The sequence below is a fragment of the Setaria viridis genome, chromosome 6 (genome assembly GCF_005286985.2).
Source record: "Setaria viridis chromosome 6, Setaria_viridis_v4.0, whole genome shotgun sequence".
Lineage (NCBI taxonomy): Eukaryota > Viridiplantae > Streptophyta > Magnoliopsida > Poales > Poaceae > Setaria > Setaria viridis.
The window spans coordinates 4,676,685-4,801,144 of record NC_048268.2 but is presented as its reverse complement, the minus strand read 5'-3'; the positions used below and the strand labels follow the sequence as shown (position 1 = coordinate 4,801,144).

Below are 124,460 nucleotides of genomic sequence, written 5' to 3'. Positions count from 1 at the left end.
CCATTTTGATCCCTTGACTTTACTCCGAAGGTTATGGTTGTCCCTCAACTTTGAAATCGGCTAATCTAGTCCCTCAACTTTTATTTTTAGGTCAAACTCATCCTTGTGCTGATGTGAGGGCTCCATTTTAGCTTGAGAGTAATACGAAATGTCCTTTTTGTCCTTGTCTCCATCCTTTCCTCAATTTCCATTGTTAAGTAAAAAACAGTATGATACAAACCAAGTATGAGCACATAAATATTTATACATTATTTACTAAGAGAGTATGAATACATATATTGGGCATGTATATTGTACCATGAGGGGGTGTTTGGATACGAGGTGCTAAACTTTAGCAGGGTCACATCGGATATTCGGATGCTAATTAGAAGGACTAAACATGAGCTAATTACAAAACTAATTGCACAGATGGAGTCTAATTCGCGAGACGAATCTATTAAGGCTAATTAATCCATCAATAGCAAATGGTTACTGTAGCACCACATTGTCAAATCATGGACTAATTAGGCTTAATAGATTCGTCTCACGAATTAGACTCCATATGTGCAATTAGTTTTATAATTAGACTATGTTTAATACTCCTAATTAGTATCCAAACATCCGATGTGGCTATCCAACCATGTTTTAGCGGTAAAATAATATGCAATTTATAAAATAGGCCAATAGGTTGTTTTTGAAAAACTAGGATAAATATGCATCAAAGGGTGAGATTGGACTTGTCGTTCTCAAAGCCTTCTAGGAGTTCCTGCTCGCGGTACTGGTCCTCGGTCTCAAGCTCACGGTCAAACTCCTCCTCGTGCTCCTCCTCGGGTACTCCGCGATCTATGGCACACACAATCGAGCACACAATAAATAAAAGAGAAATAAAATTTTACCCGTTGAGCTACGAACAGAGAATGCGAACGGAAAATTGAAGGAGTGGGTATTTTCATGAAATTTGGATATGCCTCGGCGGAAGTATATGGGAGGAGGCTGTGGTCGAATTTGGGATCAATTGGAGGAAGTTTGACGCATGAAATGACGAGTTAAAGGAGTGTTAGGGGCTTAAAACAAGGTTTAGGACTAAACTGCGAGAACCAGGGACCTATTTGTAATTATTTCTGAAAGGTGGAAGGGCGTATCTGTGAGACTTCTTTGAGAGAGGTGGGAGGGCTGGTTTGCAAATAGAGGAAAGGAGGGGGTTAGATCGAAATTGGAGGCTTTCTTCCTCCTTGAGCTGTGACAGGAGGATGGGAGAAGAGGAACGGCCAGTGGCGGGCCGGCGGGACTAGCTCGCCGACGGCGAGGCCAAGCGGCAGGGGCGGTGGAGGAGGATGTGGGTAACCCATTTGAGGTCTCACCTCGGGCGATGGGGAACCGGAGAAGGGGCGCCGGCGGCGGGCAAGGAGGCGGCTCGGGCGGGGGTTTTGGGGTGGCGCGCAGGGGAGTAGGGAGGGCGGCGAGCTTGTGGTGGGGGAGGAGGAGGCCGGCCTCGGGCGGCTTTTATAGCCGGCGGGATGGGGTGGGCGATGGCCGGCGGCATTAATGGCGGCCGAAATCTCCGGCCGGTGGCGTGCCGGAGCGGAGTTCCTCGTGGATGGCGTGGTGGGGGCCGGCTCGGTCGACGAGGAGCACAGGGCGACGACCAGCGGCCAGCGATGGGACGCGGGCGGTCAGGCGGGCGGCTCGGCGCGGGCGGCGGCGCGCGGCACGGCACACGCGGGGCCGGGCACGAGGGGCCAGGCGCGACGCGGGCGGGGCCGGGCGCGACGCGGCGTGCGGGGCGCGGTGTGGGGCGGCTCGACGCTGGTGGTGCCGGGCACGGGGCCAGTGCGGGCCAGGAGGCGGGCGCCAGGCACCAGGTGCTAGGCGCTAGGAGGAAAAGGGGGAGGCGGAGGAGGAAGGAAGGAGAGAGAAGAAGGAGGAAGAAGGAAGAGAGAAGAAGGAGAAGGAAGGACGGGAGAAAAAGAAAAAAAACGGGGAAAAAGGGAAGGGAAAAATCGGTGAAAGTTGCGGAATCGGTCGGGCACGCGTGACGGATTTGACGGGCACGCGGCGAAATTTGCGGGGAACGAAAAAAGATGACTGTCGACGTTGGGTGCCGGGACGACGAGGTCACCGGGAAGGAAAAGATTTTTCGGGAGCTCAACGGTCGAAAGATTTTGAAACAAAATTTTTAGCGGGTGATTTGAGTTAGTAAATTTTACGAGCGTTACATGATCACATGCACTGGTGAAGAGTGTGTTGCCCTAGCAGCACACCAGCTAGAAGGAGTGTCAAGTGAATGGTGGGATGGCTTCTATAGATCCCACGAGAACCCTACCTATATCTCTTGGGATGAGTTTAAGGAAGCTTTTCGCGCTTTCGACATCCCCAAACAAGTGTTGATCAACAAAGCTAAAGAATTCCATGAGATGACTCTGGGGACAATGAGGGTGCAAGAGTATACGCGATATTTCACCAGAATGATGCGCTATGCCCCTGACCAGACCAACATCGAAGAGAAGAAGCAGTTTTGTTTTCACCGAGGTTTGAATTATGAAATTAGGCTAATCTTGGATGGAAATGAATATCCCTCAGTCATGCACATGGTGAATAAAGCTATGGCAGTTGAGAAGGAACATATTGGTAGAGATGAATGCGTTAGAGCTAAGAGGAGAAGAGCTGAGTACCAGACACGCCACTTGCTGTATCTCTAGAATGGATTGGAACAATAGTATGACCAACATGTTTGATCTCCATACCTGCACCACTTGTTGTATGAATGTGCTCGCCTCCCTTGTACTTGTCGTAGAAGGAGGGCTTCTCTAGCTCACTTGTGACGTGATCCGTAGCTCCAGTGTCAGTATACCAATTGGTATCCACACTGTAGGTGTTGTTGTAGGCAGCAGCAACAAGGCGCTCGTCGGGGACGTAGGTATAATCATAGCGATGCCAACAATCAGAGGCGAGGTGACCCTTCTTGAAGCAGACTTGGCAGAGCAGGCAACTATCATTGGAGCTTCCATATGAGTGATGCTGATGCTGATTGGTACGTGGCTGGTTCTGGTTGCCACGTCCACGGCCAAAGCCGCCATGTCACCACGCCAAGGGCCACGCCACTGCCACGACCTCCAGATGAGCCGCGGCCACCCTTGTTGATGTTGTTGACAGAGGATTCCGAGCCATCTTGGAGTTCAAGTCGATTCTTGAAACTGAGCATCTGGGAGTAGAGCTCAGTAACCGAGATCGGTTCCACCCTTGTGATGAGCACCGACACCACAGGATTGAATTCTAAATCCAACCCGTTGACGATGTACGTGATGAGTTCTTCATCATCTAGCGGCTTTCCAAAGGCCACCATCTCATCTGCAAACCCTTTAATCTTGGCATAGTATTCAGTAATGTGGCGGATCCACTTCGGATTAGCTTGATTAAACATGGTTAAGTCGCCTAACACGCGACACTCATGCCTTAGCCAAGTTAACACGAAGTGCCGTCGGATTTCATCCGATTTAACCACTTGAACAGGACCGAGTTAGCAAACTCACACGAAGGTGAGCGGTTCCAGAGAATACAACAAGTCCACTGAGTTAACAAATTGGCCATTTTAGTTCAACAACGAAACAATATCAGAGTTTTACAAGATGCAAAATAAAGAGACAGAAAGTACAAGAAACAAGCGGAAGCTACTTCGTCGGGGTCGGACATCCCTGGTGAGGCCAACCAGGACGTCAGTGATCCCTCTCCTCGCTGTCCGAGGAGGGATCCCACTCGACCGTCCAACCCGGAGGGAGTTGGGGCGGCCAAGTGCCAACAGGAGAAGGCTCAGGAGCAGCGACTTCACCTGAAAAGAAAAGCCACAAACAAGGCTGAGCTGCTAAGCTCAACAAGACTTAACCGACAGGGAGTAAACTTACTCCACCACTTCTAGACATGCAGGGCTCTTTGGCTGAGGGGTTTGTTTGCCAAAAGCACTATGTGGATCCCTAATTTCAAAGTTTTAGCCCAGATTCTAAGTTCATTATCCGGTCTAAGTGAGCAACTTACTCCAAGCAAACATAGAACCAACCAAAAGGGTATGTAACATCATCAAGACCATGTCATCATCAGATTTCATTATTACTCAGGGTAGCATAGCGATCAAGCAGTCTCAAACTGTGAGACGCAGACGAATCGATTCGAGTTCTTTAACCATGCATGGTGAACCTAACATCACGACATCCGCGCACCACCGAGGGTCGCTTCATGTGTAGGCCTTCCCCGTCAATTCCCTAACCTGTGTTGCGCCCATTTCCTTTGGTGCAAGGTTCCACAGACCCGGCCTCTGCCGTTCTGTGACCACGCTTGCCACCACGTGCGGCCGCAGGGGAACTCCGTTCCAAGGATAATGGGGCGACCGCTCACGTCTAGGTTCAATCCGGTACTAGGCTTCCTCATCCCATACTGAGTATGAGGTTAGTACTTTCAAACACTTGATCACGAACACCACCACTGTTGGCCTTAGCAAGTTCCATAGACAGACGGGGCGAACAGCCGACCACCAAAGAGTTAACCAAAATCCTGCCCCGTCCATCGTCCTTATAGTTGTGACAGGAGGAGAACAATCAACTCCTACAACTCGCGAGTGACAGGAAATCACTCGACTTTTACCGCTTCCTATTTAAGCAAAGCATCTACTCAGTCCAACAGCTAGTGTCCAGCTCAAGGGATCTAAGTTATGTATCTAGGGTTGCAAACAGCTCCTATACGTAAATGCACAAACAAGATGAAGAAGGCATGCGCAAGTTTGGGAAAAACTGGGTTCATGCTCCGGGGCTTGCCTTCAAGAGAGGAAGGGAACGGGTCTTCTGCTGGGGTGGCTTCGGCTTCTGGAAGCGGGAGCTCGGCTACAGCTTCGTCTTCTGGCACCGGGTACAGCTCGTAGAAGCCGTCGGCGAGATGTAGCTCTACACAGATGCAATGCAAGGGTTAGCACTTTAGACGGTTACTTCAACAGTAACACTTGCAAGTTTTAGCCCAGAAACTGGTAGCAAAGCTACGGAAAAAGGTGGGAAAGTGTACTTGGGTTGGTGGAGATCACGATATAAGGGTCGGATGGAAAGAAACTTGTGACTTGACCCTTAGGCTAGAGGAATAGCTGTACTGGGGGTCCTCAGACTTAATGCAGAGAAGTCCCCGGTTTTACACATGCACCCTCGGGTCAAGGAAAAAGGATACAGCCAAGCCCTCGGGCGAGGCGGGGAAAGGGTTGGCGAAACAGATACAGTCGGGCGGACAGACAGGGTCGGACGAGGTAGACAAGGAGTCGGCAGCTTACCTTCGGCTTGCAGGTGAAACTTGGGGTTGGGAAGGAGCAGACTTGGGCGGAAGGATGGAAGCACTAAGACTTGGGCTACGGCGATGCCCAGCGGTACTCCGGCGGTGGTGGTGCTTCTTGTGGACCCAAGCAAGCTCCAGCACAGCGCGGGGGAGCAAGCGACTGGGTGGATTGAAAAGGGCGGGTGTTGAGCAGAGAGGAGAGTTCCTCAGGAACTTGGGTGGTAGCTCTCGAGCACGAAACAGGGAGCAAGGCGGGAAGGCAGCGATGGCGAAGGGAATTCCGGCGGGGCTCTGGCATCCCCTTTTATAGCTGCGCGGAAGAGAGAGAGGGAGGGCTGGAGCAGCACGAAGATCGGAAAGAGGCAATGAAGTGCGCTGCCGGGGCGGCGATTGAGTAGCTAGGCGGCGGAGCAGGACTTCGGGGATGATGCCGTCGGCCATTGGGCACTGGAGACAGGGCGGCGCAGGCGCGGTTTTGCCGGTGGTTGAGGTTGGGCGGAGGCGGGCGTCGTCGTGCGGCGGATTTGATGGATGTGACCAGGGGAACGGCGCTTGGAACTAGGGCGCACAGGTGAGAAGACAGGCGGGTTGCGGTTGCGCGGGCGAGCGCGAAGCAACATTCTGTCGGGGCGCAGATCTGGCAGAGCGAGAAAGGAGCTGTCGTGGCCGGGGCCGGGGTTGGCGGAGGAGGAATTCTCGCGTAGCGCATCTGGGGTGGCGCGATGGTGGAGAGGCGGTGGAAAAGACGGGCGGCATCAGGCCTTGCGGCCGGGGGTCTGGCAAGGTGATGATGGGCGTGAGCTGCGAGATGCTGCAGAAAGGGTTGCAGGGGGCTTCCGCTGCGATTGGGGAAGGGGGCGCGGATATCCATCCGGTCGCGGCTGGCGACGGGGCAGAGCGGCGGGTGTCGGAGGAAACGAGCCACGCGGCGGAGAAACTCTGAAGCGGGCATGCCACTCGAGTGCGTCTGTCACGGGAGATCTGGGAGAAAGATTTTGTGGGTCCACCGGTCACTCTCGGTTGGTCCACTGCTCAGATTGAAAAGAGGCACTGTGGGAAGACTTAGAAGGATGCGGCGGTATGGGTTGGGGTCGGCAGGGGTCGGAGCTGGAAACCGGCGGAAGAGGTCGGATACTCAGGGGTTGGGATCGGGACTGGGTTGAGCACTTAAACTCGGGAAAGCTGAGACAGGGAAAAAGGGACTCAGATTAAGATTTAACTCGAGAGATTTGGGGTCGGTCGTCACAGCCTACCCCCCTTAAAAGGAATCTCGTCCCGAGATTCAGGTGTAAGAGTAACCAGTGGGGGTGCACAGTCCTTACATCCTTGACAAGAAAGAAAACCTTGGAAGTGCTTGTTCAAATACTCTTCTGTTTCCCATGTTGCTTCATCCTCTATGTGGTTGTTCCATAGGATCTTGTACATTTTTACCACTTGGCGTCGGGTGCGCCTCTCCTTACGGTCAAGAACTTTGGCCGGGTACTCAGCATAGGTCAGGTTAGGTTCGATTTGAAATTGTTCTTGCTCTACTATCTCGGTTGGGATTTGGACACATTTCTTCAGTTGAGACACATGGAAAACATCATGTATGGCTGAGAGCTGTTCTGGGAGTCAGATCCGATAAGCAACAGGTCCACAAATTTCCACAATCTCATAAGGGCCAATGTAACGGGGAGCCAATTTTCCCTTTACTCCATACCGTTGCACTCCTTTGGTCGGGGAGACTCGAAGATACACATGATCACCAACATCGAATTGCAGGGGTCTTCTTCTTCTGTCGGAGTAACTCTTCTGTCGAGATTGGACAGCCTTGAGATTTGCTTGAATCACCTTTACTTGTTCTTCTGCTTCTACCACTAGATCAGGACCATAGGTTTGTCTTTCTCCAGTTTGTGACCAATTCAAAGGTGTCCGACATCTCCGGCCATATAAGGCTTCAAACGGTGCCATCTTCAAACTGGTCTGGTAGCTATTGTTATAGGAGAACTCTGCCAATGGCAAGCACTTGTCCCAATTTTTGTCATAATGGATGACACAAGCTCTCAATATGTCTTCAAGGATCTGATTGACCCTTTCGGTTTGACCATCGGTTTGGGAATGATAGATTGAGCTACGGATGAGCTTGGTGCCCATGGATGCTTGTAGCTGTTCCCAAAAGCGTGCTACAAACTGAACCCCTCGATCAGAGATGATCGTCCTAGGCACACCGTGCAAGGAAACAATGCGGTCAAGGTACAACTCCGCATACTTCTTGGTCGTATAGGTGGTGTGGACAGGAAGGAAGTGGGCAGATTTGGTTAGGCGGTCCACAATTACCCAGATGGAGTCATGTCGCTGCGATGTAAGAGGTAGTCCAACAATGAAGTCCATGCTGATGTCTTCCCATTTCCAAGAGGGAATAGGTAGGGGCTGCAGGGTACCTGCTACCTTTAGATGGCTGGCCTTGACACGTTGGCAGCTGTCACATTCTGAAACATAACGGGCAATTTCTGGTTTCATTCCACTCCACCAGAAGATCTGACGGAGATCATGATACATCTTATTGCTGCCAGGATGGATTGAGAATTTGGAGAGGTGAGCTTCATCTAGGATTTGCTTCCTCAGATTGGCGTCGGCTGGTACAACAAGTCAGGTTCCATAATACACCTTCCCAGTCTCATCCTGTCGGAAATGCTTATACCCTTCATCCTTCAATGAAATCTTCCTGGTGATCCGCCTTACTTCCTCATTCTCTAACTGGGCTGACCCAATTTGATCTTCTAAAACAGACTCCAGAGATACGTGGCCGAGGGTTTCATGGGAAATAATTTCCAAACTGAATTTTCCCATCTCATGACACAGAGTCTCGGTGAAGGTTGTTGCCGACAAGCAGTTGCAAAAGGTCTTGCGGCTAAGAGCATCGGCCACCACGTTGGCCTTGCCGGGGTGATAGTGCACTTCCAAATCATAGTCCTTTATCAACTCCAACCATCTTCGTTGGCGCATGTTGAGGTCGGCTTGAGTGAAGATGTACTTGAGGCTCTTGTGGTCGGTGTAGATGTTGTAGTGAGTGCCCATCAGATAGTGTCTCCATATTTTTAAGGTATGAATCACTCCTGCCAACTCAAGATCATGGGTCGGATAGTTTAGCTCATGAGGTCGTAACGCCCGTGAGGTATAGGCAATGGCTCGGTTGTCTTGCATAAGAACACACCCAAGTCCAATGCCAGAGGCGTCACAGTACATGTCAAATGGCCTAGAGGGGTCGGGTTGAGCCAAAACCGGGGTTGTGGTAAGCAAGTGCTTCAGGGTCTTGAAGGCTTCGTCACACTTGTCGTTCCACACAAATCTGACCTCTTTCTTTAGCAGTTCTGTCATCGGCTTAGCTATCTTGGAGAAGTCTGGTATGAAACGCCGATAGTAGCCTGCTAGTCCAAGAAAACTTCGGATCTGGTGCCCTGAGGTGGGCGGCTTCAAGTCCATGACTTCCTGTACCTTGCTAGGGTCGACGGCTATGCCATTCCGAGAGATAGTGTGTCCCAAGAACTTGACACTATCTAACCAGAATTCACACTTGGAGAACTTGGCATAGAGCTGATGATCTCTCAACCGTCGGAGAACCACATGGAGATGATTGGCGTGTTCTTCTTCGTCCTTCGAGTACACTAGGATATCATCAATGAACACCACCACAAACTTGTCCAGCTCGGGCATGAACACTGAATTCATGAGATACATGAAATAGGCGGGTGCATTGGTGAGTCCAAAAGACATGACTAGGTACTCGTAGAGTCCATATCTTGTGGAGAAGGCTGTTTTGGGGATGTTGCACGGTCGGATCTTGATTTGGTGATAACCGGAATGAAGATCGATCTTGGAGAACACTCTTGCTCCAGCTAACTGATCAAACAGAACATCAATGCGGGGAAGTGGGTACTTGTTCTTGACAGTCACCGCATTGAGGGGTCGGTAGTCCACACACATACGTAGACTCCCGTCCTTCTTCTTCACAAACAGGGCTGGGCAACCCCAGGGTGATGTACTGGGTCGGATGAAGCCTTTTTCTAACAGGTCATGCAACTGGGTCTTCAACTCGGCCAGCTCAGCAGGTGGCATCCGATAGGGTCTCTTGGATATCGAAGTGGTGCCGGGGATCAACTCTATGGAAAACTCCACATCTCTATCGGGTGGCATGCCGGGCAAGTCTTTTGCAAACATATCCGGGTACTCACAGACAACTGGAAGGCTTTCTAGCCGGGCTTCCGATAGAGGGTACGCACAAGGAAGTGCGGACTTAGGGTGTTTCAAGGGTAGGGTACAACTGCCATGAAAGGGTGAGTTGATGTGGAGAGTTCGGGCAGCTGCATCTAGGACCACTTGGTGTCTGGTCATCCAATCCATCCCAAGGATGATATCTATTCCTTTCAGGTCAAGGATGATGAGATTTTCCTTGAAAAGAGTTTGGCCTAGCGGGATAGGTACAAGGGTAACGATCTGGTCTGAGGCTATCTTCCTTCCAGGAGTGGAGATCACATATGACCCTTTTGTGTGACCGACACTCAGCTCACATCTTTCTCTAGTCTTACTCCTGATGAAGCTATGGGAGGCTCCCGAATCAAACAAGACAACAACAGTTTGATTTAAGACAAGGAAAGTACCCGTCATCACTGGCGCACCTTCAGGGAGTTCGGTCAAGCTGGTGTAGTTGAGCCGTCCTTGGCGAACTTGTACCTTGGGCCTTCTTCCCCTGTTCGTCATGGAGTTCTGGCCAGGCTGCTGATTTCTGTTCCTAGGGCAGTCCTTAGCGAAATGCCCTTCATTGCCGCAGGTGAAGCAGCGGTTACCAGTTGCAGGGCGTGGTGGTGGTGGTAGGGTCGGCCGGGGTGCCTGTGGTTGGAAGCCAGGAAAACGTGGTACTGCCGCTGGTGGGGGTCGGGCAACCCATCTTCCCGACGGCTGGGGTCGGCTGGGCGCCTGTGGTGGAACCATCCTGAACCTTCGAGCGGGCGGGCTCGGAAATGCTACGGAGGCCTTTCTCTTCTGGTCGGCTTTGAGAGCCTGCATGCAATCCTCTTGGGAGATAGCCAGATTCACCAACTCGTTGTAGGTATCCACCTTAATGGGGTTCAACCTCTCTCTGAGCTCCAAGCTTAGACCTCTGCGGAATCTGTCCCGCTTCTTCTCGTCTGTGTCCGCATGATAGCCGGCATAACGGCACAGGTCATTGAAAGCTTGGGCGTAGTGCAGGACATCTCGGTTTCCCTGGGTAAGAGCCAGGAATACATTGAGCTTGCGCTCCAGGAGACCTTCCGGAATGTGATGCCCTTTGAACGCGGTCTTGAACTCGTTCCAGCTGACGATATGGTCGGCCGGCAACATAGCATGATAGTGATCCCACCAAAGCCTGGCGGAGCCACGCAATTGTTGAGCTGCAAACCGGGCCTTGCTACGGTCAGGGCACGGGGCGGTGAGGAGCTCAAACTTGGAATCGATTGTGCGAACCCAGGCGTCGGCGTCGAGCGGGTCTTGCGTCTTCTGGAATAAAGGGGGCTGCGTCCCCAAGAAATCCTCATAGCGAGCAACATGAGGCGGGTGCTGAGCCCTTCCCCCATGGGGCTGCTGCTGTTGTCCTTGTACAAGATGCCTCAGCAGCTTGGTTTGAGCCGCTAAGATCGCCTCCAGCGGAGACGGGGGCGGGGGCGGGGGAAGATCCTGTCTTTGCTCGCTGCTGCTGGGCACAGAGCCGGATCTGGTGCGATGCGCCATCTGCAAGAGTTAACATTCCATTAATTCCATAACCTCAGAAGTATTCCAAGCAGATGGGAACGCGCATGTTAAATCCTCAAGTGCGACTCTTGCCACAATGCAACACAACACAGCTTCATAAAGGAGATACACACTTCCTCTGCCATCTCAGTTAACAACTATCTTAGTTCTGCACACGGCTTCGGGCGAACCGCAACCATATCCCAGGAGTTCAATATATATCCGATCTGAGGCCAAGGGGTCGGACTTAAGCGAAACAGCACAAGAGGGGTCGGGTGAAGCGATCTGCCCAGAAAGGGTCGGGTGAAGCAAACCGCACAGGAAGGGGTCGGGCGAGGCAGAGAAGCGCCTCTAGGGGTCGTGCGCGTCCAACCTTGCGACCCGGGGTCGGCCAAACTTTGGACAGACCCACAGAAAACGGGTGTGTGGTCACAGCACAAACTCACACAGTCTGGCATCCAAACGTGTTGCGAAAGAGTCAAAGGTCAAGCTAAGATCTGATTTCAACTGAGATCATTACATTGCTGGCCTTCAAACACAGGAGGAAGTACTCAACTCGAGGCTAACCTATTTACATGACTATCCAAAATTTAGGTTGCCGAGGAGTACAACAAAAGAATTGGTTCCCTATAACTCTCCATCTACGAGGGAACACTGTGGGTTGGAGAAGGGGCATCGCCATCCTCAATGTCCATGCTGGATGCTCCCACGACCTCCTCAGGGTCTTCCTGCTCTTCCAACTGCATTTGAAGGGCGTGCATGTCGTCGAGCTCGGCGTGGTGCTCGTGCAGATGAGCGTTAGCAACTGCTAGCTCCATCTCTACTTCCATCTTCTCTTCTGACAGCTCAATCATGCCATCCACCAGATCTATCACTTCTCCCTCGAGTTTGGAGATTCGGTCTTGCATGTCGTGGATTTGGATGCCTCTCTGGATGAGTTGATAGGTTTGTCCCACCAGGTCTCTCTTGGCGGCATTGAAGTGTCCTTGGGTGTCCACGGCGATCCGAGCCAAGATCGCCATGGCTCGGCCTTGAAGCTCGATCAGCCGATACAAGGCTGACATGCATCTGACTATGGTGGAGATGGTGACCAGCGAGTGGGATGTGGCCAACACCTCTATGTTGTTGACGCGATCAAGCCATGCCGGGTTTAGCCGATCCCTGGCGGGAAACAAGCCGACTGGGTCCAAGGTGACCTCCAGCGGGTGCAGCTGAAAGAACTGGGTGAGGAGTTGTAGAGCAGCTGACTCCCATGTATCTTCCAGGGCGTGTCCGTATGTCGAGACTCCAAGCTGGGGCCACTCAGGCCGCACAGGAGGCGGAGGTACCACCGCCTGCACGTTGCACCTCTGTACGCCGTGCTCCAGGTACATCCATCCCATGTACAAAGGCGGGGACTGATACCCGAACCACCTCAAGGTGTCCCATAGAATAGCGGGAAAACCTTCGAAGTGTAAGCACATCGAGTGGGAGAAGCCATCGACGCCGTACAGAACGTGTCCGAGGGCGGCCATCTGGAACCAAGAACTAGAACATCATGAGATAGAATTTCTAAGAAGAAAAAGGGGTCGGACAGAAAAGTACTCGGGTTTGACCGAGCACAAGCTGGAAGAAACTAGAAATCCTTAGAACCGAAGGAGAGCTTTTCCCAAGGCAAGGTTGCTTTAGGGATGGTGGTTTCACAGATTTCAGTTGATGACGCATGCACGGCCTACCTCGTTTTTCAACCAAAACAACTGCCAAAACTTGGACTTACGCAGTTAGTACCGGTGGCAAGGCAACCAGTACGTCTCTCCCTATAATATCTAGTCGGGTTCTAGTAGCGTCTTCTAAGCGAACGCGGTTAGTGTACCTGCAGAAAACACAACCTCATGAACCTTTCGTGCCAGCACCCACGAAAGCATTCCCAAACATTACTGTTCACTATAGGAACGGCACCCATGCGTTCAAGGCTGCATGGACAGCACAATCAACCTTGGAAATAGGCCCCCTTTGAATGGAACCGTATAACCCTTCGCATACTCGTGATGCGGAATCAGCGCACGTATAATAGACGTGGGCGAACAACCGTGATGATAGGCTCGTTGAAATCGAACAATACCATCCTTCGTATGAATCAACACACAGAACCTGCGCACGTATGATAAACGTGGGCGAAACAACCGTGAGGATAGGGTCCTTTGAATAGACTCCCTATCAACCCTCGCATACTCGTGATGCGGACTCGGCACACGTATGATACACGTGGCGAAGTGCTGGAAGGTTAGCAAGATAACCAAATAAGTATTAGCCACCAAAAAAAACAACCCCAAAATCCCCTATGGCCTCTTGTACTAGGGTCATCCTTAACGATCGTACGAGATTTTTGAAAATTTTTCTTTGCAACTTTTATTTAAAAAAAAGAAGTGTTTAGGGCCTATTGTGTTCTCTGTCTTGCTAAACCAGCTCTGATACCAGCTGTGGCGGATCCACTTCGGATTAGCTTGATTAAACATGGTTAAGTCGCCTAACACGCGACACTCATGCCTTAGCCAAGTTAACACGAAGTGCCGTCGGATTTCATCCGATTTAACCACTTGAACAGGACCGAGTTAGCAAACTCACACGAAGGTGAGCGGTTCCAGAGAATACAACAAGTCCACTGAGTTAACAAATTGGCCATTTTAGTTCAACAACGAAACAATATCAGAGTTTTACAAGATGCAAAATAAAGAGACAGAAAGTACAAGAAACAAGCGGAAGCTACTTCGTCGGGGTCGGACATCCCTGGTGAGGCCAACCAGGACGTCAGTGATCCCTCTCCTCGCTGTCCGAGGAGGGATCCCACTCGACCGTCCAACCCGGAGGGAGTTGGGGCGGCCAAGTGCCAACAGGAGAAGGCTCAGGAGCAGCGACTTCACCTGAAAAGAAAAGCCACAAACAAGGCTGAGCTGCTAAGCTCAACAAGACTTAACCGACAGGGAGTAAACTTACTCCACCACTTCTAGACATGCAGGGCTCTTTGGCTGAGGGGTTTGTTTGCCAAAAGCACTATGTGGATCCCTAATTTCAAAGTTTTAGCCCAGATTCTAAGTTCATTATCCGGTCTAAGTGAGCAACTTACTCTAAGCAAATATAGAACCAACCAAAAGGGTATGTAACATCATCAAGACCATGTCATCATCAGATTTCATTATTACTCAGGGTAGCATAGCGATCAAGCAGTCTCAAACTGTGAGAGGCAGACGAATCGATTCGAGTTCTTTAACCATGCATCGTGAACCTAACCTCACGACATCCGCGCACCACCGAGGGTCGCTTCATGTGTCGGCCTTCCCCGTCAATTCCCTAACCCGTGTCGGGCCCATTTCCTTTGGTGCAAGGTTCCACAGACCCGGCCTCTGCCGTTCTGTGACCACGCTTGCCACCACGTGCGGCCGCAGGGGAACTCCGTTCCAAGGACAATGGGGTGACCGCTCACGTCTAGGTTTAATCCGGTACTAGGCTTCCTCATCCCATACTGAGTATGAGGTTAGTACTTTCAAACACTTGATCACGAACACCACCACTGTTGGCCTTAGCAAGTTCCATAGACAGACGGGGCGAACAGCCGACCACCAAAGAGTTAACCAAAACCCTGCCCCGTCCATCGTCCTTATAGTTGTGACAGGAGGAGAACAACCAACTCCTACAACTCACGAGTGACAGGAAATCACTCAACTTTTATCGCTTCCTATTTAAGCAAAGCATCTACTCGGTCCAACAGCTAGTGTCCAGCTCAAGGGATCCAAGTTATGTATCTAGGGTTGCAAACAGCTCCTATACGTAAATGCACAAACAAGATGAAGAAGGCATGCGCAAGTTTGGGAAAAACTGGGTTCATGCTTCGGGGCTTGCCTTCAAGCGAGGAAGGGAACGGGTCTTCTGCTGGGGCGGCTTCGGCTTCTGGAAGCGGGAGCTCGGCTACAGCTTCGTCTTCTGGCGCCGGGTACAGCTCGTAGAAGCCGTCGGCGAGATGCAGCTCTACACGGATGCAATGCAAGGGTTAGCACTTTAGACGGTTACTTCAACAGTAACACTTGCAAGTTTTAGCCCAGAAACTGATAGCAAAGCTACGGAAAAAGGTGGGAAAGTGTACTTGGGTTGGTGGAGATCACGATATAAGGGTCGGATGGGAAGAAACTTGTGACCTGACCCTTAGGCTAGAGAAATAGCTGTACTGGGGGTCCTCAGACTTAATGCAGAGAAGTCCCCGGTTTTACACATACACCCTCGGGTCAAGGAAAAAGGATACAGCCGAGCCCTCGGGCGAGGCGGGGAAAGGGTCGGCGAAACAGATAGGGTCGGGCGGACAGACAGAGTCGGACGAGGTGGACAAGGGGTCGGCAGCTTACCTTCGACTCGCAGGTGAAACTTGGGGTTGAGAAGGAGCAGACTTGGGCGGAAGGATGGAAGCACTAAGACTTGGGCAACGGCGATGCCCAGCGGTGCTCCGGCGGTGGTGGTGCTTCTTGTGGACCCAAGCAAGCTCCAGCACAGCGTGGGGGAGCAAGCGACTGGGTGGATTGAAAAGGGCGGGTGTTGAGCGGAGAGGAGAGTTCCTCAGGAACTTGGGTGGTAGCTCTCAAGCACGAAACAGGGAGCAAGGCGGGAGGGCAGCGATGGCGAAGGGAATTCCGGCGGGGCTCTGGCATCCCCTTTTATAGCTGCGCGGAAGAGAGAGAGAGGGGGGCTGGAGCAGCACAAAGATCGGAAAGAGATGATGGAGGGCGCTGCCGGGGCGGCGATTGAGCAGCTGGGCGGCGGAGCAGGACTTCGGGGATGATGCCGTCAGCCATTGGGCACTGGAGACAGGGTGGCGCAGGCGCGGTTTTGCCAGTGGTTGAGGTTGGGCGGAGGCGGGCGTCGTCGTGCGGCGGATTTGATGGATGTGACCAGGGGAACGGCGCTTGGAACTAGGGCGCACAGGTGAGAAGACAGGCGGGTTGCGGTTGCGCGGGCGAGCGCGAAGCAACATTCTGTCGGGGCGCAGATCTGGCAGGGCGAGAAAGGAGCTGTCATGGCCGGGGCCGGGGTTGGCGGAGGAGGAATCATCGCGTAGCGCATCTGGGGTGGCGCGACGGTGGAGAGGCGGCGGAAAAGACGGGCGGCATCGGGCCTTGCGGCTGGGGGTCCGGCGAGGTGATGATGGGCGCAAGCTGCGAGATGCTGCAGAAAGGGTTGCAGGGGGCTTCCGCTGCGATTGGGGAAGGGGGCGCGGATATCCATCCGGTCGCGGCCGGCGACGGGGCGGAGCGGCGGGTGTCAGAGGAAATGAGCCACGCGGCGGAGAAACTCTGAAGCGGGCATGCCACTCGAGTGCGTCTGTCGCGGGAGATCTGGGAGAAAGATTTTGTGGGTCCACCGGTCAGTCTCGGTTGGTCCACTGCTCAGATTGAAAAGAGGCACTGTGGGAAGACTTAGAAGGATGCGGCGGTATGGGTTGGGGTCGGTAGGGGTCGGAGCTGGAAACCGGCGGAAGGGGTCAGATACTCAGGGGTCGGGATCGGGACTGGGTTGAGCACTTAAACTCGGGAAAGCTGAGACAGGGAAAAAGGGACTCAGATTAAGATTTAACTCGAGAGATTTGGGGTCGGTCGTCATAAGTAATTGACAATGTACCTTTCTTTGTGGTTGTCAATGCCAGGTGCACATTCACTGATCGAGCCCTAGTTTGGATGGTAAACATGCTCTCAACTTCTTGACATGCCTGCGTTGTCGTATTCGCGGCAGCGATCTACGTGAGTGCATCCTTCCCCATGCTTGAAAAGATGAGCCCAAGAACCTACTGTCCCGGGCATACCATTCTTCATATGCCGGATTCGGCACCTTGGCGATCTTGCCATCAGGTAGCTTGTCGTCGATCTCAGATGGAGGAGCACCAGTCTTGCCGGTGATGTAGCCTTCCATCTGCACGCCAGTATGGCGGTGAGCACCTGCGCCTTCCAGAGCGCATAGTTGCTCTCGCTCAGCTTTTGTGTAATCTGAACGCCAAGCATGGGATTGGAGACACTTGAGCTTGACGCCATGGATCTAATTCTAAGCTCTGATTACCATGAAAGATAACAGAGGTGCTTGAACTGCATGGAACATCGCCCCAGAGCCAAGGGTGCGACGGTTTCGTATTAATATGTTGTGCACAATCTGCACAGAGGAAATTACAATATATAGGGCCTCTAGGAGATATATTTGGCCAAACCAATCTACAAACATATATTTGTTACAACAGCTTAACCAAAACTACAACAACTACTCGGCCAAAGATATCTCACCAGATTTCCTGTTTCGATTACATTCAAACTCTTATCTCTAACACGTCGAACCACAAGCACGCCATCGCCGCTGCACCGCGAGCTTGTGTCACCTCGCCACGGCCCCGCCTTGCTACCCGTGTTGCCTTGACCTCCGACGAGCCCCACGGTGAGCCATCCAAGCCGTCGCCTTTCTCCCCTTTAGCCTGCCTGAGTGTCGTGCCATCGAGCTGGCGAGCCACCGTTGACTGTGTTGCCCGACCGTCGAGCCGCGTACATGTTCCTGCTGTACAACCTGCTGGGTTGCAGCATGCTGTCGCCCTCGCCGCGGACAAGGCCATGCCTTTGCCCCGCGTGCACCCGAGCCGGAGCACCGCGTGAGCCGCCGCCTCTTGTCTTTGTTACCTGCCTGACCGGCCGTTGCGCCGCCATGGATCGCCGTCGCCGAGCCCTCGCTTTACAGCTTGCCTGAGCCGTGCCTTCGCGCCGGTCGTTTTCCTGCAGAATCCGAACGCCACGGGCGTGGTGCGAGCCACTGCCCCACGAGCTCGCCACCTCGCCGACCGCGGCCAGGGAGCACCCTGGACCCGCGTGCCACTTGCCTGCGCTCGTGCAACCCAGGACCGCCGCGCCGCCGTCCTTTTTGCAGTTGTCGTCGCCTTGTTCTCTGCTTGCATTGATGTGTCAAGTCGCGTGCGTCCATCCCAGCAAGGCCGAGCCTTTGCTTCGGCCGTGGCCTGCTAGCCTCGCTGCGCTGCTGCCTTACCCATGCGGCCATGCCTAGACCCCTGGACACACCGGTGCCCATGCTCTGGAGCGGCAACGCACGCCCGAACGACGCAGGCTACTGAGGTCTTTCGTCGAGCACCTTGTGTGCAAGCTGAAGCCCAGTTCACAGATCGGACCACAACAGCCTAGCCACACCGGTTCCAAGTCTGCCACACCAGATCGAATAGGAAGCTGCCACGTGGCCTTAGTTTCCCTTCTTTTTCGGAATTAGTTAAAACCCAGAAATTGTTTTACATCATTGAAAATTCATAATAAATCAACCGTAGTTTAGAAAAATATGAAACCAGTTTCATTATTTTTCTAAAATCGTAGAGCACCAGTTAGGGTAGTGTTTGGGGTTATTTGATCCTTTATTGCTCTTCATTTGGAGTTCATTTGCTATTAGAATATCGTTATTTATTTATAATCCGCATAATAGGATTCCCGGAACACCCCGGACTACTTCAATGACCTCGGACGACTTCGACTATGTTGAAGTGGAGGAGAGGGACAATGCTCTAGGTCCACGCTCATCTCGATTTGAATTCCTATTAGGCATTGCAAGTAGAAATGCTAGCGCTTTACTTTATCGCATGGATGATTGCTATAAACCCCTACACAGCCTTAATTTTATATCTGTTATCCTTGCCAACCCACTACTCCACTTTAAAAGATATGCTATGCTGTGCTTGCATGTGTTGGGATTATATGTGCTTTTAAACCTCTTGGCGTGAGTTCTTGGTTGGGGAAAACTTGGAGAGTTTCGAACCCCCGGCTGGAGTGAGCAAACATTAATTGACCTTAGGGTCGGGGTTTGGGAGGTGATCTTGGACACCTCCTATGGGTACAGGTTATGGATTAGTTGAGATTGTGATGATATTGGATTTGAGGAGTTGGGCGGCCATGCCTGTAATGGGTGACGATTGGCGAACCACTTGGTGGATACGCATTTGGGGACTTGCTTGCTCTGGTCTAGTATGTATCAGTGGAACTATGATTTGCGGGAATTTGTCGAACGTGCACGCCACTTACCTATTATGAGGGGGGTTCCAGCCATTCCCTAGCTAGGGGGTACCAACTCTGCAGGAGTCGTGTGTTAGGATTGGGTCGTTCTGGGCATGCCCAGGCTGTTTCAGGATGCCCGAGACCTAGCTATTCTAGCCCGTAGTTTCTGAGTCCCTCGACACCATGTTTATGGCTGGAGGTTCACAGTCCCGGGCCGTTCGGTTCGTCTGAATGGGTCCAATTCCGGGAATGCAGGATGGTACCATTCCGGCTAGAGAGTCTTGGTTGTGGGCTGTGTCTCAAGACAGCGGCCATCGTCTGCAGCCCGAGTGGGTCCAGGTGTACACACTCTGCAGAGTTAAAACTATACGTATAACCACATCCTCGGTCATGGACACTCCTACATTCTGTTACACTCCTACATTCTGTTACATTGATTATGTTTTGGGATTTCTATCTCCCCCTCTTCTAAAACTATAGGATGGGTTGAGAGCTACTAGTTCAGGAGTAGGATCCGGCGTTGGCCGTTGAGATGGGAAGGGTGGTAGCTTTCCCATCAACTCGCGAGGAGACATGGAGGTGAGATTGAAACGGAGGCCTGTATAGGACAGCTGTGGTGTTGTGATATAGTTGGGATGATGAAGATTTATTCTTTCATTTCCTGTAGCTGCATAGGAAACCCAAGACAATACTCCTTGATATTTTGTTATACTAGTATATAGGCCACCTTAAAACTTGCCATATACGGATGGTGACATGGACATGTCCCACTTCCTTGGGACAGTTCATGGGTTGCAGATTTAGTCTTGGAGCTCGAGTTGATCCTGCTAGTTAAAGGGGTTGTGTTGCTTCGCTCAAGGATGCCTGTGGTGAAGACCGGAGATGAAGACTTGAAGCCTTAGCTACTGCTACGCAGGACTTCTACCTGTTGTTTAGCCCAAGGAGCTTGTAATATACTTGTACTCCAAGTTATTTCAGATGTAAATATTCAATATTGAACTTTGATTTCGTTGTATGGAAATGATATTCTATTGAGACGAATTGTGTACGTGATAGCTACTATCACAAGGATACACAAGGGTACAGGGAGTCGGATTCATGGAAATGAGAATCCGGTTCGTTTGAAGTACGTGTTAACAAGCTGGCCACGCTTCCCTTTTCTTTTCAAAGTTTGAGCGATGGGGACACCCGTCCAGGCATCCAGCCTTCCTGCCTGCCATTTTGCTGGGGTCAGGCGGTCAGCATAACCGATCTCGATCGTTACTAGTGCCGAACGAGCTGCACTGCTGATTGTTCAGACTGCAGCGCTCGCACCCACCGTAGCCTATCACGCCGGGCAGGATTCCACAACTTGTTTCACAGGGCCTAGTTCTCCTTCTCCCCCACCGTCTTCTCCATGAGTGCTCCATCAACTGTAGCCACATTTTATTTAAAAGTAAATTAGTTGACTGGTCAAACAACTAATTAAATCCCAGACCAAAGTTTTTGAATTCTCCAAAATTCATCCATTTTGGTGGCATTCAAAATTTTTCATATTTTGGGTTCACCGAAAGGGGGGAAGAAAGGAGAAGGAAAAAAAAAAGGACTCAGCAGGTTGCTTGTGCAACGCACACGCACGCCCACCCACCGTTGACCCTTGGAGAAGAAGTTGCTCACGATCTCCTCCTCATCTGCCTGCCTACCACTGGGATTATTGAAACCGCGTGAGTCCGTTGCAAGTGATAACGACTTGCAAAGTAAGTTAGCGCTCGGAAGCATGGCCACTGCACATCACATATTCACATCGATCACGGAACTGAACGACCTGACTATTCCCTTCTTTCTTGAACCCTTGTCCAAGAAACGAAACGAGATCGAGTAGATGCTTCAGCTCGAAAGCAAGCCAGACTCTACCTAATTGCAAGTATATGTATATATACACAAATCATCTCTGCTGCCATCGAATTGAGCTCTCACATCACTGACTCTAGCCTCGTGCTAGATTTGTTAGCTCATCAGACTGGTAGCGGCCGGGGCGTGTGTGTCGTGATCTGCGCTAAGAAGCCATGGGTTGCTTGCTGCGGCGGCTGTTCCCGTTCCTGGCCGGCGCGGCCGTCGGCGTGTACGCGGCGCAGAACTACAAGGTGCCCAACGTCCGCGGCCTCGTCGACCGCGGCGTCGACGCCGCCAGGCGATACGAGGAGACCTACCGCAAGAAGCCCTCTTCTGCGGGCGACGCCGCCGGTGGGAGCGGGAGCGGCAGGACGAAGAAGAGGGTGGTGCAGGTGGACATTGACGACGACGAACAGTAGCTAGCTGTAGCTTAATTACCAAAGATGTGGTGCAGTGTTGTACTATATGTAGTGTGTGGGAATAATTGGGTATTTTGGTGAATGAAGATTTCATTTCTTTGTTCTGCACGCGCCATGTTGAACTGGATGTGAATTAACAGATTTGTGAATTAACAGTTAGACGAACCGGGTTCCTCCCAACTCCCAATTTCACACAACCCATGCATCTCTCTGTTTTGCCACCCTTGCCATGGCATGAATTAAAACTGGGTAGATGTTTAATTTTCCCAAAAGTTATATGTCGATGGTCGATAGATAGCTTTGCTCATTATTGAATAATAAATCAAGAATTAAAGATTGTTATCGATCTCAAGAAAACTAGCCCATCTAGCACTTTTCATGTCTTTCTCATCACCATCATCGGTATCCAATCACGAGCGCAAAAGGTGAATAGAATTAATTTCTTTTCTTGATATTTTTCCGAGACGTCTCACTGCAAGAGTTGTTTTCCCTGTACAGTTATCCGCGAGTGGCTGACATTTTTAGTATTATTTAGTATTTTTCCTAACAAATTGGCTAACAATTTTACTACAAGAGTATAATTTATATGTCTGTCAACAATTCAATTTTCAACGAAACACCTCCTTCCCAATCTCTTTCTTACCTCATCATGAATACCAAGAAACCATTGACTTCTTTGTATATAAAAATCTATGGCGAAAATCTGCTGGTTTTGTAGTTCCTAACAAATCACACTTACCATTTAATGTATAATCACTCACAGGAAAAAAAATTACTCTTAAATCTTAATAATCAGGACATGTACACATGTCATGTGCAGTGTTGTATGGAAAGTCGGTGAAGCTGTGGTGGATGAAGCCTTTGGTAGTAGCAGTTTTGGGTTGTAGTGAAAACAAATTAAGCTTTTGAGATCATTTGGTTTGATTTGATTTGTACAGCATGATTTCTGTTTGGACCCTTCCATTCGAATTCCACGTATCTAGGAAGAAGAAGACGTGCAGGTTATTTCGTATCCACTGGTGTCCATGAAAGCATACGGACAATAGTTCTTTCTTGAACCCCTGTCCAAGAAATGGAACCGGCTGCGAGTGCTTCCTGTCACGTCATGGCAAGCCAACCCAACCTTTGAGTAAGAGTATATAAAGCACCCGGTTCTCTCCTCCATCACTCACTCACTGGCACTGCCACTGGTGTTGCGATACAGTAGTCAATGACTAGGAGCTGAAGACAGGTGCTTCGAGAAATTAACACAAGGATTAGTAGTCGATCGGTTGGTGCCATTACCTGGCTAAGGAACTAGAAGTAGTAGCTGAGATTTGAGAAGGCAAGATGTTTTGCCTGGGCCGGCGTCTGTTCCCGTTCCTGTTGGGCACGGCGGTGGGCGCGTACGTGGCGCAGAACTACAAGGTGCCAAACCTCCGCGGCCTCGCCGAGCGCGGCGTCCACGACGCCAGGCGCTACGAGGAGGCCTACCGCAAGAAGACGCCGGGCTGCGGCGGCGGTTCTGATGACGCCGGCGGCGCTGCTGCTGGGTCGTCGACCGGCGGCGGCAGGAAGAAGAAGGCCGCCGTCGCGCGGGTCGACATGGACGACGACGACGAGTAGAGGTAGCTTGTGATCGAACCTCAAGAGTATGTGTGTCAGCAACCCAGCATCACCCCAACTGCGCGCTCGGGGACGGACGATGCTTTGTATCAGGTTTCGTTAACTTGCTACGGCTAGTGTCTACTTCTTCCGTTCAAAATTGTATAAAATGATCTACAATTTCAAACGAATGAAGTATTTGTGTATATACTGTGGGTTTTATATGTGTGTATAAGTTGGACCGATAATTATATGTAAGCATTCTGCATTCATGCGCCTAGTTGATTTGTTCTCAGACAGATTCGATCTTCTTTCGGAGAAGGGAGCTGGGAGTGTTGACATTTTTTTTTCTTCTGATGCGCAGAAGAGCTGTCGTGCTGGGCCAAAAAAAACTGAATTGGGCTTAGTTGATTTCCTAGATATCTCTCGTGCTCCTTTGTGCGCGCAAGAGGTTGTATGCTGGGCCGAAACTAAACTGGACTTAATTGAGTTGATGGATATCTCTTGTTGGGCCACTGAACACAGATGGATTAAAAGGAAAAGTTTCTGAATTCATGGCAGGACAAACTCCTTCAACCAGAAACAGAAGGGAGAGAGAAGAGTTTAGCACTGATTCCATTGGATTTCTTTAGATACAAAGTTATACAAAACAGCACCCACGTGAGCACAAGCACGTGCACGGACTGCACGATATAGCACATGGAAAGAGGATTCACTTGGGCATCTTCACGTGGGTATCTGCATCTACCGCTGCGGATCGCTGTTCGCAGAGCCAGCCACAAAATGTTTGACACTAATTAGGAGTATTAAACATAGGCTAATTACAAAATCAATCTCACAACCTCTAGGCTAAATCGCAAGACGAATCTATTAAGCCTGATTAGTTCATGATTTGACAATATGGTGCTACAGTAAACATTCGCTAATGATGGATTAATTAGACTTAATAGATTCGTCTCGCGATTTAGCTTAGGGATTCTGCAATTAGTTTTGTAATTAGCTTATATTTAGTCCTTCTACTTAGCATCTGAATATCCGATGTGACACGGATTAAACTTTAGCTCCGATCGAACCCCCCCCCCCCCCCCCCCGAATGCCTCCCTCCCCTCACGGGGGCCATGGCTGAATCGGGAGCAGGGGTGACAGTGACACAGGGCATCTGCGGGTTCGGTTCCGCGGTCGGCGTGCAACCGCAGCCGCGGGTTCGTAAAAAATTAAAAAAATAAAAAAACGCACGATCCGGGATGGGTCTCTGAAAATTCTCAGCCGCAATCCTATCCGCCTCCGATGATAATCCATCCCGGGCGGTGGTGGGCGGCGGCGGCGGACCACCGGCGGCATCGCTGCTCATGGGCCGCCGCTTGTAGCTACCTGCCTAGCTAGATAGCGGCGGGTCGGAGTCGGAGCTCGACGCACCACAGCAAACCACCCCGCGCGCGGAAAGGCTACCTAGCTCGACCACCGCTGGCCGGTGCGCGTCACGTCACGCATCGCCTTCTTTACCAGCGGTCGGATAGCGCTAGCAGCTTTGTTTTCTGCCGCCGACCACCCTACGCCACCCGTTTGCTTTGCATTCCGGCCTCGGACCCATCCTCCTTTTTTTTCTTGGGGGACAACTTGCATCCCTAGGTAGGTTGGTCACTTGCTCGTAGGTTCCGCGTACGTGCGTGTTCCTTTCTTCCGTGAGAATCGACGATCGGGGGCAACGCTGATGGACCATTAATTGATCTCAGTACGGGGCCGTTTGATTCCTCTAACTTATTTTTAGCGCCTGTCATATCAAATGTTTAGATACTAATTAGGAGTATTAAACGTAGATTATTTATAAAATTTATTACACAGCTGGAGGCTAAACAGCGAGACGAATCTATTAAGCCTAATTAGTTCATGATTTGACAATGTGCTGCTACAGTAAACATTTGCTAATGCTGGATTAATTAGGCTTAATAGATTCATCTCATCGTTTAGCCTCCATCTGTGCAATTAGTTTTATAATTAACTCATATTTAGTCCTCCTAATTAGCCTCCGAATATTCGATATGACACGGACTAAACTTTAGCTCGAGGAACCAAACGCCCCACATCACCTTGCACTTTTGTCGAGTCTTTGGCTTTTGTTGCGCAATTCTATGGCCCAGGTAACCTTAGGGGGTGTTTGGATACCCCATGCTAAAGTTTAGCACATGTCACATCGGATGTTTGGATGCTAATTAGGAGTATTAAACATAGAATAATTACAAAACTAATTGCACAGATGGAGTCTAATTCGCGAGATGAATCTATTAAGCCTAATTAGTCCATGATTTGACAATGTAGTGCTACAGTAACCATTTGCTAATGATGGATTAATTAGGCTTAATAGATTCATCTCGCGAAATAGCATAGGGGTTCTGCAATTAGTTTTATAATTAGCTCATATTTAGTCCTCCTAATTAGCATCCGAACATCCGATGTGACACTGCTAAAGTTTAGCACCTAGTATCCAAATACCCCTAATCAGCCTGCAGATGTTACTATTCTAGCCGTAACAAGTAAGTGAAGTATTCAAGATTCATGACAGATTTTGTTTTTTAGATAATTCTATGATTTACCATCCAGTTGAAAAGGAAGAACCTTATGGTCTCTGTTAATTCTAAGTCGTGGCTACGGGACAACCTTGTAAATTTACAGGAATCCGCGGTGGCCAATTCTTAACACCGCCGTAGCACGTACCAAAGCCGTTGTTGCCTATTTTGGCAGCTAAAACGCAGGTTTATCTATTTTAAGCAGTTGTATGTGTATTGCCATCGTAACGACGACCTCGATACACCATTGGTGGAAGAAAAGTAGAAGAATCATAGATAAAGAAGGAAGATCTCTTTTAGATGGCCTCATTAAATACTTCTGGTGGAATATTTGGAAAGAGCGCAATAGAAGAACCTTCCACAAGAGAGCAAATCAATCAAAGAAGCGGCTTACCTCACCAAAGAGGATTTCCAACAATTCCGTGGCTTACCTCACCAAAGAGGATTTTCAACAATTCCAGTTGGTGACACACACCTCAGGACAGCTTACGCTCTAGTTGTTGTGTCTTCTGTTTTCTTCTTTTTCTTCCGCTCTTTGGTAGGCGCGAGTTGTGGGCTCTTCTGAGCCCGGTCGAGTTGTTGTTGTCATCGTCATTGTTTGTTCTGTTTTTGTTTCCCTTTTCTCCTTCTAATAAAATTTCGGCATAGCTCTTGCTGTCCGTTTAAAAAAAATATGGGTATTGCCATATTGTAATTATTAGTAGGATTCGGAATTCCGACTGGAGTCGTCGAAATCGGCAAAATTCGAATATACCATGTGATAAAAAACCGTTCAAATTAAATTTGAATTCAGGGTCAACGTTTTGTCGAAATTAAATTTTGTCTGATTTCTTTATCTTCAGATTCTACTGGCCTCCTCTGAAGTTTTGACTGAAAATGGTAGGCCAAACACTGGTAATTAACGAGCAACACCTCTTGATATGACTACTTTTATCAAATGCATAATGTACATGACTGATCCCACCAGGTTCTGGACTTGGTGGGTCTATGTGCTTCCTCAACACTTTCAGATGATGCGCGCGCGCACCCTTCTCCGTGCGTGGAACGCATTTTCACATACGTATGCTCCTAAAAATTAGTCCCAGTTCCCAGGCGGCCGGCTTTTGCTCTGGATCGTGCCTTTACGCGACCAAGCTAAGCAACATCAGTATCGTCCCTCGTCAGCTGCACGATGAGCCGGAGTGCCGCCACCTCAAGCAGCAGGGCTGCAGGCTATCGTGCTCTCTACTTGCTCTGTTAACGATGGGCACAAGGACAACCAATGCGGAAAAGCTGCAGACGGAGCGAATTGAAGGTGACCTCCATGGATCGGAAGGCGCCCAGCCACGAGCATCCTATATCTGCTCTCGATCGGTTTCTTTAACCATTGGGTCGAGATCATCCAAGAATCAAAAGCGGCAAAACTGGCTGATCTGAGATCGACGTCCGGATCAGAAAACGGGCGCTCAATCACTCCGCACCAGCTGCCTCGCTGGTGGCCACACGCAAAGTCCGCTCCTTTTCTAAAAGTTGTAGCGTTCGTCATGATCGATCGACCATGGCCGCCACCACCAAGAACGCACTAGCTAGCATAGAATATTACACAGCGACGACGCAACCAAACACATTCGGACAATCGGTCATAGTGTCCTACTCTATGTATCAACATTATATGCAAGTAGAAAGATTGATAGCAGCTGTTTCTGGAATGCGGCCACAGATCATAATAATCCATTTCATCATGTCAGCGTACGTGTGCTTGGTTTCTCCCGTGCAATGATCGCGAAAATAGGAAAGTTTGGTTGGTTGTATGGATGAATACTGCAATCCCAAAACAGATGTTTGGTTGGTTGCATAGGGTCGTGCAGACAACCAAAACGCTCTCTCATGCAAGAAAAACCAAGCACACCCGTACTGATTTTTTCTGTTGTGTAGCCGTGGCCTCATTTCACTGTAGAGACTGACCGAGAGGGAGCATCAGAGAGGCTTCAAAACAGGCCGGTGCAGTTGGATCTTGGATGCACTATAACGTGACGGACTATTCGTACGTCGTCCTTGGGTTCGTTCATCAGCGGGCCGATCCAACCGAGAACTAACAGCCAACCATGCAAAGGCAAGAACGGTGATGACAAGAACAGGAGAATATGTTGCGAAGCTCGATGGCTCCCGGTCACAACATGTTTTCGAAAGCTCGACAAGGACACCATGGAGGATCGGATAGGAGCTGGCTGCGTGCACAGCCACTAGTCGCGGATGAAAATAAACCCCGCTCGCGAGTCGCTACCTTTTGGTTCTTGGCTGGGCGTCGATCCATCTGTACCTGCTGCCATGTAGCTGCCCACTTGTTTTGCTCGTATACACATATATCCAAGTATTCAGTCCAAATCGAAGGATCAAAAGAAGGCTTGGCTGAGCTCGACCGACGGATCAAAAAACGCGAGCTGAATCACCCTGTCCCAAAACCGTCTGCTGCATGCCGAATTTAACCAAGTGGCCACCGATGCTAGCGGCGGCTTCTCCGGTCGGTGGCCACGTCCTCCTCCACCCGCCGGCCGGTAGTGTTCGCCCTGCATGCCCACGTCAGCGTGGTCGACGACAGCCCGAGAAACGAAGGCCAAGTTCACCTCTAGCTAGCTGGCCCGGCCAACGAGGCTCTTTTGCTTCTTCTTCTTCTTCTCCGGTCAAGTCGCCACGTAACGTTACCTTCCCCAATCACCATCGACGCCTGCCAGGTCACCACGAGCTAGAAAGCGCTAGCAAGCACGCGCACCCCACATCGCTCCATCGTATCGATCCTACAGTAGGATGCACAGGAGGCAACCATCACCGACAGCGACATGATATTACGTGGCAGTTAACAACTAGCCCATTATCTGCAAGAACATATGGAGAAGAGAACCGACAGCAGCAACACGTTCCGCGCAAATCCGATCGTGCGTTATCTGAAAGCGGGATGAAACAGAGATCGACGAGCGCGTGTACGCGCGAGCGAGCCTTGCAAGCCTTGACCTCGCTTCAATATCTGCAAGCGGAAACAACAGAGATCATATCATGTACGATCGAGGAGCCGTACGTCCTGACTCCTGATCCTGACTGAGCTAGTCCTGGACATCACTCAAAACTGTAGGGCTAGTAATGCAATCACTATTGACCATTCCTTCGGACGCCACCACGAGAAAGCACCACAGCACCGGTGCACTCATCAAACTTAACGCCATGCATGATGCAACAGGGCGACAGTGCGAATCATCACCGACAGCGACATTACGTATACAGTATTAAGGCTGGCTCTTATTTCGGAGGCTAATTAGGAGAACTAAACATGAACTAATTATAAAACTAATTTGAAAAGTCCTGGGCTAATTCGGAGACGAATCTATTAAGCCTAATTAATCTATCATTAGCAAACGGTTACTGTAGCACTACACTGTCAAATCATGAACTATTAGGCTTAATAGATTCATCTCGCGAATTAGGCTCCATCTGTGCAATTAGCTTGTAATTAGTTTGTGTTTAATACTTCTAATTAGTATAAACATCCGATGTGACAGCCCCTGTCAGCCAAAAAGGCCCTAATTAATAGCCTATTATTATCCGGAAAAAATTAATAGCCCACTATTATCCGGAAAAAGAATGAAGAAGAAGCAGTATTCAATGCTGTAGTATAACCGGCGACAGATACGACGACGTGCAATCAATAATCGTCCATTATCTGCACCCGGATACGAAGATGAAACGATCCGTGACTGTCCGTGGCCTGTCTCGGTCAGCTCAGCTCCCCGCATAGTCACTTTCCGAAACGGCCACACCTACACGAGACCTCTATCGCCGCAGCATTTTCCTCCTGTCCTGCGCGCTTTTCTGAAAATGTCAAGTGTGATCACACACTTCACTCTCGAGCAATCGAGCTTCAATAAGCTAGTCTTTGGCCGGTGAACTACAGCGATGTCACGTAACAGTCCGACTCGGAAAAATTCTCTGATCTTGCTCATACGTGTGCGCCATGCATTACGCCCGGGTTTCCAGTGTCTCTACTATACGTGATGGATCACATTCAGATGAGGCGCGGACTCTGCCTGCACTGCACGCCTCCATCCGTCCCTGTCTACCGGGGCTGCCTGTCCAGGTAGCACCGGGCAATTTGTCCCCGTTGTAAATTGCCATCTTCTGTAGCTGTAGCTTTCAATTCCGTCCATGGAAGAAAGGCAGCGGCGAGAAGCGACGAACCCCGTGCGCACACGCCATATCCGGTGCGCGCGCATCGGGGAACACGTCGCTGTTTACGTGTTGCGGCTCCGGCTCGGTACGCTACCAATCTTTGATTTTCGATCGGCCTCTTCTCCTTGTTCGTATATGTCCAGAACCTCCCTCTCTTCTTGCCCGTAAATATTAAAAAGAAAAAAATTCACATTCTCCGATGGATCCGGATAAACAGGGGCTAAATGGAGAAATATCTTTCTTAAATTGAAAGGTTTGCACGTCAGTTTTTAAAAAGGTCAAGAATAGATTGAATTTTCTATATGGCTGGAGGTGGAAGAAGATGGGTGGGTCCAACAAGTCATAGAGGTAGAAGGAGGGAGAGAGCAATGTACTAGCTCTGTGAGTTAGATGCAGGGGTAATATGGTCATTTCACATGGCCGATCCACGCTGGCGGCACAGGAAGGTGGACCTTTTTCTTAGGATAGCTTTGTGTCCACATGGAAATCCTAACTTGGATAGATTTATTGGCTTCGGACACTCATCTTGGATGAGGCTGCCTTTAGGTGACATTCAATGAGGAAATGAAGGAGCCACTGCGCTATTAATCAAGTCAAGAAACGGAATATTGCATATGAATGGTCTAGATTGGTAGGATCTAGATTGGTGTTCTAAGAACATGGATCGACATTCCTAGGGCAAGCTCCTTGGGATCAACTTTCCCTCAGAATGTGTTTGTATAACTTATCTAGGAACATTCATGGTAACATTACTCGAGCAGTTATAATTTTCCTTAAAAAGTTCTTGAGAAAAGTTGTCTCCATAAGTTATTCAAAGATTGAACAGTTTTATATGAAAGTTATGTAAACAAGTTACAACTTTCTAAAAGTAGAAAGTCATCCAAAAAATATTATCAAAAAAGGAAGTCAACGGGTCCTCAAAGATTGAGCGCACAATGGTCATCAACGTATATTGTTCCTTCATAATATTTAGCTAATGTAACCTGGCACATATTTGTGACATGACACTAAATTATGATAGAATTGAAATTGTTACAAAGTTTGGATATTCACAAGCAAAACCATTAAATTAGTTCTGCGCATCTAATTACTAGAGAAGGATGCCTTATAGGCTCAATGTCGTTCCTAGGTTTCCAACGCCACCACCTACTAGGACCCTCTAGTTCTTCCCTTGGAATGAGCTCACTAGCTGCAACAAAGGAGCGGGAACTCACCCCTCAAATAAGTCAAGTAGTCCATTAGATTCTAGTACAAATAATCTAGTATTCCATTAGATTTTTAGTCCTAGTAAATCATCATTAGAGTCATCATCGATGTTCAGCCTTGGAGCTTGTTACCCGATGACGAGGTCACCATTGTTGTCATTACTCATTTCATCGGCGAGAAATAAATCTTTGTTCTACATGAAGGGATTTGTGCTCTCGAACACTTCCCATGTAGGTAAGTTTGGGTCATCCACCACCTCCGTCAAATGGCCATGTAGAGGAAATCAGGCCTCTATCTTAACAAGTCAAGAGTTGAAGATGTTGCATTTGCTCCTACTCCACGACGCAACTGCCGATGTGGTTTAGATGTGTTTGGATCTGGGATTTTCCAATTATCTAATGTTTTGGGTGTCGAGAATTGTTGACGGTGGTTAAGCATCGAGAGCAGGGATCCGGAGGGACCCCTTTTAGAGATCCAACCTGAGGGTTAGTTCGTATGTAGGGATTCGAGAGGCGTTTAGGGGAGTTAGTATATGGTTTTGCTAAGAGAGTTTTTAGACATGTTCAAGCCGCTCGGAAGCATAATACCTTACGTCCTGTGTATTGTGTTGCTAGAGTTGTCTGTCTTGTTTGTACAAGAACTAGCCTTTTATAGGCTAGGGCTAAGGGGGGGACTGGTTGGGGCGAGCCTTGCATCCCAATCCATCCCTTTACATTGCTCATGTGAACGCGGTGGCTTAATGGCCGCCCCCTTGCTACAGTTCTTCTGACGCGCCATCCATTTGCCCTGATGCCTTCCTGCTTTGGTACGCACGGCGCCGGAGCACCCCGTCCAAGTCCTCTGTATGTCAATCACCACATTTTACCATCTTACTTTGGTAATTCTTGCTTCTCTCAGTCCGAACCCTTAATCCCGGGATAGTGGGCGATGAATCTGGCTCCTGAGATCCTTCCCGGGAGGTTTTCTCCTCTTCCCGGGTCTGCGAGGTGGCCTCACCTCCTAGTAGAGTTCCCGGGTTCACGCAGTGGACCCACCCTTTTGGCAGAGGCAGTCTGGAGCCAGGCGGGCGCCCTCAACACGTGGGCGGCGTCCGCCGCCTGTTGGATGGGACAGGTGAGGCTGTCATTCCCCGAGGCATCCAGGCGCATCCCATCAACCGTAATGATGGTGTTTTTACGGGGACGGGACGCCTGCTGACAGCCTACCTCGACTATCACGCCTTTCTTTCACCAGGATGTGCCATTGCTTGCTTAGCTTGGAAGCAAACTTTCCCGGGAGGCCTCCTCGGTTGCGTCCTGCTCCCTTTGAGGGAGCCTTCGGTGGGTCCCATAATGTAGAGGTGGTATTTTCCTGACCCTTTCTTAATTGGGCTCTGCGTGGTGGAAATCTCTTTCTGCAGGCGGGCCCTACTTGTCAGCGCCTTCTCGGGTACCCCCGTTCCCTTGGTGCTAACAATTGTACGACCAAGGCCACGGGAAAAGAAGACTATGGAAGGACATGGCCACATAAGATTAAGATAGAATCTCGTATTCTCTGTTTCAAGTTTTCGGTTTATAGTTTAGGTGCATACTCTCGCAATTTTCTATTTCAAGTTTTGGTTTACATTTATCTCTTTTTTTCCAGAAAAAAGATGATCACTATACTTCAATAAATTTAAGCATGTGTTTGGTTTTGGGACCAAGTGGAATGGATTAGGTCCATCCTACTTTTTTAGGTTGGGTTCAACCCATCTCTTATTTGATTTGGAGGGATGGGTCCGTTCCAGTTTTTTATTTGGTTGGAGGGGTTGAGAGGGTTAGGATGGATGCCATTTTAACACCATTAGCTACAGTAAATTGTAAAGCCCGCATGTCAATAGTGAGCCCCACTTGTCATTCTCTTGTATTATTTTTTCTTCTCTACCTTATCTTCTTCCTCATTCTCCACCCGAGCCTCCACTCTCCTGTGCTCCATCCTTCCCCGCCGGTCCCACCTCATCCTTCCCCGCCGGCCCCGCCTCATCCTTCCCCGCTGACCCCGCCTCTGCTCCTCGCCGGCGGCGTTGTCCACCCCTGCCGGAACCCCCACCGTCCCAGCGGTGGAGCTCGCGCTGCCTCGGCCGGGGCCAGAGCTCCCCTAGGTGGAGCTCGCGCTGCCCAGCTGGCCGCGGTGCTCCCGTAGGTGGCCGACGCCGCACCATCCTCCTCATCTCCCCCGTGCCACTAACAGAGGAAATGACGAGCCAACGGAACTGGGTCGGCGTGGTTTGACCAATTTGGACCAACCCGCATATAGGAGGAATATTCCTTCCTGGGTCCGACCCAACCCAGATGCATTTTCAACTAAACGCGGGTCAATGTAGGTCGAACCCATTCCAACCCAGTTCGACCTCCAAACCAAACAGTCCCCCCCCCCCCCCCGACCCATGTGGTCACTTTTGCTATTGTCCAAAACATTCCATGATCTCATCCGAGCCAACAAGATGTAAGGCTAATCTCGGTGGGAGTTTCATAGATGTTCTATGGATATTAAATACGGTGACACGTCAGCATATGTGATGACATGGCAACATAATTATGAAGAGAGAGGGAAGGAGTTTCATCAAGATGAAACTATGTATGCACTGTTTCCAAAACTATAAAATATGATGAAACTAGCATTGGGGGTTAGAGAGTTTTATTTCATCTAACTATATCTAATCACATGCCTTGCATTGGGGGATTGGTTTTGTTCATCAACTTAAACTTTTTTGGTGACATATTAATTTTGGAAACCACGAGATGAAACTCACCGGTGGGATCGCCACTGGAAATAGCCTCGGTACCACAGTGCAAATACAATTTTTTTTAAAAAAATTACAAATCCAGTTCCTTGAAAAGCACGGGCTGCGCTGCCAATTATTGAATTTGCGTGGTTGAACGCATCTCTCTTGGATTATTCCCAGAATATACTCCAGGCAGCGGATCCTGAAACTTGTGGCGCCGCTCGCGTGGTCGACGACTCGACATGCGCTGCGCAGAAGATCCGACGAACGGAAAGCTACGGCCTCGTTTCCCAGTCTCCATGACAGTTCGTCCGGGCCCACCTCCGCCATGGGCAGGAACCGTCGAGGTCTCGCACCGGAGGATGAAGTGGGGCCCGCTCGCGAAACAGCGGCGCAACCCGAGTCGGCCGACTTGCGCGGTGCGTGCGGGCCGGGGCCCGTGTGGCCGGTGGTGCGGCGGCCCGCTGGGGGCGGACACACTTGACGCGGCGGGGCGGCGGGCTATGAGGGGGAAGACCCGCACGGCACGCGAGGGATAATTCCCGTGGCGGGAATGGAATATTCGGAGCGCTTCGCCCCCGCGCCGGTCTGGCTGTGGACTGAACCCTCCTCTTGCCTTCACGCTACCCCGCCCTTTTGCGGTTTATTACTGCGTTGCCCTCCTCTACCTCGCGGTGCATATAATTGGAATAGAAATTACGGTGATGATACACTGGGACTTCCGGAATTTAAAAAAAATCGGACGCTTCGATCTATATTGCAATGGTTAAGCATCGATTATTGCAACTACTGTTTCTACATGTTTCACAATGAATGTTGCATGAAATATAGTGTTCATGTTGCGGCTGAAATTTTCTATTCTAAATCGAACGTCGTAGTCACGTTTACACATCATTTTTCATGTTGCAAATAGTGATAGCTGATGTCGCACTAGTTAATTTTAATGTTTCGTCGGAGCGTCCGATGAAATATTTTCCATCGGACGTCCGGACGCTAGCAGCACCGTAGAAATTATATCCATAAATAAAATGATGGCTAGAATGATCGGACAAGTGTCCCACGGTGTTTTTGTTTTACATCCGAAGATGAAAAGTGTGTCCCTTTCAAACTTTTAACTTTTTGCAATGGTTGGCTCACCATTTTAGCAAGATTTGTATCGTATAGGATTGTTGTCCAGTTCTCCACAATTAATCTTTGAGTTTTAGGCATCACGTGCACTGCAAGCTATACGTGTCGTGAGATATGGACCACCTCCTGCACAATTTGTTTCAATAGGTCCTTTCTAGTTGGTTTTCTCCAAAGAGAACGCCTAGTTCACTTTGCATGGTTGAATAGCTAATGTTAGAAAATTGTGTTTACAAAATGGTAGTATAAAATATATATCAAGCTAATTAAAAAGCGTTACACCTTGCTGTTTAAAACTTAGCAACCACGGTTTCTTTAGAATGACACCACTCTAAAACATGCGCAACAAAAGAAAAGGTCGTGTATGTAGCCCACAATGTTCAAAGTCGCAATGAATTTTCAAAAGAAAAGGTATGACAAAGCAACAAATGAAAAATCAGTATAATCACGCTGGTCGCGAGGCTTCAAAAAAATGACTTTGAACCCGTTTGCTAATAGCTTTCTGTATTCTTACCAAATTGCCCTGGCCTCGGTTTAGCAAAACCTGTCGGTGCTAAACTAATGCCATCGTGGATCATGAGGCCAGTTCGAAGCATTTTCTTTGTGGTGCCAGCCACCACTTGTCTCCTTCCAAAGGAGCACCGAAGCAAAGGGCACTTTCGTCAAGGGCAGCAACGTAAATACCCAGGGAAAACTCAACGTAGCTTCTAATAAATGCGCCCTCGCTCTGAGACTCCGCTCCAACCAAAACGAGCTTAACACCAGGAAGAAACGCATTGATTCCTCCTCCTCCTCCTGCAGTCCTCCTCCCCCCATTGCGTGATTCAGTGATTCCGCCGCGTCGCGTGCGCATTTGCGCTGCGTCCAATCCGTCCCCGCGCCGGAGCCGCGCCTCCGATCCGGCGACCCGCCGCCCGCCGCAGATCGGCGGGACACCGGGAGCCCCCTCGGCGCTCTGGATAAAGGTCCGTGCTTTTGTTCGAGCGCCGACTTCTGTTCTTAATTAATCTCTGTGTCGATTCTTGCCTCTGGAAACCCATCGGATTTTTGTTTGTACGGTGGTGTGTTATTGTGCACTACTACTACTGTAATGGGTTCGGGGGAGGTTTTGGATGGAAATTGAGGGAGGGTGTTCGTCAGGGATTGATGGGAGAAGGTGCGATTTTTCTCTCCCTGATTTGGGAGGCGTCAGATGTGACATCATATAGGTGTTGAAATAGCGGGGTGGCTTCTGTGATTGGACTTGTGAAACCTTTGCACGGACATTGGAGCCCGAAATGTCAAGATCGCCTTTTTACCTGCATCCACACGGAAACTTCTTTCCTGTGCAGGTTTTAAAAGGTAAGGTGTTGCTTCGGAGTGAGGTCTAAGTTGATTGGTTGGTACGGGATGCTCGACTAATTTAGACGATTAACAGGACCAATTAATTTGGTGAAATTTCGATTATGTCGTGATATTGGACATACAAAATTGACCAGCCTGTGCCTGACTCAAGGTTGATTTGGCGTGGCTTTTGTTGTTGTAGGGAACTATTTCAGTGCACTATCTGACCACTGAGCTGGATTAGTAGTAGTAAACAAATGAATCAGTTTGTTTCACGGAATATTCTTAGATGGGGTTTAAGTCACTGGATGCTTCAATTGTCCCCATGTTTGTCTGCTTGGGACTGAAAAATAGTACATAATTGCAATTGGATCAATTGTTGCGTGGTTTTGGTATTCTACTTCATGATCACATAACATTTAATCTTGTGTTCTCATGGCTGTGGCACTAACTGCTCTGTGACCTTTGATGTTTTCAGGTGGTGGTTATTCCTGTATCAAAAAAGTGTGTCTCTGCTGTGGCACTAACTGCTCTGTGACATCTGCAAGCAATCTTGTGTTCTCATGGCTCAGTCTCATGACATGATGAGCAGGAGACCTCCTGGTCTTCGGTTATTTGGAGGTGCTGGTTCTCTGAGAACATACCAAACCCTTGTCCTGGTCCTGACATTCTTTGCATACACATGCTTTCATATGACTAGGAAGATCACAAGCATTGTCAAGAGTGCACTTGATCCCCAGACGAAGGTTGGGTTTTCACACTGGGGACGCTTGCACGCAAGCAACAGCTTAAACATTGGCTGGTTGCCATTTAACACTGCTGATGGCTCAGCATTGCTTGGTGAGATTGATGTTGCATTCCTTGCCGTATATTCTGTTGGAATGTTCTTTGCTGGACATATTGGTGACCGGATGGATTTAAGAATCTTTCTGACAATTGGCATGCTTGGGACCGCCATATTCACAACTCTCTTTGGTGCTGGTTACTGGCTGAATGTTCACAGCTTCTACTACTTCTTGGTTATTCAGATGATTTCTGGTCTGTTTCAATCAATTGGGTGGCCTTCAGTGGTTGCAGTTGTTGGAAACTGGTTTGGGAAGAGCAAGAGGGGGTTGATCATGGGTATATGGAATGCACACACGTCTATTGGGAACATAGCTGGCTCATTACTTGCTGCATTCCTGCTGAAGTTTGGCTGGGGTTGGTCATTTGCCATCCCCAGCCTGATAATGGCTTTTGTTGGGTTGATAGTGTATATTTTCCTGCCAGTTAATCCTGAGGTAATGGAAATAGACATTGACAGTGGTGAATCTAACTGTGTGAAAGACACCGTGAAGGAGCCCCTTTTGGAACCAGGCCAAGAAGTGAAACATAAGGCAGTAGGTTTCTTAGAGGCATGGAGGATTCCTGGAGTGGCACCATTTGCTCTCTGCCTCTTCTTCTCCAAATTGGTTGCATATACCTTCCTGTATTGGCTACCATTCTACATCAGCCATACACGTAAGTCTTATTCAATCTTCAAATCTGAGTGACATCATTCTCATTCGATGATTCAGTACATATTGGAATCCTCTTTTTTCTTTTAACTGAACTGTTCTTAGAAGTGTGCCTCCTAAAAAGCCTTCCCTTGTTTCAGGTATTGGTGGTGAGTACCTCTCTGATGCTATGGCTGGTAGCTTATCGACAATCTTCGATGTTGGTGGTGTATTGGGAGGAGTTCTTGCTGGTCACATCTCCGATCGCTTAAATGCGCGGGCAATCACAGCTGCTAGCTTCATGTATTGTGCGATACCTGCCCTATTCTTGTACCGCACATATGGAAGCATGTCGATAGTTTGGAATATCTGCCTCATGTTCATCACTGGCATGTTTGTCAACGGACCTTATGCCCTGATCACAACTGCAGTGTCAGCTGACCTTGGCACCCACAGCTCTTTAAATGGCAATTCCCGAGCACTGGCCACTGTGACAGCAATCATTGATGGGACAGGATCTGTCGGAGCTGCCATCGGGCCTTTGCTGACAGGATACATCTCCTCGAAGAGTTGGAGTGCTGTGTTCACAATGCTGATGGCAGCAGCTCTCCTTGCTGGGCTCCTCTTGACAAAGCTTGTATGTGCTGAGCTGAAAGGAAAAGTGCCTTCCAATGCTAGCAAGGACGCCACTGATGCACAAGATACCTACTCAAATGAAGTGTAAGTGCAATCTGGTTTCACCATGGAAGTTGTTCCAGATTTCCAGTGAATGCTTGCTCTGAAGTTGGCAGCTTGCTGCTTCCTACCACCTTTCTCGGTCACTTCGGATCTACTTAAAAAAAAAAAGGCAAAGAGATGTGGTTGCTGAGTGACTTGCTCAAATGCAGCTTCAGATGATAGTTTTCTTATGTTCAGGTATAGAGGCAGCAGAACATAGAAGTGTGTGCGTAGGTTAGTTTTCAGGTTTAAAAGAAGGTGAAAACACCTCAAAAGCTCTAGAGCCCAAATATAGCCACATTTTAGGCGCCTTGTAAATATATTGGGCAATAAGGTCAGGCCTGTGCTGGTTGCATTTCTAGATATATAACTGTATGTGATTGTTGTTTAGATCAGGGTAGATCAAAGGGATGAATCTCCCTTCTGTACAAGATGATACTGGAATGGCCAACTCTGCATTTACTGGGAACGTTGGCCTCCTTTTGTACGTGTAAACAGCGTGTGAAGAAGGTTCAGAAAATTTTGATTGAAAGCTCTAGGGAAGTGCTGATTCAAGAAACATTGGCGTACATATTTCTTCAGTTATCAGTTTCTCTTATGTTACTTTACTTAGCAAAGTTCTCAGCGCTCATTTGCTATGGTATTTATCACACCATTGCACGTTGGGCAGTGGTCGCACAGCCAATTACCAATCTTTGCAACTATCCTGAACAGCATTCATTGCAGAATAATTATTGGGACAAGTTACTATCAACTTGAAATTGCATTGAAGGCAATAAGTGCAATGAGATTTGTTCAAAGCTTTTGCATGATGAACATCTTTTTTCCTAAACGAGGCAAAATCATATTATTCTTCCAGGTAACTGATGCGGACAAATAAACTCAAATAATGTGTCAGTTACTTTCCTTGGGCAAGTAGCTATAGTATTTATTTTCCAATAAAACTTAAGAGTCCTACATGCATCAGTTCTAAGCTTTTCAGCTGCTATCTTAATGGCATTGCGTGTGTGTGTATATATATATATGTATGTATGTATATGTATGTAAGGAGATTTGGGAAGGAGAACAGTTTTGGATAATAAAATTACTCACTATCATTAGTGACCACTAGACGGGAATTGTGAGTTACAATTTCATCTAGTTTTATCTGCCTAGTTCGTGTGCCTCTTGTATATCTACTGGTTCGTTCTGATCCACTGCATCAGTAACGGAACGGTAGATTACTTTGTGGCAAAAAAAGATCACCAACTCCAGCACATATGTAATGCCACAATTCAAGGTTGGGCAGTTACCGCATTTGACAACATAAACGGTGAACAAAAGCAATTGATGCATTTTCCAAGTTACAGTGTCAGCAATGCGCACGACCCACCCAATGAAAGTTAACAACAAAAGAAGAAAAGCTTAAACTGGCTCATCATTCCTCACATACGCACTCCTATATCGACAAAACAGGACGGAGAACTGCAAGACATCTGACTTGAATGGTCCTTTTGAGTTCCCAAACATTACTTGCATGAATGTCTTTGATATGGCTGAAAGAATTACGACTTCATCAGATAACCCAGGAATATGCCAATCAAAGCAACAATTATGACAATGATAAAGGAGAAGCCGCCTCCTCGCCTCTTGCTGATCTCCCGTCTAACCAAATCCTGCCACATGAACAGAAACAAACAACATTGAATTACAGCTTCAACAGAAATGAAGGACGATAAAGGACTAGTTTCTACTCTCTAGTAGATGTAGCATAAGCCTAAATGGTTAGATATTACTGCATTTTAGGACACAATAATTGTTCATCAGGAGGTTCTTGGTGCAATTTACTAGGTAGATCATTGGCCAAAACATGAACTTTAAACATAGGATCTGTTGTAAGACTCACGCAGAATCAGTGAATTGAAAAAAAAATGTTAGAAAAAAAATCAATGCATCTTGGATCAAATACAAATTGGAAACAACTTCAAGCTTCAAAATTACAAAAGTTAATGAGCAACTAGAACATAAAAATGTATATTGTAGGCAGTAGCAACAGCAAAACAGTAAGCAGTACAAGAAGCTTGTGGAGGCCAACTAGTACTGAACTGACAAGCTAGTATATGGTAGCATCAGCAAGCAACACAACAACAATCTCCAAATATTGCTTCATGAATTAGTTAAAAAAAGATTAGCAGCATTTTCAAAGCTCATTAACAGATGGAGCACATCATGCATTCATGCTGCTAGCATTAACATGGACACACCAATGTCAAACATTTGAGTGTAGATTGACCAAGGGCCTGTTTCTTTTTCTTTCTTTCTTTTGACCATAGGGCCTGTTTCTTTGAGCTCTGACTCTTGGGAAAGCTAATTCTGGATTGTGGCTTTTGAAAAGCTGATTTTGGATTGGTATTTGACGTGGATGCATTTTATAAGGATATACTCAGTGGAAACCACCCCCTTGTTAGAATTGTGCAAAACCCTTCATTAAACATGTTTAGAAGACTTTTCTTTGAAAAACTCGTACATGTAGAGAATTGGTGATGGGCAAGCATATAAAATTTCAGGGTCATACTAGACCTTGTTTTATCAGAAATATAAAATGACAGAGTGAAGGAAAGGACAATGAAAAATATAAAAAAAAAGGTGTGTGGTGTATTTTTTTGCGCTGTCAAATGTTATATCTCACAAACGAAGTTGATTTTGTTCTTAAAGGGCCCTTTTTGTTTCAGAAAGGGTGCACCCAGTGCTGGTGGGAGCCTGGGGCCAATTTCAGCCTTACCCATGCTTATTTTGCAAGGAGGCTAATTAGAACCCAGGAAACAGGCAGCATACCATTGTGCTAGGCCCATCCTTCATTTCATCATTTGTGACTCTAGTGTGCCAAGCCAAAATTTGGGCATGGCCAAAACTAGGGTATGGACAAATTCTGGTAAAGTAGGAAGCATTTAAAGTTTGGACTGTAACCATGTCAAAATCTGTTATTGTGAGTATGACCTATTGGCCCTACATGGCAATAAAATTTTAACACTAAAACATAGTCAATAGGGATCTTAATTTTTATACTTAATTTAAACAAGTACATTAGTTCAAACAGATTGAGAGATAGATCCCTTGTCTATATTCACCCTACCCTACAGCTGGTTATTAGCATCGAAAGCATAACAATCATGTGCCATTGAATTTTCATGTTGCTGGTTGTGCTTGTAGATTCATGTGAAAGGAAAAGTGCAAACCAGCATATGGGGCTCACTTGCTTATATGGTATCATCATAATCTATTATTATAGTAATCAAGTCCACTCAAATCATCACCAGAGGGAAAAAATTACCATAGTGAAAATCCCTTTGTTGCTTCTCTCATAAAATTAAGCATGAAGTGAAATATCCTATGATATAAGGATTACCGCCACAACTATTTTGTGATTTTTTTTCTTTTGTACTGATGAGATAACGAAAAAGGGATCAAAGCATTATCATCTAATAGGTGGATTATTCGACATAAATTCCTTTTTTTATGAACTTACAGCATTCGCAGTATGAAGCTGTAGTACAATAGGATAGAAAGATAAAATGTGATGCTTCACTTACAAGTTCCTGTCTAAGCCTATGATTCTGTTGAATCGCAGAGTTCTTTTCTTCAGTTAATTTGGAAATCAAAGCTCCAGCCTGCAATGCCAACACTCCCAGAGTATAAGAGAGAATATAGAAAAATACAAAACTAAAGGAAACAGAATACAAAAGATGCCAACTCTATTATGAAATCTTATACTAATCAAAATAATAACAGACCTCTGAAGATTTTTCTTGAGGCTCCATGCGCTCTCTCAGTGCCTGCAATTATTTCAAAAATATATTATCATCCCAATGAACAAAATGGAAAATGAAAAAAATATATAGTAACTCACTCTGGTGAATCCCCCAGCAGGGCCATCTCCATTTTCTGATTCAGAAGCCCTAGACGGTGAACCTTCTTCAGATTCCTCTGGAACTGGAGAGGGTGGCTGCGGAGGAGGAACGTAGGTCACTCGCAATTTGACCTCTTCCATCTTATTCCCTGACTCCTTTGTAAACTGTCAAGCCAGCAGCACAACAATTAATGCCAAAGTTTTATCATAGCTGCACTCTAAAGTCAATTTGGATAAAGAGTGCTAAAAGACATGGAAAATTATATCTCCATAAAAAAACGAGTTCATAACTCGTGCCTTTTCCCTTCTGTATATAATGTTTCATCAGATTCTTTGTAAAAAGTGATTAAGAAAGAAATATTACCATATCCGCCGTGACATCCTTCATAGTAATAATACCAGCAGGTGCAACAACGCTTTGGACTAAGAACTTATCTTTGCACTGCATGTCAGGGGGGGTCTCCCGTTGTGCTTGCATTGTCACTGCAACAGCACAGATAAACAAATAAACAGCACAAGGTTAGATGATGATTTGCCCATATATAAATAAGGTTGGGAAATGCTAAGAATCACAGACCAACGACATCGCAAGTAGACCGTGGTGAGACAACCCCTGTATTGGGTCGCACTGAATACTTCTTTGGACTAGTAGTTTTCACCTGAATCAACAAAGAAAACAGTCATATAAAATGCAATAAGAACTCCTTGAATGTATGCTGCCTTTTCAAGATTAGCCTTAAACCACTAATGCATCGCTATTAGCCTTAACTATTCGACTAACTACAGGCAGTTAAATAATACAAAGGGCGCTACACTGACCATTGTTAGAAAAGCAAGGTAAATAAAGAATAACCTCACTGCAGAGACTACATCGTTTAACAATCATATAACAGTTGGGTATCACAGGAAAATAATGACCCCTCCATGACCCAAACCTATAATGATACCATTAGCTATCTAATACCTCAGAAGTGTGAGCGACAGAAAAGCAAGCACCAAGAGAACAAACAATCTAAAGTTTATCTGAATCGCGCAAATCGCCCTTTGATGCAGTAACCGTCCAAATTGAAGGCACGTCTTCACAGACCAATATAACGGGCCCCAATTTTTGGGTCAAATTCGCTGTTTCAATTCATGTAAAACGGACTTGCAGGAATGTCAACCACAAACCCATCAGGCAGCACCATAGGCCCAAACAACATGATATCAATCCGTTTCTAGGGTTCTAAGATGAGATAATTCACATGGGAAGGGAAAGAGCATCCAAGAAAGGAAAAAGAAACAGCGAAGGACAAACGGACCTTGAAGGCGATGTAGTCGTTGCTGAGATTCGACAGCTGCATGGAGCACGAGATCTGCTTCTTCAACTCGACTGCTCAGGGGAAAACATCAACAAGGTCACGAGCCTATCGATCCACGCCGGCAGAAACAAGAAAAAAGGGATTTTTTCCCCACAAAAAGAACGAAGAAAAAACAGAGCGGGAGACAGGGAGGCGCACGTACATGGGAAGCGGAGCTCGAGAGGGTCGATGCGTAGCAGCTCGCCGGCGGTGGCAGGGGCGGAGGCGGCCATTGCCGGATCAAAGAGGTAGAGAGAGAGAGAGAGAGCGGGCGCGAGGAGAGAGAGGGGGGAGATCTCGGGGCGGGTGGGTGAGGAGAGAGAGAGAGACACGAAGGGGCAAGAGAAGAAGACAATTATTTATTTGGCTCTGGTTTTCCAGCTTTGGTCTTCGTAATACCAGCAGGTATCCGTTCTCCTCGTGGCAGGACTAGCATAAATGTCCGGTGCTACGGTTTCTTGCCTACTTCTAAATTCCCATCTACAAACTTCTAGTTTACTTGTTTCACTTCCTAATCGGGTGCAGAATATTTCATAATATTTATATACATCTCTGATAATAAGAAGATAACTCTTTTGAATTCTACATTACCTATTTGAACAGTGGAATCTCAATTTTTATACATATGTAATTTGTCTTACGACTAGTTCAAACATGCATTAAAGCTTCAGGTAAGATTCAGCACTAATGCAATTCCTATCTTAACTTTGAGGCGTTTGGATTCTTGAACTAAAGTTTAGTCCGTGTCACATCGAATATTCGGAGGCTAATTAGGAGGACTAAATATGAGTTAATTATAAAACTAATTACACAGATGGAGGCTAAACGGCGAGACGAATCTATTAAGCCTAATTAATCCATCATTAGGAAATGGTTACTGTAGCAGCACATTGTCAAATCATGGACTAATTAGGCTTAATAGATTCGTCTCGCCATTTAGCCTCCATCTGTGCAATGGGTTTTGTAAATAGTATATATTTAATATTCCTAATTAGTATCTAAACATTCGATGTGACAGGGGCTAAATTTTAGCCTGGGAACCAAACGGCCCTTTTTATGAATATACAAGTTATTATGAATATAAGAGAATCTCCACGAAACTTTCAGCCTGTAAAAAGAAAAAAATTGCGAGGCTAAAATAAATGCTCAGTCCTTGATTATAATATACTCAACAATTCATGCCTGAGTGTATACACCTTGACAGCCTAACATCATGGCCTAGTTGCTCGTCATCCTATGCATATGGTTCCCAGTTGTGGATTGCCCTCCTGGTGATGCAGCAGTGGGCAGTGGAGCTTCTTGCTGAGACCGAAGCGGCAGCTCTTCTGGCAGGTGGCGGTGAGTGTTGCTGACGAAGACGACATCAGCTAGCGCTGCCTCTAGTTGAGAACTATTGCTGGGCATGCGAGCGAATCCACACTGGTGGGTGGTGGCATACATCACTATGGCCATGCGAGATCTGCTGCACGTCATGGGGGAGCTCATCCACCACTATGCATGCCTGTGACGCTCCCCCATCGGGGTTAGATTCAAGTTCCAGCAAAGGGTGATGGCAATGCGATGCGCCACCACTGCGGGGGGTCCTAGCGCCACCGTCAGGAAAGCCGCCAATCCACCCTTGTCGGAAGCTGCGGCACCCCATCCCCACGTGCGGTGGTGTAGCTGCGTCAGGACCAGCCCTCGAGCCCGGCACCGGCCATGCCTGCACTGACCGTGCTGCTCCGCCAAGCGCTCGACTGCTACTTTGTCCCCATCCTCGCGCTCAGCAGCCATTAAAAAAGGCTGAGAGATTTTTTTGCAAATCATCAATGAACTATGGCAGTTTAACTCCTAGGACTGCAGGTTGATTACGAAAAAGTTGAGAGACTTTTTTTAAAAATAACCACGATGGTTGGAAGAAAGAACTGCATTTTAATATTATGTATAGATTATTAAATTTCTCTTGTTACTCCTAATCATCATCTTTTGTATTTGAGTCCTGCACAATTTGAACCATAGTTGTAGAAGCGGTTGCTCAAACATTTTTTTGGAGAGTATGTATCGTGGTTGGTTGGAAATTTGGCAATAAAAAGCACAATATGCTTAAGATTGCCGTGCGTGATTAAAGTGTGCCAACAAGTTTTTGAGCCTATTTATGCACCCGCTTATATTGGAGAGGTTATTTTCCCTACACACATGCCTAATGATGCAATATTCTTCCCCTCTCTAATCGTTCGCATCTAGGATGTCCAATAATAGACTTTTACAAATAATTTGAATTTTTCTAAAGAAACAATTAGTTGAACATTTTAGATTTCACAAAAAAAATGTGAACCGTACGATTTTAAAAGATTTTCTTAGGTTGCTTCTTTAAGCAATTTTGTTTTAGTTGTTTGAGTATTGCTACTCAACAACAATGTCAATCTAAAACAGAGCAATACCATAAGGTCAAGTGTGCACCTGCATAAGTGTTTGTGTTTTGAAGAAAAAGGGAGAAGCAAATAATTTGTATATGTTCCATGTAATGATGCTTGAGCTTTGTTGTGTATTTCCTTTCCACAAAGTTGAAAAAAATCCATCTTGTATCTCTTGAAACAAATCACGAGTTTAAATTTAGCATTGGGCAAGACAAAAAAACGTAGACCTACCAAAAACTAAATGACAACAGACAAGAAAATACAATGGAATCAAAAACCAAAGTCCGTCCAGTGAGAATCAAACCATATATAGTAGCCCCGTAAACCAAATTCGGCCCAACCAATATTCATCTCGAGCGAGCCTGGTAATCGGCGGAACGGATCTGACCGTCCGCTCACCGACCAGATCGCATATCTGCCGTCAGATTTAGGTCACCCGGCACACCGGCCATCCTATAAAACGTCTCCTCCATACCCTCACATTCCCCTCCCCGCCGCCACGCTTGAGAGAGGAAGAGCGCGCGCGGAGAGCGGAAGCCCGGGAGAAGGCGGCGGCCGGCGGCAAGATGGTGCAGCGGCTCACGTACCGGAAGCGGCACAGCTACGCCACCAAGTCCAACCAGACCCGCGTCGTCAAGACCCCTGGTAAGGATCGGCGTCTTTGTTTCTTCCTGTTCTTGCGGGCTGTGAAGATAGGATTTTCGCCGCACCGCTCATGTTTGGGTTGGGAATTAGATGGATCTGCGGGTGGAAATTAGTATCTTTTTAGTTGCGCCGTGCGATTCGTCAGATATCGCACTGTTGCCGTTTAATTTTGGGCACTGTTTTTCTCGGATCTTACTCGTGCTGTTGTTGATTTAGGTGGGAGGCTTGTGTACCAGTACACCAAGAAGCGCGCGAGTGGGCCGAAGTGCCCGGTCACCGGGAAGAAGATCCAAGGAGTATGTGCCGCCCACCTTTCTGTTTTACATCTTGGGTTGTGCCGGTTGTTATAGGTGGATTATTATTCATTTGAACACTACCTGATCAACTGGATTCAACCTAGCAGTTCCTGATGGAACATGTCTGGCGTAGTTTTGTGGGAGCTTCTGGTCTTGCTCATATTCTAATGAAGTGTGATTACAAACGGGAGACTAAAGTTTGTTGATGAGATCGTGCTTTGGTCTCTTGGCTTGAATAATCTTTAATCCGACATGGTTACATCTAAAAAAATGCTTTATTCCGACTTGGCAACATCTAAAAATGCTTTGGACTCTTATTAAACTGTAGAATATTCCTAGTAGTTTCGGACCATAGGTCTAGTAGGTTTGTTTTTATCTGGGTCTTACATTGATTTTTTCTTTAGCTTGTTGTAAAGCGTGCTGCAATATCTGGTTAATTTGCATGTTGTATCTATAAATACGTGTATCTGTTGTATGTCTTATTATTCCAGGTTAGTTTGCATTTCATATCTATAAATGCTTGTATCTGTTGTATGCCTTATTATTCACAGTGCAAGCGCATGTTCTTGTTGCAACATCTTGTGTTGTGCTTGTTTTCCTGAGATCTTGAACTTGGTTGGATCCTGAGGTCTTTGCTCCACATTTACATTTCCTTTTGTTTTGATATATTTTGTTGACATATGATTATAGTGATATAAATGATAAGCATATTTCTGAAGTTTCATGTTCATTAATATTAATCTTCTCTGAGGACTTTTTTGTTTTAGTTATGATATCTGTAGTTCTCTTCCCCAAAGAGCTGGCATTTTTTCCTTTACTATATAGTTTATTAATTCTGTGAGGAGTTGGCAGTAGGATTAAGAGTGGATGAATTGATCTGAGACTTGCATGTTTGCATGCTGAAGGATGTCGGTAGATTATGATATTGGATATGCTGTTTGTCTTGTTCTAAATGACTGCCAGAGCACACAATCGTCATCATTGAATGAAGATTGTAGCATCGTCTGCAATTTGTATAGAACAAGTCAGGATGGCAGAGATACTGCTATCTGGAATCTGATGCCAATTACTTCTTAGAATTTTATATTTTGATTGTGATGCCCACTCCTTTTCTCTTGCTCTGGGATTTATATATTGCTGACCTAGTTCATGTTATGAAGTGGCTGGGATGCCTGTTTATCGGGTTCATAGCATCAACTAGTATAATTACCGAGTGTACCTGCTTGTTAGCTAGGAATAGTGATTATGAACTGGCATGGAAGTGATTTTGTAAGTTGGTTATTGTGAAATGTTGGAACACAATTTTTGGATCCCTTGGGTGTTTTTGGTTGTTGAGATATTCTTTGTTGATTTTGATCTTTAACTTGTTCTGTTGTTAAGTTCTAAAATTGCCTTTCTAGTTTCAACCCATTTGCTACCCTTTTTGTTTCTGATGTTTTATTACTGGGCCTATGATTACTTAAAAACAAGACAAGCATATATCTGAAACTTTCATGTGGATGAAGCCTAATCTTCTCTATGAGGCCCTTCGCATCTGTATATTATCCCCCATGTTTTCATCTTTGAATTGCAAGGTTAACTGTGCAGTCCATCTGTTTGCTCCTTTGTTATTGCCTTGCATTTGCTATCTTCGGTTGTGCACTCTTCAGGTGGCGAGGTTGGATGATGATCAGTTGCATAGTTCAAATGATTACATTTGTAATGACTATGATTACACTGAATTGTCTTTCGCTCCTAACTGACAACCTTCTGACCAACTACTTTTGCATGTTAATCATAGAGGATACTTGTGTACCACAATATCCCAAGAACATGCGCTGATTAGGAAGTTTATCTTTTTTTAATCTTAAGATGGGATTCTTATAATTCACTCGGCACACGGGGGATTTGCATGTCTTGTTGTTGACTTTGTTACATCAACTGCACGTGTTATTTTAAAGATTTGACAATGCCCTTTGCACTCCATCTGTGGAATTTGCACAAAATTGTTCTCCGGCTTCACAGCCATAATAGCTTTATGCTGCATGCTACATTGGCATATATGGGTAGCTTGTACCACATTCTGCTTGCTGGAAATAGGCAGTTTAAGGGGTTGTTTGGATGGCTACCCATGATAGGGCGCCCTACCAATTTTTTGGAAGTTGACTGCTTGTTCTGTGCGTGTTTGGATAGGCGCCAATTTTTGGCGTGCCCATGCGCCCGCTGCCGCTCGTAGTTGTTTTCTGCACCCTCGCGACGGCGAAACGATGGTGGTGAATTCCTGCGCCAAATTGGCAAGCCCTCGCTTTGGCGGGGCAGACACAGGCACAATCCAAATATGCCCTAAGTTCATGGATCACAAGTTTTTGTTGCATTTGCTTTGTATGAAGCGGCATTTCAAGCCTACAGTATGAACGTGTCCTCATATTGCACATGCTTTAAATTGCAGATTCCACACCTCAGACCTGCTGAGTACAAGAGGTCCAGGTTGTCAAGGAACCGGAGGACTGTGAACCGTCCGTATGGTGGTGTTCTGTCTGGTACTGCAGTTAGGGAGAGGTGATTACTCTTTTCATATCTCATATGTTCATGTGTCGCATTGATTAATGTTGAACTAAGCCATCTTACCTTGCAGGATCATTCGGGCATTTTTGGTTGAGGAGCAGAAGATCGTGAAGAAGGTGTTGAAAATCCAAAAGACCAAGGACAAGGCCTCCAAGAGCTAGTCACAATTGCAATAGGCATTTGCCACCATGTTTAATTCTCTTCGAATTTGTTTCAGTATGAAATTTTCTCGTGGTTTCTGGAAATCCTGGTTCTAGTGCTAGTATCAGATCGATGTGAGTGATTGAATTTTGAGCGAATCCTTTTAACTTTTGGAACTTAAGATCGGTGGAATGTTTTTCGCTTGGCTATGAGGATGTCATATATTTTGCCCTTGTTCATGTGATCCCGGTCTATTTAACCCCGTCATACATAACTGTGAATATGTTTTGAGTTTTCGTTACGTTTAGCATCGCATTTCTTTTGAATAAAGCATGCCTATCGGTTAAAAAAAACTTCATTCGTTCTATTCTTTATTTACACATGGCGAATTCTCTTAGCGTACACACACCATCAATCAGAAAGCATCAATAAGAAAGGTGGTCAGCCTTACTTCAATTTAAGCATGGGATTGTTAACGCTTGTTATTTACCAATCAGAAAGGTGGTCAGCCTTACTTCAATTTAAGCATGGGATTGTTAACGCTTGTTATCGGTAAACTTTTAGTACCATTTAACTAGTGTTTTTAGTGTTTTTAGGTATATTCTTGTACTAACCCGCCACCTGGCACCTGAAATAACGTTATATTCGCGTGTTGTGTTTTGGACCATAATACGGTATAATTAAAGGTTTTTTTTTCCTGCAAGTTGGATTTGAGCCCAGACTTTGGATATTGGAAAGTCCAAACACGAATATTGAACTACAGGCATGCAGGAGGAGCTGAAACTTACATAGGTCATATTTTCCTCATTCGAATTCCGATTGGGGAGAATTTATAAAGAAAATTGCATAGCTCAACGAGATCTACAACTTTCATATGAATCGTTTAGGCATTGGAGGCCAACAGGGCAGACCGATCGGCCTACATGGGTCCAGGCCGATCGGCCTGGTCCGTTTTCGGCTCCGATCATCGCGCCCTTTCACCAGGAGGTTGCCCACAACGTCCCAGGGATATTTTCCAGAAACTTAGCTTCAAAGGCACCCAAACCAACGCTGCCAACTATAAATACCCAGGATATTAAGCAAGGAGAGGGATCCCAACGAGTTTGGACCTAGCCGCCGGCGCCACAAGAGAAAAAAAATAGGGATTAGATCTGATTAGGAGCTTCGTCGTTGAAGGGGACCTGCAAAGGAGGGAGAAAATCCCTAGGCCGATCGTCCTAGGGTGCCCCAGGCCGATCGGCTTGAGGCCCTCGTGCCTCCTGTCGTCTTCGTCTTCGGTTAGGGTGTTCTCCAGGTGCTCCTTACCCCCTTTATTCGTGTAAGATCATGGGGTAAATCCTCTGTTCATCCCTAGGGTTGATATGGTCCTTGATATGTAACTGCTACATGTTCTTTATGCCCATTAATGCATCATGGTCTATATCGTTGCAATGCTTCATTTACATATGTGAGATCTCTATCTTGTACAACATATGTTCTTAGTAGAATTTTTGGTAATCGTGGTGATTAGCTAACTCTGTGGATGCTTCGATATAGTGTGTGTGAGCGAGGTGATTGATTATCCCTGAGTAGTGATAGTATGCAGTGGGAAAAAGACCGAGCGAGCACGTAACCGCTGTGATAGCTAGTGAGGGCAGCATCCATCTGTGTAGTAGATGCATATTCTTGTGAACCTAGATCCTAGGGAGGGAATGCTTATATCTATCTCTATCTCCTATCTTGTGTTAACCTTTGCTATATTATCTCAATCTCTGTTATTAGTTTAGTTTGTCTCTCTACACAATACATACACTCAGTTTCGTTAGCAAGATTGGTATAAAGTGAGAGCAATCAATTCACTTGTTCCACGGATTGATAAACCTTGGGGGAATACTTCAAGGGAAAAGCTACAACTGATATGTGCGCTTGCGGTTCACGAATTGGCACACTAACTGCCGTCAACAAGCTTTTCTGGCGCTGTTGACGGGGAACAAGTCAGTTTGCTGTGTTTGATCTTTGTATTGATTTTGCTAACCCGCTAATACTTAATTTTTGTGTAGATTTTTTTGTTTTTATTTTTCTTTTCAGTGTCTAGATGGATCTATTTGTCACACCATTGGAAAACGAATAAAAGTCACTAGGGGAGTTAGTAATGCCATCATCATAGGACTTTGAGATGCAAAATTCAGATTCGACACTTGTTACAACCTACTATAAATTGAATCATGGAATCACCGAATTCGTGGTGACAAATCTTGGAGGACTACTCTAAGAAAAAAGCTACAAGTGATCCATACACTTACGGTTCACGAATTGGCACGTTAACTGCAATCAACAATGCGCACGGGCCAAACAGCACAGGGAGGCATACCATGCTCACATGAGCCCGAGGCATCTTTTGCCTCGTATGCACGACGTGCTCGCATCGGTAGGGGTCGATTGTGGCCTGATAAACTTGAAGTGCTCGCATGGGCCAAGGGAGTTTCATGGTTACGAGCATGGCTTGAGCTTTTATCTTGGAACCTCAGGAGTTGCCACATCGACCAAATCTACTTGTGTCTTTCTTGTAGTGTGTTGGTGGAATCCAGGGCATCAAAAGTTCTCTGTTGGGGTCTATATCAGTATGTCAGAAGTAATTTGTGCTGATACATATTTTTTATACTGACGGATCCAGTTACCAACCGCTAGCACAAAAGACCACGAGACTAACGCCTTAAAGAACCACCAGCACAAATGCTCCAATTTTTTAAAGTAACTTGCCAAGACATTTAACTTGTATATCCTGATTTATTTTTACATGTAATAGACTACATATATGTTCTTGTATAAGGGTTTCAATAATTTTCAAATTGATTTACTGTTTCAATAGTTGAAATGAATTTATATGTGCCTATCGAAAATTACTACTTTTTTGAACTACATTTATCTTAAATATGATTTAAAAATTGTAGAAATATTATTTTTAAGGATCCATGTTCCACTTTAGCTCAACTCATGAAAATAGATGAAAGATTCACATGTTTGGTAGGGATAATTCAAACTTCTATTAGCAATTTTATCTAAATCATTTTATGATGGCACAAGCTCAAATAAAAAAATTTCAATACGTTTTAAATTGCTAATATCTAAATCATTTTATGATGGCACAAGCTCAAATAAAAAAATTTCAATACGTTTTAAGACAAGTGGACTATACATTGCTCTCAAACGGAAATGTTTTTTTTTACCGAAGTCAGGAACCCCTACATATTTTTTTTATAATTTTTTATTTTATATTCATTTAATTTGCTCTTACGGAAGTCGAACCCGAACTTGCTAGATGCTACTCAAGTGTTTTAACCACTAAACTAGAGAGCCTTCCACCTCTAACGGAAATGTTAATTACAATGTTAATAATTACCGGCGAGTGCGGCTGGTCTGTAGGCGCTGGTGGTGCGGTGACTTGTCTGCGGGCGTGGGGCCGGTGCGGACGGCCAGCCAGCACTAGGACCGGCACGTCTGGGTAGCAGGTACAGTGACCGGCCGGCATGCTTGCGTGTGCCGGCTGGCCCGTGTGCGCGGGCTGGTGCGGGTGGCCCCGCGAGAGCGGCCTCTGGGCGGGCGCTAGGGCTGACGCGCCCGAGCGGCGATCATAGCAGCCGGCGTGAGGCCCGAGGTGCGCGGGTGGGCGCTGGTGCTGATGCGGGCCGGGCGGCATGCTAGCGCGGGCTCGACGTAGCGAACCTTCTAGCGCGGTGGTCGGCGTGAGCAGGACGACACGAGCGCGCGACGGTGCGGGGTGACGTTGCGGTCGTGGAGGTAGCACGAGTGTCGTTGCAACCTGCTGGCATCCCAGCGCTGCAGGCGGATGAAAGGGCTCGGCGGCGTGGGGCTGCAGGCGAATGACAACAACACAAAACTGCAGCCGCTACAGACGAAGCACGATAGTGAGATTGTCGCTGCCCGTGTAATTTTTTTCGTTTCATATAAATATTTGTGTTAGCAGACAATCTAAGGTCTTGTTTATTTGGCTTCTCCACGTAACTCGTTTAACTTTTTCGAAAGTACAAAAACCCGTGAAAGATGAGTTTATACAGAAAATTAAAAAGTAGTTTTTTTGAGCTAAATACATTTTCTAAAAGCTATCGTTGACTTTTTAGAATAAAAAAAAGCTATCAACAACTTTTCAGAAAGCTCCAATAGTTGCAGCTCAAACAAACAAGCTCTAATGGACCACGAGCACAAATAGATTTACACTGGTGGTAGGACACTTGACAACAAAAATCATCATTCCTGCTGGCACAAGGTTGCTGGTGAGTGCCTCAACCATCGACCCAAATATGTTTTGACTATGAGCACAAATGGTCTGGGGGCATAGTGTTTTTTTGATGCATAAAGTAAAGATTGAAGATCCATCACATGCAGGAGTGCTGAGCTTCACGCCTGCTTTAGGCACCAGCAATTGAGGCGGACAGAGGTGCATAATGAGGCAACTGCACCGATAGATGAGGAATGCCATGGTTGATGACGGAGGATGCGACGATGGATGATGGAGGCCACAACGAGCGGATAAGGGTGCATTTCCTCTGGGTGCCAAGCTGCGGTGTTCATCTCAGCTTGGGAGCTGAGCCGCGCAGTGGGCTGTTGGAGAGAGCCGACTTGAGCGTGCACCCGAGCAGTTGTCAGTTTGCTTGAGTCATCACGCAGCAAGAATCTGGGGCAGGTTCGCATGTGGGTACTTTGGGACCATCTCCACAATTTTTTCCACAAGTTAACCCAGTGTCTCACTCAATTTTTTTGGCCATTTACTTAGTTGATCCAACGACCCATAATCATCCCATCATAAACCTATTTCTTCTTCCTTGTGCTGCTAGATGCCCCTCCTGTTGCCACTCTTCACAGTCGCGGTTGCTGCCTTCCAACCTCATCCCCGGATCTGCTTTCGCCACCACCGTCATGCTAACCTGTCATCGCCATGACTCCTCTGCTAGTCCCCTCCCATCTCCGTCGACGCAACACCACTGACGACGCTCCATCATCACCACCGGTACCCTCCCAGCTAAGCTCCCTCACTGCCACAAGTCCCCTTCCAGCTAAGCTCCCTTACTACCACAGGTTCCCTCCCGCCTCCCTCGATGCAACGCCACCGAGGCTAACCAATTGAAGCTCGATACGCCTGCTGCCTCCATCGTCCAACCGGATACCCAGCACCACCTGCCTTCTCGCCTGCCACTAGTGCTAGCATCTTGCCGCCCTTGGTCCTCCTCCTATGCCCCCTTCCCAACCTAGAACCCAAACATCACTATCGTGTCATGGCATGTATTGATTGGGTCAAAAATACCCATGATGATGGGAGGCTTTGAATCACCCGATAAGCTTTAATTTAGCTATTTACCTTTCACAAGGGATTGAACAGAAATTAGTATGCAATTATATAAATTGAAGAAAAACATAACATATGCCGATACTATATAGGGATGCGTAAGAAACAAATAAAAAACTTGTCCTAGAAAATGAAACCAAGAGATCCACCCGTTTCATCTAGCCCTTCATGATATCTTAGATCTAATGTACACATACACTATCCGACGGGTGGGTGACTGTGAAAAGGAAAGAAAAAGAGAAAATGGATTTGTTTGTGCAAGTTAGCCGAAACTGTAAAACATTTATGCTTTTTTTCCCTATTATTGTGCATATGTATACATGCCATGCTCCTGTGAGTATGCTCTTGTTGTTGTGTATGTACTGATATTGTACTGGCCTCCTTGTGCTTGACGTGTGTAAAGCACATTCTATGTGTGTTGTCTACTATGAGCAATGCCACTCGAGATAGGGCTCATTCTGATGAGTTTTATTATGGTTTGAGGTTGGGATTTGGAAGTGGTGGAGAAAGGACGAAAAAGGGAGCACAATGTTCTCCATCTCATTAGGCATATGCATCTCTTATATATTACTATCACGGTGACACTACATGTCATTGAGGTTTTACTAGTGTGAGTGAGACTTCACATGGCCAGGACACAAATCCGAGTTTAAGTATGCTTTGAAAGGAGTAGAAGGATCTCCACGACCTCATCATCAGCACTTATGCTCTCTGGCTGAGCCTCGACTCGTTCCATGGGCACCCTTGGGATAGCACGAAGCGCGACAACTGCCTTATTTAGCATATGCAGTGTGAGCAAGTTGATGGATGGGAACACACATCCGCAGGCAATACACTGATGGCTGAGAGGATTGCTGCTGGAACTGGAGCTCTATCCTAGTCATCTCCCTTCCCCATTGAACCTCTTATCACTGCTTGTTTTTTCCGTTGACTACTCGCTATGGTTCAAGTGTATTTTGTCCTTTGTGCCTTTTCTACATGAAGAAGAGCTGGATACGTTGGCATTAGATCACAAACACAATGATGCATGTAAGGAATGCATGCTGCTTGACATGACAAGGAGCAAATCACCTGTTGCATGACAAGTGGCATATCACATAATATTGCACGACAAGTGCCAGATCACCTAATATTACATGGAAAGTGGCGGATCGAAGTGGTTGAGTCACCTAGTGAATGTGACGACATGTGGTAAAAGAGAAACTAGGTAATTGGCCACTTGTCATGCTACATTCACAATAATATTATGTATGCCACGTGCCGGCGAGGATCACCTCCTTGTGTTCGCTCATGTGTGTAAATCACATTAATCCATAGATATGGAGAATTCATTCTAGAGGGTGTTTCAAACACGCTATTCCAAAGTGTCCGTGTGTGTTGTCCACTATGAGAAATGCCACTCGAGATAGGCTCAATTTTGACGAGTTTTATTGTTTGAGGTTAGGGTTTGTAAAGTAGTGGAGCTAGGACAACGGGTAGCACACTGTTCTCTACCTCGTTATGCACATGCATCGTCTCTTATTACTATCATGGTGACACTACGTGCTATTGAGGTTTTACCCATGACAGTGAGACTTCACATGGCCATGATACAAATCCGAGTTTAAGTATGCTTTGAGAGGAATAGAAGGATCTCCATGACCTTTTTCTAAGCACTTATGCCCTCTAACTGATCCTCATCAACTAGTTCCATGGGCACCATTGGGATAGCACAAAGCGCGACAACTGCCTTGTTTTGCATATGCAGTGTGAGCAACTTGATAGATGTGCCTTCAAAAAAAAAGTTGATAGATGCAAACACACGACCACATGCAGTACATTGATGGCGGGGGTGACTGCTGGAGCTGGAGCTCTATTCTAGTCGTCTTCCTTCTCCATTGAACCTCTTATCACTCATTGTTTTTTTCCCTTTGACTACTTGCTATTTTCAAGTAAATGTTGCCCTATGTGCCTTTTATACATGAAGAGCTGGAAGCATTGGTATTAGATCACAAACACAATGATGCTTGTAGGAATGCATGCTGCATGACATGACAAGTAGCAGATCACCTGGTACATGTTGCATGACAAGTGGCATATCACGTAATATTGCATGACTAGTGGTGGATCACCTAATTTTGCATGACAACTGGCGGATCACCTAATGTTGCATGACAAATGTTCAGTCACCTAGTGCATTATTGGACACATATGAGCTGATACAAATGAATATGAAAACATGTGAAAAAAGAGCAACTAGGTGATTGGCCACCTATCATCCTGTCACGCTACATTCACAATATTATATCTGATCTATGATAGCCGGCAAGGATCGCTTCCTTGTGCTTGCACACGTATGTGTGCACTGCTGGGAAAGCACCTTCAGTACCGGTTCCTAACCCTCTTTAGTATTGGTTGTGCAACCGGTATTGCTACTTCAGTACTAAGGGAGGTCCTTTAGTACCGAGTCAAATAACTGGTACTAAAGGAGGGCCTTTACGATCGGTTGTTTATACCAACCGGTACTAAATTGGCCTCGGCCACGTGCGCTGTTTCTAAAAATTGTAGCTGTTTCTAAAAATGACAAATATGAGCTCTAAATAACACATGCATATAAATGAAAGTTTTCTCCATTGTACCTTATTCTAAAAATCATAAATTAATCTAGCTCTAAAGCATAAAACTTAGTATACTAGCCATGTATCAAGGGAGGATGAAGTTTCTAACCTTTAGAACACTTGAATGAGTGAAATCCCCATGAAATTGTCAAAAATCCGGCAACACCTCCCCTATTTCACCATGAATGGATGAAGCTCAAGCTGGAGGAAATGGCTCGGGCAGGAGGAAGAAGACGCTTGATTTATAAGAGGGAAGTTAGTACGGGTTGGGGGCTCCAACCGGTACTAAAGGGGGTCACGGGGAGCTCCTAGGGGACTAGCCGTTAGACCTGGTACTAATGCTCACATTAGTACCAGATCAAAAACTAACCTATACTAAGGGCTAGAACCAATGCTCATTTTTCCAGTGTAAAACACATTAATCCATAGATAGAAAGTGTGTGAATCACGCTATTCCGAAGTGTCTATGTATATACGAGCAATGCCACTCGTGCTAGGGCTCAATTCTTGGTAGTGGTGGAGAGAGGACAACGGGGAACACTGTTCTCTACCTCTTTGCGCATATGCATTATGATAAGGGGGGAATGCATGCTGCTTGACATGATAGTGGGCGGATCACCTAGTGCATGTTGCATGGCAAATGTCTTCTGCACAACTTAAGAAGCACTAACATTTGGCTGACACACTCCGACACTCCTTTGGAGAGAGAACATCCAGCGCCACACGGCTTCGATTATATGCCCTACACACAATGATAAGATCAAGTGTATTTTTGAAGTATAAGCTATAGTGGAAATGCTATGCTCACACTTGCACCTAAGGGCACGCAAATGCACCACACACGCGCGCGCTTGTAAGTTTTTTTAAGGTGTGAAATGCATATACACGGTCAATGAATCAGCACACATTCTCACATCACCAACATACGCGTGTGTCACCAAGTCGATTTTAGACCAGAACAGAGCGTGGAAATGACCTGAATGAGTAGCTATAAAAGTGGTAGCACAGGGTTAAGCGGTGATAAGCACTTTTGTATACAAATCCCTCTAAACAGTTCCGTTGCGTGTACCTGAAATTCCAATTCCATAAATGGTAAAGTTATCTTGATTTCCTCTACGATAAAAAAAAGACAGTCGCACAGTTATATCACCGTTCTATTGGATTCAGTTACTGTCACCGTTCTATTGGATTCAGTTACTGTCACCGTTCTATTGCCAGTCGCACTGTTGTCCTTTTAATTTAGAAAACACCTCAAGAGCCACTGAAAGCAGTAAGAGGTACCAGGAAAATAAAATACAATACAGAATTAAAAAAAGGAGAAGTGAACTAGCTTAGGAGAACTCCATCTTTATCATGGCATGAATTAATCCTTTGACATTTACCGATATACACGATATACATCTTCATCTCGTAGATGCGGTTCTTATAGTCTTCCAGGCTAACTGCTTCACTGCTATTTGGAGTCTGATGCCTGATTAGATGGTGGATGCTGTTGTATATAAGTAGAACCTGGACGCCTTCTAGTCTCCTTTTGTTTGTCGATGTGGTTTGTGAACATTCTTCAGATTAGCTATATATTCTGGACATGGCACCTTCTCTTCTTTGTCACTTTCTTTATATGCATTGAACCTGGACATGTTTTCTTTACTTCAGCCATAAGCTTAGCAGGCTGAAAGGCAATTCACAGTGATAATAGCAAGAACAAATAAATATCAATAACAATAATATATGGGTGGTGATGATCAGTACATGTTCCTTCCATAAGAAGAGTTTTCATGTGTATCAAACTTTCAATTGTTCAATAGTACACTTGGACAAATCTGACATTGACATCAAATTTTCCCTTTTCTTTTCTAAAAGACCAAACCATCAAGATGATGATCTATTGCCCAAGTGCTGAAGTGCATTTGGATATGAAAGGACTGTGCGTGGTTACAACAGGAGGAGCAAAGTTCCCTCCACAAGTATTGATGAACTTTCTATGATTCGATCAAGCTCTCACAGCACTATCTGATATATCTCCACGCGCACACCCAAGATTCCTTTGCCTTTGACCTCCCTCGGGAATTAATCCTGCTGCAATCCCGGCAAGGTGCATCCATCGATCAAACTCCTCCCGTAACGAATGCATGTGCCTCCAGGAGCGTACGACGAAAAGAATGATGTGTAGATGGTGAGATGCTATTCCATCTTATAAATAGCAGACATCACCTATGTGTTTTCATCGTCCAAAGTGAAGTTCTGTGAGTGTTTTAGGGTTTTGAGTTCTTGGTTGGTTGTCCTCTGGAGTTCCCTCCAAACACTTCACAAGCAGCTAGACCCTAGTGCAATTGCACAAAGTCTAATTCCAGCTAGTGAAGTGTTTGGGGAAACTCCAGGTGGTACCCAATAGTTTCAAGGCTGTACAGTTCCCTCCAAACACTTCACAAGCAGCTAGACCCTAGTGCAATTGTACAAAGTTTAATTCCAGAGATGATACCCAATAGTTTCAAGGCTGTATAGGGAAATGCTGATAACGGAAATTACGCTTGGTGTTATCAAGAGTTCCCTTCAAGCACTTCACGTTACGTTGTATTAGCGATAGCCTGATACCAATGTGAAGTGTTTGGAGGAACTCTTGGTACCAACAAGCATTTTAGCCCAGATGCTTAGGTTTGTAACTTGTAGCTTTGCCGGAGTTTCTTCCAAACACTTCATCGACTAGCTAGGCATAGTAAAAGCAAGAAACTGTAGCAAATCCGACAAAAACTACCAACAATCTAAAAACATCATTAAATCCATTCCAAGCATATTTGATTGCAAGCACGAACAAAATCAGATGCAATTTGACACTAAAAGATCATTGCACCCATGGTAGCGCGGTCACAAGATTTTGCCTGACTTATCATTGCAGCAATGGCGCCTCTATATCGCATTCAGTTTCAGATGGCACCGTCAGCTCGGTGAACATCTTGTCCTCCCTGTTCTTCGCCCACAGCACCACGTAGAGTCCAACAAACATGAGCACAATCCCGACACAGCTGCAGCAAAGAAGTGATATAAACACTCTTATGTGTCAATAAATGTGTTCATCAGATCAGGTGAACTCAGCGAATTTTAGAGGATGCAGTAGCATTCCTGCAATGAAAGTGCATTACCATCCTAGGCCGATCCATTGTCCGAAGACGATGAGCGAGATGAACGACGAGAACACTGTCTGAAATGGGCTGAACATCGACACGAGGACAGGCCCCTTGCGCCCAATGCTTGACACCTGGAACGTCGTGCACAGGCCGATCACCACGCCTCCCTGGAGGATCAGGAGTTTCATTCAGTCTTCCATTGCAATGCAGGTTGAGAGATGGTAACATCACCAACTGAAAATTCTGAATGTGGCATATAGATATATGTAGTGTACCACAAGCACAATTTCACCAATGATCCTGGTGATGTTGTCTGAGGTCCCTGCAGTGAGCTTCCCCTCCATCAAGACCTGGATGATAGCGCTGAAGATGGACCCCATCATGGCGGTGATCGAGCAGATGGACAACGGCGCAGGGAATCTCTTCAGGGCCGCAGCCTACACCAGCATCAGATTAAGCTAAATTTCAGACACCCCAAATGTCTGACAAATTTACCGAATAACACTTCACAGCATATGAAATTTAGTAACCTGCATGACAGTGTTGCAGGCGAAGATTGTGACTCCTGTCAGAAGGTAGAAACATCCAAGGATCCAATCTTTCCTGCTTTTGCCGTTGGAGAGTTCTAATTCGTCGGGAACGGACTTCGGAGACACGCTGGGAGTGGGGTTCTTCAAGAAGCTCACGCACATTGCCCCACTGAGGCACACCAATGTGCCCAAGATCTTTGCTCTCGTGTACTGGCACTTCCAATTAAACCTCTCAAATCTGTAGAGATCGATAAATGAGCACCATATATACATATAATTTGTGAACTGATTTTTATTCTTGTGTTTCAGTAATCGTGTCAGTAACTCGGTACCTCAGGCAGGCTGCAATGACGAAGATGAAGGCAGGGCCAAGATTAGGCATAGCAGAGGCGATCGCCGGTGAGGTCCGCTCGACACCGAGCATCATGAAGACTTGATATATGGACACTCTAGACAATGGAAAGGGATTTGGCTTATGAATTGCTTGCAGCATCTCGCGTTAAAATTGTTCACCGTGTAATGAACTGAGGAACCTATACGTGCACCGAGCTGATCAATCAAGATATTCAGGTAAACAGATCGAACCGGCTATGTGTTGGTAGAGTTCATAAAAATTTGTGCCACAAGGATTCAACGGCATTCCAAGATGCTAACCAAGCTACCGATGCAAATGCAACAGTAATGAACAGGAACTGAACATTTTTATTTTAAAAAATAAATTAAACCAATACCATTAGAAAAACATTTTCACTGGGCAAAAAAGTGTCTCACCCTCCTAGCGAAATGATAACGAGCTGAAGAACCAGCATGGGGCTCCACACTTTGGGCCATTTCTTCCTGAAGGCGATTAGCAAAAGCAAGAAGGCAACACATCAACCAAAGCTGAACAAGGAATATAATACATTGCAACTAATAATACTAGTGACAAAGCTAACCTCTCGAGCACGACGGCGAAGGGGAGGACGACGACGGAGGAGGCGGCGCAGGCGACGACGATGATGAAGAGCGACGGCACGCCGGCGGCGAGCAGGCCGTTGAGGAACATCATGTAGAGGCCGAAGATGCACTGCACGGCGAACAGGCCACAGATGGTGAGCACGTCGGGCCACGACATCGACACGCCGCCGCACGACATCCTAGCTTCTTCTTCTTCTTCTTCAATCAAGTCCCAAAAAAAAGCTGCTGCTTCTTCTTGATCGGTTGAATCCTCTCTCCTGATTGGTCGATCAAAATAAAGCTTCGACTACTGCACTTCTCAGCTTCAGCAGCTGTGTCAGTGAGTGTACTCGTGCAAGGATGAGTATATATAATACACTCATCTATGCATGTTTGTGATCATGCAGCTGCATCGAGTGCAGGAGAAAGCAACATTAACACTAATGCAAGCAGGAGACTACTCTGCCGACTGAATATGGATAATTTCAAGCAGGACCATACAATGAAAAGGATAAAAAAATAACTTCTGCTTCTCGAATGAGCGAGCAGGATGAGAAATGGCAGAAGCTGGATGAAAACTTGGATTTGGATGTCAGAAATCTCTTCGCCCCTGGGAAATGCTGCTGGGGCGTAAGCGTGATTGGTGGCGACGCCTGGGAGCATCAGACACATGTGCATGCGGGAAGCGCCGACGTGGCACAACGTGGCGCCGCGGGCGTGGCCCCACGGACCACGGCGGCCATGCATCCACTCGCGGATGCGACACGCGGGCAGCGGCTTCTGGAGAAGGGGATCACTGCAGCTGCATCCGGCCATGTGAACCTGCGCCATACCTGCAGCCTGCAGATCGAGGCTCGTGTGACTTCAGCGATCGCGGTGTTTGGGAGGAGGGTGCAACACTTTACATCTGTCACATCGGATGTTCGGATACTTAGTTAAGAGGACTAAACATAAGCTAATTGCAGAACCTATAGGCTAAATCACGAGACGAATCTATTAAACCTAATTAGTCCATTATTAGTGAATGGTTACTGTAGCACCACACTGTCAAATCATGGACTAATTAGGTTTAATAGATTCGTCTCGCGATTTAACCTAGAAGTTGTATAATTAGTTTTATAATTAATCTAAGTTTAATACTCCTAATTAGTGTCCGAACCTTCGATGCAACGGGGGCTAAATTTAGCCCCTCCCCGAGCACCCGATCGAGCATGCGGTTTGTTGGTCGACGAATGAGCATCAACGGCCTCTTCAAGCCGTTTCATCAGATGAGCTTGGTTGCAGACTTGCAGCTTTTTATATGATGAGTCGGTACTCAGTAGAAAAGAGAGAGCCTCTGGAGTTCACAACCCATTCGTAAATTAGGCCTATTACAGCAAGCAGCTTGTGGTTTCTTTGGTTATGCAAACAGGCCCCCAACAACATGTCATGCCCAGGGGCATCAGGTCCGGCCCATATGGCCCATGAGGCTGGCCCATTAGGTAGCTCGTATATAAAATAATCACCCGGTCAGGCGCCAATCACCTGATTAACCCTAGTTGGGATCCCCAAACAATAGTAGGAATGTTATGACGAACGAAGACAACAACCGTTCAGACAAATATTACAGTGGTTGTCCTATCGATGATTAACGTTCTCCCGGGAGGGACGGTTCGTCTCCCTTTACAGGGCCATAAAGTTACATTTCCGCATCCCCGTTATACCCATATTCAACCACTACATCCCAGAAATATTCCGTGTAACTTGGTTCCTATTCAAGATGTTGCTTTCACGGTAAAATTACATATCCAACCTCGTACTAGATTCTTGTTATGGAGTTGTCCTGCTATTAAGTGGTTCCAGGACCGTCTTGACTATCCTCCTCCTTACTCTTCAGCTTCGTTGAAACTAAGTGAACTTCTGCAAACTTCCCGTCTTCTTGAGGTCGAAGTCAGCTAACTTCGGCTTCTGGTCTCGGAGTCTTTCCGAAGCCAAATCGCTGAGAGCTCCATGGGGGATTTGACTTCGTGAGTCCTTGCCTACAAAACAACAAGGTGGACACCTTCGTGATAATTAACTTCGATTATTTATTAGCTTCGTAAAAAGGGGGAAGCGATGAGGTTAGAGTCGATCCAGAGAGAAGGTCCCCGCCAGCATCGTTCAGGGTGTGTTGTGGGGCGGTCCCCAACACCTAGCAAAGCCACCCTGAACCTCCTGGCCAGCTGGCCGCCGCCATTGATACGTGCTGGCCGCCGGCTGCTGTGCCCGTGCGTGGCTGGCCAAGCTCTGCATGAGGGAATTGTAGGCGCTTTTGCTGTGCCGAGCTTGATGTCGAGTGCTAGCGTCACACCGTTACCGGTTACTCTTCCCGAACGTATGGACTTCTATATAGACGTGCTGCTTATTTGCACACTTCGTCAAGCCCTATGACTACTCTGATATTGGCTACATGGACCACTCGGCTTTGACAAATCCTCCGTTGCACCACGCACGAGCGAAGGTGTAATCTATTGCTGTTCAAGCGATTCTATTTATTCATTTTGTGGTGATGATAGCAGCTAACCAACCTCATTTCCCTTCAGTCATCTATATCAGTATTTGACTAGGAGTAATAAGAAGAAGCACATCTTTTCTATTTATGCATAATTAGATATCATCATTGTATCGATCTGCAGGCATTGGACATAATTCATGCAGCTATTTGTCCCGTGCAACCATTCTAGCATTTCAGCGTTCAATACAAGCAGAGATGCAAACTGCACAGCAATGTCAGATGTAATCGCCCTTTACAATCTTTCTCGTGATGTACTTCCCCAAGGAATCGAACCCGTAGGAGTAGAGGGCTTCGATCTCCGCACGCTTGCCCGCCTGCACCATCAGCGTCAGCTCAGCTTTGTGACTCTCCTGCAGCCAAAAACAAAGCAGAATTGAGTTGACCAGTTCCACTTCCACTATCCTCCAGTCTGGACTCTGGACAAACGAATCTGGCTAGCTGAGCCACCTTGTCAATAGTTTTCCGCGTCTATCACTTCTTGATAGGTATACCGTGTGGCTGTGTTTTAAGAACCATATGTTGGTCCTCGCCGTATCCCACAAGGCACAGTTATCATCCTATCAAGAGGAGATGCTGTGTCCATTTTGACGGCAAAATCCAGCACGCATTTCACCTAAGAAGGCCTACAAGTCTGCCATGATGGTGAGGGAATCCTGTGGATCAAAGAATTATAAGTGCTGCTACAAGTGGCAAATGAATGAACCAACAGGTTATACAATTACACAGACTCTCTCCAAGTGCTCTCCCTGCCTACCCTCCGATCCTGAATCCTAATGCATGGACGTGGCAAGCTTTCTACTGATACTCACCATAGCCAAACTAGCTATCGAAACCGGCTCCATCAGCTTGCCTGGCCACACTGCAAACTTGTCCACAGTCTGGAATTATCCTTCGAGTGTTGCGCTCCTCCACATGTTCCCAGGCAATTCCAGTCTAGCCTTCGCTGCAGGATTCTACCATACCGGTAACTACCCAGACGACCGCATTCTCTTTGGAGTGTTCAGTGTTAATATCTTCTTGCGCCGGGATGGTCGAGTAGTCCACGTTGCATTCTCTGCGACGTGACTCAGGAGACTGGAATTCACCTGTTCACTCAATGTAGTTTCGCGAGGACTATTTAGTCGCGGGTGAGTGCATGGACAAGGTGCGACGTTTTGGACCCAAACTGTTGGATTTCGCACGGCACGCTCCACAACTGGTGGTCAACTTTAACGGGCGGGTAAGTCGTCGATACGAAAGGCTTGAGAACATTGATCATCCTCGTGTTGTGAGAGATATGGAAGGAGCGCAATACACAAATTTTCCAACACCAGGAATAATCACTTAACCGATTAGTGGACAAGATAAAAGAGGAGGCAAATACATGGGTCGCGGCAGGGGCTAAACAGCTAGGGCGGTTAATAGAGGTCGTGAGGCATGCTTAATTGTCTATTGTGTCGCTTGTTTCCCTTCCCATAGATCCTAGCTGGGGATGTGAGTGTACATAACTTCATTTTGTTTTGCTCGTCAGGCTTTCCCGCAACTCTCCTGACTCTTTTTTTTTTAAACAAAGTGTTAATATCTACTCCAGTGACCTGGAGTACGTGGATTATACCACAGTTTTCTGGTATGCAAACCGTGACCACCTCCTCCACAGTAATGCCACCCTCAACTTTACTACCGACGGCAATCTTCTGTTGCAGGACATTGATGGGAACCTCGTGTGGTCCACTAATACGTCAGGTCAATCTGTTGCTGGAATTAAGCTCACTAACTCCGGGTATCTAGTGCTCTTCGACCACCGTAACACCTCAGTCTGGCAGTCATTTGATCATCCAACGGATTTCCTTCTTCCTAAGCAGCGGCTAGAGAAAGGTATGAGGTTAACACCCAACACATCTGCCACTGAATGGACTGCCAGCAATCTGTTTTATCTCACTGTTCTTTCTGATGGTTTGTACGCGTTTGCTGGATCTAACCCACCTCAACCATACTATTTTTACTACATTGATGTTGAAAACACTACACAGAAAGGACAGCCATATGTATCTCTTATAAATGGGAGTCTAACTTGGTTTGTTTCCCCTCTTACAGAACCAAGAAATATGATCACCTTGACACCGGCTGTGTCCTTTCAGTTTTTGAGGTTGGAGTCTGATGGGCATCTCAGGTTGTATGAGTGGAAGGATGACCAGCAGTAGTGGTCACTGAAAGAGGACGCCTTCACATTGGATGCTTGTGATTACCCGAATGTCTGCGGGGACTATGGTGTCTGTTCAAATGGCCAGTGTTCCTGCCCGGTTACAAGCGATACAGGTGCAACATACTTCAACCAGACTGTCAGTCAGAGACCAGATCGTGGATGCACACTGCTGAACCCAATTTCTTGCCAGTCTTTACATCACCATCAACTCATAGGAATTGCTATGATAATCCAGGTGTATCATTAATAGATGCCGATTTTTTCCTACGAGAGTACGCAGGAGAGCTAATACAGGTCGATGAAGAGAGTTGCAAGCTAGCCTGCTTGAGAAACTGCTCTTGCAAAGCTGCTCTGTTTGTTGGTAATTTTAATAGGTGCTTCTTGCTCACACGTGTCTTTTCACTACAGGCAAACGCAGGATTTAAATCTGGTGCGTACCTGAAGGTGCAGCTGACACACCACCCTCAGGAAATCACAAGGTGCTTTTGGGTTCTATAATTGCAGGGGTAATGTTTTCTCTCGTTATGATAACCTTTACTACAATAGTATCAGATAAAAGGAGACACCACAAAAATGATGACGATAATGATTTTAGTGATGTAGCCGGAATGCCTACGAGGCTCGCTTTCAAATTATTGAAAGTGGCAACCCAGGACTTCAGCAACAAGCTCGGGCAAGGAGAATTTGGCTCAGTTTATGAGGGACAGTTAGACAATGAAAGAGTTGCAGTTAAATGCTTGGATCGAGCTGGTCAAGGAAAGAAAGATTTCTTGGCTGAAGTCCAAACAATTGGTAGCCTTCATCACATCAATCTGGTGAGGTTGATTGGCTTTTGCTCAGAGAAATCATATAGGTTGTTGGTATTTGAATACATGCCCAGGGGATCACTGGACAAGTGGATCTATCAGAGAGATAAGTTTGTTCCTCTTGAGTGGCACACAAGACGCAAGATCATCAACGACATTGCCAGGGGCTTATCTTATCTTCACGAGGAGTGTAGACAGAGGATTGCTCATCTAGATATCAAGCCGCAGAACATCCTTCTAGATGAAAATTTCAATGCCAAAATTTCGGATTTTGAACTGTCTAAACTGATTGATAGGGGTGAAAGTCATGTGATGACTCGAATGAGAGGAACACCGGGGTACATGGCACCTGAATGGCTGACATCACAAATCACCGAGAAGGTTGATGTTTGCAGCTTCGGCATTGTGGTAATGGAAATCATCAGTGGAAGGAAGAACCTTGACTACTCCCAGCACGAAAGTAGTGTCCAAGTCATCATAGTGCTACAAGATAAGGCAAAGAATGATCTCCTGGAAGATATGATTGACAGGAGCAGTGATGACATGAGTTTACACAAGGAAGACGTGATTGAGACCATAAAGCTTGCAAGGTGGTGTTTGCAGAGTGATAAAAATAGAAGGCCTGCAATGTCAATGGTTGTGAAGGATATGGAAGGAGAAAGGAGTGTGGAATCGAACTTGGATTACAACTTCTTCGATCTAAGTCCTGCAGTCACTGTACAAGTTGGTGAGTCCAAGTTTTCAGATCCACCTGTGGTATCAGTCCTATATGCTCCTCGGTGAAATTTTGCAAAGAAAATTCTGCATGCACAAACTAGTTTCCATTTCTGTTATCTTAAAATGCAGCCTCTGTTTGGGGTTGGCGGTGAAAAAATATAAAAGGGTGCTACTTCTGTACCTTGTTGGTTTGTAAGTCGTTGATCGTCAGGATTGTGGTGGGATATATTACAAGAAGTTGCAAAATGCCATCGACATGTAGTTCATGTATTATGTAAGTACAATTATTTTATGTTATGTAATTTATGTCAATACCCATAACGAAAGCGCCTGTAAATACAGCCATGGACCATGGAACTGGTCCAATCTAAAGCAATCATTATACTCGCAAACTCAAGAGAGGGGCCGCAACAGCCGAGCCAGAGTTCCAGTTCATAACCGACCAGCACGTAATCCGCCTATGAATGCATGTCACCAGCCTCTTCAAATTCATTCAGATTTCACCGTTTCACCAGATGAGCTTGATTTACAGACTAGCAGCTTTCATACGAGTCTGCAGAAAACAGCGTCTGGAGTTCGCAAGCTTATTAAGCCTCCAACAACAAGCTGGTTTGTTTGGAGATGCAAGTATATATTGGACTAGGAGTAACAAGAAGAAGCAAAAATCTTTTCTATTTATGTATAGTTCAATATCATCATTGTATCAATCTACAGGCATTGGACGTTAGTTAATGCAGACCATGCAACCATGCTAACATTTCAGCGCTCAGTACAAAAAGAGAAACAAACAACATGGCACACGGTAGTGTCAGATGTAATCGCCCTGTACAATCTTTCTCGCAATGTACTTCCCCAAGAAATCGAACCCGTGTGAGTAGAGGGCCTCAATCTCCGCACGCTTGCCCGTCTCCACCATCAGCATCAGCTCAGCTCTGTGAGACTCCTGCAGCCAAAAACCAGCATAAATTAGATGTCACATAGCCCCTTAAGCTATAAGCATACTTTCCCACCAAAAGAAAGAGTTTATGGCCTCAAGTCACAAGATCAACTTAAATGATCAAGCATCAGGGATTAGCAGCTGTACTATGAAGATCAGAAGATCTTTAAACGATCTCAGGTAATCCTTAATGCAAAAACATGTCACATTGTTCCACATGAGCATATTAGTTTCATATTTAGAATGGTCAGCTACAAACAGAACATTCCAGGGAATTTATTCTTTTTTAAAAAAAACTGGGAATTTATTCTTTCCCATAGCTGATTAACTTTCAGGTAACTGGTAATGGATGCATTGCCAACATTAACAAGATTATGTCATAGTTTGACACAAAATTTGCACTAGCCACACTCATTGGCCACTTATACAGAAATTATGTTGCCACCTTTTGGCCAAACCAAGAAGTTGTAATTCTCATAAAGTCATAATGCAGCTATATGGCACCAATTGATGCTAAAATGTCTCCTTTGTACATGTTACTTCAGTGTCACCAATTGTACCTAATTTTAAATTTTGCAGCTTCCAGCACCACTACACTACTGCTGGTTTGTTTCCAAAAAAAAAAAAAAAAAAAAAAAAACGCAGCTTCCAGCACCACTACACTACTTGAAGTCTGAGGAGCCAAATACACACCTGTAGGAACTTTGATGACAGCAAGCTTTTGGCAATCTGCAAATCACGTGGCTTCAGCTCTTGAAATGCACGATCAGGGATAAGCTGCAGATCATCCCCTCTTAGCCCAAGCCATTTCACGTTGCAAGCTGGAAATGGAGAACAAGATTCATATTGTTCAGTGGTATAAGCATCATAAGGGTCTGATAACTCAGAGAAAGTACCATACCATATCTGTATGACTCCAAACCCATTGATATGCTTCCATATTTGTAAGTGCACAGAATAGCAAGCCCTGCTGGGTTCCTGAAAATTGGAAAATAAATGTTATCTGAAATGGTTAAAGGAATATCTGTCATCTCTACTATATAGTGATCAGCACAGGAAATGGCTTAACCAATCCACTAATGCGAAAATCGGCATATTTGGAAAAGTCTGGCTCAATCGATGCAAGATAAACCTGTATCATAACAGCAAAGATAAATGGAATAAGTACACCAAATAACCAAATATTATCAACAAAAAGATGGAGATTATATCGAAGAAAATGTGCTCTACTAGATGAGCTGTTTTTCTTCTTCTTTTTTTCTTTGTTCTTCCAGTTTTCTTTGCCTCTAGGGTCTTTGTAAACAAACTGGCATTTCTTATGCTTTCTCTAATTCAATGACATGCAACTCTCATGCACATTCGAGGTAAAAAAAAGAACCTTGAGGCAATATCAGGATATCCCTTTGCAGTGATCAGGATACAAGGAAGCTGATTATACAAGCGGTCTTCAGCTAGCCTCTGGAATATGGCATCCTATTCAAACAAGTGACATATCAGCAGGTAGCAGATAGAGACAAATCACTATTAGACTGCAAAAGCAATATTGGTACCTTCTCCACTACAATGATATACCGGGCATCTGAAGACAAATTTAATTTGCTCAATACATTCAGGTCTCCAGTAATTGCATGTCCTGAAGCTCCAAGAATAGAACAGTCAATTTGTTCTTCATCTGGTTCCTAAGGTAGTTTAAACATGCAGTTTAGGTGCTTTGCGAAAAGATAAACAAGAGTTTATCATGTATTCCCTCAGCAGATAATTCCAATAATTAGGACATATTTAAATATATCATGGAGCACACATGCAACACAAGGCGCCCAATCAGTGCCCCTCTGCTTGATGCCATGACTCCTAGGCTCTGCCTTGTACACCGGAGCAAGGAAACTACATCTGCATAAGAAGAAGGTATGGAATCTGATTAGGATCATGGTATGCGTCGATCATGCAAGAACCAAATTGGTGGGGCAAAATGTTGACCTTGAATGGCTCTGTTGACATGACGCTGACAACTGAAGTACTTGGGCGAGTCCGAGAGGAGCTTGTAGAACAACTCCCGTTGGTGGACCAGCTTCCCCTCCCCCAAGATCTTGTAGCACATCTCCATGACCTTCCATACTATTGAAAAATATACAAGCATTTCAGCGGAACAAATGGGCATGGCAAAGCAGATAAATGTATCCCAAGACACTGAAGGAGTACTCGACCACCTCTTACGAACGCCTTTCCATTGCTTTCTCTCATCAGGGACCTCTTGCAGAAGGCGTATGAGAGGTAAATCGACGAAACATCACTCAGCAACCCGCTGCGCAGGCTGCAGTTGGCAGAGCTCCGGCTAATCTGCCGTGCAAAAAAGCAATTCCTTCAGAATGGTTTGCAGTTGCAGTGTTGCACACTGAATTGATCACTGATCAGTGGTAAACATACTATTCCCAGCACATTTTGCCATGGTCATCTGAAATTATGAAACGGAATGCTACAGCTCGCAGTAATTGATTACGAATTGCAATAATTGACAGGGAATCGAAACCCTGTGCTTATTCCCATGGATGAAGCACGCAGAACCAATTACTGCAGCAAGAAAGGAATGGGGGTTTCGGTTTGGAACCTAGCGTACCAGGGGGAGGACGGAGATGGCCGGCGAGGTGGGCGAAGCGAGTGCGGCGAGGAAGTTAAGCACCGCCACCTCGATCCTTGCCCGGACCTACCGACGACAAAGAGGACAGGTCAGTGACCACAAAATTTTCGACTCGATCGAGGGCGGCCGAAGAAACGAGCGAGGAGGAGAAAGCGTTGACCTCAGCCGGCGCGAGGATGTCAGCGGAGCAGAGGCGGCGGTCGGCACCGAACAGCGACGCCGCCGCCACGTCCGCCTCCGCCTCCGCCATCGATGAAGGCGCTGCGGTTCGCGGCGGAGGCGAGCCGCCACTGGTGCGGGCAGTGGTAAATGGGCTGGGCTGGGTTGGGCTCTGGCTCCGCTTGGAGTAGCTTGGGTCTCTCTCTTCTTCTGGTCTGTCTGGTCGGAAGTAGCTTGGGCCTCTATACCTGCCCGTCCGCCGTCGTCGTCGGGCCACATGACAGAAAGGAAAAAAAAACGTTGCACAGGGCCCGACGACGAAAAGCCCCGCATTATTATTTTCTAGCCCATCAAAAGAACAAGCCCATGTGATTTGCCCAGTTAGAAGAAATAAACCAGGCCCTCTCGAAAAAAAAAAGAAACAAACCAGGGCCTTCCTCGCCAAAATGAAAAGAAACATGGTTTGTGTATGTGTGCCCTCTAATTTTTTTTATCTCCTTTAGAAAAAAAGAGTTGTCTGTTAATCTTTCTACATATCGTCTCTATCTTAAAGCATCTATTCAGTGTCCTTGTTTCCTCTTTAGTTTTTTTAACGAACAGGCACGAGATTATGCCTAATTCATTGATAGAGAGGGATAGTTACAGCCGACAAACCAATAAACATGGAAAGAAGAAAAAAAAAGACAACCAAAAAAAGACAACCGGGCTTTCTTGCATTCCTTTCCTTCCAAATCTCCCATTTGATCAGGAGTGATATGCTTCGTGTGACATTCCGTGAGATTCCTGGTGTTGTTGTAATATTGCACCACCATTCCAAGCATGTCATGCTTTGAGGCCATTCGTCCGGCGCAAGATTCACCTGTGAGGTCCAGGATGCCACCAATGTCCAAATACATTTGGCGAATCGGCATTCCACCAGGAGGTGGTATGCTGTCTCCATCGTGCATCTGAAAAGTGGATAAGTTAGGCTGTCGTCCCACCCTCATCTTGCTAGCCTGTCTGACAACCACACCCTGTTATGCACAATTAGCCATACAAAGAATTTACATTTTGAGGGGGAGGCACAACTACCAAATGCTGGCTATCTAGGATGCTTTGGTGCACCCGATGAACTATGCTTTGTAGGCTGAAGTCGTTGTGTATTGCCCGCTCTGCGTGAGTTTCCATGTGATGCGATCTTCCTGTACAGGCTGTAGTACACATGCTCACGTTAGATTTCATAGCGTGACAAATTCGTGTAGGTGTGCGGTTGTGAAGCCTGAGCAGTAGTTTATGTCTCTTATCCAGTTGTTGTTTCGCAGCGCGTCAGCCACTGTCCTCTTTTTTTGTTTCACAGCGCCTCAGCCACTGTCCTCTTTTTTCTTTTCGATCAGGCGTAGAGGTCGAGTGCAATGTCTTTTGATCTTTGTATCCATGCATCGGACCAGAACCGAGTCCTTTCTCCATTTCCAAGCTCGATTGTCATACATGCGGCGGAGAGCAGCCGATCCTTGTCGTCACATGGTGTTTCAGCTCCAATCCACGTCTTATCCGGGGATACCCATTCATGCCACAACCATCTTATACGCAGCGCCCTTGCAAATTTCTCGAAATCTGTCGTGCTCCTTTGGTAGATTGGTCCTTGTCCAGTTAACCTTGCATTCCCCCTCTCCCGCCGAGAGCTCCTTGTCACCAGCCCACAAGAAGCGTTTGCGAATTTTGTCTATCTCTTCCAAAACCTCATTTGGCATTTTGAGTACCATCAATAGGTACACCAGTTGTGAAGACAACATCGATTTGGTAAGGTTGACACGTCCCACTTAGGTCAAGTTCTTGCCATTCCAAATTGAAAGCTTATTGGCTGCTCTGTCGATTAGCGGCTGGAAATCCAACTTCCTCAGTCATCTGACCGTTAGCGGTAACCTGAGATATTTGAGAGGGAAGTTTTTCCGTGCGACTGGAAGGTTGACTAGTATGGCCTCGAGGTCAATGTTTGTGCAACTGATGGGTGTGATGCTTGTTTTCTGTATATTGGTGCTTAGACCAGTTACTTCCCCAAATTTGAGTGGCAGGTCTTTTAGTTTGGTTACATCATGCATCGTTGACTTGACAAAGATTACCGCTTCGTCCGCATACATGGTACTCTCAATCTTGCTGCTCGGCCGTTTAGCTTGCTAAGAAGCCCTCTTTCGGTTGCTATGGAGAGTAGACAGTGTAGAGGATCTATTGCTAGGATGAAGAGCAGCGGTGAGAACGGGTCGCCTTGGTGCAGTCCTCTGCCGTGCTGTATCGGGTCCAAGGGGATCTCATTAAGCAAGACATGCGATGTCGATGTGGTGAGAAGGGCCGCAATCCAGTCCCTCCATCTTGTTGGGAATCCTCTCTCTTGTAGCAAGATCTACTAGTCCCATCGCACGGAGTCGAAGGCCTTTGATATGTCGAGTTTCATGAGCAGGGCTGGTGTCTTGTTCCTATGGAAACAACGCGCAAGGTTATGCACGTATAGGAAGTTGTCGTGTATGCTTCGACCCCTAATGAAGGCGCTTTGGCAGAGCGAGATGAGCTCGTTCATGAACGGAGCTAGGCACGGGGCTAGAATCTTTGTTATAATCTTTGTTATGGCATGGATCAGACTAATTGGTCTAACATCCCGGATGTCCTCCGCTCCTTCTTTTTTTTGGGATAAGGATGATGTTGGCCTTGTTGAGTAAGTTTAGGTCCGCGCAGTGGGAGGCATGTAGAGAGTTGATGGCCGCGATTAGGTCATGTTTGATTATTTCCCAATAGTGCTTGAAGAACAACCCGGTGTAGCTGTCCGGCCCTGGTGCCTTATTTTTTGGTGTTTGAGAGATTGCTTGCAAAACTTTGTCCTCTGTGAAAGGGCTGTCCAAGGAGGACAAATCCAGCGCTAGCAAACTCAACGATGACCAGTTGAGGTCTTTCGAACGAGGTGGTGGTTCCTTCATGATGCTCTCAAAATGTTCCTGTATGACTTGATGTTTATCGTTGTGTGAGACAACCCAACCACTGTCTTTGCGCAGCTGCTGAATCAAATTCTTCCTACGTCTTCCATTTGCCTTTAAGTGGAAGAACCTCGTGTTAGCGTCCCCCTCCCTCAGGTACGTTACTCTAGAGCATTGTTTTTTCCTAGCCTTTTCAATAACTGTCCATCCCATGACTCGTTTCTTTAGTTTTCTGTGCAACCATGAATCCTTCGGTGAGAGGGGCCTCACATCCTGTGCCTCATCCAAGCGAAGAATGACTGCCTGAGCTATAAGCATCTTCATCTTGACCTCAGAGAGCATGGAAATGCTCCATTGCTTTAGGGCCTGGGATGTTGTATGGAGTTTGTGACCCAGCTTGTGGAATGGTTCAGTGTGTTGAGTAGGAGCATTCCAAGCTCTGCTGACGACCTCCTAGAAGTGAGGCAGTCGTACCCATAAATTTTCGAACTTGAAAGGCGTCGGGTGTCTCGGGCCTGCTTGGTTTGTTAGCAGAAGGGGACAGTAGTCTGAGTGTGAAGACGATAGTGTGTGAAGGAGACAGTTTTCAAAGTCAAGATCCCAAGTTTGGTTGCAAAAGACTCTGTCAAGCCGAACGAGTGTCGGTCTACGCCTTTCGTTGCTCCATGTGAATTTTTTGTTCTGCAGATTTATTTCTTTGAGACCTTAGAAGTTTATTGCGTCCTGAACCTTGTTTAGGTTTCGGTTGCTTTTGTCTCTTTCTCGGTAAATGAGGCTGAACCATTGAAGTCCCTAAAATGATCCATTTTATGTTGTCTGATGGTTTGAGGCTGTGCATGTGTTTGAGGAACGCTTCCTTTTCTACGTGCAGTGATGGGCCGCGACGGACTTCCTCTTTAGTTTCGGTTGTATATTTATTCTCCTTATTTTCTCAGCAACTAAAGTGTTCCATCTTTTTGTTTATGTTTCTCAGCAACTAAAGTGTTCCATCTTTTTGTTTATGTTTGTTTAATTGGGCGATCATGTTATTGCCCCAAACTTGCGCTCTAATCACTGTTTTGGCCCTTTTTATTTTGCAAATTGCCATTAGTTTTTTCAAACTGAACATTTTCTTTGCCCTAGATGTTAAGTCAGTGCTCAAAACATTTATGTACTTGCACCGTTGGCCCTAATTTTTTATGAGATGTGCACAAATGGAACTACTATTTGACATCATTACTTCAATTATTACACTCTTCAAATATGTACCACCTCTACTTGCTAGAGGTGACAGAGCTCTTCAGAAAAAGGAAACAAATTAAAATAAAAAGCAAAATACCTGAAGCTTTCAGAGAAATCCAGCAGGCACGTAGCCTGACATGGCGTGGCGAGCTGTTCCACCTGCTTATGCACGCTCTGGATTTCCCAAGCGCATTTCCAAAAAGAGGTGAAAACGGTTGGAAATGATCGAAAATTTGTAGTATCATTTTCTAAACCATATTTCCCCCAAAAAACGGTAAGGTCGGTAAAGAAAATAATATAAAAATCGGTTAGAACTCCCAAATAATATATGTGATGGGATAAACAACGACGTAATCATGGTTTTTGTTCCATAGGTTTGAACATTCGTAGTTGTTAGTTACGTACCACAAGTATCTGTTCTTAGTATTAAACCAATTCATTCAACACGATTCTATTTTTTATATAAACGCAGAAGGATATGATTTGACATAGCTTAGCTGGACTAGCTGAGTGACTAGGGCCTGATAACTCGAAATTTTTGTGAAAAAATGGAAAACAAATCATGTAAGTATGGTACATCTATAATTCAACACGAAATATGATCTTATATTTCCATTACCATTTCAAAATATTTTCTTTCCAAATTTCCATTTATGTTCTTAAAATTATTCTTGGAAAGGAGTTGGTCAGTAATTTCTTTACTTTATCATCCCGACTCCAAACCTCTGCATCATAGTATTATTAACACGATCAGCTTTTCACTATTAGCACGATAAAAAGGAAGAAGCACTACCTATGTTATTTAGTTTATTTAAGGAGGGCATATGCCCCCACAATTCTGACACTACCATTGTAGTTTTCTAATTTTTAATGTGGTAAATGATGAAGAGGTCTAACCTTACACTGCAAGGACTTCTACGGATGTTTTTGCAAGATGATGGATCTAGATGGCACTTCAAGATAAGTTTAAGGTTTACATAATAAGCAATCTGCAAGTTTATGGACCTAGATGGCATCTCTAATTTTTAAGCCACCCACAGCGTGTTAATACATGAGAGACTGCCGCGTGGGACATCCTTAATGAATTATATGCATGATATCCCTCCATATGCATTAGGGGCATTACACGTACGTACCGAGGCTGCAAATGCAACTTGGATTTGAACATCGTGGTCTGACATGGATGGGTCATTTGATTAGTGCACAAGTCTATTATGAGTGCAGACACGCAGTCACATTTCTTCCAATCTGCTCAGGTCTCCAGCTGAGTATACAGGTTGAACACATGTACTATATTTGTTCTTTGAAAGAGAGAACATTTTAAGAGAAGAACTCCACATGTTAACCATTCTAGCTAGCTCACTCCTGCTGTCCTGCATAGTGTCTACAGTATGCATCATACATGACTGCATGTTCTCGGTGTCATGAAACCAGACCACAGATAGATGGAGCTCAGGCCATGCAGCAGCGAACTGCTGTGAATAAAAAGGCAGCTAGCTGCTGTGCTAGCAAAGGGCGAAGAAGGAGGAAAGAGATGGGTGGAGGAGAGAGGAATGGCCTGGAAGATCGAAGAGGGAGATCCCTGGCTGCATCCGTGGCGTGCGCAGGCAGCAGCCACAGGCAGGGAGCGATGGAGCGAGAGCAGCAGCAGCAACAGCAACAGGAACCAACTCCTCTTTGGGCGTCACGGGACTTCGATTTCCGCTCGACGAAAAGCTCCCGCCTTTTCCACTTTCCCCAACGCTCCTCCTTATCTCCTCCCCCTCCCTGGCCTCCGCGCAACCAACCACGCACGCGCCGGCAGCTCCCCTCCAGCTTCCGTCCTCTTCCTGCCGTCCTCGCTTGCTGCTGCGCGGCCGGCGTCTCGATCGAGCTTGGTGTGTGTTTCTTTCTAGCTAGCTCTCAGAGAGGGAGAGGGAGGGTGAGGAGCGCCGCCGGCCGGCGATCGGATCAGAGCCTAGATCGGAGAGGTACGTGCAGTGGTCGATGCGAATGGAGGGGCCGGGAGGAGGCGGAGGCGGCGCCGGCGGCGTGGGAGGGTGCCTGGGGCTGGGACACGGCGGCGAGGCGCAGATCAAGGGCACGCACACGCACGGCGGACGCTACGTGCAGTACAACGTCTACGGCAACCTCTTCGAGGTCTCCGCCAAGTACGTCCCGCCCATCCGGCCCGTCGGGCGCGGCGCCATCGGCATCATCTGGTGCGTTCATCTTCATCATCTCCATCTATCTCTAGCTCCTCTTCCTCTCCGGCCATGCCGATCGATCCACAGCCGGGTTGCCTTGTTTTTAAGCTTTATTTTGATCATCAACTAGCTCTCTGAACGACGAAGAAAGCTTTGCATGGAAACCTTCTTGCCTTCTTGGTCAAGGCTTTGCACTGGGACCCGCGTGGCAGTGCATCGCCCTATGCAAGAAGCAAAGGGCTCCATCTCCATCCGACCATCCCCAACTAAGAATAACTTTCGCATCTAGGTGTTGCGTGGCCTACGTATAGTATCAGATATTCAGATACTATATCAAACTAAAAATAACACACACACACACACATATTACATATGAATTTAAGGGTTACCAATTACAGTAATATTATGCTAAACATCAAATTTAATTTCCCTCTATCATGAAGTTGGCCTAATTGAAACATGGGTCCTGCTCGTTTGAGTCACAGGAGGGCCGGCGGCTTAGGTGTCACTGTCTTAGACGCTACTGATAAAAAAATATCATCCAGTGTGACATGAGAAAACATCAACCCTTTTTTAATTTCTGTGACATTAATATCCAATGGTAACAAGTGTGTAGAGTGCAGACAAGAAATGCATTTTGCAATCATAAGTTTGGATGATGGTTTCTTCATCCTCGGTTCTAACAATATATATCCTCAAGCATGCGTTCACCTTCTAACGCTTGCATTGCATGCCTTCCTTTGCACAGTGCTGCTGTCAATGCGCAGACTCGCGAGGAGGTCGCCATCAAGAAGATCGGTAACGCGTTCGACAATCAGATCGATGCGAAACGCACTTTGCGAGAAATTAAGTTGCTGAGGCACATGAATCATGAAAATGTAAGTGATCCCCTCTTCTCCTCCTATGGTTCTAGCTTGTGAGTTGTGGCAATCTATGTGGCTGAGATGCTCCACTCTTGTCGGATCAAGATCCATATCAATTATGTTTTCATTGTATTTAACCATGGTTAACCCTGTAGTTCATTGCAAAGGTAAGCCGTCTGAGGAGATCTGCCAAAATTTCTGGTGATTCTCTCTCGAAGCAAAACCATTAATTCATTTCTCTCATCTAGGCAGAAATTGCCAATAATTCGTTGAAATCACTGGAATGTTTGCCATAATGATTATCTTTGTAGATATCCCTTCTTTTTATAAAGATATTTAGTTTAATGTTCCTCACTTGTTTTTTTCAATATGCCACTCGCTTGGAGTTGTGCCACCTTGCATATCATCGGTCTCTGCAATTATAATCCTAATTATGGCATGGAAACTTGTTTATCTTAAGTTAGAGATATAATGCATTGTTAGATATTATATAATGATGACTCGGTAGTCTCGTACTTCTGGTGACTTGTAACAACATCTACCCCCTTTTCTGCAGGTTATTTCAGTGAAGGACATCATACGCCCACCCAGGAGGGAGAACTTCAACGATGTCTATATCGTTTACGAGTTGATGGACACTGATCTTCATCACCTTCTACGATCAAACCAGCCACTAACTGATGATCATTGTCAGGTACAACGTTTTGTCTCGACAAATGATCCGAGATGCAGTTCACCTTGTGGCATGTTATTGTTCCCACAAATTTCAATTGTCAATTGTTTTATGTTTTCTGGTTTTTTTTTCGCACTGTATCTCGCACGCCCCAGGCTGCAGCTAGTAATGTGACTCTTAATTTCCCTTCTTGCAGTATTTCGTCTATCAGCTGCTTCGAGGATTGAAGTACGTCCACTCGGCGAATGTCTTGCACAGAGACCTCAGGCCGAGCAACCTGCTGCTGAATGCCAAATGTGATCTGAAAATTGGGGATTTTGGCCTTGCAAGGACCACAACTGAAACTGACTTCATGATGGAGTATGTTGTTACGCGGTGGTACAGAGCGCCCGAACTCCTGCTGAACTGCTCAGAATACACTCAGGCTATTGATATGTGGTCAGTAGGCTGCATCCTTGGCGAGATTGTTACAAGAGAGCCTCTGTTTCCTGGAAAAGATTATGTTCATCAGCTGAGGCTAATAACCGAGGTACGGTTCCAATTTCACCAATCAAAGAATTTGTTTTCACTCTCCCCCTTTTTGTGCAATCTTCTGTGCGAATTTGCTAAGGGTCTGAGATTACATTTTTCAGTTTCAGTGTAGTATAAGTGGCACAATGTAGATGAAAAATGAAAAGAGTCTTATAATACCTGAATGATAATATGTCTCAGAATTGTTCTCTATTATATTTTTGTAACTCTGTTCATTCTTGATCAAAAAGCTGGTAGGCTCACCTGATGACACAAGCCTTGGGTTCCTCCGAAGCGATAACGCCCGCAGATATGTGAGGTCCCTTCCTCAATACCCCAAGCAACACTTCCGTGCGCGGTTCCCCACTATGTCTAGTGGTGCCATGGATTTGCTTGAGAGGATGCTTGTGTTTGATCCGAGCAAAAGGATTACTGGTAATCTTGCAGCCCTACATGAACTTGCTGCATTGTAAAATGTGTCAGAAACCTATCTGGATGAGGAAGATTTTGAGGGTTTAGTTCAAATTTTAGCTAAATCCTATCTCAATCACCATCATCCAGACAGGAAAGTATGAATATCATCTTAACTGCTTTATTTGTTTCAGTCCCAAATGCCCTAAAAAATCTGACAGAACTAAACACTCATGCAGATATCATTATTGCATTATGAAAAAGATAACAAGCAGTAGTCTCTTGAAAGATACTAACATTGCTTCCTTTCTTTGTGCTATTGCAGTTGATGAGGCTCTATGCCACCCGTACCTGGCATCCCTTCATGAGATAAATGATGAACCCGTTTGCCCAGCGCCTTTCAGCTTCGACTTTGAGCAACCATCGCTCACCGAAGAAGCTATCAAGGAGCTCATATGGAAGGAGTCTCTCAAGTTCAACCCTGATCCAATCCACTAAATAGCTCCCATGTAAACACGAGCAAACAAGGATTGCATATGTATCCACTGCATGAGGAAGGCATGAGGCAACAGCAAGAACTTCAAGTGACCACCCCCTCATCATCTCATCTCATGGCTTGTCGATGATGACACCCTGACGTCGAAAACATTGGACATTTGTGAAACAACAAGTTTGATCAATAATTTGTAGTGGCAAAAGCTGGCAGCCTATCTGCATCTTGTTAGGTTGTATCTATCTCCTTTGGTTTGTATGCTTTAAGAAATCTAGGGGCTTGTCACTGCCCACGGACAGGACTATGGTACTACAATCACCACACACTCTACAGACAGCAGCTCATGTCACTTTCCAGCAGTTCGTGTTATGTTCTAAAATGTTGATGAACATAAAATCGCATGATATAATGTGTACGCACTATTCCCATTGTTCCTGAAACTCACACCATTCTTGCACAAACATTCCCAATACAACATGTTCTTCAAACCAGGAGCATGATAAGAGTTTACACGCAAAAGCTTCCAGGTAGCATCAACAAGGCCACAGAAGTAGCAACGCATTTGTTCAACTATGGAGATATCACATCAAGCTCTAGTACCTAAATAAAACTGATAATCGTTGCATCAGAAATAAACGAGACAAGCGGGCAACAAAGCTGTCCATATGATGTTAACTCTTTTCCTGGCAGGATGAACACGAATGATTACACATGCTTGGTGATCCAATCAAAAACAGTTGAAAGGGAAAAGGAAATAAGAAAAAGAAAGGCCTAGCTGACATAAAAGACAATTCAATTGAATAAAGTTCCTGTCCAGATACAACGACATGATGTCTTCTTTAAAATAAAGTTACTATCTCGTTGTTTACACATGCTACTTGGGTGACCCAGCAAGTGAAACAATAAAACATCAAACCGATCAGTACTTGCATCTTTTATGTACTCCACACATCATGACTTCTGTGCATATCGCTTCACAGGGGTCCTATCTCACCTCTCATGCCGCTGATAAATTGGATTGTTTTTCCAGAGCATGTAGCCAAAAACAACATGTGACGACTTCCAGCAAACATACAGAAAGGCCAATAAGCACTAGCGAGACAAAGTAGCATTTAAATAATCCTATATTTCATAAGTAGCATTTAAATAATCCTGTATTTCAGATACTAAATCCAAATGGAACTAGCAGTGTGTCCAATTACACAACTGAATTTCGAAAATATGACCAGCTGGGACTAAAAAGTATGGAAAATGAAATTATGTGGTCTGCAACTTTAGCCATGCCAATAACTATCAGCACAAATTTAACTGCAAAAGTTACTTAAGGAGCTGGTAAGTGGTAATAAGTAAATTCTCCAATCAGGCACATAAACATGAACATTCCCGAAAGTATCAGATACTCCAAAACTTCCGAGAGTCTAGAATGACGCGGACAGCATTCTAGGAACCTATAAATATACTTCCATGGACCATACGAAATTGAATCCCATTGTGATGCAACGTGTATCTCAAAAGACTGCATAATACAGAGGTTGCAAGAATCCCATAGTGAACAACTGGTAACAATGTCAAAGGAACATGTGACTTACAGTCCGTTCACCCTACAGCTGCGATTTTCCTTGCAACAGCTAGGATCAAATTATGATGTAAACAACACATGGAGAACTGAAGCCCCCAAATGATTGCTGGAAAGGAACCAGGGCATCGGAGAACAGGATGTCATACATAACACAATTGCTGTAATTTGATGGGAATCCAATACATTAGCATCCATAAAATTCGCCAAACCTAACAGCAAATGAAAAAATATGTCAATGTTGAATGTCATCATAAAAACTTCAAAATACATTCAATAATACATTAATACTAGATGAAGGACAAGGGATACCTGGCTGCCGGCAAAGAAACTGGTCCTGCATGCTAAGATAATGACCAGTAATCTTTTCAATTTTAAGCGCTGAAGCTGAGGCAAACGCAGCAATGGAAATAAATAGCCATCTCCTGCATATCAGCTGTTACCACAGCCACTAAAACACTATCAACAGTTAGTCATCACAACTCACCATTATGTTCTGGGATAAAATTGCAACACACGGGCCACAAAGATCTGTTTGATAGTTACTCTTCTATCTTCTCCATTATCTTTTGGGCAAGAAGGCATATTACTAATAAAACGAATATAATCCCACAGACTATACCAGACGACCATGAATTTCTCAATCTTGGAACATGTGGACCAGCTGTTTATTCTTCTCATCATGCTTCTCCAATTTTCATTAGATGTTCATAGTGCAGAAATGTATGAACTTCAATATGCAGATCATCAGGACTGCCAGAAAAGGCAGCAAGCACAATATGATCTGTCCAGTCTAAGATAAATAAGTTTTGTACTTACACAATCAATTGGGGAAGGAAAGAGGAAAAAAGAAATGTGCAAAATGGGAAGTCTATATTATCAAAACAAAGAGTTGAGAACCACTTCAAGAGTTAAAGATTCGACTTCTTTACAATGATGTCTCACTTTCTACCATCGCTACAAAGATCAAAGTCTCGAAGTCCGGTTACACTCAGCTTTCTTTCATATACTCTGCCCTTCAAAAACCATCAATGCCCGAATGCCCTCACTCTGTCAGGCACCATCTCATTGCATGACCATGCACCATAAACCACTTATGAAGGCCCCACAGTATATGCATGAGATCTTTAGAGCTTCATATGTGCTGATCAAATTTGTTGGTGCAAGATAATTACGATTTATCAGATAATCACTCAGAATATTCATCTCCACTATATTGCTCCATATCTTCTCCCCGAGAATGCTTTGGATGCTCATCAAGATCATCATCAACAGGAGATCTTCGGCGCTTCGAATTCTCCTATAAACGAAGAAAACCTTGAATTAAAAGGTACATGTAATGCATAAAACAACTGCTTTTTATTCCTTTTCATTTCATGTTTTAGGAGTGACAATACATTCTATTTTATTTGTTGTAGGACTTTGAAGAGGCAAATGTACATTTGCATAAAGTGTCCCATATCATTCAATGTATGTTACATTAAGATTGCATCCTTTTGTTCATCGATCACTAGGATTAACAATGAATGGTCTATGAGACAGCAAGAGGAAGAGAATGGTATTCAATAGGGGGTGCGCTCATCACGTGTTTTTCTTAGTAGTGTGCTCTCATGTAAAACATGGCATAAAAAGGAGAACAGAAATCGAATAATGCTCTAGTGATCACATGAAGGTAGTGATTGTGACAGCAATAATGTGAATTAATAGCAAGAAGTCAAGCGATTAGACATAAGGTTCAGTGAGAAAAATGCTTACATAAGATACTTAGAGAAACAGAGAACTGATTTAATAATTTTTTTAGCTCAAAAGAGAGATTTCATGATGAACTACAAGAAAGACTGAACCGTTACATGCATGCCAGAAGATTCTCCATGCTCCATGGTACCACCATGAGCTGTTCTGCTCACAGTAATTCGGGAAGGTACAGGAAAATGCTCAATTTCATCCCCAGATCTCCCCTCCTTAGCTTTCTTCTTCTGCAAAACTAGCTTAGTAGGAAGAGGCTGCAGAAAGGACCAATAAAATGGCATCAGTTTACACTCATGTGCCAAGAATAATTCTCAGATACAAAATTAATTGAGAATGAACATAACAAGTTACCAAATATCTTGCACCCTCCTCCTCATCAAACGTGACGAGGTATGTTGTAGGATCATCTTTATCATCTCCTCTTACCTGAATCAGAAACAAGAAACGTATGTACATATGTGGAACGGATAAGTATTATGCCACCAGCTAATAGACACAATCAAAGAATAAGTAGGAAAACAACACATACGTCCCAGTGATATTCTCTTAGCCAAGAATACTGTATATCATCTTCATCATCCAAGTCTCTGGCAAGCTGATGAAACAACAATAGTCACCATCAGAATCACGTAGTGCATAACGTTTTGAATAGAAATATACCCGAACAAATTCATACCTCATGGGGTGCTGGGGCCATGTATGCCAAAAACTTCTCTTGTTTTGTAGGGTCTGAACCATTGACACTAAAACTTTTCATCACAGCCTGCCATGAAAACATAAAAACGTTTCAAATATAAGCAAGGCCGTCATCTAGGTGTAGTCATTTGGGAGCCATGTCCAAAAATATGTGCATGCATTGAAGTCCAACTCGGGTGCGGGTGTCCAATTCCACAAACTCTAGAAAAGAGCATTCAGAGGTTTGTCTAATATATGTTTTGTTTTAAATAAATTCAAACAGAAAATAGAATCAGAAATTGTTTTATAGAATTTGCTGTAATATCACACTCCTGAGTCCTACTGATAAATATGCCATTGATCGACCCAAGCATGCATGATGCATCTAAAAGGAAAAAATAAAAGAGAATAAATTAGGGGTGCCGTTTCCGGCCCACTAGGCCACCTCTAACCATGACTTACCCTAAACCCTCATACGGCCACTCTAAATTGCTCGCTGCCAGCCATCACCAACAACAAGGGCTAGCAACGTAAAATGATAGCCCATGTCCTCGCCTGTCCAATGCTCTCAGTTTTACCAACAGCCCTCTCAGTGGATCTGGCTGCCCCTGCGCACGGCCCTGCCATGGCTGCAGTTCTCTGTCTCCTGCACTGGCATCCTTTGCCTTCCCTTCTCTATCTCCACTCTTCTTTCCCAGCCCTGGCCCTCCCATATAGCTTCAAACCTTCAGCTTTTGCCTTTGATACGCTCCGAGGTGTCTGATATGAGACACAGCAATACGAGTCGACACAGCAAAAGACATGGCAGGCCCCGGTAACATTGGTCTAGACTCTAGAATTCACTTTGATATGGGCATGCCATAAATTTGAACTATACTACAGTACCTCCACTAAACTCTAGATATACCTATATCCAAGAGGGGATTGCAATTGAATAAGAAATCCTAGGGCAGAAGAAAATTGAGCAAAAGGAACTAACCCGGGATTCACATTCATCTCGTGCAGTTCTCTCAAGCTTGTTGTACTGCTCAGAATCAGCAGTCGGATCTCCATCAAAATTCGCCATAACAAACGGATCATCGTACCTGTTTAGGTGAACAGAGGTCAAGATAAGAGTAACATAATATCCAACCTTTCTATATGGCTCTTAAGGTAAACTTTTGTGCAGTTATACCTCAAAAGGGTAATGAAGCAATAGGGGAAATTTCACAAATTACTGTTAAAGAAAATGAACTTTCCGGTCATATAGCAAGGGCCTTTTCTTTTCATAGATACACAAATAAAGAGGTAAGAAGGCATAGCTCAGTAAACTACCGGCACCACATCTGGTATAAAAAATGAATAATGTACATATAAATCAACATCTGAGAAGTAAATACCTATCAAAATCAGGTAGCAGAGGCATAACCCACTCAACTTGCATCCCACGTTTAGTCTGGTGAACAGGTCGTGATTTGGCTGTTCTGAAGGATTCTTCGATGGCTTTGATCTGTTTCTCTCTGATATACACATGAACGGGAACATAGTGTGAATGACTACACAGAACACAAGGTATGCATGTTGCAGCACAAGATAATCTTTACAAACCAAAGAGGAGCACGAATAGAAAGAGAACCAAACCTATCATTAAGGTTGTCCAGGAAAGCATTGCGACCCATCCTTGATTCTCGTATTTCCTTTGCTTGCTTCTCAGTAAGGGACTGCATACATAACCAAGCAATTTCTTTAATATATATCGTTAACTGCAACTAAGAACAAACAAAACTCAATATGCTTTACCGTTTTAGCTGCATCAGTACTCAGTGGAGATATATATTGTGTCTTGACCAGCCAAGAAACACCTTTGTCAGTGGGCCTCTCCTTTTTCCTTATACCTTCTTGTTTAATAGGGGTGAGGACCTCATCATCTCGCAATAGCTCTTCATCTTCAGGAGCCAAAGGCTGCTGAACAGCAGGGGGGCTGGGACATGATCAGTATGAATTAGGGATACTACAATAAATCCTCAGAGACTGATCAGACTCGTGAAAACTGGTCTAAGTTACTCTAGTATAATCCTTACTTGTATACACTCATGTCAAGTAGGTCGAGAGGTATCCCAAGATCCTCAGGGACAATCATTTTAGGCATGTAATTTTTCTCCAATGAAGTTATCCTGTATTTGGTATATCTGAAAAGGCAGTACACAGCCAAACAGAGTGAGCATAGTGGCCTCCAAGATAATTTGAAAAGCTTTTAAAATGCCAGAGTTAAGCATAATTGAGAGCAGCATAAAGATCCAAGGTATACTAAGCTTACAGCAAACTACAGGTAGCAAGGAAGCAGATAGCTATGGGAAAAACTCTACAATAATAAAGCAGCATAGCGCAAAAGACATGCCATGGTGGCAGTGGCAAAGGACATCCAATTATGTCATATTTATGACTTTATACGTAAGTTTACCATCTCCTGTGAAGCAATAAGCTCATGGTACCATCTCTATGTATGAGTAGCAGAAATAATGAAACAATTGATTTCAATTTTTTGGTCAGGTGAAATGAGCGTGCTAACAGTAGCACCAACCCTCCAACAGGCATATGGCTTACCCATATTAGCCCAGTATAAAACCCACCTGCCTATATTAATTCTTCAAATCAGTATAGCCATCACCCGCACAAATAATTAGATTAGGCATCAATGCAACAGGGATGAATGTGTGTTCTTACCCATTCCATAATGTATGAAATGACCAAAAAAATTTGAAACAGCAAAATAAGGGATACATTGGCAGCCAGCGGAAAACAAAAACAATGGTAGGCTTATATCTTCTTTATGATCTACAAGCAAAAACGGCTTTCCTTATCCGTAGACAAGCAATATTGGAATATGGCTTGTACCGTTCCAGATATGCCAGTTACTAGTATAAAAGTAGCAACAGAACAGAACAGCCCTGAAAAAAGGAGAGTAGACAACTAATAATGCTTACCGGTCCTTATCCCTATTCAGGGGCAGCCATTTCAGCTGAGCACTTGGATCTGGAAGCTCATTCCTAAACCTGTGTTAACCAATAAGAAAAGGTAATAGAGGATCATTCAAGTGCACAATTATTACGAAACAGACATAGATCACCGAGACTTAAATATTTGACAAATTGGGATCTGTTTAAGGCTCTATAAAACCTGTACATATTCAGAAACTTTTAGATACACAGGGAACAGAAAACTGCTATTTTATCAGAGTAACACTTTTCATACAATTACTAAGTCTTGATGTGCCTGCCCTGCTACAAGTCATAACAAAGAAATTGCTCAGTAGAACAACTCATCAACCTTTTGAGCACTATATTCTCAATAGTTCTCCAGAAGTAAGCTGAATTGCTTATCTCTTCAAACACATAGAGAAGCACAAAATCCAAAGAAGCTATGAAACAAATTCAGACAAGAATGAGCCTTTAATCCCAACAGCCGTACAATTCAACGATGACGCACAAACTTCTAACACGCAGCCTGTGTCACTCCCACTAATTAAGGATTGCACACGTGGCCATGTTCTACACCCCTAGCATGCATGGCCAATCAAGATGTTACCCAACCACATGCTGGGAATTGAAATTTTGGCGGGCGCACACACTTAAAACCTAAATGAGCAAAACTGTCCCCGGATTAGCACTAGCAAACACCAAAACTTGGCTCGACTTACTTGTGCTTGCACAGGAACGTTGTTGGTTTTTTGAGCCGATTCTCAAACCTCTCAGCATTGGGCGCTGATGCTGGGCGAGACCCAGTTGCCACTGCCCGAGAGCCACCCGGTGGGTGGTGGTGACGGCTCTGCGATGGCTGCTGATGCGCAGGGCGCGTCTGCTGCGTCTTCTGTAGAACGGTGGCCTGCGACTCGCGCATCATCTGCTGCTGCTTCCGGTCCTCCACCCGCTGCTTCTCGAACTCGCGCTTCTTACGCGCACGACGCTCCTCCTCGGTCTCTGCCCTCGGCAGCGCTGCCTTAGGCTGCTGCTCCTTTCGGGGCGGCGGGGCCTGGGCAGGCGGCGGCTGGGCCGGAGGCGGAGGGGGCGGGGGCGGAGCCACAGGGGGAGGGGACGGAGGCGGGGGTGGCACCGAAGGGGGAGGAGGTGGCGGGTTGCTGTTCCCACCGTAGGGCGGCGGCGGGGGCTGGTAGTACATCTGCTGCGGGGGCAGTGGCTGCTGCGGGGGGCCGGGGCCGAAATTGAACTGCGGCTGGTGCGGCGGTGGCGGGCCGGGTGGCGGCGGCGGCGGGGGGGGCCCCGCGTGGTAAGGCGGCGCCGGCATCCGGCCGTACGGCGCCTGCTGCGGCGGCGGCGGCGCGAACGGGTTCATCTGCGGCGGGAAGCCGCCCTGCGGTGGCGGGGGCGGCGGGTGCTGCGGCGGCGGCGGGTACGGCCTGTACGACGCCATGGCGCGGCGGCTAGGGTTTGCCCGAACCCTAACCCCAGCGCACGGACCTCGGGCCCGCGGCCACCTCTGGCTCTGACCTCTCTCGCTCCCCCGACTCCTCCTCCGTCGCCGCCACCGCAGAAGCTTCTAGAACCGCGCGCTGGGAGCCCACGGGACCTACTCCACCAGATCTGCGCGGCGGCGTGCGGGGGCGCTAGGTGGTCGGCGATTTGGCGAGGAGCCGGATGCGAGGGTGGAAGAGAAGGGGAGATTGCGGCGTGCTTTGTTTCACGAGCGCTTGTGATTCTGCCCCCAAGTTTGAATTATTTTGGCTGAATTTTGCAAGGATTTGCACATCAATTCAAATTTAGCGTTTACACTTTTTTGTGCAGGGAAAGATTTTGCATTTATACTTGGTGGCTTCTGTGTTATTTGCAGGACAACGGCTTATCTGGAATAGGAGTTGGTAACGTTAGCTTGACATGATACAGATGTGGGGTTAACAAGAAAATGGCATATGATTGCTTTGGAGCATTTAATTATTTGCGTCTTTTACACTTTCGTCCAAGCAGTTTCTTTATTTGCTTGTTACGAGGAAACTATTAAAAAGTGTTTATTAAGTGTTCAATCTTCGTACAAAGGTAACTTAAAATTTAGTACTTACTTTTTCCATTCCATAAAAAATTGCAATACTGACCGTTTAAAAAAAATCACAAGAGTACAATTTTAGGAATTGGATTTAACCGCCCTCCTAATTGAGTGCTTCGATTTGATTTGCATGACAAAACTAACTGCATGTGGCCAACAAATGATGGTATGGGAATCTTTTCACACCACCACTAACCTGTATAAAAAAAAAAAGCTAGAATTGCACTTTTCAGGAATGGAAGAAGTATTTATAAGTTAATAGCAACTAGAAGGATATACCTAAGATTAACAAAAGTCCTTCCTCATTTTATTTTCATATAGTTGTGCGGTGTAATATTTTGTAGTCATATTTCGAACAACACAAGTAGAGGTTCAACATCTAATCGTGCATGTGTATGGTATTGTGGCATGGCTTAGACTATATATTACCAAAAAAAACTTGTAATCCCTCGTATGTCATCGATTTGTCTACAACAAAGTGTACTTAAAATTTAAATTTTAAGCATTCAGAAATTAGAAACAAAAAAGGTTGAAATCCTGCGTACCTATGGTTGCTTGTGCCATCATGGAGGTCGAGGAGGTTGACATCATCAGCAAATGGACCTGGAGATCCTTCCATCGATGGGAGAAGTTGAGTTCCTAGATCTTTTGTGAAGAAGGGAGAAAGATGGAATCTATGATGCCGGTTAGAGCTACTCCGAGCTAGTGGCGAAAAACATGGCGGCGATGGCGAAAATTTAGCAAAGGAGCGGGATGATGACAAACGGTTCAGCAAAGAATGCAGCGGATTCGAGACAGCGGTGCGGCGACATCTAGGGGTTGAAGGAGATAAGAAGCGGACTGGGCGATGCGAAAAATGTTTTTTTAATAAAAAGTAAAAGTAAGTAGAGCTTTTCTTAGAGTAGGTAAAAGGTAAAGCTCTAACAACTTAATCACGAGTACCGCCGGTCTTTGTGTCGTGGCTTGTCCTGTTGTAATAAAAAAGGTTGAAATGAGAAAGGAAGAGATGATTTTGTGTGTGCAAGCCAAGCCACAAAGGCGTTCAGGTAGCGTTTGGATGTAGATATTGAGCCTCAGAATTTGGAATTGGTAGTGGTAGCTTCGAATGCTGACTGTTTGGATGCTCTAGAATTCAGAATTGGAAATGAGCCTCAATACCAACTAGGTATTCAGCTCACCCACGATACCGAGCCAACCCCCTCTGTATTGGATGGAATCATTCTCTCCCATCCCCACATATCTCTCTCTCGACTGTCGCACCTCCGCTAGCGTCGGCACGATCTGTGCCCTCCTCCCCTAGCTCCCCCCGCTAGTGAGCCGCTCCGCCCCTCCCCATCCTTCTTCTACACGCGGCCCCTCCCGCCTCCCTTGGCCAGCAAGCTACTCCGCCCCTCCCTTCCTTCCTCCGCTCAAGAAACGCCACCCTTTCCTTAGCTCCCTCTGTCGATGAGCTGCACCGCCCCCTCTTCTTCTCCAGCAAGATCCCTGTCATCTTCTCCAATGAGGCAAGGTTGGTGCGGGCGAGCTCCGCCCCAGATGCGGGCGGTGCGGCCTTCTCCTACGAGGCCTGAGCGACGCTCCAGCCCGAGCGAGCAACGGCGGCCGCACGCGGCGGGGGTAGACCTCCGCGTCCAGGCCGGTCTAGGCAGAGGGGGGGGATTTCGTGCCCGCATCGAGGATAGAGCAACTATGGGAGAGCGTCATGGAGAGAAGATGTGGCTATTTTTTTAGATCCGAAGAGGAGCAATCAATTCTTTTTTTGAGCAAGGCGATCAATTCTCAATTCTAGGACATACACATCCAAACGTGAATTGGATTTGCAACCCGTGAAATTCCAACCGACAATTTCATCTGCATCCAAACAATAGATTTGGTATTGCAACCTAATACCAATACTAGACTAATTTGGTATTAGCACCCAATTCAATTCCAACAGCTCAATATATCTACATCCAAACATACCCTTAGCAAATTTTTGTAAGTAGGTTTGTGATGGGAACCGGCAGGTGGCTGACATCAGGCCCAAGGAGGAGGACGACTAACCGCAATCCAAAATCCTGAGGCCCATATGTACACCCTTTGCTCTCTTTTTTTTTCCCTCCGTACAATTATTTTTTATACCTTTGCCTTGCTCCGTGCGTTCTCTTGTACTGCTCGTTCTCAAAACCTGCCAAAAACGGAATTCCTTGGAGAAACGCCTTGTTCCGTGGTAACATGTATTGGTCCAAAACATCGTCAAAATCTCAAATAGCTAATCTGGTATTCTGGTTTTGAAGTTTTAAGAAAAAAAAACTGTAGCTGGGTTCGCTGGCTTCAGGGGATGTTTGGATACACCCCACTAAAATTTAGCACCTGTCACATCGGATGTTTTGATGCTAATTAGGAGTATTAAACATAAGCTAATTACAAAACTAATTGCACAGATGGAGTCTAATTCGCGAGATGAATCAGCTTAATAGATTCGTCTCGTGAATTAGCATAGGGTTCTGTAATTAGTTTTATAATTAGCTCATGTTTAGTTCTGCTAATTAGCATCCGAACATCCAATATGACACTGATAAAGTTTAGCACCCAGTATCAAGTACCCCTCGTTAAGTCACTGCAGTGCTCCTCATCCGGTGCTGAACTGAACATTGCACTGCCACTGATGAAGTATTGAATTGCTGCCTGAAAAGAGAAGGCCAGAAGTCTACATGGGCCTGTCACTTTGATCCGTTTCCCGCTTATAGACCCCCGGGCCACCAAGAAGCGAGAACACGCACGCATGCTAAAAGGGAGCCAACAAGCTCTCTGTGCAGCAGGCAGGTCTTTACTGCATACTAGTCCGCATCTGACACAGTTGTTACCTCCGTTCCTCCTCTCTTTTGCGAGGCCAAGGATCCCTTCCTTTGACTGCAACTTTATCACCATCATTTTTCAAACAAAGTGGACACATGAATTTCAAATTGTAAGATCCAGTTCTTTGCAAAAAAAACAGAAAACATCACCGTGCGTCGTGTGCCTGAGTGCCGAACCTCTGCAATCGCTTTCGTCTGAATGTTCATCTCTCTTCGCTTTGAGATTACAACCATGACAGACTGACAGTAACCACACAGGCAAGCGAACAAGGCACTCCACCTCCACTAATTGGCCACGGAACGCAAGAACAGGGTGCAGATGATGAGCAGATCGTCACCGTCTCGATCGATCGTCCGGCAGATGCGTGACGCCGCCGTCCGCGCAGCGCTCAAAGTATCGACGGGGGGCCAAGTGCTTTCAGTACTCGTACTACGTGGCACTGTGGATCGAGAGAGAGAGGGGGGGAGGGAGGAACTTGGCCTCCGATCCAGTTGAAAAACTGAAGCGAAACCCTAGTTCTGACGAGACAGCAGCAGCGGCAGCGGCACACGGCTGCCGGACTGCAGATGTGTTTAATTGCCCGCGTCCGTGGCCGGGCCGGGCCGGCCGGACGGGGCCCAAGAAATTGATGGCGGTGGACAACCTTTTTCTGGTACACGGCCAACACGGGGGGTGATTGCCTCAAGTGAAACTTTTACATTTTAACCATTTCTATCTTTTTCTTTTAGGGTAGAAACTGGCAGCCAGAGAGAAACAATTTCTCAAAATTACCTCTCCGTGCAAGATCACCACAGCGCCAAAGATGATTTTTAGGGGACTGCTTTCAAAGGATATTTCCCCAAAGGTTTATTTTTTTTAAAAAAATGTTTCGGAAGAAAGGCCAAACATTAAAAATTGGGCGTTGCCTGCCTATGACCGAAACCGTTCCTTTTAAGCCACATCATTGATTTTAAAGTTCTTTTCAGTTCCAGGGAGAGAAAAAGGAACATATTCATTCGAAGCACCAACCTGAAGCATCGCGTCATCGCACACTAAGCAAAGCAACATCCTGAATTCCAAATAATAGTGTTGTTAATTGTTTTCGGAAGAGCTTCGAGTGAGCAAAGCAACATCCTAAACTGCGGCAATTGAAGTTTCAACGCCTACTAGCCAGCTCATTACATCTCCTTTGTACAAGTTCCTTGTTTATTAGTCACAAGGCAGCTTATTACCAGCTTTGCTGATGTATAGGTGTACTATAGTAACATCATGCCTACGTATCCAGGGAGCTAGTGTGGTGACTACCTAGGCGCTTGCACGTTGCGTTAAGCAAGGGTGGCTCATCCTGATTGTCCCCCTACACAGTGCTTTCAGACAGTACCTGATGATAGCCCCCTAATCGCCAAACATGAGAGGAACACATCTCTTGGGAACCCCAATTGGAGATTCCATCCACCCATGCATTATACTTGTACTACATATGCAAGCAGCCAAATTATATTGCTATTGACATCACACAACTTAGGCACGTAGCTAGACACACATGAACATAAAACATGTTCACAAATGACAAGAGAGTGATCATGTGAGAGACAGATTATTTCTTCCAATATTGTCAAGTGGATGCAGCTATGTACAATGTACATCTCTCTGGGTTCCCCTCACAAATTAAGTTAACAATAACAAGGAGAGCCCTCAAAAAGAAAAAAAAAAGAAAAAAATTAACAAAAAAAGAGAGAGTGAATTGGAGCAGCAGAAGAGAAGGGTGAAGTGGAGTGGATGGATGGATGGATGGATCTATGCATTCACCAGATCCAATGCAGGTAGCCATCCCTGTCCTCCTCATAATTAGTGCCTCACCTACCAATAATACTCCACCACCGCACACTCACTGACACCTCTCTCTCTTCTTTCTCTCTCCTCCTCCTCCTCTTCCCCCATTTCATTTCTCCCAAGAAGGCTAGCTATGCTTGGATCCATGGATGGACGTACGACAGGGGGCATCAGCTAGGTAGGTAGGTAGGTAGGTAGCTATGGACACCGAGCTCGTTAAGTTACTGACCTGGCTCTCAACCGGGCTGGGTGGGCTTCGGTTCTTGGTTGGACGGACGTGCGCTCTCAGAAGGAGAAGGACGACGAGGAGGAGAAGGCGTCGGCGAGCTCGCCGGCGCCGGCGTCGGGCGCGCCGGGGAGGAGGAGGGCGCGGCAGAGCGGGCAGGTGGCCTGGCCCTTGTCGACCCACTTGTCGATGCAGGCCTTGTGGAAGGCGTGGGCGCAGTTGCCGAGCTCGCGGACGCGGTGGCGCGCCTCGAGCGCGCCCAGGCACACGGCGCACGACGCGGCCGGGGCCGGGGCGCGGCGGGCCCGGAGGAGGTCGGCGTAGCGGACGGCGGGGAGGCGGGCCTTGATGGCGGCCGGCGTGGGCGGGGGCGGCGCCGCGGCCGCCGCCGACTGCAGGGACGACGGAGGCGGCGGCAGCGCCCAGAGGTCCGCCGGCGGCGGGGCCGCGTAGGCCGGGTGGTCGTCGGCGGCCGGCGGCGCCGCGAGCCCGAGCGAGGAGAGGCAGAGCAGGACGGCGTGCCGGAGCAGGTCCAGCAGCTGCAGCACCAGGATGAGCGGCTGAGGGAGGATCACGCAGTAGCACACCGACGGGAACCCCATGGCCGACCGGCCTGCCTGCTTCCTTCCTTCCTTTTCTTTTTCTAGAGAGAGACGGTAGAAAGAGCTAAGAAGAGGGAGATAATGGAGGAGGAAGAAGAGGGTGGTGGAGGGGAGGTGTGGGGTCTATATATAAGAGTGAAGGCCCGAAGAAGGGTTTGTTTTGGGGGCATCTATGTTTGGAGGCGGGGGCTACCTAATGAGAGCAACGCTACGCGCACAAACGAGCGTGTCACATGCGTGCCCAGCCGGCGAGCGACAACCGACCAGCGACGACGTGCACGGTTGGAAAATCCATTGGCTTTTGTCTCGCCGTGACAACGAGTGTTACACCTTGCTACAATAAGTTTCAATCATCGATGACACTCCATAACAGAGCTCGTGCTACAAGGATCCAATTGTTATCTTGACTTACACCTGTCAAGTTTGGTAGGCTATTATAAGACAACATATATGAGAGGTTAGCCAGTTCACACGAACTCAATTAATTATAGCGGCATTCTGGAGATTGAAGAAGATGACGGAATATATATCCCCAGATGAGCTTATTACATATAAACATAAGCACATGAACAGGCTATTTGTCTATTTGACTTATCATGTGATATTTTGCACTTTGGAGGAAGGTTTAAAAAGGTAAAGGATTTTTTCCTCGTTTTGAGTAGGTTGCACAGGTTTGGTTGGGTCCCTCGAACTTATTATCAGCCACAATAGTTAGAAAAAAAACCAACTAACAATTTTTGATAAGCTAGGTTGTTAGGTAAGTTTTGACTTGTAGGCTCTGGCTATTTGGATTTGTTATAGAAGTTTCTTAAGCTGTTTCATAATCATATATCCGTGGTGGCGGCATCATCATACATGGGTAGCTTCTCGACTTGTGTTACAATTACAAACTTACGATACTCTGCGTTTTGGGAGGGAGAGGAATCTCTTTAATGCGCGTAGCGTTGGTTGTTATATGGGTTGCACGTACATGCACACATGTGTTGTCGTGGGGACGAGATCCTCTGCAATTGGTGCATCTGTGGTTGAGTCACTGACGTGTAGGTCCGGAATCCACATACATAGTAACCCAACTGCAGAAGGTCCGGAACCCACATACATCAGTAACCCAACTGCAGAGGGACCAACTGCAGAGATCCGTCTCCTCGCGGGAATGAGCTACCTGCTTGCTTGACTGTTGCCCCCGCAACTACATGCGCCCCCTCCCTTTTAATTAGCTGTTCGTGAGCGCCGGTTTGGTTGGCAGTTTGGCACGGCCCGCGTCCATCCATCATCCATGTGTCCCTCCGGTTGGTTGGCCAGCGAATATAAATAAACCCTTCTTCCTTTGGTTATTAGTTGCACGGCTGCTTGCGTCCCAGCGGGGGCAGATCGCCGCCGCCGCCGCGGCCGTCGTCACCGTCGCCGGGCCGCGGGTGCATGATGGATTGATATATGATGCCGAGGACGAAGACGAAGAGGAATCTTCCCCGCCTCCTTTCGGCACGCATGGCGTGGTGCTGGGTTTGGTTTGGGAAGGTGAGGCGAGGGATCGGAGGACGGAGGTGGCGGTGGACGCAAGAACAGGACATACATGGCAGGATGGGCTTCATGGCTCCATCCATGGGTTGGTGCATGCGTTGGGTGATTGGATGGAAAGGGTGGGCAAGCCATGTGTGCGGTAGGGCCGCGCGCCCTCGTGCTCGCCTCAGGGGGGGGAAAAAAACGGCATGTGGCACTGGAACGTACGTGTACGAGCTAGCACTAGCAGGGAGAGAGATCGTTCTTCATCTGTACCATGCATGTTCAATAATGCAAAAAACATTTTTTTTTATTTTTGCTAGTAGTCCTCTGCAAATTAAGAGCAGGCTTCGATGTTTTTTTCCCCCACAAAATACAATAATTGATATATTCTTGTACTGCAGAAAATGCTAAGAAAATGTCCCTTGTTCAGACTTGCAAACAGGGAACAACAATGCAACCATGCACGGAAGGCTGCAGCTGCAAGTTGTGTATTCACACTTTGGTGCCATCTTGGGGGGGGGGGGGGGGGGGGGGGGGGGGGGGGGGGGGGGGCTGGGCTCTGCTTGACTGCTTCAGCAATCAGCAGCCGGCGGTTCAGTGCCTGTTGCAGGGCAGTGGCTTACCAGTCTCATCAACAAGCACTAATAATCCCTGAGTCGATCTAAAAAGAGATATCAATACTCATTGCGCTTGCAGCTAAACCCAACATAACAGAATTAGGTGCGTGCTTTATTTTATCTTATTTAAAAAAAGGCATTAACAGGGCAGCTCAACTTATTATTGCAAATCATCGCACGGCATAATAAAACTGTGCTCCATATATGAATATCACTAGCAGTGCCGAGGTCGTCCTTGTCCAAGCAGTTTAGTGCGCTGAATTTCCAATACTTTAATGCCGCATCGGCGAGCATTCAGTCAAGATACCATGTGAACGACCACCAGGACCGGCCTAAAATTCCTGCTGCCGCGCTTAAACTAATCGCTGCGCATCTCAAGCGATATAAAGATACAGAGACGGATTAGATTGGGAGCACCTGCCACGGGATGGAAATAGAAGACGTAGTGGTAGTACGCCAGGAGGATGGGATCGGATGGAAGGGATGCGAATGATTAGACGGCGGGCGACAGGCCATGCGTGCGCGCGTATGGGCACGCAGGAGTGCCGTTGGACCAACAGCCGGTCGCTGCCGGCCGGCGTGGTTGTCCCGTAACCCAGTGATCCGCCGCCGCGGTGGGTGCCTGCCTGCCTGCACGAATATGGGCGCCAACGCCGGCGGCCGGAGCACGCACGAGCAGCAGCCACACGGCCGGCACGCGCGCGGCGGCGTGCGACGGCACCCGTTCGCCGCCGCCGCCGCCGCTGCTCGGAGATGCCCTGTGAAAAAGAGGGAGACAGAGATGTTTGTGATCCAACGAGCTCCTGCCGTTCGTTTTCCCTTTCCACATAAACAAGCTCCTCGTTGCTTTCTTTTATCATGAACAATGAAATAACGCAAGGAAGCAGAGTGGGGTGCCCCTGCGGAGCCTTTGCTCGTGCCCCCCTTTGCCCTGCAAAAGCAGGGCACAAAGCGACGCCCATCGCCATCAGCTAAACGCACTCATCAGTTAGCACATCAAAATATTATATATCGCTTCACGAAGGAGACAAGAGGAGGGCTGGGATGCTTCATTTTCGACAGGTTGAAATAATGCCAATGCTGCGTGGGCCCCCTCCCCACCCCGGCAAACCGTCATGGCCCGGGCCCACGCAAAGGCTATACCCAAGTCTACAACCATCGTTCTCCAACATCTTGCGTGCGTGCTCGTTCACCCTAGCTAGCTAGCCGGTCGAAAGATGCACCAACGATGATGAGCGATCCATCGTCCTGTCTCCTTCTTTATTGTTTTTGTCGTTTTTTTTATATACATACCATGATCTCTCACTTTCATGGATTTTTCATCAGATGATAGCATGTTTATTTCCTGATATTTTCATTGAGGTAATTAAATCCTTTGATACGAAGATTTTTTTAAAAAAATTGAAGTTGGAGGTAATAAAATGAAGTTAATGAAGCAAATTAAATCGGTGGTTCAGATCGACGGAATGGAGGAGTTGTTGTACCCGAAAGCGGGAGAAAATTATGCACCTACGAAAGATAATGCAAACGTGCAGTGGTCTTTTTCTTTTCTTTTCTTCTCTTCCCCTCGATGGTTGCAGAGACGTAAAGCGTGAAAGAATGGAAAAGGGAAGGAATATTTAGGTATGCTATACCTAGCACATTCGTCGCCGGGGCAAGCAAGCAAATCAATCCCTATAGTACGTACTTGTTGCTATCAAAGTATCAATCCATATGCTAATCAACGCCTAATGGATTGATTAGGCCTGAATTTACGGATACGTGGTTTGTTCATTCTCTTCCGTCATAAACAAGTGATGTACTACTGATGTTGTCTTAGGTTGATCAACTGGTATTACCTCTACCGTGTTATGTACCGATATCTGGAAATGATATGGATAGCTAGATTCGTCTCGAGATTTTGTTTCACAAAAATATATTCTTGTATCCTTTTAGCAAAAAAAGAGAGAGAGAGTTGTTACAAGTTGCATTGTTGTGAAGAATCATGTTGATGGCGATCTAAAATGTCACTCGATAGCAACCGGATTAGGCTTAATGCGGGCACTAATTGGCACGTTGAGGGTTTTTTTTTAAAAAAGAATCAGGCTAGCTACTGCTTTGCGTGTGGCACCAATCTCTTCCCAACTCCGGGGCACATATGTGCATCGATGGCGTGGCAATGATGGTGCCGTCCCGCTGCCGGCTGCCGGGGAGATGGAGCCAAAACGCCCGGGATTATGTTATCTCGGCAGTGTAGCAGTGGTGGCGAGAGTCCGCGGCCCAAACAAACAAATCCAGGTGACCAGGGGATCCGCAACCACACTGTCATTATGGAATGCCATGCCCTCTGTGGGGTTCGAGGAGCACATGATTATTGGGGCTTGCTCAATTTTGGACAACCAAAATTCCTGTAGCGCAACTGTAGCATTTCGTTTGTATTTGTGAATTATTGTTCAAATATTGACTAATTAGGCTCAAAAGATTCGTCTCGCAAAGTACAACAAAACTGTGCAATTAATTTTTGATTTCGTCTACATTCAGTACTCCATGCATGTACCGCAAGTTTGATGTGATGGGGAATCTTTTTTTGGCATAGTGTCAAAGTTGGGATTTTGGGAGAAACTAAACAGGCCTGGGTGTTTCTCGCTCTCGGCCGTCGTCCCAAGCAGAAAGCTACTTGCCCTCGAGTGTGCATGTGGACGCAAGCACAGCAAAGGGAATGCAATGCAAGCAGAGTGTCGCTGTTGGGAGGGAAATTTGTGTCTGTTCTTCCCAAGTTTGTCAAAAGCTATTGTACTCGTGGAATCAGCGAGTTATATATTCTTGCAAATATTTTAAGCGCCGATCGTGTACCACGAAAAGGAACGGAACGGAACGGTTGGTGGAAGATGGATATGCTGTTGGCGCATGGAGATTTCTAGACGCCATAGTTTTTTACGCTTGAACGAAGACTTGTCAGCAGTCAACTCTCTGGGTCTTTCATTCTCTCTCCGTATCGGCGCGCGCTAGTAACACTTTGACCGAGTAAATAAACGTGCACGAAACGGAGCTTTGCCGGTCCCTTGCATCTATCCCTGTCACATGACGACTGCTTGTTTTCACTCTCTTTTTTTTTCTCGCAAAAAGAAAATGGCGACGTCTTACATTTAAAAGGAATAAAAAGGAGAGAAAATGAAGACTTACTTTTAGCTCTGAGTCCGGTGACGGCCGGGAAACTCCCCTCCCCGAAGCCAATCTCTGCTGGGCATCGCCGCGGCCACGTGTGGTACCATGGCGGGTTACGTTTTGATTGGTTGTCTGCATTTGCGTCAAAAAATTGAAATCAATTGCGCACGTTCCCACTAAAAATTTGAATTAAATTATAGTATCCCGCAGTACAAGCCAGCTAAAAAAAAGCAGTACATGAAGCACAGCTAGAAGCAGGCAGCTGCAAAGCAGTAGTAGCTACAGCCAACAACCGCCAGCACGGAAGCCAGCAGCGCAGCCAGCCACGGTTAATTACTAGCAAATGCTGTCGTACTATACTTGTCGTTGTGCCGGTACGTACTGGTTTTTGACTACCTGCAGTACTTTCTTGCAAGGAGAGGGATAAAGAAAAAAAAAGGAAAAAGAAAACGTGCGCGCATTGTGTTGGCACCGGCGGTGGCTGTGACTGACTGCTGAAGTGCTGAGGCGGACTCGACGGGAGCAAGCACGGCAGCAGGCGGGTGCCATGATCCTAGGCGCGGTAGGGGTGGTGCCGCAAGGGACCCCCCATGCCGTAGGAGGCGTCCTTTTTGTCCTGTGCGGTAGCTGCCTAGAATAGGAGTAGGCGAGCAGCAGCTTTGCAGCGCCCATGCACGAAAGATTCGAAGAAGACGACGACGACGGCTGCCCCGCCCCCGCTCCCTCGTCGTCGCCCGTCTTGTTACTCGGCTGCAGCCTTTGTTGGTGGTGGGCCGGCGGCGGCGGCCCGGCTGTGGTCGTCCGACGGCGAGGTTATTAACCGCCCGTGAGTCACCACCCCTCAGTGGTAACCATTGAATACTAATTAGTTTCTCGAGTAAATTAATGACCGTGAGAGCGAGGTAATTAATCTCGGACGTAGCACCACCACCACCACCACCACCACTCCACCAGCAGGCCTGCAGTGATTTACTGGTGGTATGGTACTGGCAGCAGCAGGCAAAGCAGCAGAGGGAGTCCTGGCCTGCTGCCGGTCAAGGGGTAGCTAAGGTATAGCTCGTGCGGCCAGCGGAGCAGCACGTGGGTGCCATTGCTGGGGGCCCGGCCAGGGGGTGGTGGCGGCGGCACGTGAACAGTGTCAGGCCGGTGCGACGACGCGCGCGCCGGATCTGCTAGCCGACGATCCACACGGCCGGCCGGGCACCCCGTGCCCGTCGTACGTGGCGCGGACACGTGCGGAGCCGGGTTAGCAGCGGCCGACGCCGTCCGTCCGGCCGGGCGCCCCGTCGCGGCGTTCTGGAGCGCGGCCGGGCGCCCCGCGGTCCACGGCGCACGCACGGGCACGGCACGGTCGCCGCCGCCGTGCCGCGCGCCTCCTCTGCCTGCCCACCGGTCCGCCTGCCTGGGGCGGCTGGGGCACGTGCGCGCAGGCGCAGCGGGTCGCCGCCGGCACCGCCCGGTGGTCCGTGGGGCACGGGCACGGTCGCTGCCGTCGCGCGTCTGCTCTGCATCCGCCCGCCACGAGGGCGATCGATTTTAGTAGCGGCCGCGCTCGCTGGGCTCGAAAGATTGAGCCTATTAGTAAGCAAAACTGGCCTGCCTGCTGCCCAGGCTGATCCACCACGTGTTATCTCATAGTCGGCCCAGAGCCCACCAACGCAGAAAAGCAAAACTGTGGCATTAAACCAAGAGCCTGTTCGCTTCAGCTTATTCAACCAGCTTATCAGCCACCGAACAATGTTTTTCTCTCACAACAAATCAGCCGTTTTAGTTTTTCAGCCGGCTTATAAGTACAGCAGGCTCCAAGTTTGCAAGGCATAGGGGTGGGTACCCCACCCAACCCTGACGTGTGATGCGGCATCCTCAGCCGAGCAAGGCGGCAATGGGGCGAGTACTGCTGCTAGTATGTGCAATAAATGGTGTGACCTTCGCAAAGGCAACTATTGCTGTCTGTGAACCGATCCGTTTGGAAAATCTCAAGTGATTTTGGAGTAGAGACTGAAAGGTATGTTAAGTTATTTTCCTGTTACCATTGTTCTTTTTTGTTGGAATTTGAAAATGAGTTTTCTCACAGCTAGCAGGCAGTACCTGCATGCAGATTGATGATAATGATAGGAATTCTCGTCCTAAGAACGAATTTGATGGATTGTTTCATGTCAATTTCTGCTCCGGTAGATGAGGCGATATGTCTTTTATGTTTCATTTTAGCTCCTGTCCTGTCCCACCATCTTATATGCTTTGGCAAGAATTGGATACTAGAAAGTGTGGGTCATAATAGGAAAAGGATGTTACTTCTGAATGAGCAAGCAAACTAATATGTAGACAATCAGATATGCACTTCAGCATGAGCTGTTCAACCAAATGGCGCCAACTGAGTAACATTTGAGTAGAGATGAAGGCTACTGTTGTCCATCTAACTTGATAATGAACGCTATTTAACACCTTGATCTTAACGTCGACATTTGTGCTCATCTCAATGTATGAATGAACAATAAAAACACAAATTGTTAGCAACCAATAAACAGAAATTGCTACTACTACACATACTACTACTGATTTTTACCACTCCATGTTCAGTAATAGTATGTGTATAGCAACCAGTCGAGTATTAAATAACCCATAACTTATAATAAGCACTATTCGATTAGCACCTTGATCTTAGCATGGACATTTGTGCCCATCTCAATGTACAAGGTAAACAGAAATATATAATTAGCAACCAATAAATAAAGACGAAAATAGCTAAACATACTACTACTAATTTGTAGGACTCCAAATTCAGTAGTATAGTATATGTGTAGCAAACTATTGGTAGCCAGATATAATAGGTTTCAATAAACAATTGATGACATCTAAAGATAACCAAGCAGAAAAATTTAACTTCATAATTCTCTGCCAAATTTGCCCTATCCTCAAACCTCTCTATATAAGTGTGGCCATAGAAGCTAGGATTGCAACCCCACATCTAGCTAATTAAACACAAGAGCAACAATTATTAGGAACACTGATGGCACTCATCGGAAGCGCGGATACTAGGGCTCTGTTCTTGGCGGCCGTCATGGTCATGGCCATGGTCTTGGAGCCCTATCCCGTGCAAGGGCTAGATGGTTGTGCATATATACACATATACACCATTCGGTATCTTTAACATTATAAGATTGATTGTGACATTTTACTTGGTATATATCTTGCAGCAAACTGTTTTGACTTGCGTGGAGGAACATGCGATGAGACGACGATTTGCCCTATGGTTTGCAAGTCGAATGGGTACGTGGACCCTGTTGTAAACTGCCAGTCTAGCCGCGTATGCTGCTGCAAAGTAAAACTGGGGCCACCAGGCTCACGTGGGCAGCCTGCGGCTGTGGCTCCAGTTGAACCGGTTGATTTAAAGATGTAGCATGCCATATTAGTAATTTGAATAAAAAGCTTGTTTGTACTGTTGTGATTTCACGAAATCTAGCACACGCGAACACGAGAAAAAAAAGAACACAAAGACTTTGAGGCTGCAACAGCTTGAAATTTCCATCACCATGCATCACTCACAAATGAAACAGAGACATGACCTGTCATGGAACGACTGAAGTGTTTCTTGCGTTGAAGGACGATGGTGGTCCAAAGTAACAATTTCGGCCCACAAACGAAGTAGACAACACAAAATAGCACAAATCTTCAAACAATCCCAGCCATAGAAAACTGGATGAAAAATAGAAAACAGAATCAATAGATAGATGTTTAGAAATTCTATTTTTCCAGGCCTCGCGCGTCCCAGGATGATCCCCTAATGCAGCTACCGAGTTATCGTATCTTAGGCACTAATTATTAGCAGGACGAGATATAATACTGAGATAAATGTTTTGTAGACAGCTAGCATCCTATGATCCGGTAAGATATGGTCATTAATTATTGATTTGATACGGCCAAAGAATATGCCTTCGCTATTATTATATATAGAAATAGGCATGGTCACATAAGCGTAGCATTCCAGCCCTAAACACAAGCCACAGTACCGACAAGAAACACACCATCGCTCATCTCATGGCGCTTCTCCAAAATAACAATAACATCGCTATATTCCTGACAGCCATCCTAGCAATGGCCGTGCTCTTATCATCACCCTATCTCGCGCAGGGCGAAATAGGTTTTACTTGTGTCTTTCTTCTACTTCTTTTTACTTGGGTCATCTTTGGCAAATTTTTGGCCCTGTGAAAGTATTTGTTCACATCATTTTATTGCTTATTATTATTGTTGTTGCTGCTATTACTGTGCAGATAGCCTTTGTTTCCCCTCGCAAGAAGGGAAGCCATGCGACATTCAGGCGTGCAACCAAATTTGCAAGGTGAAGGGGTACCCTGATCATGACGCGCGATGTGGGCATCCTCCACCGGGCAAGGGCGGCAATGGCGAGTACTGCTGCTGCTCTCCACAATAAAATGGTGTGGCCTTAATGGCGGCGAATATTGTTGTCTGTGAATTGGTCCATTTGGAAAATGTCAAATAATTTTGGAGTAGAGAATGAAAGGGCTGTTGATTTATTTCTTGTCGATTGTTGCTTCAAAATGAGTTTACTCTCAGCTTCATGGGATCGATATTATTGTCCATGCGTTGGCGTAGATGTTAAGATGTATGTGGCCTTGAACTTGGTGAATCCTGCACCCATGGCGAGCTTCCTCAACTCCCTCTCTTACCTCTTCTTGCTGCAGTGTTGTGCATGAGCATGATCCATGTCGACGTGGAACATGCCCTGAGCCTTGGATGTTGCCTCCGGGTTCAGTGGATAACCGGCATGATGCACTCGATGACAATCACCTTATCGTTCGCTGGCAGCGCGTTGTAGCAGTTCTTGAGGATGGTGGCGCAGTGGGTATCGCTTCAGTCGTGGAGGATCCACTTCATGAGGGATTTTTTTTATTTGAAACTTTGATTTTATTTTTCACTCAAAACATAAATGTGTTTTGTATTTTTTGAACCATAAAAAATCAACATTTGAAATGTACTTATTCAACATTTTGATATGCACTTTCAACATCTTTGATATACTCATTTTCATATTAAATGTTGAATTAGTTTATAGTCATTGTTGAATTAAGTTTGAATAAATATTGAATTTAGTATTTTAAAATGTTGACTATATTAATTTAATATTTTGAGGTTAGAAATCTTTAGACAGATTATATAACAAATTATGGACACATATTAAAAATAAAAAATAATAGCACCTGCCGTATATGTATGTGCTCACGAGGTGGGCATGCAGATCGGGAGATGCAGTAGTTCTCACGGAGTCACGGGAAGCTGCCAGTTTCCACGAGCAAAATAGTAAGCCACCCCAAACGTTGCGGAGAAGTGGGCTGTGCCAGGCCATGCGTAGTGAAAGTAGAGTCCGAGCATTTCAGTTTTACAGGATGGGATCCATGGGCCACAGCCATGGCCCATGGCATCGCATATGTATGGTCATGACTCGTGTGGACAGACCAGCATGCGAGGAAAGAATGCATGTTAGGCTGATAGTCTTTTTTAGCCTAGATTCAAAGTTTAGCTTTGCTATTATTTACCAACTTGGTAGCTAAATAACAACCACTATTCGAAGTCATGTTTTTTTTAGAAAAAGGAACTAAATCCTGCCTCTCCAAGTGCACACAGCTTATGTTTACAATTTTTCAGCCATACCGCTGATTACATAACTAAGGGAATTGAGCACATAAAAGATCAAAACAATTAAAAGCAAGTCTATTATTTTTTCTCCATCCATTCTTTGGTGAAAATATCCAAAGCAACAGTCTCCATTGCCCTGCTCGCTGAACGAATGATCTCCCTTGTGTCCACACGCTGCACATGAACATAAGTCATGTTACAAGGTAGTAAATAAATGATAACTAAACATAAGTGTCAAAATATATGAACATGAACGGTAAGTATTTCATAAATTTGATAAATGACTGCTAAAAATGAAGTTTATGATATATGGACTGAAAGATAATTCTACTAGTATGACATGGGTTTTTCAATCTATCATCTATACAATGTAGCAAATAACATGGCTAGAGTTAATTCACTGCCATGTTTGCTGCAGCCTCCTGCCTCTATATTAACATGGACACAGAGCATTGCATTTCAATAACCCGGCAACCTCACAACCAAATGCAAGAGCAACAGCTAGAAACACCATCTCTCATGACACCTGTCAGCAAGGTTCTGTTTTTGACGGTCATCATGGTCGTAGCCATGGCAGTCTTGTCACCATCTCTTGTGCATGGAGGACAAAAACGTACGTATTGTATTTACACGTGTGCACATGATCTTACCGTCTTCTTTTTTTTACAAACATTTTAAATTTGACACGATTGACCATTGACCATTACTTTTAAATTTACAATTATGTAGCGACGTGCTTTCATCTACCAGGATGCGACAAAGCCTGCCTTAGAAACTGCTTGGAGAGGCGTCTTGGGAATGTTATGTCCTGCACTAACATGGACACCACCTGCTGCTGCCACTTTATTAGTGCTGCTAGAAAACTGGCTTGATTTCAGTATTGATGCCAGATCTAGTTGGGTGTGGACTGATAAATCAATCGAAATGTTATGCATTATAATAACTTGAATTGAAAAACTTTTTCTTAACTTTCCCAATTTCAATTCAAAACTTATCATTAACTTTCCCATCTCACGGTCCATCATTTATATATAGAGAGTGCTGGAATAAGCAAAACGATGATGCATGCACGCCGAATGATTGATGAGCTGATCCATGCTGAATCCTCACACAGGAATAGGAATCACCCTCGATTGCCAATTTTCCGAGTAACTTGATTGTATTTGTTTATATCATTATCGATGCCTGTTCACCACTTCACCTCCCTTCGCATCGCTCCGCGCTAGTGCTGCGACACACCCATTGCTCTGCTCCACCGCAATGATGACCCAATGGTGTCACTGGCCACCAGGTCCTCCACACCCGGACCGGAGGCGTACCATCCCAATCTAGGACAGCATCATGAGGACAATACTTACATCCTTGCACGCCGCCAAAGTGTGCACTACTCTATTACATTCTCTAGGACAAAAAACAATAGCAGAAGAAGTGAACGATACACTTTACATACTCTTTATCTTAAGAATGATGCCTCCCGTTGGTGCTGTCAAAACTGGCAATGTAAAGGTTCTAACGTTCTCCTACTGTAAGGTTAGATCCTAGATTCTATGCTTCACCGAGCACTAATTTGTTAGCCATCGGTGCTCATTGTACATGTATTTAACCACCTCCACTAATGAATCAAAGTGTGTTGGATCAATCTCTTCTCTCGCGTTCTCTCGTTCTACAGGTGCCAAGGCGAATGAATTGGACTCCAAAGCCAAAGCGAGCTTCAACATCATGGAGTCTGTCTCAGACCACCACTCTATTCATGCCTAACTCCTTAGATGCCCGATGTGCACGCAACTATACTTTTGCATGGAACACTTCTGCATGGAACGTGCATCAAGCAGATGGGAACACCTTCATGCACCAGGCCTCCGTCATCTCTTACAACATAGGTGATGTTTGGTTTTCTATATTTTAAGCGTAATACGATAGCGCTGCTATCTATCCGATCCTGTTAAACATGTTTGTTTTGGTTTTCTTGTAATCGATTTGCGTGGCAACGGTTATCAGCCTTCACAATCCTGATTCCTCTCCCGATTCACCGGTAACAGATACTAGCTTGCATGCATCCTCTGGACTCCGCTTCCCCTTCCATGCATGCTCGGGACTCCGCTTCCCCTTCCATGCATGCTCGGCTCCACCTTCCTAGGGCAAAGTATCGTTGGTACACCTCACCAATCTTATAGGTTGTTGTTTCGCGAAACAACCGCTTCATAGGCTAGATTTTAGGACTATGAGATGACTATTTCACCATTGTACGAGTTGTGGTTGCATGCAACTCACAATATTTTTTTCTATGCATAAAAAGGCAATCCATTGTACAGGTTGTTTGTTAAGTCATCTCAAGATTACGTGTCTAGACAACACCCTAACAAACAAGCCTACTCTTGCATGCACGCTCTATTTGGCTTGTGACCGGCACTACTAGAGAACTCGCTTCTAGTACCGGTCCCAAATCCCCCTTAATACCGGTTGTTCAACCGGTACTGCTACATCGGTACTAAAGGGGAATCCTTTAGTACTCGGTTAAATAACTGGTACTAAAGGGCAAAAAAAAGAAATTTGTTTGAACAGCCGGTCCTTTAGCCCCTATGTCACACGATTTTCACACGTAATACCCGCGTGCGCGGTCCGTGGGATTCAAACCCACGACCTTCATCCTCGCGCGAGCCTTCCTTACCACCTCACCTACATAGCACATGTGATGGAGTTGGATATGCTTTTCTTTTGAAGTAATCCATGGAGAGGCTTTTAGTACCGGGTGGTATTACGACCCGGTACTAAAAGTGACCTTTGAGTACCGGGTGGTATTATGACCCGGTACTAAAGCCACAAGGACCTTTAGTACCGTGTGAAAACACCACCCAGTACTAAAAAGGATCACTTTTAGTACCGGGTGGTGTTATGACCCGGTACAAAAAGACTTTCGGGGATTCTCAAATTTGGATCCGGTACTAATGCTCACATTAGTACTAAGTCAAAATATACCCGGCACTAAGCATTGGGACCAATGCTCATATTTCTAGTAGTGTGACAGTATTCTAGTATCCGATACCGTTACATGATAGAAACAAACAAATACTGCAATCACTTGTCCTGTAACTGATCCCTCTGCAATTGATTACGTTTGCATTTTCGTTACCATTCCATCAACCAAATACCACCATAGCCCAGCCACCTTCCCCACAGCTAGGAGAAAAGGCTCCATCCATATTTACCTTGAATGTCTGGGCCATTTATTTCTGCCTTTATGGTGTCTGAACTTGTACTTCTTTTCCAATTGCCAAAATTTGTCGCACTGACTACTTTGCTATAACAATTGCAAGGCCTGGCGCCTCCCTCGTCCGGTTCCCTTCCCGCACCCGATTTCTCTCCAACCACCATTGCCATAGCAAGTTAACAACCCGCCTGATTTGTTTATTAAGTGAATTTATTTTAGCCTTTTAGGAGGGATTCAATTTGTTTTTTAAGAAGGAATCAATTTGTTTATTAGGTCACGTGGTCGTTCCCGCTGGGCTTCCAAAAATGGGCCAAGAGGCTCCAAAAACTTGCACTTTGAAATGCACAAAAGCAAAAGCCCAAAGAGCTTGCAAGCTGAATTTTTTTATTTTTATATATTTTTTTGTTTTTCAGAAATATATAGTCGGATGGAAAAATTGCAGAACTGGGCTATCGCCGCCGGCCCAGGTGGCGGAAACCCGTTACTGCCGCCTCAGCCGGCGGTAAAGGCCCGACCCCGCCGGCCCATGACGTTACCGCCGGCCCTGCTCCACCACGGTACGGAAAAGCTGGTAAAGTAAGGTAATCTCAGTGATGCACGTTGTTCAACCGTACGTTAACCGGTAGGATGCCAAGGCGTGGAAAAGCTGTAAAGCAAGGTAATCTCAGTGCACGTTATTCAACCGTACGTTAACCGGTAGTCGTATGATTTAATCTTAGTTGCTTCTTGTTCTTACAACGAAAATGGTAAAGGTGGAGTGGTGGTCCATTGACCGGAAATGCCTTCGATCGTTTGCCTCTGCCTAGTGGTGTTCCAGTGCCCATGTGCTTTTGCGGCGATCCTTGCAAGGTAGCCAAGTTCGATGAAGAGGACACGTATAGGCAGAGGTATTGGATGTGTTCGAACTTTGCGTTTGAGCCTACACTTCGTCAGCGCCGCATTAACAAGATGGTGAGGAATTGATGTTGTGCAACAACTATTTTTTACCATATGACATCTCGCATGCTTTTTTTGTTATGTAATAAATACATTTTTTGCACTCCTCCACCGCTCTGTGATTTTGAGCAGTGGATTGACACTGAGATCAAGCCTGAGGACAAGGAGCACATGCAGTACATGTTGCACTAGGTGGCAGAGAGCAAGGAGAGGATGGAGAAGAGGCTTAGAGAGGAGGCTGCAGAGAAAGAGCACAAGGAAGAGGAGGAAAGGAGGCGGCTTGCTGCGCAGAGGGAGGAGAGGGAGAGGAAGCTTGAGCGTGCATGCTGAGCCAAAGCAGCGATGGAGGAGAACCCCGATGCCCTGAGGAAGAGAAAGTGGCCTCATTGTACTCAGTAGGCTCCGTTATTCACTACTACTCCGTTGTGTGCGGTTGTGTCCATGTTTTATTCATGGATAATGTTGTGTACTGTTGGACCTTTGATTGTGTTGTGCTTAGGTAATGTACTCTGTTATTTGCCGCACGATTTTCATTCGTAGTTATCGATTATTTTAATTGTGCGCTTCTAGTTATTAATTGGGAAATGTTTAGAGTTGGCAGGAAAACGCACGTGAACAATGAAAGGCATTTAACTTATTGTAGATAGAGCAGCCATCGCACATAAAGATAATCATAAACATCGTAATCGTACAATGAAGTAGACCTACGCACTAAATGCGTCCTCGCTTGAAACGAGGCTCGCCGGCACCACGACCACGCCCTGCTGCCTGCTGCGCTGCTCTGGTCTGCTGCCGGTCGTACGTCCAGGGCTCCGACGGGTGAACGTCGCGAGTCGAACGTCCTCCCACTACCTCCGCAGGAGGTGTCACGATGTACTGCGACGACGCACCCTGTGTGGGACCCTGTGGTATCCCGAGGAACTGGGTCGCACCTAGTGTAGGACCCGGGGCGTCTGGTAGCTGGGAGGGACCGAGCAGGTCGGTGTCCACTCTGAAAAGGTCATCGATCCAAGTACTGCTGCTGGCCCTCGCTGCCTCGTCGTGTGAGTCCTCCAAATGCCATCCCTGGTCTACGTAGCCTATTAGAATCACAAAGGAAACAATTTTGTTAGTTTTGCTGCATTCTTAAAATGGAGTTACAATAAGTACACATCACGTACCTGTTGGTCCTAGCTCCGGTGCAGCTGAAGAAGGATAAGACGACCATGCGTATTGCATCTGAGGAACGGTGGAAGGACCTGCTGTGGTATGCCAAGACGGTGGCGGTGGTGGTGGTGGTACGACGTAGGAGGTGCCGGCTGCTGCCGGACGAATGGGCTGCTGAGAGGACGTACCAGCCTACTGAGTAGGAGCTGGAGTGGATGCACGGGGGTACGAAGGTCGTGGTGGACGGACGATGTCCCCATGTCTACCACGGCAGGTAACGCCACCAAGGAACCTCCTGCAGCCGTCTCTGACCCACGTAAGGACCTGTCTTGGCATCCTACGGTAAGGACCCGTCGTCCTGCTCCACCACGGTACAGAAAAGCTGGTAAAGCAAGGTAATCTCAGTGCACGTTATTCAACCGTACGTTAACCGTACTTTACCGCCGGCTGAGGCGGCGGTAACGGGCTTCCGCCGCCTGGGCTGGCGGCGATAGCCCAATTCTACAATTTTTCCATATAAAGTTTATCTCCATCCGAGTTGATATGAATTAGTTATGATTTTTTAAAAGTATGGTGCGGAGGGGTGTACCGTTAACGCCGGCTGGGCCAGCGATAAAACTGTTCTGCCGGCCCAACCGCCGCCTGGGCCGGCGGAAGCGCCATACCGCCGGCCCAGTTGGCGACAGTAGACTAGTTTTGCAATTTTTTCATCCGACTATATATTTCTGCAAAATGCTAAAATAAGAAATATAAAAATAAAAAAAATTCCTAAAAATCTTTGCCGGAACTGGGCTGCTACAGCCTCCACCTGACGTCGTGAGCTACTTTCTCTAGGCTCCGGTTTTCTGAGCTTTTTTCCTGTGACTACTCGTCGTCCGGGTGATTTTGCATTTAGTTTTTACTCAGATTTTGGACCAATGAAAAAATGACATATCCGAAAATAAGAAAAAAGACAATAAAAGAAAGAAAACTGAATGATGGAAGATGATTTCTCAATAAAAAATGGGAAGAAACAGCACAGATAAAAAATTGAATTAAATAAACAAGGAAATCACCAAAATTTCCATCACCATGCATCACTCACAAATGAAACAGAGACATGGCTCGTTCGGCAGCGCTTAAAGCCGCTGCTGCGGCTGCGGCTTCTCTTTTTCGGCTGCGGCTTATCAGCGGAAGCCGTTCGGATGGCTTCGGCTGCTAGTCACGAGCGGAAGCCGTTGGTCTCTAGCTAACGCCGCACCGACGCGCCAGTGCGTCCCTCCTCTCGCCCCCTCCGTCGCTTGCTCCCCACCGTGCCTCGCTCAGATCCACCGCCGCGGCTCCCTCCGCTCCCCGCTCCGTCCCTTCCGCCCGGTCTGCGCCGCCGGCGGGCCCTCGGCGCCCGCGCTCCATCGCGCTCGCCCGCCGCTCCCTCGCTGCCGCGCGCTCCCTCGGTGCCTCGCGCTCGCTCCGCCGCTCCCTCGCTGCCTCGCGCCCCCTCCGTCCCTCCGTCCGGATCCGCCGCCGCCTGTCCCTCCGGATCCGCCGCCGCGGCTCCGAGCCGGCGCACGCGCTGCCGCCGCCGGTGGGCCGTCGGGTGGACGGACCCTCTCCCGCGCCGTCGGCCCCTGCATCACCTCCGCGAACAGGTATGGCTGCTACCCCATCCCCTGAGCCCCTAGTGAATGAATGAAACCTGTTAGACATTTCACTGGATACAAGATCTGGTCAAGTACATACCTTATTGCGTATTGTTGCCCATTGTGATAAAAGGAAGGCCTCAAACTAGGATTGAGATTATTTCATGGGTTATTCCTTACAGCTAGCGTATCTGAAAGTGAAACATCAGTTTATAGCTTGAATGGTTGATTTAATTTATCCCCTGGTTTGTGAGGCATATACTTTGTTCTCCCTGTTTCCGTGTGACATACTAGACTACTTCATAGTTTGCTGACATAAGTATATATGCAGTATGAATTGACAATGTCTTCGACACTTAGTTGGAGTAGACATTAGTTACTTGTTAGCTCCAGGAATGTCAGCTAAACAAAAAAGGTCCTGATAACATGCACTTCCTGATTTTTACTTGGATCTGAGAGGCAGGCTGAAGCTGTAGGTCATTATTGAGATTGGAGTGGACATTTTTTTTTTGTGACAATTGTATGAAATCAAAGGGGCAGCCATCTAAATGCTGGATGAAATGTGGATAAATTTGATAGATAACCTGAAGTACCTTCAACCAAGAAGTGTCAATATCTGTTTATTTCAGTAAAGGGCTAAAGTCCGTTGTTCTGATGCCTTTCTCGATGAAGTGTTAGGTTCTGTCCTTTATCCAGAATTCCTGATTCTAGTTTTCACTAGATTTACCTCTGCTAGATTTCTCTTTGTCTCTTGAATTTATTGCTATGCCATATCTTTATGCATCCTAGATGTGCAAGGCACATTTACTCAGTACAAATATGTCTTCCAGATGCAGTTTTAATAGCTTCACATTCAAATGCTAATTGTAGACCCAGCATTTGGTCCAATCCCAGTGGTTCTTTTGACTCAGTCTACACAGCTGGGACTGCAGTAGGAGTAGCTAGTTCGTTTTAGACTTTTGGTGACTACATTTTTTTTCTTCAAGTGCAGGTCGTTAGCCACCTTATTGTGATGATTTTGTGCCTCATTTTCTTAATATTCTAGATCTGCTTCATCAAAGAATCTTTGCTTACCTTTTGATTTAATCAAATCATCATCATTGGCAGCTGAAGACGGCTACACTTACCCTATAACACATACAGCCTAGACCTAGTCCTGCTTGTGTTCTGAAATATATTATCATGACTTGAGCATATTCCAATATTCCATACTTTAAGAGTGCTAATCTGTATCAATTTTTTCAAGTTTCCCTTTGGCAGTAGAGCATATTCTGTCCTACATGTTTAGAATGTACTTAGACCCATATATGTCTAATCTGCCCTTCTGATTTATTTTTGTCACCTTTCAGGCTTGAGGAGGAAGGGTGCAAGGACCACAAATCTGAGGCAGATTCAAGGGTGCCCACACTGGCATCGTCATCGACTGGTTCCTGCTCTCCCCCCGTGTGCCCCTACAATTTTCGCCACAAACGCCACAAAGCACCAGCTAAGGCAAGTAACAAATTCTTTATTTTCCATTGCTTAGTTGTGTACGTAGGTCGTAGTTGTCCATAGATCGTTGCCATATAATTGCAGCTACTGTGTGCTCAGATGAATAACCGTGCCAGCTGGGATGAGCCCACGACAAAAATTTTGCTGGAGTTGTGCATTGAACAAAAGAACCAGCTAAACTGGAGCGATAGATGCCTCACTAAGTTGGGATGGAAGAATGTCCACTCCAGGTTCAGGGCAGCAACTGGATTGCAACTGGGAATGAAGCAGCTGCAGAACAAGCTCAACAACTTGAGGAGGCAATTCTTCGGCTGGCGGGCATTGGAAACCTCATCTGGTTTAGGGCGCGACACACAAACTGGTGGGGTGTCCGCTGATGCCACGTATTGGGAGCAGGACCAACAGGTACGGACTTTGCGACGTCCCTAACTTACTGATCGTCATACTTGTAATTTATTAAATTTCCGATGCTGATATTTTACTTTTATGGGACTTTGCAGGACACCCAGGCGAGGTCACAGCCGCATTCTGTGAAGCCTCCACCTCTCCTGGACCTGCTGTTCGAGTTGTTTGGCCACGAACCCCAAGACAGGGGCACATTGCTGTCGGCCGGAGGGATTCGTGAGGGCACACCTAGCATGGGGACTGAGGGCAATTTCGTGGACTTGGAGGACGACCCCGCCCCTGCTACTAGTGCTCCTTGCAGTGCTCATGCCAAGGCAAAAAGGCCGGTCCGAGAGTACTCAGTGGACAGTCCCACCAAAAAAAGAAGTGACAACTTGGAGCAGTACATTAGGGAACTATCTGAGAGTGTGGCCAAGCGGAGCCTGCTACGTGCGCCGAGTGCCCATGAACAACTAAATCGTTGTCTTGAGATCCTAAAAGAAGATGGTATAGAGCAGGGGTCGGAGCTTCACAACCAGGCCATGTTTTCTTGTGGGCAGAGTTCGGAGTGTCGGACCATGTTCATAGGGTTAGACACAAAAGAGGCCCGATTGAGTTGGATCAATTTCTACTGGAACATGATGCACAAGAAGTGATGGTGGCCTGGTTCTTTCTTAGCTTAGTTGCACTTGTGTTGTGTTGAACATTGAAATTAGCTTCTGTAATTTGTAGATGAGGTTGAACCTTTCTATGTGCGCTGAGTTGAACATTTTTAAGTTAATAGAGGTTGAACCTTTCTCTGGTATGTTAGTGGTTGTTTCTGTTCAGGTGTATCTGACTGTTGACCAATTCTATTAGTTAGTTGTATCTGTTCAGTTGCACGTATAAGTTATGTTGCTAAGTTACTTTGAAGTTAAATTACGTTCAATTTTTTTCAAACTAGTTGTACCTCCTCTCAGTATACAGAACGTTGTTCACCTTGTCTTATAAGCTGTGTTTTCATTTTTGACAGGTATTTCAAGTATGAGTGCTCCAGAGGATCACAACAGTGACACCGGCAGCGACAGTAGCTCCGTGTTTGATATGAGATGTTTAGGAGGAGCTGCAGCCGCATATGCGGAGCTTCGCAGCATAAATCGTGCTAGACGGAACCCACCTGTTGACTTGCCAGTTGAGCTGCCACGCCTGACGGGTCGGCAGTGGGTGGAGATGAACCTCCGGGACAGGAGGCGGTGCTACGACAATTTCCGTATGTATCCCGACACGTTCCTTCAGTTGCACGACATGTTGGTTAGCAACCATGGGTTGAAAACGTCGCAAGGGGTAGAATCCGTTGAGGCGTTAGCTATGTTTGTGTGGGCATGTGCGACACAGCAGGCGTGCCGGCAGATTAGAGAAAGGTTTGACCGGAGTCTGGACACAGTGAGTAGGAAGATGGCGCATGTGGCGAATGTAATGTATTCGTTTGCCCAGCAAGTCATCGCTCCAAAGGATAGAGCGTACTCTACGGTCAATCACAAGCTGACCCAATATGCACCGTTCTTTAATGGGTGCATAGGTGCTCTAGACGGTACGCACATTCCAGTAATTGTCGGCCGTGAGTCCCGTTTGGATTTCCTAAACAGAAAAGGATTCACAAGCTTCAACGTGTTAGCCATATGCGATATGGATATGCGGTTCACGTACGTAGGAGCTGGGATGGCAGGCTCGTGTCACGACATGGCGGTTTTGCGTGACTGTATGTCAGCAAGGACGTACCCACATCCACCTGCAGGTATGTGACTTATAAGAGTGGCACATGTAGATTAATCAAGAAAATGTGGTGCACTAATGTTGATTTTTTGTGATTACCTGCAGGCCGCTATTATTTGGTCGACTCGGGGTACACCGTTCGCGAAGGGTATCTGGGCCCGTATAGAAATACCAGGTATCACCTCGAGGAGTTTAGCAGAAGGGCGGCCGACACATTGGAGGAGAAATTTAACTTTCACCATTCCAGTCTTCGGAATGTGGTGGAACGCGCCTTCGGTGTCCTGAAATCGAGGTGGCACATTCTGCGGGAAGTGCCACTATATTCAAGAGAACGGCAGACCAAGATTGTTATTGCTTGCTTTGCCCTGCATAATTATTTGTTGGACCTTGCAAATGACAGTTCTGCAGGATCGTCCAGGGCGCGAGAACCGGACTATGCGGTGTCCGAATGGGTGGCAGCTAATGCTACACCTGATATGGGCAGTGTCCGAGATTGGATTGCGGCGGGAATCTCGTTGATGTAGACGCGGGATGTCTGTGTGTACGTTCATGTTGTAATTTGTATGTACGAAATTGTAATATGTTGTGTGTACGTTCGTAAGCTCGAGTGTGTTTGTTATGTTTCACGGCCACCATTTAGATGCTGTAGTTGCATTTGCCGCTACAAATTTTATTTTCGAACGTAGCAGCGTATCAGTACGGAAACCACTTTGGAAATTGGTAAGGATAAGTTGTTACCGCTCCCTCGCTCGTTTCGGTACAGGAACAATTTAATTTCTGTTTTTTTAACAACCTTATATTTTACAAGTATCAACAATTCTATTATTATTTATAGTCCCACACCTTTTAATTGTTTCATTTTGTACAAAAGAGTACGCAAATTAGGTTTGCTTAATTGGTTTCCTGCATAACTTTCATTTGCAACCGGACTAAATTTAACCTTGCAACTAATGTGGCCCAAACGGCCCGTTAGCACGCACACCCGGCGGGCCAAACGGCCGTTACCAGGCTTAGCGGCGGCAGCAGCAGCTGCAGCGCTACAGCAACGGCTGCGGCAGCCAGCAGCCGCAGCAGCGGCTTTAAGCGCTGCCGAACGAGCTGATGAGCTCCTCACGTGTCAGCCCTACTTCACCATGCATCACTCACAAATGAAAAAGGGACATGACCTCTCATGGAACGACTGAAGTGTTTCTTGCGTTGAAGGACGCGATGGTGGTCCAAAGTAACAATTTCGGCCCACAAACGAACTAGACAACACAAAATAGCACAAATCTTCAAACAATCCCAGCCATAGAAAACTGGGTGAAAAATAGAAAACAGAATCAACAGAGAGATGTTTAGAAATTCTATTTTTCCAGGCCTCGCGCGTCCGAGGATGATCCCCTAATGCAGGTACCAAGATATCGTATCTTAGGCACTAATTATTAGCAGGATGAGATATAATACTGAGATAAATGTTTTGTAGACAGCTAGCATCCTATGATCTGGTAAGATATGGTCATTAATTATTGATTTGATACGGCCAAAGAATATACCTTCGCTATTATTATATATAAAAATAGGCATGGTCACAGAAGCGTAGCATTCCAGCTCTAAACACAAGCCACAGTACCGACAAGAAACACACCATCGCTCATCTCATGGCGCTTCTCAAAAATAACAATAACATCGCTATATTCCTGATAGCCATCCTAGCAATGGCCGTGCTCTTATCATCACCCTATCTCGTGCAGGGCGAAAAAGGTTTTACTTGTGTCTTTCTTTTTTTTTACTTGGGTCCTCTTTGGCAAATTTTTGGCCTTGTGAAAGTATTTGTTCTCATCATTTTATTGCTTATTATTATTGTTGTTGCTGCTATTACTGTGCAGATAGCCTTTGTTTCCCCTCGCAAGAAGGGAAGCCATGCGACATTCAGGCGTGCAACCAAGTTTGCAAGGAGCAGGGGTACCCTGATCATGACACGCGATGTGGGCATCCTCCACCGGGCAAGGGCGGCAATGGCGAGTACTGCTGCTGCTCTCCACAGTAAAATGGTGTGGCCTTAACGGCGCCGAATATTGTTGTCTGTGAACTGGTCCATTTGGAAAATGTCAAATAATTTTGGAGTAGAGAATGAAAGGGCTGTTGATTTATTTCTTGTCGACTGTTGCTTCAAAATGAGTTTACTCTCAGCTTCATGGGATCGATATTATTGCCCATGCGTTGGCATAGATTTTAAGATGTATGTGGCCTTGAAGCTGGTGAAGCCTGCACCCATGGTGAGCTCCCTGAACTCCCTCTCTTACCTCTCCTTGCCGCTGCGTTGTGCACGAGCATGATCCATGTTGACATGGAACACGCCCTGAGCCTTGGGTGTTGCCTCCGGGTTCAGCGGATAACCGGCATGATGCACTCGATGACAATCACCTTATCGTTCGCTGCCAGCGCGTCGTAGCAGTTCTTGAGGATGGTGGCGCAGTGGGTGTCGCTTCAGTCGTGGAGGATCCACTTCATGAGGGATTTTTTTATCTGAAACTTTGATTTTATTTTTCACTCAAAACATAAATGCGGGAAATAAACCTGTACAGTTTTTTTTGGAAGAAGTTTTCTTTTCTCATCTTCCAAATTTTGAGGTCCCTATGGAGTGAAATGAATGAAATAAACTGGTATTTACTAGAACAGATTCGAGGTCCGGTCCCTCTTGTAGCTTGAAATAGCTGTATGCGGGAGCGGACCTCTAGCTGCCCTGCAAATGCCGTTTTCAGGAGCCACCGCCATGCATGAAAATGCCTTTTGCATGGGGCATCTTGCCATGAATCATCCCTGCAAAAGCTTTGCAAGGGCGCGTGCTGCCATTTGCCCGCCTTGCAATGTAAATGGCAGCACCCGTCAGAACGATACAATTTGGAACGGAGGGAGTACCTAAATCTCAAAGTTTAGCTTTGCTGTTGTTTAACAATTTTGTAGCTAAATAACAACCTATATACTAAGTCATGTTACAATGTAGTAAATAAATGGCAACTAAAGATAAAGTGATCTGTAAAATATTTCATAAATTTGATAAATGACTGCAAAAAATGAAGTTTATGACATAGGGACTGAAAGATAGTTTATATTAGTCTGACATGGGTTATCCAATTAATACAATGTAGCAAATAAGATAGTAGCAATGGAGAGTATATGGCAAGAGTTAATTGACGCCGGGAAATGGACTTCTAAATTATTGAAATCTCAAAGTTTATCTTTGTTATTGGTTACCAATTTTGTAGCTAAATAACAACAGATGTACGAAGTCATGTTACAAGGTAGTAAATAAATGACAACTAAAGATAAGTGTCAAAGAAGATAGCAGCAATGGAGAGTATATGGCAAGAGTTAATTCACTGCCATGTTTGCGCGGGCCTCCTGCCTCTAACATGGACAAGTGTCAAAGAAGATAGCAGCAATGGAGAGTATATGGCAAGAGTTAATTCACTGCCATGTTTGCGCGGGCCTCCTGCCTCTATATTAACATGGACACAGAGCGTTGCATTTCAATAACCCGGCAACCTCACAACCAAACGCAAGCGCAACAGCTAGAAACACCATCTCTCATGGCACCTGTCAGCAACAAGGTCCTGTCTATGGCGGTCGTCCTGGTCGTAGCCATGGCGGTCTTGCCACCACCAGCTCCTGTGCATGGAAAACAAGATGGTACGTATTGTAAATACACATACGCATACGATCCTATATTCCTACCGTCTTTTTTACAGATATTTTTTATATATTCACATGATCGATCATTGACCATTACTTTTAAATTTACAATTGTGTAGCGACATGCTTTCAACTCAAAGGCTGCACCGCCAATATCTGCCTCAGCGTGTGCACCAGCAACAATTTAGGGACTGTTGCGACCTGCTTCAACACACCCCCCGACATGGCCCTGAACAACTGCTGCTGCGAGTTTTAATAATGTTGCTAGAAACTGGCTTAATTTCAGTATTGATGCCAGATCTAGCTGGGTGCGGACTGATGGATAGATCAATTTATGTATCAGAATAACTTGAATGAATAAAGTTTGTTCTTAAGTTTCCCATTTTCAATTATATCACCTCGCATTTCTTCAGCCCAAAACTTCTTATTAACTTTCCCATCTCAGGGTCTCATTTCAACGAGGCCACGATGAACAGAATAGAGACGGCCGGATCGGAATAAGCAAACGATCATGCATGCACGCTGAACGTTTGATGAGCTGATCCATCCTGACACGGTAATCATGTTGGTTGGTCGTTGCTGTAGATAATAGAGATCGAGATCTCTACTTGGCGAGCTTGATGATAGCCAATTTTCCCAAGTAACTTGATTTGTATTTGTATCGAAGCATTTCAAATGATGTTAAAACTTATCAATGCAAGAACATTGACACAATTTGCTCCACCATGGTGAGCACTCAGCTATGCACTGTAAAATGGTGTGACCTTCACGAAGGTTGCTATTGTTGGGTTCATTTGGAAACTGGAGTAGAGAATGAAAGGTTTGTTAATTTGTTTCATGTTACCAATATACTCTTTTGTTGCTTCAAAATTCACGTACTGTTGTTTTTATCAGACAATGGGTAGAACATAGAGCCGGTTTGGTTTTCTCGTCTTTTGGCTGAAACTCATTGTGATGCCGGCAGATTTATATCGAAGCTGACTTCTGCAAGTTGGTTAACGCTGGTAACTTTACAGCCCATTAGACCCAACTAGAAGTCTAAATCAACATTTCAACAAAAATAAATTCAACAGTTTTTAAAAAACTAAATCAACATGGAAAAAATACAAGATTCAACAATTTCCAAAAATATGAATAATCATTTTTGTAAAAGTACTGCATTCAACACTTTTTATTGCCTATTTCAAGATCTCAATAAAATGGATCCAACATTATTGAAGACAAAGATCAGCATTTTGGGAAAAAAAAAATCATCTTCTTCCTCGGCACTGGTGGGAGCGGTGGCGGGGCACGTCGAGCTAGCGGCAGCTGGCCTCCACACGTGGGCTGATGGCGGGAAGGCGTGCGCGAGGTCACCCGGAGGATGGGGAGCGACGGCGGGGCAACAGGCGCGCGAGTCGACACCAGGAGGCACGTGCGAGGCTCCGCGGCGCGTGGGCAGTGTTGACGGTCCTTATGTTAGAAATCTGACCGTCACACTACTCAAAGAATAAGGAAAACTAACATTTCTTACCCGCATATTTGTTATGAATAATCTAGTTTCACATGTATTGGTAAATAAGTTATTTCAGGGATACAAGTTTGTACAAGAGAGGAAACGTGCGCAAACGCAGATGAAATACACTGAAGAACACATGCCGCGTACACAATGGATTATAGGGCACTCTCCTCTCAGCTTGTACCTCTACGGATTCTATCTTCATTTGAGTAAAGTTTGTATTCGTGATTCCTTCTTATAGTGTTATACTTAGTTCTTATATGCATGAGTAGTCTATGATCCTTGCTATGTTTATGTGCGCTATCATATTATAAGCTTGTATGCTCTTATGTATGCCTTGAGACCTTGATACAATATACGCTAGTAGTACTTATATCTAAGTGAGATCAGGTCTCTTTACTTGCAGGTTCGTCGCTCTGTATTTATATAGAGTGTTGTAGTTTGCTAGGGGACCCAAACGTAGTTAGACTGCAGTAGTAATCAATAGTGTAGATGTGGTGTCTAGGCTAGGGATTATCCTCCATTTGCCTTATATCCCACGGATTGCTATGGGTAGGCGGCAGGAGAAAACAACTTTGTCCATCCTTTGTAATCCCCCATGTTCGGATATAGCGTAGAGCCGTTAGCAGAGTCGCCTGGGAGACCAGGGATAAACTGATGCCCGAAGCAAGTATCCTTAATCGAGAGATCATCCTTTAACTTACCCAAGTGCTACCTTAGGAATTCTCTCTACCCATGCCACATATCGTGGTGTGTCCTTGGACGGACTAGTACAGAGTTAGTGCACACACGTTCCCTTGGATTCGATACTCTTGGAGTACTCTGAGGTGAAAGATACAACGGTATCTGTGCACCTACGGATTTATTCGCTACCGCAAAAATACCCAACAAGCTTTCTGGCACCTTTTTCGGGGAATGGTTGTTGTATCTTTCTTCGTACCTAGTCATCCTCGTATCTTGTTCTTTTCTTTCCTTCTACCTTTACCCCCGCTACCCATGGAGAAGACATCCTTTCAAAGCCTCTCTACCCTAAGGAGGGAGTTCTTAGAGCCACCACTCACTACAAAACTAATCCTTACATCTTGCTGTGGGCTCCTCCTCGACCTTATCACTTTGGTTCGGAAACCTTCCTTCTCTGGTTTAGAAAGGGAAAACCCATACTACCATCTATGTGATTTTGAGCAGCTGTGTTCATGCTTTGCCATTGTAGGCATGACACAAGGTACCCTTAAGTGGAAGTTGTTCCCCTACTCTCTTATAGGGAAGGCTGAGCAATGGTACATGTATACTGTAGGCAGCGTGAATGACAGCTAGGATGAGCTTAGAGACAAGTTTTGTCTTGCGTTCTTCCCCCATCCCATATCGTCGCTCTACAGGAGGATATCTGCTATTTCTAGTAGAATGAGAAGGATTCAATAGGCGCGGCTTGGTTTAGATTTTTGCGTTTAGTGAAGTATGGACTTGTCCTATCGATACCCGAATCTTTTTTCTTCACAACTTTTATAAAGGTCTCGACAAAGACTCCGCCTGTTATCTCGACAGCACCGCTAGAGGGTCATTTCTCCATAAGGCTTCGGCTGAAGGTAGGAAAATCCTAGATAGTATCATCGAGTACACCACCTTAAGCCCAAACCCCTCCGAGAAGAGTGCAAGTCGAGCCATGAGGATCTTCTAGTGGCCGAATCTGATTCTTCACCTTCCGCATTCTCAGATTCAGCCATAGAACCCTCACATTAGAGAGAGAACAAATTCAACCTCCAAAGTTCCCTCTTCAATTCGAGGATGATCCATCTAGAAACTATAGAAAAACCTTGAATCTTTCTGATGCCCAATTAAGGGAGGAACTTTCTTGTGTCCACACCGATCAATATAGAAATCCTTGACAGAACCTTCCCTTAGGCCTACGGTACCTCCTTCTCCTCCCAATCCTCCCAACAAAGCATTTCTCAAGGAGGCCATGAAGGAGGAATGGTTGGATGGAGTGCGACA

At 46.2% G+C, this 124,460-nt stretch overlaps 11 protein-coding genes and 2 non-coding genes across 15 annotated transcripts; 7 read left to right on the top strand and 6 right to left on the bottom strand.

The window, feature by feature from the left end:
- Positions 1-3,165: 3,165 nt before the first annotated feature.
- Positions 3,166-3,304, bottom strand: LOC117862302 (small nucleolar RNA Z247). Its single transcript, XR_004641955.1, has one exon. It is a non-coding gene; the product is annotated as a small nucleolar RNA Z247 (small nucleolar RNA).
- Positions 3,305-20,688: 17,384 nt separating this feature from the next.
- Positions 20,689-21,466, top strand: LOC117861615 (uncharacterized). The gene has a single exon (XM_034745188.2). It carries the CDS (start codon positions 21,113-21,115, stop codon positions 21,356-21,358), a length of 246 nt encoding a protein of 81 aa, XP_034601079.1. The 5' UTR covers positions 20,689-21,112; the 3' UTR covers positions 21,359-21,466.
- Positions 21,467-22,541: 1,075 nt separating this feature from the next.
- On the top strand, positions 22,542-23,241 carry LOC117861621 (uncharacterized). Its single transcript, XM_034745194.2, has one exon. The coding sequence runs from the start codon at positions 22,688-22,690 to the stop codon at positions 22,961-22,963; it is 276 nt and encodes a 91-aa protein (XP_034601085.1). The 5' UTR covers positions 22,542-22,687; the 3' UTR covers positions 22,964-23,241.
- A 12,273-nt stretch (positions 23,242-35,514) lies between these two features.
- Positions 35,515-38,851, top strand: LOC117860407 (putative glycerol-3-phosphate transporter 1). Of its 2 annotated transcripts, none has more exons than XM_034743673.2 (3): positions 35,515-35,742; positions 36,579-37,600; positions 37,737-38,851. In XM_034743673.2, the coding sequence occupies exons 2-3, from the start codon at positions 36,664-36,666 to the stop codon at positions 38,297-38,299; spliced, it is 1,500 nt and encodes a 499-aa protein (XP_034599564.1). In that variant the 5' UTR covers positions 35,515-35,742; positions 36,579-36,663; the 3' UTR covers positions 38,300-38,851. The 2 variants fall into 2 exon arrangements, with proteins under 2 accessions (XP_034599564.1, XP_034599565.1); XM_034743674.2 differs by lacking the exon at positions 35,515-35,742 and adding an exon at positions 35,770-36,118.
- A 754-nt stretch (positions 38,852-39,605) lies between these two features.
- On the bottom strand, positions 39,606-43,851 carry LOC117860408 (vesicle-associated protein 1-2). Its single transcript, XM_034743675.2, has 8 exons — positions 43,682-43,851; positions 43,480-43,550; positions 42,756-42,837; positions 42,543-42,661; positions 42,179-42,343; positions 42,063-42,104; positions 41,862-41,939; positions 39,606-39,947 (listed from the first exon to the last, which is right to left on the bottom strand). The coding sequence occupies exons 1-8, from the start codon at positions 43,749-43,751 to the stop codon at positions 39,837-39,839; spliced, it is 738 nt and encodes a 245-aa protein (XP_034599566.1). The 5' UTR covers positions 43,752-43,851; the 3' UTR covers positions 39,606-39,836.
- A 2,543-nt stretch (positions 43,852-46,394) lies between these two features.
- On the top strand, positions 46,395-49,779 carry LOC117861019 (large ribosomal subunit protein eL34). The gene is made up of 4 exons (XM_034744474.2): positions 46,395-46,559; positions 46,776-46,855; positions 49,284-49,393; positions 49,470-49,779. Exons 1-4 carry the CDS (start codon positions 46,481-46,483, stop codon positions 49,558-49,560), a joined length of 360 nt encoding a protein of 119 aa, XP_034600365.1. The 5' UTR covers positions 46,395-46,480; the 3' UTR covers positions 49,561-49,779.
- Positions 48,509-48,605, top strand: LOC117862299 (small nucleolar RNA snR60/Z15/Z230/Z193/J17). The gene has a single exon (XR_004641952.1). It is a non-coding gene; the product is annotated as a small nucleolar RNA snR60/Z15/Z230/Z193/J17 (small nucleolar RNA).
- Positions 49,780-60,208: 10,429 nt separating the features above from the next.
- Positions 60,209-62,656, bottom strand: LOC117861556 (WAT1-related protein At5g47470). The gene is made up of 7 exons (XM_034745127.2): positions 62,066-62,656; positions 61,902-61,967; positions 61,463-61,579; positions 61,131-61,368; positions 60,876-61,037; positions 60,616-60,767; positions 60,209-60,498 (listed from the first exon to the last, which is right to left on the bottom strand). The coding sequence occupies exons 1-7, from the start codon at positions 62,263-62,265 to the stop codon at positions 60,363-60,365; spliced, it is 1,071 nt and encodes a 356-aa protein (XP_034601018.1). The 5' UTR covers positions 62,266-62,656; the 3' UTR covers positions 60,209-60,362.
- A 2,645-nt stretch (positions 62,657-65,301) lies between these two features.
- On the top strand, positions 65,302-68,601 carry LOC117859732 (G-type lectin S-receptor-like serine/threonine-protein kinase SD2-5). Of its 2 annotated transcripts, XM_072294595.1 has the most exons (3): positions 65,302-66,453; positions 66,673-67,287; positions 67,377-68,601. In XM_072294595.1, exon 3 carries the CDS (start codon positions 67,390-67,392, stop codon positions 68,368-68,370), a length of 981 nt encoding a protein of 326 aa, XP_072150696.1. In that variant the 5' UTR covers positions 65,302-66,453; positions 66,673-67,287; positions 67,377-67,389; the 3' UTR covers positions 68,371-68,601. The 2 variants fall into 2 exon arrangements, with proteins under 2 accessions (XP_072150696.1, XP_072150695.1); XM_072294594.1 differs by having other exon boundaries at positions 66,673-68,601.
- Positions 68,602-68,950: 349 nt separating this feature from the next.
- LOC117859731 (meiotic recombination protein SPO11-2) lies at positions 68,951-72,193 on the bottom strand. The gene is made up of 11 exons (XM_034742912.1): positions 72,037-72,193; positions 71,856-71,942; positions 71,449-71,578; positions 71,219-71,356; positions 71,043-71,131; positions 70,792-70,920; positions 70,620-70,714; positions 70,311-70,373; positions 70,143-70,219; positions 69,935-70,062; positions 68,951-69,247 (listed from the first exon to the last, which is right to left on the bottom strand). Exons 1-11 carry the CDS (start codon positions 72,124-72,126, stop codon positions 69,113-69,115), a joined length of 1,161 nt encoding a protein of 386 aa, XP_034598803.1. The 5' UTR covers positions 72,127-72,193; the 3' UTR covers positions 68,951-69,112.
- Positions 72,194-77,778: 5,585 nt separating this feature from the next.
- LOC117860619 (mitogen-activated protein kinase 2) lies at positions 77,779-81,703 on the top strand. The gene is made up of 6 exons (XM_034743965.2): positions 77,779-78,399; positions 79,133-79,262; positions 79,804-79,941; positions 80,117-80,449; positions 80,682-80,865; positions 81,167-81,703. The coding sequence occupies exons 1-6, from the start codon at positions 78,185-78,187 to the stop codon at positions 81,337-81,339; spliced, it is 1,173 nt and encodes a 390-aa protein (XP_034599856.1). The 5' UTR covers positions 77,779-78,184; the 3' UTR covers positions 81,340-81,703.
- Positions 81,704-83,577: 1,874 nt separating this feature from the next.
- On the bottom strand, positions 83,578-90,117 carry LOC117860618 (protein PAF1 homolog). Its single transcript, XM_034743964.2, has 12 exons — positions 89,011-90,117; positions 88,298-88,366; positions 87,395-87,502; positions 87,114-87,294; positions 86,955-87,034; positions 86,714-86,833; positions 86,314-86,419; positions 85,336-85,422; positions 85,189-85,254; positions 85,011-85,085; positions 84,761-84,913; positions 83,578-84,210 (listed from the first exon to the last, which is right to left on the bottom strand). The coding sequence occupies exons 1-12, from the start codon at positions 89,739-89,741 to the stop codon at positions 84,100-84,102; spliced, it is 1,887 nt and encodes a 628-aa protein (XP_034599855.1). The 5' UTR covers positions 89,742-90,117; the 3' UTR covers positions 83,578-84,099.
- A 4,646-nt stretch (positions 90,118-94,763) lies between these two features.
- Positions 94,764-95,996, bottom strand: LOC117859737 (uncharacterized). The gene has a single exon (XM_034742921.2). It carries the CDS (start codon positions 95,844-95,846, stop codon positions 95,304-95,306), a length of 543 nt encoding a protein of 180 aa, XP_034598812.1. The 5' UTR covers positions 95,847-95,996; the 3' UTR covers positions 94,764-95,303.
- Between the last annotated feature and the right edge of the window lie 28,464 nt (positions 95,997-124,460).

What these genes read in the sequence shown, in the direction of transcription:
- LOC117859731 (XM_034742912.1), bottom strand. Translation starts at nt 72,126, where the DNA reads ATGGCGGAGGCGGAGGCGGACGTGGCGGCGGCGTCGCTGTTCGGTGCC. An exon ending in ACATCCTCGCGCCGGCTGAG is followed by an intron (nt 71,943 to 72,036) that starts GTCAACGCTTTC and finishes TGTCGTCGGTAG; the next exon opens with GTCCGGGCAAGGATCGAGGT. An exon ending in CCATCTCCGTCCTCCCCCTG is followed by an intron (nt 71,579 to 71,855) that starts GTACGCTAGGTT and finishes TTTGCACGGCAG; the next exon opens with ATTAGCCGGAGCTCTGCCAA.
- LOC117860407 (XM_034743673.2), top strand. Translation starts at nt 36,664, where the DNA reads ATGGCTCAGTCTCATGACATGATGAGCAGGAGACCTCCTGGTCTTCGG. An exon ending in ATTCTACATCAGCCATACAC is followed by an intron (nt 37,601 to 37,736) that starts GTAAGTCTTATT and finishes CCCTTGTTTCAG; the next exon opens with GTATTGGTGGTGAGTACCTC.
- LOC117861621 (XM_034745194.2), top strand. Translation starts at nt 22,688, where the DNA reads ATGTTTTGCCTGGGCCGGCGTCTGTTCCCGTTCCTGTTGGGCACGGCG.
- LOC117861615 (XM_034745188.2), top strand. Translation starts at nt 21,113, where the DNA reads ATGGGTTGCTTGCTGCGGCGGCTGTTCCCGTTCCTGGCCGGCGCGGCC.
- LOC117859737 (XM_034742921.2), bottom strand. Translation starts at nt 95,846, where the DNA reads ATGGGGTTCCCGTCGGTGTGCTACTGCGTGATCCTCCCTCAGCCGCTC.
- LOC117861019 (XM_034744474.2), top strand. Translation starts at nt 46,481, where the DNA reads ATGGTGCAGCGGCTCACGTACCGGAAGCGGCACAGCTACGCCACCAAG. An exon ending in CCGCGTCGTCAAGACCCCTG is followed by an intron (nt 46,560 to 46,775) that starts GTAAGGATCGGC and finishes TTGTTGATTTAG; the next exon opens with GTGGGAGGCTTGTGTACCAG. An exon ending in CCGGGAAGAAGATCCAAGGA is followed by an intron (nt 46,856 to 49,283) that starts GTATGTGCCGCC and finishes TTTAAATTGCAG; the next exon opens with ATTCCACACCTCAGACCTGC.
- LOC117861556 (XM_034745127.2), bottom strand. Translation starts at nt 62,265, where the DNA reads ATGTCGTGCGGCGGCGTGTCGATGTCGTGGCCCGACGTGCTCACCATC. An exon ending in TTCGCCGTCGTGCTCGAGAG is followed by an intron (nt 61,968 to 62,065) that starts GTTAGCTTTGTC and finishes AATCGCCTTCAG; the next exon opens with GAAGAAATGGCCCAAAGTGT. An exon ending in GTCATTGCAGCCTGCCTGAG is followed by an intron (nt 61,369 to 61,462) that starts GTACCGAGTTAC and finishes CGATCTCTACAG; the next exon opens with ATTTGAGAGGTTTAATTGGA.
- LOC117859732 (XM_072294594.1), top strand. Translation starts at nt 67,291, where the DNA reads ATGTTTTCTCTCGTTATGATAACCTTTACTACAATAGTATCAGATAAA.
- LOC117860408 (XM_034743675.2), bottom strand. Translation starts at nt 43,751, where the DNA reads ATGGCCGCCTCCGCCCCTGCCACCGCCGGCGAGCTGCTACGCATCGAC. An exon ending in ACGACTACATCGCCTTCAAG is followed by an intron (nt 42,838 to 43,479) that starts GTCCGTTTGTCC and finishes TTGTTGATTCAG; the next exon opens with GTGAAAACTACTAGTCCAAA. An exon ending in AGGATGTCACGGCGGATATG is followed by an intron (nt 42,344 to 42,542) that starts GTAATATTTCTT and finishes CTGGCTTGACAG; the next exon opens with TTTACAAAGGAGTCAGGGAA.
- LOC117860618 (XM_034743964.2), bottom strand. Translation starts at nt 89,741, where the DNA reads ATGGCGTCGTACAGGCCGTACCCGCCGCCGCCGCAGCACCCGCCGCCC. An exon ending in GAGATGAATGTGAATCCCGG is followed by an intron (nt 85,423 to 86,313) that starts GTTAGTTCCTTT and finishes TTTTCATGGCAG; the next exon opens with GCTGTGATGAAAAGTTTTAG. An exon ending in TGGCCCCAGCACCCCATGAG is followed by an intron (nt 85,255 to 85,335) that starts GTATGAATTTGT and finishes TTGTTTCATCAG; the next exon opens with CTTGCCAGAGACTTGGATGA.
- LOC117860619 (XM_034743965.2), top strand. Translation starts at nt 78,185, where the DNA reads ATGCGAATGGAGGGGCCGGGAGGAGGCGGAGGCGGCGCCGGCGGCGTG. An exon ending in GGCGCCATCGGCATCATCTG is followed by an intron (nt 78,400 to 79,132) that starts GTGCGTTCATCT and finishes TCCTTTGCACAG; the next exon opens with TGCTGCTGTCAATGCGCAGA. An exon ending in AGCTGAGGCTAATAACCGAG is followed by an intron (nt 80,450 to 80,681) that starts GTACGGTTCCAA and finishes TTGATCAAAAAG; the next exon opens with CTGGTAGGCTCACCTGATGA.